This window comes from Sceloporus occidentalis, unplaced genomic scaffold (assembly GCF_023333645.1).
Source record: "Sceloporus occidentalis isolate IW3139 unplaced genomic scaffold, rSceOcc1.0.p SCAF_170, whole genome shotgun sequence".
NCBI lineage: Eukaryota > Metazoa > Chordata > Lepidosauria > Squamata > Phrynosomatidae > Sceloporus > Sceloporus occidentalis.
In genome coordinates this window covers 783,739-927,917 of record NW_028317150.1, presented here as the reverse complement: position 1 = coordinate 927,917, position 144,179 = coordinate 783,739, and the positions used below count along the sequence as shown (strand labels likewise).

The window sequence follows — 144,179 nt, the reverse complement described above, 5'->3', positions numbered from 1 at the left end:
TCTCCGGAGCGGTCACAGTCCATCCCCAGGTAAGTGTTTGGTGTTGCTGGATGCCTCCTGATCGAGGCATTCCAGCGACACCATTTAAGTTTAGGAGGGGCCAGAGATGGCCCCTTTGTGCCGATAATGGCGTTGCTGAATGGCGTTGCTCGAGGTCAAGGCATTACAGCAACGCCGTTTCGGTGCAGAAAGCGAAAATAGATCGTCCTGGCACGTCATTTGTCGTTATCGACTTGAATTTCCGTGACGTGCACGGACCGGCAATTGTCATCAAGGGGTTAAAGTCACGACATGTCAGGCACATCGATTGTCATTAACTGACAAACGAAAAAAACGATTTGATTGGGGTAAATTGCATCGAAGCGGCTTCAAAGATGTTCCAAATAGGACATGGAGGCAGGATGACCAGATGTCAAAGTTCCAAGTCGAACAATGCACACTTCTCCAATGTGGCCTTTTACCACTCAAACAATCTGACAAACCCATGTATGGGTGGTATCGCTGTACTCAGGATATGTTGAACACATATTGGAGCGTTGTTTTGAAGTGACTTATACCACTAGCTTTAGCCCCTTAATGACAATCCACGTACATGTGTTAAACACGCCCCCGAGCCAGATGCAAATCTGGTGAGGAGCATTCTAGACTGCCTCTTCATTGAGGCAAGCCTGCAATGTCGCAGAGGGGGCTTCACAACCTTCTGATCGTGGTGCATGTAAAGATAATTCCCCACTGTCACCAAAAAAGTGCACATTTGTATATATGTATATATATATATATACACATACACACCGTATTTGCTCGTTTCTAAGACAAGGTTTTTTTCCAGAGCAAATGCTCTGAAAAATACCCCTCGTCTTATAATTGAGGTCGTCTTCCAATCAGACCTCAAAAAAATGTCCGCTGGGGCCAGGCTGCTTACCGGTGCTTTGGTCGCGAGCAGCGTCTCTTCTACTAGCAGCAGGAGAACAGGAAGCTAGCAGAGTGTCACATAATTCTGCCTCCCCCTCCTTCCTCTGGGGGCGGGGCCCCTGCAGAAGTCTTCGAGTGAGAGATCTGCAGTTCAGGTAAGGGGGTGGGGGAGGGTTTTTGAGCAAGTATGTGTGATTAATGGAATGAATGAGTATTTAAATGTTTGTGAATGAGTGTGTGTGTGATAGCATGGATGTGTAAGGGGGGTGGTGGTGGTAGCATGGCATAGGGAGGCTGTACTCACACTCCTATCATCCCCAGGTTCCAGCATGTACTGGCTGCCTTGGCTTGATAGGAGTGTGATTGCTGTTAGCAGTATATATATGAGAGAGAGAGGTATATATACCTCCAGAAATGTCTTTTAACCCCCTATATGCCACTCTGCCCCATGATATGCCTTTTAACCCCCTATAGGGGTTAAAAGGCATATCATAGGGCAGAGTGGCATATAGGAGGGTATAAGACATTTCTGGAGGCAGAGTGGCATATAGAGGGTTAAAAGGCACATCATGGGGCAGAGTGGCAAATAGGGGGTATAAGGCATTTCTGGGGGCAGATGTGCATAAACTGGGGGGGCAGGTTGGCAAATAAAAGGAAATAAAAAATATATATCTGTCTCAATCATAGCTTTTATTAAATATGAAAAAATTGTTTACATGAATTTGAAATTATTCTAGCCTTGGTGCCCGAATAATTATAATTTTAATAAAGACAGGAGGCGAGTATTTTGCATATCTTCCTTTACTCTCACCAACAGCAGCAAAGAAAGAGTTAATAACACAAGTGAAAACAACCAATAGAAACAGTACACAGGTGGTATATAAACCCCTTAACTATCTTCCTCTTCCTCTTTCGTCCGCTGTGAACCGGAACTGAAGAATGCAGCAAACCGTCTAGCAATGTAAAACCGAACCCAACACCCGAACCGGAACCAAAGTCAAGAGCAAGGCGACAATGCACTCCAACTGGGAAACTGAACCGCTGACACGGAGATGGTATCAAGCTGAAACAAAGAGAGACATAACAGAACCAAATTCTTCACAAACATGGTAACACACAGTAGAACGAGTCATCACAAATTAGCAAACGCAACAGAGCAGACAAAACCCCCCAAAAAACTAATTCAAACCTGGCCTACTTACCCAGAGTGTACACCTAACCATCGGGAGGGCAGGGAGGGAAAATACTCGCCTCCTGTCTTTATTAAAATTATAATTATTCAGGCACCAAGGCTAGAATAATTTCAAATTTTAAGGCAAGACAGGAGGCTTCCTATTTTGCATTTTTAACGCCGGAAACCAAACGCCATTGCCCCTGAAGAAACCAGGCGAAATAAAACGGTGGAGGCACGGGACCAATCTGCCGCTCGCAGAATATCCACTAAAGCTCCACCAGCCCGAAGGGCACAGGAGGCCGCAGCTCCCCTGACGGAAAGAGCACTGATGCTCTTGTAGGAGAAGAAAACAGCCTTGAAAGGTTTCACAAAGGAGAGGAGTTGAGATGTCAAGACCGGACAGATCGACGTTGTGCGTGACAGATAAGTCCTGACACACCTGGCGACACATATTTGGGTCGCCTAGAAAAAACGGCTAGGATACAGATGAGAACAACTCAGGGAAGAAATAGAGACAGCATGAGCATCCAAAGCGCTAACATCCAAAACCCTGCAAAATGATGAGACAACAGAAGGGTAAGTTTCGCCGACAACTGTCGGAGGGAGAGCGAATCGTTGTCTGGCCATCCCGAAGGAAATCTAACACGACAGCTACTTCCCACAGAGAACCGTAGCGTGGCGCCGGAGGACGGGATAAACGAATACCACGCAAAAGGTGGCAGACTAAGGGAGCCAAGGGGATCCATGTGCCGTCCCAAACTCCAAGGAGCCCAGCCTCGCCAAGCTGTCCGGTATGACATACTGGTACCTGGAGCCTAAGATTTGCGGAGCAAGGACTGAGCCGCCTCCAATAGGCCCAAGACTGTTCGGGGTCCCCTGAAATCGTCCATAACACCAGGAGGAGATGTCTTTCCAGGATGTGCGGATGAACCTGGACCTCCGGGCCCGTCAGGGGATAGTACAGAGATGGGATCTCCAGAGGATCCTGGGCAGATACCCGCAGCAGGGCTGGAAACCACGGCTGAGCATGCCACGGGGGGGGGGTCACCAGAACCAAAGACCCCCCGTCCCAACACAGGTGATGGATGACCCTCGAAATGACCGTCAGGCGATTCGTCCTGGATGCAAATAGGTCCAGGTGCAAGACCTGACTGAGAAGTCTCCAGTCGCTCGCATCCCGCCAGTGTCTGGAGAACCCGTCCGCCAAGAGAACCGCGGCACCCGGGAGGTATCCTGCCTGCAGAGCATGCTGCAAGCAAGGCAAAAGTCGAAAAACGTCCTTTGTTACCTCTGAGGTACTTGGACCGAGAACCCCCTAAGCGGTTGATATACCGAACCGCCGACATGTTGTCTAAGAAGCCTAAGAAGAGAAAGCGGCTTGGGACCAGGTCGGATTTGAGAGAATTGACTAGAAACCCTAGTTGGTGAAGGATCTGCACCACGAAAGCGGTCTGGACGAGCAGGGTCTCCCGGCAGCTAGAGAAGAGCAGAATGCCTAGATAGACTATACACCTGATACCCCTGGACCTGAAGAGAGCCATAACCGGCTTCAGGAGCTTTGTAAGGCACCAAGGGGCTGAACTTAGGCCGAAGGGAAGGGCCTTGAACTGCCATACCTGCCTGCCCCAGCGAAACTGAAGAAATCGCCCGGAATCTGGGTGAATCGGGACGGAGAGAAAGCGTCTGAGAGGTCTAACCGTGTAAACCAATCGCCTTCCAACATAAGGTCTCAGAAGAGACGGATCCCTTCCATTTTGAAGTGGCGATAAACGAAAGCATTGAGAGCCCGTAGATTGATCACTGGGCAGAAGTCCCCGGTGCATTAGCATACTAGGAAAAAGGAGCTGAGGAAACCGATTGATCCTTTTGCCCACTGGATAGACCCCTTGTCACATAAGGTGCGGAGTTCTGCTTCCATTAAGGCCTGATCTGTAATGCCCTCCGAGATGTGGGCGGTCAGCGTACCTGAAAAGGGGGGAGAGCTGAAAAACTATCTGGAAAACCTGTACCGTTAGGGGGATCCAAGGGTCCGACGAAATCCACACCCAGTCGTGGAAAAAGATGATATATGGCCCGTAACCCAGGGAAGGGAAAGAAGGACAAGAAACATTCGGGCTTACCGAAAACGGAGCGTCCCCTGGGAAAACCGGAAGTGCCTCTACTGTCTCCGCGTGGGTTTAAGGCCCTCTGTTGGAACGGAGTCCTGTAGGACATCTGGTTCTGAGGGAAGTACCGGGAGCCTCGGGATGAACGGCTGGTGGCCCGGCGGTCGACCAGCCCTCCCAGAAAAACGAGGGCCAGTCTGAAAGACCTTCCTCATTGACAGTTTGGCCTTATTCCATGATGTCATCTAGGATACGTGGCGGTTTGATTCCTTGACAAATGTGTCTCCAAACAGTAAGCGGCTGCACCTAGGTCTTTAGGGCCCCATTCCGCCAACCTGGGATCCATGAGGAGTAGCCTTTGCAACGTACAGAAGAGATTGCAACTGTTGCATTTCCCAACAGGCATACCACACAAAGTGCCCAATCTCAGATAGTCTTGGGATAAAGGGGTGTCTCCTATAGAACTGCTCTGTCTGCCAGGGATAGGATTTGGGTGACTGCTCCCAAGTTCTGCTGGGGATCGTCTAGGTGGGGCTCATCCACCAAATACTCACGGACGAAGCGTGAGTCGAAATCTCTGGGCGAGACCAGATTTGCTGAAGCCTCTGATTCACTAGATGAATCCGCATGCCATACGCCCACTATAGATAATGGGTCATGCACCTTACCCTTGCCGACTGAAACACTACTGCCCTTCCAAGGCCGTTTGGAGCCGGACGCCTCTCCTTCAGGTTTCTCGGATTCTGACTCCGATGGTATTGCCTCTGGTCTGGAGGGAGCAGGAGGCTGCCCTTGGGGCAAATTGGCAGACGTTTTAGAGAAAAAGGATTCCACTGAGTTAGAAAAACTTTGCCCCTAACCAGGCCATAAAGGCATCCTGGGATGGCACAATATCCTGAGACATTATGTCTGTATAAGGTAGGTGATGAGAACAGAGGCGCAGCCCGTATATTGTGCACGGCCACAGGGACGCAGCCCGTATATTGTGCACGGCCACAGGGACGCAGCCCGTATATATTGTGCACGGCCACAGGGACGCAGCCCGTATATATTGTGCACGGCCACAGGGACGCAGCCCGTATATATTGTGCACGGCCACAGGGACGCAGCCCGTATATATTGTGCACGGCCACAGGGACGCAGCCCGTATATATTGTGCACGGCCACTGGGACTCAGCCCGTATATATTGTGCACGGCCACTGGGACTCAGCCCGTATATATTGTGCACGGCCACTGGGACTCAGCCCGTATATATTGTGCACGGCCACTGGGACTCAGCCCGTATATATTGTGCACGGCCACTGGGACTCAGCCCGTATACATTGTGCACGGCCACTGGGACTCAGCCCGTATACATTGTGCACGGCCACTGGGACTCAGCCCGTATACATTGTGCACGGCCACTGGGACTCAGCCCGTATACATTGTGCACGGCCACTGGGACTCAGCCCGTATACATTGTGCAAGGCCACAGGGACTCAGCCCGTATATATTGTGCAAGGCCACAGGGACTCAGCCTGTATATATTGTGCAAGGCCACAGGGACTCAGCCTGTATATATTGTGCAAGGCCACAGGGACTCAGCCTGTATATATTGTGCAAGGCCACAGGGGCTCAGCCTGTATATAATGTGCAAGACCACAGGGACACAGCCAGTATATAATGTGCAAGGCCACAGCCTGTATATAATGTGCAAGGCCACAGGGACACACAGCCTGTATATAATGTGCAAGGCCACAGGGACACACAGCCTGTATATAATGTGCAAGGCCACAGGGACACACAGCCTGTATATAACATGCAAGGCCACAGGGACACACAGCCTGTATATAATGTGCAAAGAAATAATATAAATAATGAAAGACAAGTAAAAAATCTACATATACACACACACACACACATATATATATATATATATATCAAAAATCTATACTGTATATAAAAGTGCATACCCACCTAATTATCTAGAATTAGGTGAAAAAAGCAATATGTAATGAATAATAAACGGATATTATTCAATAAATCAGCAATAACTGTAGATAGGAAGAGGACTGACCTGCAACTTTGGTGAGCAGCAAAGAAAGAGGAAGAGGAAGATAGTTAAGGGGTTTATATACCACCTGTGTACTGTTTCTATTGGTTGTTTTCACTTGTGTTATTAACTCTTTCTTTGCTGCTGTTGGTGAGAGTAAAGGAAGATATGCAAAATAGGAAGCCTCCTGTCTTGCCTTAAAATTAATATTTACTAGTAAAACTTTTTTTCCTATAGGGTAGTCTTATATTCAGGCTTTTTGTTTTTTTCCTAAATTAATATTTAGATTTTGGGGGGGTCGTCTTATAATCAGGGTCGTCTTATAATCGAGCAAATACGGTGTGTATATATATATATATATATATATATATATAAGTTTTTATGAGCAAGTCCTACAATTAGCGCTATATCTTCCCAAAAAATTCCTGCATGGAAAGAGTTAAAATATTGGCATTATAAATGCCCATAGGGTGCCTAGTATTAAAAAATGTGTGATTTCATGGGGTAAATTGAATTGGCCGGCTTCAAAGATGTCTCAAATATGGGACGTGGGCACAGACTGACCAGATGTCTAAATGGCAACAATATACACACCTCCCAAATAACCTGACAAACCCATGCATGGGGGGTATCACTGTGCTCAGGAGATGTTGCTGAACACATACTGGGGTGTTGTCTGACACGGACATATACCAGGGGCGGTAAATTTATACCTGGAGTACAACGTGTGTAAAAAAAAATACATACTACCATAAAGTTTGACAAAGGCTAGTGGTAGAATTAGTGCATGGAAATGGTTAAATACCAGCATTTTAAATACCTTGGGGTGTCTAGTTTTCAAAAATATATGGTTTGATGGGGTAAATTGCATTGCCCGGCCTCAAAGATACCTGAAATAGCAGATGCGGCAGAATGACCAGATTTGGGGAAAAATGGTTTGGAAACAGCAATACGCTACTGGTACCTATTGCCCCATAACGTACAAAGTGAACAAGAAATCACCATATTTTATCGGTTTTTTTTTTTATAGTAAATTAGGTGATATGATACAAATAATGTGTCCTATAACCTCTCTTTCTGCCTACATGTAGTGCAGGTATAGATCAGGTGAAAAATCTCAAGCAAACTCAACGCTGAAGGTATAATGAAATAAATAATGTATGGAAATTGGAAACCATAATTTGCTGGCGTGGTTCACAGGTGGCACACCCCAGAGGTTAGGTCTGGTACCCAGATTGCACTCATAGGATTTGCCTATAAGGTGACCACATAAGCCACTGGCGTAATTACAGGGTTCGCAGTGGTCTCGGCTGCCACTGGGCCCGTGCCTCTAGGGGCCCTGGTGTAACCCTTGTTACCTCTTCTTCCTGTGTCCTCATATCAGTATAAAATTGTTTAGCATCTTGCGACCTGAACCTTGCCAAAGGGACCTTTCTAAACCTATTTTGAACCGGCACAGGGAGACAGGGACGTATCGGGGTGACGTGACCCTACTGTGGAACCGAGGTTGCTCGCACTGTGTGCGCAAGCAAACCGTGGAGAAAGCTGCAGGAGCGGTGAGAGGGCAGGATATATGTGCATATATATATGTGTGTCTGTGTGTGTGTGAGAGAATGGGTGTCTAATTGGGGTGAGATGAGTATGTGTCTGTAATTTGCGTAAGTGTGTTTAAATATATTGTATGTTGGAGGGGGGCAATGATAGCACAGACTAGCTGTTGACCCAGCACACAAAGTGCACTCATAGAAATGCCCCAACACCCAGAATGCATCCACATAATTTGCCTAGCATCCATATTGCTCTAGTACCCAGATTAAACACACAAGGATTTGCCCCAGCAACCAGATTACATACAGACATAGAATTTGCCCAGATTGCATCCACAGGATTTACCCAGTCTCAGGTCTCCTCTCGGGTATTGTCTCCCCACAGTCTGGTTAACATACACCATTTACTTGGTCTATACCCTTTAGGCCCAAAACAGGAACAGTAATAGATAGACACAACAAAACACACTTTCTCTCCCCCTTCTCATAAATTATCTTCTGTCTCAGTATCCACTTTCTGCCCATATCTCTCCTTTCTCCAAATCTCTCCTCTTACTCATTATTATATTTGGCCTCTCCCCCAGTAACTCACACGTATACACACTAACACACACTTACACATAACTCAAACACTTACTCAAATGACTTACACATTAACATACATACTCAGATACTAATAAACCCAGACACTAACATCCCCAAACATGCACACTAACATACCCGCTCAGACACACAAACATACCAAGACACACAATGACTTTGGGGCAGCAAGTGACACCTGGGTCCCATGGACCCACCAGGACCAATGTGAGGGACGGCCCTGCTAGCGCCGCTGGTGAGAGGGAGGTCAGTTGTCTCCCCAATCAGCTCTGCTCCTCCAGCAGCGGGGACTTACTAGCCCGCCACAGAGGAGGCATCCCCAGGCCGGGTGCACTGTAGGCCTTTGCCTTCCTTGCATATAGGTAGTGCCAGCCCTGACTTTAAATTGTTTGGAAGTGGCCTTATAACCCTTTCCAGATTGACGGGCAGCAACAATTGCTTGGCATCATGTTAACACACACCTGAATGTTCAGGCCAGCAAATTTGCTGATGATCAATTAATCAAGGGCATTTGATTATCAGCACCTTCCTGCTACTTAGCAACTGTTCATATTGAAGCAGTAAGGGTGTACTTAGTTTTTTACACATGGTTTCTCCATTTTGGCATTATTTTTGTTGAATAAATCATGGCACAGTACAATATGTCATGTGCTGTTTTTCATCTGCGGTTGTAGTTACCTAATTTTTAGACCTGCTAGGGAACAAATTATCGCTATGTAAAACCATAGACATCAAAGAGGGTGTACTTTCTTTTCCACATGACTGTAATCTACACAAGATAAGTGCATAAAAACACCTCCCTGGGGCTGTACAGCATCACAATATAAATTTCTTTGTCTCTTGCGATAGAAACAGTATATTAATTCTTTATTCCAAAATATGTGTTCCCTTGAGAGCCTAAATTTGCTTATTAAACATTATTAAACTTGCATCATAGAAGCGGGACATTCATCAGGAATTTGAAAAACTATTCTGTAAGCCCGCTCTAATCAAATGGATCCTCAGAAATGGTAGTTTTTAAATTTTAAAGTATTTTAATTGTTGGAGTCTTATCCTCTGTTGTGAATATATGATAATATACTCCTGTGTGTGCAATCTAATCAGCTTAACAGTGTTTTTCTGAATGCCAAAATAAGAATAAAATGTGGTCGCCCTAGGATAAACACAGCTTTCCTCAATACAGCTTACTACAGACCCGACCAAATACTGACAGGGGTTTGAAACCATTACATCAGCAAATATGGCCTGACTGGATGGGCCAAATGGTTCTTATCTGCCTTCAAATTCTATGTTTCTATTTAATTTGGTCTGTTCTCTGATGTTTCCTGTGGCTATGCATCCACAACCCTGTTATTGTTTGGCCTGCTGGAAGTTGTGTTTTCTTTAAAATACAGCATGAACTGTTTGCCCACACCATCTTTCTCAAGAGTTATCTGTATAGCTTCCTACACAGTACCAAGATTTCTGTGATATGCAAAACAAATATGCAGATACACTATCACTAATAAGGATATATGATTGATTTTTTTTTACCTGGAGCCACAATTCCTTTTGGGAAAATACAATGCCCTCCACTAATATTGGAACTCTTGGTAAATATGAGTGAAAATTGTCTATTGTTGATCTTTTCTTTAAAAACTACACAAAAATAATCTGCTACGATGGATATCAAACAATTTCAAACACAACACAGGTTTATCCAAAATCATCCGGGTAACTAGGAACAGGAAATTGTTCAACCATGATTTCTTGTTTCACAGGGTTATGAATATAAGGTAACACATAGGCCAAATTCCCTAAGTTATTCATCACAATGGGTTGTATAGAATATAGTTGCGATGTGCAGCAAAAGGTTGTCGAGCTTCACAAAATGGAAACTGGCTAAAAGCAAAATCATTAAAAATGCCAATTTCAACCATCAGAGCAATAATAAGTTCCAGTCTTGAAATGTTATGAGTCAACCTGGACATGTGTCTATATTGTCTGTGAAGAGGATGGTTCGATTGACCAAAAAAATTCTCCACATATATATATAGTTTTTTCCTTTCCCTTTTCTCTCCTTTTCTGTCCCTTCCTTTCCCCTCTTCTCTATTTTCTTTTTCTCCTCCCCCTTCTTTCCTTCTCTTTCCCATCCTTCTGCAACCTCCCTTCACAATCCTTTTTCCTCTGCTTACTTCTCTACCTTTCATCTGTGACAGGGCCAGGCTAGCTGGCTCATATGTCATATGAAGTTTAGCCGGGTCATGGAGCACTTTTGTGTCCGGTTCCATATACCGTGACCCGGTAATATTTTATAAGACGTTTTATTGTGTATTCGGCCCAGAGACTGAATGTGGCTGCAGCTCCAGCCTTCAAAGAGACGATCCTATAATCTGGCTGGGGCTCTTAATCAGCCAGCACAGCCCTGTCTGCCCAGACGACACCCACACTACAGGGGGGATAACACAGGTGGGGGAACCCATTGTATCCCTTAATCCCCTTACCTGATACATCCCCTGTATACTGACGGGATTTGTGATGGGATGTGGCTGATGGGATTGGGGGTTGGGTTTGGTACACATTGCATTGAGATTGTATATAAGTTCTGTGTGTTTGTAATAAAGAGAGTTTTCTTGATTTACTACGAATGGTGGTCTGACTGATCCGTGGATAGCTGAGTGCTATCCGTATGAGGGACTGACTGGTGATTCCTCAGCCCTCAAACAGGGGTACCCAGCCTTGGGTACGGTGACCCTGTAACATCATCCCCATCATAACCCTCACTTTTCCTCCCTAACCCTTTTATCCTTCTCCTCTCCTCCCTTTTTCTCATATCCACCTAATCACCCTCTAAATATTGGGGTCCAGGGTCTTCACCCAATCATGGTTATAACTATCAACCATAGCCCAGCCCCTCTCCATTCTACATGCCATATATTTTGTTGCAATATTGTATTCCATACTGGAATCTTATCAGAATTTTTCACAATAAACAGTTTTGTCACCACAATAATCAATGGAACTGCTTTTTTGTATATTATTCAAATGCAAATGAAGAAGAGTTGTCTCCAGACCCATCTGGAGTTTAACTCCACATAATTTAAATATATTATCATAAATCTGTTTCTGTAGTGGCTGTATCTTTTTACAATTCCACCAGATATGGGTAAAGTTCCCCAGATCGCTCCCACGTCTACATTTTGTAGTGAGTCTCTGTTTTTTTTTTGTTAGTATAATTCCTTGTATCCAGTCTTCCCGTGGAAAGGAGTTATTTAGTTAATTTTCCCATTTATTCCAGGAAGGTCCTGGAAGTGAACAATTCAAAGTGCCACCCAACAACACTCTCCAAATGCTGAACAGTACCAAAACAAATCCACTTGGGGGCGCTCATATAAGAAAAAAAAAAAAGCTGTTATTGTCTACACTATTTTTGTTGTTTCTTCTTTTTCTTTCTTATATGAGCGCCCCCAAGTGGATTTTTTTCAGATTTAATCACAATGTTTTTTTTAAGTCATTAGCACTGAATTTTAGTTAAATATGTTTATTCACAATATTATGACATACAACTATAAAGAATATACACAACGCATTGGTGTAGAAGGGAAGAAAATTGGGACGGAAGAAAGGAAAGAGAAATGAAAGTTGAAAATCTTTAAGATACCTTTACAATGCTATACATGGTGATAGATGTTATGCATAGTAAGAAGAAATTGCTAATTTAATATTCTCCCCCTAAACATTAATTTTTGGCTATTAACTTGTTTAAAATGTAATCACAATGCCACTACTGCTGAACGTCAGCTAATTTGTTTATCTATACACAATATTATGACACAACTATAAATAATAAAATAATATGAACACAAATAATAAATTGGTGTAGAGGGGGAAGGAAGAAAGGAAAGAGAAATTAAAATGGAAAGCAAATTGAAATTATCAGATAAGTGACTGTTTTGCAGAGTATTATAGTTCTTTATACAATATGCCAAAAAAGACATTTTAAATGTGATATTCAAAACTTTAACCCCTTCAGCTCCCTATGGACGTACCGGTACGTGCAAAAAACGCATCCCAAGAATCCCCTATGGACATACCGGTACGTCCTGCCCTTCTGTCGTTTGACAGCCTGGACTCCCCCCTGACAGCAGAAGCCAGCATCGTGGCTTTCTGCTGTCCGATCTCATGTAACAGCTGCCGGCACGAACGCCGGAAAACTGTTACATTTTTACACGCAGGGGACAGACCCTGCTGGGATATCCGATCGCTCCGATGAGGCACATACACTGTGATCTCTATTAGCATGGTATATTTTTGCAAGAATGGTGGCAACCCTATACCTAGAAATAACTTTTGGGACTTAGAACAATCTCATTTAATTCAGCAGTTAATTCTCCAGTCAGCTCACCCTTTAAAAGTTTATAAAAATTATTATTAAATTGACTTGTTAATTTTTTCAATTCACCGTTTATTGCAGGTAAGGTATGACACAGCACAAAATCACAGCATTAGCACTATACAGTTGGAGTATACAATGTACTTGGTAAGTGTTAAGTGGTAAATCAACTCCCACCCAACACAAGGTGAGAGTCTGAAACCTCCGACATATAAAAACATGTTCCACAGTAGTACAACAGACATATGTGCTACATGACAGTCGCATCAGATAAACAGTGGGTAAAAGCAGATCACCACTAATAACAACAACCACAGCAAACGTGCCTGGAGGGTACCTACTTGTGAAGTAAAACAAAGAGGCCTGGTCGGAACACCAAGGTGCCTCAGGCCCCAGGTAAAGAAGGTACAAAGGCATATCATGTGGATACAAACATAACGTGAATATGAAGAACAATGGAAATAAAACAAAATGAAATAAAATAAAATGGACTGAAAGGAGAGACCCTAGGTGAGGGAGAAAAGCATGTAGTAGCTCAAGGCCCCAAAGAGTCAGGGCAATCGGTAAGGGAGGAGACATATGTGCGCCAGTGATACCACTGGAGTTCGATCGAGTGATCCTGGCCCCTGGCTGCCCCCGTGAGGACCTCCATCTGATAGATGAATTCAACCCGTCGAAACCAAGTAGACATAGAAGGTGGGCTGGTAGACTTCCAGGATCTAGGAAGGGTGGTGAGGGCCGCATTAATTAGGTGAAATTTGAGGGAACCCTTGTAGGACCTGTACGGGACAGTGGTATGGTGCAATAGTACGGAAGCTGGTGTCGCTACAAAGGTCGGATCCGCCACCCTACGAATGACTGAGGCCACTTTATCCCAAAAAGGCTGAACTGCCGAACACGACCACCAGATATGGTAAAGGGAACCCGGGGATTCGTTACAGCGCCAGCACGTCGAGGGAATTTGGGGGAGGAATCTGTGAAGGTCAATCAGAACTTTGTACCATCGGGTAATAAGTTTAAAAAGGGTTTCCTGCACTCTGCTGGACACCGTTCCCCAGTGAACAATCCAAAGCATCCGCTCCCACTCCTCGAGGGAAAAAGAGATCCCAAGGTCCCGCTCCCAGAGACTAAAATAATACGGCTTGGTGAGCATCACCGGTGCGAGCTGTATGGCATAGAGGGCAGAGAGAAGGTGCGAAGGCACCCTATCCGCCAGACACAGTCGTTCAAACGCGGTGGGGGCACGAGCCCCACCAGCATGAGCACCGGAGGAGGTGAGGAAATGTTTAATCTGGTGATAGAGAAAGACAACCTGAAAAGGGTTGGTCGTGAGGCCCGTCAACTGCGCCAGCGGTCGAAAGGTGGTTCCTTGAGACACATGGCATACCCTAAGGACAGAGACAGAGAGCGGGTGAAGGGACGACATACGACTGGCCACTCCTCCCGGCGTGAAATCCGGATGCCCCCGAAATAGGAAACAAGGGAGAGGGATCCGACGAGATACCTCCAGCACACACAGCCCCCTTAAATGCTTTAAGGGTGGGCGTAATTAATGGGTGGGGCGCCTGAGTGAGACAACGCATTGGATGAGTGATCCAAGGGAGAACCGCGAGGGGGCAGGAGAGAGCCGCAGCCTCAACTTGGAGCCAGGGTCGATCCGAGCCAACCGTCCACTCGACTACGCGTCGAAGATGAGCAGCCCTCCAGTACAACTCCAGGTTGGGAAGACCCATCCCCCCGGACGCCTTTGGCCGTGTCAGGTAAGAGAAGGAGAGTCGGGAGGGCTTACCCTTCCAGATATAGCGGAGAAAGGTGCTGTGGCATCTACGGAAATAGGAGCGGGGGAGAAAGATGGGCAGCGTCTGAAAAAGATAGAGGAAGCGAGGGAGGATGTTCATTTTAAGAACACTAACCCTACCAAACCAGGACACATGAGGGAATGCCCACTTGGCCAGGTCAGTATGGAGGGTAGCTAAAAGGGGGTCGAAATTCAGGGCCTTAATTTTAAACAAGTCCGAGGGAATCAGGACGCCAAGATATTTGATATAATCCTCCTTCCAACGGAAGGGCATTGTTGTGCAGATATGATGGGAGACATCTGGTGGAAGGTGAAACCCCATCACCTTTGACTTGGACAAGTTGATCTTATAATTAACAACAGAGCAGGGAGAGACCTGGTCGGGTCAGAGAGCGTCACAAGGATGTCATCGGCAAACAACGAAATCACATGGGAGCGACCCACAATGTCAATGCCCGTAATCTCCGAATGTGAACGGACCGCCTTGGCAAGAGGTTCAACCGCCAGGAGGAACAGGAGAGGGGATAGCGGACAGCCCTGGCGCGTCCCGTTGGACAGGGTCACCCCACCAGACTGAATACCATTGACAGTAACGCGGGCCACAGGGGAGCTGTATAGGGCCCGGATACAGGTGAGAAAGCGCATACCCAGACCAATCCCCTCCAGGACCCTAAAAATAAAGGACCAGGAGACTCGGTCAAATGCCTTTTTGGCATCCATAGAGGCCAGGACCATAGGGGTCCGGAAGTGTTGACCATGCGCAATAATGTCAATGACCTTAATGGTGTTGTCCCGCGCCTCCCTCCCTGGCACAAAACCCACCTGATCCGGATGGATCAGCCCCGGCAAAAGGGGACGGAGGCGATTAGCCAGTACCTTGGCAAAAATCTTAACATCGACATTTATCAACTAAATCGGCCTGTAGCCTACAAAGGTCGAGGTTTTTATCAGGCTTGGGGATAACCACGATACTAGCATCAAGCGCTCGAGGATCGAAGGGCTCCCCCTTAGCGATAGCGTTAAAATGAGAGACCAAGCGGGGGCCCAGGAGGGGAAGGAATTTTTTGTAGTAGATGGCTGAGAAACCATCTGGACCAGGACTCTTGCCCAAGGGCGAACTCCTGACCGCCGACTCAATCTCAGAAAGCGTAATCGGATCCTCAAGTACCCTACTGTCCTCCGAAGCCAGGACCCTCCGGAGATACGCGCCAAGGAAATCCGCCGTGGCCCGAGAGGTATCCGCCGAGGGACCCGAGCCAGGGGGAAGATTGTAAAGAGAGGAGTAATAGTGCTGAAAACATTCAGCGACCTTGTGGGAATGGAAGTGCAGGCGATTGTGTCTATCACGGTGTCACGTTTCACCATGCGCTAGCTGGACTTGTTCAAACTTGTTTTTCCATTTTCACGTTTCCTGCCACTAGTGGCCGCCCTAGCCAATCAGGACATCTCAGACTGATTATCAGGTCCAGCTGCAGTGGCTTACCTGATCAAGTCAGCCTTGATAAACCTGCCCAGCCCTGCAGTCTGGGCCTTGACATTGAAGTTGGAGGACTACCTGTTTGGTTCCTGCCTTGTTCCTGTACCTGCCTTGTTCCTGTACCTGCCTTGTTCCTGTACCTGCCTTGTTCCTGTACCTGCCTTGTTCCTGTACCTGCCTTGTTCAAGGACTACCTGTTTAGTTCCTGCCTTGTTCCAGTACCTGCCTTGTTCCAGTACCTGCCTTGTTCCAGTACCTGCCTTGTTCCAGTACCTGCCTTGTTCCAGTACCTGCCTTGTTCCTGTACCTGCCTTGTTCCAGTACCTGCCGTGTTCCAGTACCTGCCGTGTTCCTGAGTTGCGGCCTGCGCCCCACTAAGTGGACTCCCAATAGGAGTGCCCTGCATCGCGACTCCCAGGATGACTGCCCACTAGCGGACTACCCTGGTTGAGTGCCCTGCAAGTGGGCAACCTGCCGTGTGCCCTGCAAGTGGGCAACCTGCCGTGTGCCCTGGAAGAGGGCTACAAGCCGTGTGCCCCGCAAGTGGGCTTATCTGCCTTGTTCCAGTACCTGCCTTGTTCCAGTACCTGCCTTGTTCCAGTACCTGCCTTGTTCCAGTACCTGCCGTGTTCCTGAGTTGCGGCCTGCGCCCCACTAAGTGGACTCCCAAGAGGAGTGCCCTGCATCGCGACTCCCAGGATGACTGCCCACTAGCGGACTACCCTGGTTGAGTGCCCTGCAAGTGGGCAACCTGCCGTGTGCCCTGCAAGTGGGCAACCTGCCGTGTGCCCCGGAAGAGGGCTTCAAGTCGTGTGCCCCGCAAGTGGGCTTATCTGCCGTGTGCCCCGCAAGTGGGCTTATCTGCCGTGTGCCCCGCAAGTGGGCTTATCTGCCGTGTGCCCCGCAAGTGGGCTTATCTGCCGTGTGCCCCGCAAGTGGGCTTATCTGCCGTGTGCCCCGCAAGTGGGCTTATCTGCCGTGTGCCCCGCAAGTGGGCTTCCTGCCAAGTCGCATGACTCTTTATGTATATTGTTGTACCACCTCATTCAATACAACTCTTGATCCAGATCTGTTGTCTGTGGTTTATTCCTGCGCCTGTCTGTAACAACCCCAGACCATAAATCATCGTGGGGTACAGACAGAGCCCCTCGTATCCCCTGCACCTGGGCTCCTTATCAACCTGTGTCCTCGGTTCGTGACAGAATGTCAAGGCCAACACAAGGAGTTCTCGGGGATACCTGCAGTACGGGAATCCGTGGTGAACACGAAGACCCAGACACAAAGAGACCACAGGTCCGCAAGCATCCGGAGGCTGCTCCTTGCAGTGGGGGTATGTCACGTTTCACCATGCGCTAGCTGGACTTGTTCAAACTTGTTTTTCCATTTTCACGTTTCCTGCCACTAGTGGCCGCCCTAGCCAATCAGGACATCTCAGACTGATTATCAGGTCCAGCTGCAGTGGCTTACCTGATCAAGTCAGCCTTGATAAACCTGCCCAGCCCTGCAGTCTGGGCCTTGACATTGAAGTTGGAGGACTACCTGTTTGGTTCCTGATTTGTTCCTGTTCCTGCCTTGTTCAAGGACTACCTGTTTAGTTCCTGCCTTGTTCCAGTACCTGCCTTGTTCCAGTACCTGCCTTGTTCCAGTACCTGCCTTGTGTCAGTACCTGCCTTGTGTCAGTACCTTCCTTGTTCCAGTACCTGCCTTGTTCCAGTACCTGCCGTGTTCCTGAGTTGCGGCCTGCGCCCCACTAAGTGGACTCCCAATAGGAGTGCCCTGCATCGCGACTCCCAGGATGACTGCCCACTAGCGGACTACCCTGGTTGAGTGCCCTGCAAGTGGGCAACCTGCCGTGTGCCCTGGAAGAGGGCTACAAGCCGTGTGCCCCGCAAGTGGGCTTATCTGCCATGTGCCTTGTTCCAGTACCTGCCTTGTTCCAGTACCTGCCGTGTTCCTGAGTTGCGGCCTGCGCCCCACTAGCGGACTACCCTGGTTGAGTGCCCTGCAAGTGGGCAACCTGCCGTGTGCCCTGCAAGTGGGCAACCTGCCGTGTGCCCCGGAAGAGGGCTTCAAGTCGTGTGCCCCGCAAGTGGGCTTATCTGCCGTGTGCCCCGCAAGTGGGCTTATCTGCCGTGTGCCCCGCAAGTGGGCTTATCTGCCGTGTGCCCCGCAAGTGGGCTTATCTGCCGTGTGCCCCGCAAGTGGGCTTATCTGCCGTGTGCCCCGCAAGTGGGCTTCCTGCCAAGTCGCGTGACTCTTTATGTATATTGTTGTACCACCTCATTCAATACAACTCTTGATCCAGATCTGTTGTCTGTGGTTTATTCCTGCGCCTGTCTGTAACAACCCCAGACCATAAATCATCGTGGGGTACAGACAGAGCCCCTCGTATCCCCTGCACCTGGGCTCCTTATCAACCTGTGTCCTCGGTTCGTGACACACGGATCCTGAGCAAATAGCCTTGGGCCCTCTTTGCCCTCAAGGCCCTAGCCGGTAATTTACCAGGCTTGTCCCCGAATTCGTAAAATTTATGACACGTCAGCAGGAAGTTGCGCTTAATACTTGTGTCCAGCAGAGATGCTAATCGCGCTCGGAGGGTAGTGAGCTGAAGATGCAGTGACGGTAGGAGCGTTAATTTATGTCTCACCTCTATCTGAGCTATCTGTCTGGTAAGGGACAGGATGGACTCCAACCTCAAACGCTTTGCCGTGGTCCCCAGTCGTATCAGGTGGCCCCTTACCACTGCCTTGTGGGCCTCCCAAACTGTCGCTTCAGGAACGTCCGGGGTGGAGTTCTCCGCAAAATATGCAGAGATAAGGGAAGACAAAGTGGATATATTATGGGGATCATCCAGCAGGGTCTCGTTGAGCCTCCAACACCACTGGGGATTGGGGAGAGCGGATATAGAAACCGTCATAGACACTGGAGCGTGGTCACTAATAGTGGAAGGGCCTATCTCAACAGAGTGCAGGAAGGGGAGATGGAAATGGGAAACAAAAAAGGTATCAATCCTGGAGTAGACAACGTGAGGCGACGAAAAATGAGTATAGTCCCTACCATTCGGGTGTAAAACCCGCCAGGCATCAACGAGCTGAGTCAGTTTAAATTGTTTGAGGACTTTACGAATCATGGAATACGCAATGTGGGACCTACCAGAGGACGTGTCACATATGGGGTCAAAAACCATATTGAAGTCCCCACCCAGGACAGTGATCCCCTCCTGGAAGTCCACCAGCCTGTTTAGGATAGAGATGATAAATCTACCCTGCGACTTGTTAGGGGCGTAAATATTCGCCAGGGTAATTTTCTGCGAGCCCACATAACCCTTCACAAATAGACATCTCCCCTCCTCATCGCTCCAATCCTCCAAAGGTTGGAATCGGGCTAATTTATGGATAAAAAGGGCCACCCCCTTCGTCTTAGAGGAGGGTGAACTGGAGAAGTAGGAATGAGTGAAATTGCGCTCCAGGAGCCGACGCTCGGCACCTCGCTTAAAATGAGTCTCCTGAATGAAAGCGATATGAGTTGTAGAGGACCTAAGAAAGGAGCAGAGTTTAGAGCGTTGTTCTGGTTTATTCAAGCCCCTCATGTTAAGGGTAGTAAGGCGCAAGTGGCCAATAGACATAGTAGCGCCTGGTAGTTAGTTGAATAGGGGGGGGAAATCACGATGGGCCAGTCAGTCCAAAAACAAAACAGAAGAAATCAATAAAACCAACAAAAACAAGTGTGTAGTGTGTAGTGCGAGAATCACAGGCAGGCCGGTAACCCGCCTATTTCAGCGACACAGAGTGTCAAGAACAATTGAACAGCGGGACTGCAGAGAGTCCCTATATCACTGTCCGTAAAGGACAGGGGAGCTCGGGGGGAAGGCGACTCGAAGACAGGGAAAAGAAGAGTTAGGGAAGTGGGAAAGAAGACGGAGAGATAAAGTTAGAAAGGTGGGAAAAAGTATGAAAAACAGCTGCTGTGCCGTCCACCTGGGAGGGAGGAAAGCACCCCACTAGTCTCAAGGGAAAGGAAGATATACAGTAGGGCTATGGTGTCCCACAAGGTGGGTCCTTCATTGATAATAATAATAAAATAACAAAATAATAATAATAATAAGGGGCCCCCCAACAGGAAGGCACATGTCAGTAGCCCCGGCGAGGCATAGAACAAAAAACGATCCAGGGAGCGCCCCTGGTGTGTGGGATGTGTGTGTAGTAGGCAGAAAGGGTTCGGCAAGGAGCTGACCCTCGCGGCTGCAAATCGAAGTGAGATGTGTAAGTGCATGAGCGAGGTGGAGAAGTGCAACACGCTACCTATAAGCCAAGACCCCCAATGGACTGGTCGTGACCAATGGAAGTATGTATACTCATATGGGTGTAGTGTATATGGATATATGGGCGTAAGGAGTGCGGTGCAAGAAAACATAATAAAAACGTAAGCGTCGAAAACCGTTCGATCGAAAAAAGAAAAGATAAACCGAGAGCGAAACGGAACGTAATACCGGATCAGAGGCTCACAAATGCCGAGCTGCAGAGCCGATATCTGGTAAGTTGGAGGAATGTTCAGAAAAACGCCTGAGGCAAACAGAGTCCGACAGGAAAGCGTCCGTCTGCACAGACGACCACTCCAGAAAAACATTGTTGAGAGCGGCAGAGGATATCAGCCGGTAGCTGCAGGAAGCGATGGGGCCCGCCGAGTCCTCTTTCGTCTGGGGGTGCGCGGGATCCAGGAGTCTGCCGGGTCTGAGAGAGGTGGTAAAGCCAGTGAGGTGTCGTCCCAGTCAGAGGCCTCGACGGGTGGTAAGTCCAGCTCCTCCAGAAAAGACTTCAAGTCAGCGGCATGTTTCAAAGTTGAAGTAGCTCCATTTTGTCTTGCTATGAGCATAAACGGGAAACCCCACTGATAAGGAATCCCAGCTTCACGGAGAGCCAAAGTGACGGGTCGTAAGACCCTTCGCTTCTGAAGGGTAAGCGGAGACAAGTCCTGGAAAACAGAGATTTTGTCCCCTCCGTATTCCACGGTGCCGGCCGATCGGCAAGCCTTGAGAATCGCCTCCTTGGCCGCATATTCATGTAAGCAACAAACCACATCTCTCGGTGACGATGACGGAGAGCCCCGCGGGCGGAGAGCGCGGTGGGCTCGGTCGAAAAGGATGGGTGAATCATCTGGTTGCTTAAGAAGGGAATTGAAAAGGGTTTGTAAAGTCGAACGGAGCCTCTCCGGTGGGATGTCCTCAGACAGCCCTCGCACTCTGAGGTTGTTCCGGCGGCCTCGGTTATCGAGGTCCTCCAGTTGTCTCTTTAGTTGGCAAAGTGAGTCCGTGTGGGTATGTAGTGTAGAAGATAGATGGTCTATCCGCTCGCAGGCAGCCGAATGGCCTTCCTCCAGCGTCACCACGCGATCTCCAATTTGTTTGATCACCACGAGGTCAGCTCGTACACCGTGGAGAGCATGTTCCAGCGAAGAATCTATTACTGCTACCAGGTCCGCTTTCGTCGGCAGCGATTTGAGGGCCTCACGCCACGCGGAATTGGCAGAGGGCAGAGATGGTAAGTTCACTTCCCGATCTAGAGGATTCCCCTCAGAGTAGTCGCTGGCCTGGCTGGTTGGAGAAGGCGCCATCTTGGCCTCCGAGTCTCGAGAGTCCTGGTCAGACATCCCGTGAAAGTAGGACCGCACGGATGGATTTGAAGACTTGTCCCGGGTTCCCGGGGTTCTGGGGGGACCCCCGGTGCGATTAGTTTTACCCATGAGAGGGTTAGAGCGGAACGAAGCGTAAAATTAGGTGGACGGCTAGCAGAGCTAACAACTTAAGCAGCCATCTTCTTCGAGCGCCGACTCCGCCGACTTGTTAATTTTTAACTTATCTATGAGCATATCTATGTCAGGACTCGAGTAATCAGGTCGGGTAGGAGCCCATGTGCAGGGGATACTTGGGGTTTGGTCTGTAACCCACGATGCATGATTATACAAACAAAGGCACCACAAGCAGAAATCTAGGTAATACAATGTATTGTATGTATATGACAGGACAAGCAAATAAGGGTTATACAGTCTGTAAGCAAGAAACCGGACGTATGGCAAGATGAATAAATAGCGGTAATAAGTCTTTTGGCAGGGAGCCCACTTGGAAGGGCACGAAAGGCACGGAGCCCACATGGAAGGGCACGGAGCCCACTTGGAAGGGCACGGAGCCCACTTGGAAGGGCACGGAGCCCACTTGGAAGGGCACGGAGCCCACTTGATAAGGACACAAAAGCAGGTAACCAGGAACAGTACAAAGCCACAGCAGAATGGTCTACAGACTTCACTACAAAGGCCCTGACTAAAGGGCAGAGCTGGATGAAGTAGCCAGGATTCAATCACAGAAACAAGGCGCAGCTGGATGGAATGATTAGGGCTCAACTCAGGTAATAAGGTACACCTGATCCTGGTAATTGAGTTCTGAGTGCTCCAGAGGGCGGCCACTAGTGGTAGCAGATTGATATACCACATGTATGAAAAAGCCATGGTTCAGGCAGTGAAAAAGTGGACCCTGACAATCTACTTCTTGCTCAATAAAAGGTTGCAGTTGGTCCAGGCCAAAATGAGGTAATATGTCCCCAAAATAATTGTCCACTTATGATTTATAAAAATCCAGGGGGAGGTTATATAATTCTTTATAAAAATCTCAAAACAGCATTGCCAATTTATTTTGTCAGTTATGTTTCCCTATTCATTATTTTTGTAATAATCCTGTGCTCTTCTTTAACCTGTTTGTCATAAGATTATCTACTTTTTTCCCTCTCTGGTAACATTTACATATTAATTGTCAAGAGTTTTACTTGCTATACTTGTTCGTTGTTTGTTTCCAATTCAATTATAACCCCTTCCAGAACCGTGTTTTTTTTTAATTACATCTGCACTAAATGACCAGAGCAGTTTTTGTGCTTTTACTATGTCTCTATTCAATTGTGATTGCCCACAAACTCATTAGTGCACCTACACACATTTTATAGTTTTTTTCAGCACAAGTAGGGCTTTCTTTTGAAATAATTATATATATATATATATATAAACCATCATTTAGTATGAAAAATATCTAAAAATGTGAGGAAAATTAGGGAAGAAAAAGGAAAATATTTCACAGTTTCACCTATAAAAACTAAATATAACAGTGCAAATGGGAACAAGAAACTCCAAAAGTATATTTAGGTATTTGTCCTGTTTTTGGAAACACCTCATATGCCTGGTATTTTCATTTATTTCAGCACTTACAGGGTTAAATATAAATAATGCCCATCATTTTTTAAATGTGGAATGCTGGGAGAAAAATTGGGCGGTCCCACTCATGGCGGTGGGTGTCCTGATGATGTCGGTGATTGGCCCCACTGACGTCGGTGGGGGGACCTGCTTATGTCGCAGGAAAACACCCCCATTCAAAGGGGAAATGGGTAGGGGGTGGAGCATGTCAGGACCCACTTCCGGATTCAGGTGTTGACCCAGAGAACCGAAGAAGCGTCCCTTCTCCCTGAGTTCTTCGGGACAAACCTGGGGAGTTCCCAGGTATGATAATCACGCTCAGAAGGGTTATATGTCCACCATACATCCTTAAAATTAAAATAATCTAAAATTTTTAATCTTCCCTTGTATTGTTTCTTTTTATTTTCTTAAGGTGATAAAGGATTTCCTACACAACATAGGGTTAGGAGCGCAAGTAAAGTCCCTCCTTAATAACAATGTACCTTCTTTTATTTTCTTATGTTTTTGATAAACTTATACAATCACTGGCCACTTTGTTAGGTACACCTGTTCAATTACTTGTTAACACAAATAGCTAATCGGTCAATCACATGGCATTTAGGCATGTAGACCTGGTCAAGACAACTTGCTGAAGTTCAAACCGAGCATCAGAATGGGGAAGAAAGGGGATTTAAGTGACTTTGAACATGGCATGGTTGTTGGTGCCAGACGGGCTGGCCTGAGTATTTCAGAAACTGTTGATCTACTGGGATTTTCATGCACAACCGTCTCAAGGGTTTACAGAGAATGGTCCGAAAAAGAGAAAATATCCAGTGAGCGGAAGTTGTGTGAACGAAAATGCCTTGATATCAGAGGAGAATGGGCAAACTGATACAAAGGCAACAGTGACTCAAATAACCCCTCGTTACAACCAAGGTATATAGAATATCATCTCTGAATGCACAACACGTCAAACCTTGAAGCAGCTGGGCTACAGCAGCAGAAGACCACACCGGGTGCTACCCCTGTCAGCTAAGAACAGGAGTCTACAATTCGCACAGTCTCAAGTTCAGGGTGGGGGTGGTGTAATGGTGTGGGGGACATTTTCTTGGCACACTTTGGGCCCCTTAGTACCAATTGAGCATCATTTAAACACAACCTACCTGAATATTGTTGCTGACTATGTCCATCCCTTTATGGCCACAGTGTACCCATCTTCTGATGGCTATTTCCAGCAGGATAGTGCACCATGTCACAAAGCTCAAACTGGTTCCTTGAACATGACAATGAGTTCACTGTACTGCAATGGCCTCCACAGTCACCAGATCTCAATCCAATAGAGCACCTTTGGGATGTGGTGGAATGGGGGATTCGCATCATGGATGTGCAGCCGACAAATCTGCAGCAACTGCATGATGCCATCATGTCCATATGGACCAAAATCCCTGAGGAATGTTTCCAGCACCTTGTAGAAAGTATGCCACGAAGAATGAAGGCAAAAAGGGGGTCAACCCGGTAATAGCAAGGTGTACCTGAGTGTGTGTATATATACAGTATGTCACAAAAGTGAGTACACCCCTCAAATTTTTTAAATATTTTATTATATCTTTTCATGTGACAACACTGAAGAAATTACACTCTGCTACAATGTAAAGTAGTGAGTACAGTCTGTATAACGGTGTAAATTTGCTGTCCCCTCAAATATAATTGAACACACAGCCATTAATATCTAAACCTTATCAACAAAAGTGTGTACACCCCTAAGTGGAAATGTCCAAATTGGCCCAATTAGCCATTTCCCCTAACCGGTGTCATGTGAGCAGGTGAGTTAAATTTGGTGTTATCGCAAAGAACTCTCTGAGGATCCGAAAAAAAGAATTGTCGCTCGCCATGGTCGACCAAAGAAGAGTGCACATGCTCAGCGTCATATCCAGAGGTTGTCTTTGGGAAATAGACATATGAGTGCTGCCAGCATTGGGTCAGCCTGTCAGTGCTCAGACCATACGCCACACACTGCATCAAATTGGTCTGCATGGCTGTTGTCCCAGAAGGAAGCCTCTTCTAAAGATGATGCACAAGAGCATGATCCTCTCCCTTTCGAAGACTAGGTATTCCAACATGATAACGGCCCTAAATACACCTCCAACACTGCCTTGCTAAAGAAGCTGACGGAAAAAGTGATCGACTGGCCAAGCATGTCTCCAGACCTAAACCCTATTGAGCATCTGTGGGGCATCCTCAAATGGAAGGTGGGGGAGAGCAAGGTCTCTAACATCCACCAGCTCCGTGATGTCATCATAGAGGAGTGGAAGAGGACTCCAGTGGCAACCTGTGAAACTCTGGTGAACTCCATGCCCAAGGTTAAGGCAGTGCTGGACAATAATGGTGGCCACACAAAATATTGACACTTTGGACCCAATTTGGACATTTCAACTTAGGCATGTACTCACTTTTGTTGCCAAGGTTTAGACATTAATGGTTGTGTGTTGTTATATTTGAGGGGACAGCAAATATTGTAGCAGAGTGTAATTTCTTCAGTGTTGTCACATGAAAAGATATAATAAAATATTTACAAAAATGTGAGGGGTGTACTCACTTTTGTGAGATACTATATATACTGGTATGATATTCCATTATCAGATACTGTTATGTTTTTCTCTTTTATTCCTGCATAATTCATATTATGATGCGGTGGATCTGGAAAGTTTTTTTGGCATAATCCTGTTCCGGGTTGTCAAAGGTTGACAGAAGGCTGACAACTGGTTTACAGATTGGATTTTGGTTCCAGTTTCAAGTTTATTTTTCCTGCATGGAGCTATATATACTAGGACTGTTTCTGATTGGTTGATCAGTTTACATGTTTTTACTTCTTTGCTGCTATGAGGTTCAGTAAAGAAAGATTTGCCTCCTGTCTTTAATAAAATTACGATTACTTGGTCATTAAAATAGAATATTCCTCAATTTTCTGGATAATGAAGCTGGCTTACGAAGATGGCTGATTCTGCACAAAACAGGAACAAAAAAGAAAGAACCCCCCCTAAAAAAATAGAATATTCGAAGGGGATACGCACTGCAATCACAACACCTTCTGAAACAAGTGATGTATTTAAACAATACTGGCTTAAAAATAATTAATTTTAAAAAGCATTATGCCCCTATGGACACACTTACATACACACACATTTGTTTTTAACAAATACAAAAAAATATTATACAGTTTGCACAACAAATAAATTCATTTACTAACCTTCTACTTCTTCCACTTTGGGGCTTTTTCATCCTGGCCTCTGTCCTCTGGTAGCTGCAGACTGACGTTTTCTACGCTAACAGGATGTCAGTGACACGACATCAGGTGCTCCAGCAGTCTGAGTGCGAAGGGGCGGAGCTTTCACCCCTCACGCTGCTCCCATCACTATGTGGCCATTAGATTGCTGGAAATCTAATCTAAATGGCCGATGCGTGCTGATGCCGCCGGCTAGAGCTACTTTAATACTTGCCACATTAACTAAAAAAAAAAAAAAAAGTATTAAAGTAGCTCCAGCCGGCAGCATCAGCATGCATTGGCCGTTTAGATTAGATTTCCAGCAATCTGATGGCAGTCTAGTGATGGGAGCAGCGCCAGCGTGAGGGGTGAAAGCTCCGTGTGAGGGGGCGGAGCCTTCACCCATCACGTTGGCGCTGCTCCCATCACTAGGCGGCCGTCGCACACGGCCGCTGCGTGCTGATTCTGCCGGCCGGAGCTACTTTAATACTTTTTTTTAAAAATTAGATTAAAAAAAACAAGTAATATAATAATAAAAAAAGTATTAAAGTATCGCCGGCCGGCGGAATCAGAACGCATCGGCCGTTTAGATTAGATTTCGGGCGGCCTGGGGGGCAATTGCAGATGTTGACGTCCACGGGGAGGGGCCAGGCATGGCCCATGATGCCGATCTCGGTGCTGCTGAATGCCTCGACATCGAGACATCGTACATCACTTTCTAAGCTTGTTTAATGAAATGAAGTGTCAGGCACATCATAGGTCGTTAAGTGACCGTCACTGGGCGTTAAGGGGTTAAAATGCTAAGTAGCAGACAGGTGCAAGTGTCACCACCTCTATAAAAGCCAACATTTTCAAAGTTTGCTGGTCTGGAGTAGAGCCCTGCGCGGGACTGTTTTCTTAATCCCGCTCCTGCTGAATTTCTGACCATTACCGCCCGCTCATCTTGTGTGTTCCACTCCCTCCCGCTCCCGCAACATATGTGTCCAATCCCGCAACATATGTGTCCAATCCCGCCCGCTCCCGCAACATATGTGTCCAATCCTCCCCACTCCCGCAAACATCATTCACAAACATTCATTCCCTCATTCACAGATACTAATCATTCACATATACTCATTCATTCCCTCAATCACGCATACTTGTTCATACAAACTCCCCCACCCCCCTTACCTGAACTGCAGATTTCCCGCGCACTCCCGCAAGGCTGCCTTAGTGTTGCTCGGACATAGCGTCTCTTCTCTTGTTCCTCCCAGGAACCCAGCAGAGTCACGTGAATTTGTCACATGACTCGGGCACTATATATTAACATACAGTTGAAACACATAAATAAAAACACAAGAGACATGAGGTCGTTGGAAAGTGTAAGGCCACAGCGCTTTATTACTGTGACAAAATTGTAGAAAATTAGTAAAACATAAACATTGTTAAAATAACATTTGTAGGGATGTCCCGCCAAATACCATACGGGAACCGTTGGTTCGGAACACCCTACCCTTCCAAAGTTCCCCCAGGGACTGAACCCGTGGAGAAATCAACATGAAACATACACGTCGGCATAACAGCCAATTGTAAACATATCACCTTAACGCTCAGAATTCAGCCATAGACTCCGTTAAGATAAAATAGAAGTGAAAAAATTGGGGAGGGAGGGCGGGGATTCACTGCTTTAACGGATTCTCTGCTTAATAAGCTGGCAAATATTATCTGACCAAAGGCGGGAAAAGGGGGGTCCCATAAATAGACAGCCAGAAACCCCACCCAAGCATGACAAGGAACCCTATAGGGTGTCCTACAGATGACCCCCATCTACATCCTGACAGCAGCTTACTGTTAATATAGGCCCAGTCATGCAGCCCTATCTCTTATTATCCAGGGCTTGTCTTGACTCTGCTCCGTCAGGTGGGACAGGAGAGGCAGCCTTGCGGGAGTGCACAGGATTACTGAGATCCGCAGGTACACTGTCTGACCGCCCGGTCCTGCCAGCAACACACATCCCAATGCAGTCATCTAGTCTGGAGCTTTCAACTGTGTATGTTAACACAATTCCAAGGAGGAAGGACATCAGCAAGGATCTTAGAAAATTGTTGCTGCCCATTAATCTAGGAAGGGTTATGTTATGGCATTTGGTGCCTTATAAACGTTATTAAACTGAGAGCACAAGATGGAGGTCTGTAGACAGCCTGGATATTGCCAAACACTGCTTTAATCCCAATATGCAAGGGTCAATATAGACTAAGGTTTGTTGGCCCTGAGAGGGACAATAGAAGACCCTGATATATTTGTAAAAGACTCAAAAGAAGCAGGTGGATAAACAAGAGGGCCTCCAGGGGGACTTTACAAGCTGAGAAACTACAAATCAAGGAGCTTCAAAGAAGGTCACACAATGCAGTTGTTTGCACATAAACATCCAGCAGAAACCAGGACTGTTTGCCATTTCAGCAAGGGCCGAATTCTGAACTCTCAACATATTATTACATTAATAGAATCGGCAAGATGGAAATTATATGGATAAAGATTGATTCCATACATACTACCATTGACGATGTGCACTGATATAGAGGAGTACTTCATTGACAGTGTGAAATGTTGCCTGTATTTTGAACTCAATCCCATTTGATTATCCTGTCTGTCGATTATATGTATCTATATATTATATATATATATATATATATATATATATATATATATATATATATATACACATATATATAGATACATTTAACATTAGTTTATATTAGCTCAATAAGAAAATATCTATTCACTGAGCCTAGTTAAAGAAATAATATAACCAATGAAAATATTTTAATCATGTATAAGTCACCAGTTTATTCTAATATAATGTCAAATATTTTATTCAATGGATCAATATATGACAGTTAAGGTCTTCATATCTGGGGAAAGAGTGCCACCTACTGATTAAAAACAGACATTACCCAATGTTCTGCCCATGTACAAACAAGGGGAAAGAACTGATTAAGGGGAGATGATGGTTTAATAGGGAGAAAGGAAGAGAGAAGATAAGTAAAAGGAGAAAAAAGGCCTGAGAGAGGAGAGAACAAGGATAACCCCTAGAGGAAAAAAATTGATGACTGGTTGAGGTGCTGATTAACTACGCTCCCCACAGAGTTCCCGGTAATGTATTAAGGTTTCATTTTATTCTAAATAGTTTAAATTGATGTTTAATTTACATAAAGTGTGAATTTAACTCACCCCATTCGGGAGATAATAGTAGCATGGTTATGTCTTGTTCTATCTGCAGTCTCAGTGGGGTATAACTGACATCAGGAATACTGTTAATTATTTTTATAAATATCAATTCACTATATAATCAAATATATATAACACCGGGGGCGTGGCCAACCAGCAACCAAGATCTACGTCGAAAGAGTGGTCCCGAGACCCCAACGAAGGAAGCGTCAAAAGCCTCACGATACCTTGTAATGGGACATTGACTGATCGCGCCACTTATCCCGGTACAGCGGTCCGACCAGTGTTTAACTCTTACATTCACCAGACCTGCCTCTCCTGTTGGATGTGTCTGTCTGTATTCCGCTACATACACCTGAGACCGGTATCCTACTGATTTATTTTATTTCGTTTTTGTATTTTTCGCCGTGCCGCTTTGATTATCGATCGTCTATTGTTGCTTTCTTCAAACATTGTGGGACATTTCCCTCCTTTCTCTATTTGGGGTCTCGCCCTGTTATACTACCTTTTATTGGTGAGCCCATATGGCCCTCCCAACAGCATGGTCCCACTTCTGTTGTGGCCGTTCCACACGACTCCTCCCGCATAGGCTGACATATTCAGCACGGGCTATTATGACCCCTTCCCTGTGGGTTATATTATTATGTCCTTTGGGTTGCTTTGTTTTGGCTTCTACTGAAGCTTACATGCGATACATTGCAATCGGCTCATGTCTATTATTTTAAGGGCTTGTTGCGCTGTGGACTCACACACTTTATCAGTGTTCATTACACTTGCTAGTGACGCTTCATGCTGCGCTATGATGCTCTACCCCCCTGGAGCCTACTTGCTTTACCCTGTATTGGGGCTAAAGTGATGGTTTCTGACCTTCCTCTAGGTCAACCGGCTCATTATTTGATGCTTAGGCCTCCTGAGTCATTGTATATGCTCACGTTCTTGGTTTTTTGTTTTGTTTATGGTTCTATGGTTAGAATTTTATTTGTTGTTCTTTTTTTTACTGCTCCGTGGGTGTCACTTGGTCCCGAGGGTCTTTATAGATGTCCTGGCCATGGCTCCTGACATGATTAAAATTACTTCCCTCAATGTCAGGGGCTTAAACAAACCGCAACAGCGTTCTAAATTGCTACAAATACTACACTCCCACAGGACGCATATCGCATTTCTGCAGGAAACGCACTTTAAAGCAACCAATGAATTTAAACTCATAGATAGACGCTATACACACGCATTTTTTGCTAGCGCCCCAGACTCCAAGACTAAAGGAGTCGCGATAGTTATCCACAAATCTGTCCCGTTTCGGTTATTGGACATCTGGAGGGACCCTGATGGTAGGGCTATATTTATCAAATGCTATATAGGAGCCTTGAAGGTGACCCTTGGCAATGTTTATTCCCCGAATCGATGTCACGCTTCCTTCCTGTGCCATATGCTCAACAAATTTGGGGGATTCCAGGAGGGCGTCAATCAGGGGAGGGCTGGCAGCCTAAGGCCTGGGGGGCAAGTCTAGTCAAGTGGCCCATTGGGCCACCAAAGTGGCTGCGAGCGACATTGATAGCAGTCACTCCACTGGCGCTTAATGAAATTAAAGCGGCCGGCGTGCACGCACCGCTCCGCCCAATAGCCGTGCCTCAGCTGTTTATCCCACCTGTCACAGTCCCGGGTCCCGGCAAGCACGGGCAAGCTAATGCCCGTGCGCGACGGGCACCACGAGGTGGAGACCCCCAGAGACAAGTACTTACCCGATCTCGGCACATCCATGGTTCCTGAGTAGAAGATGGGGGCGTGTCGTCACAGCATAGCTGGGGGCGTGGTCTTGATGACAGGCTGAAGCTGCATCAGTGATGTCATCCAGTGGGCAGAGCTTAGGTCTGGCACAGGATTTAAAAATCCGGAAATCCTCCTCCCATTTACCCTGTTGTGGTCTTTGCTGTGTGCACTGTGCTGTTTAGTCTCCTGAGTATTTTGACCCTTTGCTTGCCTGACGTCTCTCTTGCCTGCTGATTTTGTACTGCTACCTTCTCTGATTTGGCTACCGATTTGGCTCGTCTGACTACCCTCTCTGGATTTTGACCCCGGCTTGTTCGACTACCCTCTCTGGATTTTGACCACGGCTTGTATGACTACCCGATTTTGGTGCTCTGACCCAGCTTTCCTGACTACCGTTTTGGCATCTTCTCCACCCTGCGGGATCCTTTACCAGATCCTTCTACGCTTTACCAATACCTTGTTGATCCAACTCCGTTCCAATATTACCTACCTCTACCTGGCCTCCTTACTGTTGGGATCCTCTAAATCCTGGGGTGCTGCTGCCGGGGGCTTCTCCTTCAGCAGTAGTACTTTGGGTAGAAAAACTTCTGCGGTAAGTGCCAGTGTGGTGGTGGTCGTGACACCACCCCTTTTAAGATGTGGGACGAAGAGCTGAGGAATGGCCATTGGGTCTGACTGCTGCATGATGCAGGGGCGTACCTAGAGTATTTGGCACCTGTGGCAGATCCTGTATGTGGCACCCCCCCCCCACACACACACACACTTTAAAACTGCATAGTTTCTATGGTTAGGCAAACATTGACAGGGGTACAGCAAAATTGTTATCATTAGATACTGAGGCACACATTGATGGTGGTACAGCATAACTGTTATCATTATATACTTAGGGATTACGCTGTACCACTGTCAATGTGTGCCTATACTTTGAGCCAGACACTGACAATACTGCAGTACAACCCCTATCACTATATACTAAGCCAAACATTGATGTGGTGTAGGCCTAACACTTCAGTGACTGGCTTAGTATATAGTAGGGATGCACCGAAATGAAAATTCAGCATTCATTTGGCCAAATCTGAAAAAAAGTTTAAAATACTTTATTAAAAGTAACACACCAAAATCAACAATATTAATATATATATATATATACATATAATTAACAGCAATCACAATCCTATCATGCCCAGGTTCTAGCATGTACTGGCTGATTTAGCATGATAGGTGTGTGATTGCTGTTTGCAACTATATATATCTATTAATACTGTTATTTAATTATTGGATGAAAAAAAAAAAAAATTTGATAACAGCAATCACACTCCTATCATGCCTAGACAGCCGCCCTATGCCATGCTGTCCCCCCACACTTCCATGCAATCTGAAACCCTCACTCACAAACATTCATCATAAACTACAGCATAACACCCATCACTCTCACACACTTACACTTTTCCTCCTCCTCTTCATTGTTCCTCTTCTTCTTCCTGTCCTGTGTCCTGTCCTTCCGGTGCGCGGAAGACGGTGGGCGTGGCTTCAGTGTTGTGCGCCGGGATTTGACATCAAGTCCCGACGCACAGTGTCAGGAACCAATTTTTCGCTGCCATGGCTTTTTTATACCTGTGGTGTTTACATCTGCGACCACTAGTGGCCAGCCTCCGCCCTCTGGAGCACTCAGAACTCAGGTGTGCCTTGTTACCTGGGTTGAGCCCTAGTCTACATCCAGCTGGGCCTTGTTACCTGGATGACCCTGCCTTTATGAACCTGCCCTGCCCTTCAGTCAGGGCCTTTGTATTGAAGTCTATGGACCTTCCTGCTGTGGCTCTGCACCTGTACTGTTCCTGGTTCCCTGCTTTGTGTCCTTCCAAGTGGACTCCCTGCTTTGTGTCCTTCCAAGCGGGCTGTGTGCCTTTCGTACCCTTCCAAGCGGGCTGTGTGCCCTTCCAAGCGGGCTCCCTGCCAAAAGACTTATTACCGGTATTTATTTTGCCATATGTCCGGTTTCTTGCTTTGACTGTATTACCCTTATTTGCTGGTCCTGTTATATACATAAAATACACTGCATTACCTGGAATTCTGCTTGTGGTGTCTTTGTTTGCATAATCATGCACCGTGGGTTACATACTGAACCCCAAGTGTCCCCTGCGCATGGGCTCCTACCCGACCTGATCACCTGTGTCCTGACACACAGCTACAGTTGCCGCGCGCACCGTTTTTGGAGGCATGCCGGCACCCCTCAGTGAGCGGCACTCCAGGCGGACCGCCCCCCCACCAGGTACGCACGGCGGCCAGTCCCGGTGGCAGCCGCTTAGTTTTTAACTTTGTGGCTGCCATGAATGTTCGTCTGCCGGCCGGCCAGCCCACCAGCCCTGATTCAGGGCGGCCTGGGGGGCAATTGCCCCCCTGCCCAGCCCGCCCCTGGCGTCAATATTTTTGGAGGCGATCTTAATATGGTTCTAGATCCTTTGAGAGATTCCTCCTCCCAGAGATCAAATATCACATTCTCCAGCATTAAGAAAGTCAAATGACTCCTTCATATCCATCAGTTGGTGGATGTTTGGAGGTCCCAACATCCCTCTACCAAAGATTACACCTTTTAATCCTCTGTCCATAATAGTTACACAAGAATTGACAGCCTGTTCCTTTCGCACCATCATTTACTACACTTACATGATTCGGACATAGGGATACAGTCTATCAGCGACCACGCACCGATACACTTCACACTTAAACTTACACATCACGCACCTAGACCGTGGAGTTGGAGGCTCAATGAGAACATCCTTCACAACTCCTCACATATGGAGGACTTAACAACGCATTTAAGTAATTACTTTAAGGATAACATTACTGGCCATTTAGCTTTTCCTGTTATATGGGAGGCCCATAAACCGGTGATACCGGGCCACTTCATTCGAATAGGCGCCACCCTCAAAAAGCTACGATTGGCTAGTTTGCTGGCGCTCATGCGAAAGATACACCACCTTGAACAGTCCCACAAATTGACGCTTGCCCCTGAAATCTTGCCTCAGCTCCATACCCTTAGGGATCAACTGGCCTCCCTCCTTGACACCACCACTAAACGACACTTCCTAATGACCAAAAAGCTGTTTTACGAGCTGGGAGACAAACCGGGCAAATTGCTGGCGAGAGCTCTCCGGGCCCAGAGGGCTTCTTCCTATATTCCTAAAATTAAAACTTCAGATGGCGTTATTCATTACGAATCACATGCCATTGCCCGATGTTTCCATTCTTATTACTCGGCACTGTATAATTTAAATCCCCAGGGCGAGCCCGACCCCGTCTTATTGGACCGCATTGATGAATATTTAGCCAGACATCTTTCCTGCACATTAGGCACCGAGGCTAGACTCGCCCTCAACGCCCCGATAACTAGTGCCGAAATTTTAGAGGCACTGAAACTAACCCCTAAGGGTAAGAGTCCGGGTCCAGATGGTCTCAAGGTCAACTACTATTGCACGTTTTTTGCGGTACCGGGACCTCACCTGATGACTTTATTTAACTCCTTAGCTGACGGGGCGACACTTGACCCACAATCAAACTTAGCCCACATCTCGGTGATACCTAAACCGAACAGAGATGCAGAATCATGTGTCAATTATCGCCCTATATCTATAATAAATACAGACCTGAAACTTCTAGCCAAAGTTATGGCGCTCCGTTTAAAGCGTTATATGCCATCATTAATACATAGAGATCAGGTGGGCTTCGTCCCGGGGAGGGAGGCCAGGGACAATACCATTAGGATACTTAATATCATAACACATGCCAATGACTCTCATATCCCATTAGCTCTGGTCTCTATGGACGCCGAAAAAGCGTTTGATAGAGTAGCGTGGCCCTTTCTATTTCGTGTTTTACAGAGGCTCGACATTGGGGTCAATTTCATGAATCAGGTCAAAGCCCTATATCACAATCCCTCGGCCCAGATCAAAATTAATGGCATCCTATCGGACAAATTCAGGCTCAACAATGGAACGCGCCAAGGTTGCCCCTTGTCTCCCTTGCTCTTCCTCCTGGTTATGGAACCTTTAGCCCAAGCTTGGAGACATAATATTGATATTTCTGGTATTACAATAGCGGGTTCCACTCACAAAACTGCTATTTACGCCGACGACATGCTCGCTCCAGCAGGTTATCCGAGAATTGAACCACTTTAAAATCCTTTCCAATTATCAAATTAATTTGCAAAAATCAGAAATATTGGGGGTTAATTTAAAGAATGATATGATTCGGACTTTCCCTTTTAAATGGCAAGCATCCGCCTTTAAGTATCTTGGAATATGGATTTCTGCTGATCTTTCCTTACTCCGTCAACTTAATTATATGTCGCTACTCTCTTCGGCTCTCCATATATCCTGGTTTGGACATATTGGGGTTATTAAGATGAGTATCCTCCCAAAGTTCCATTACCTTTTCCAGTGTTTACCGATTTACCTGCCCAGATCCTATTTCAGAGCGTGTCATAGGGTCTTCATGAGGTATGTGTGGAGGGGTAGTAAATCACGGTTATCGTTTGCCCATTTAACTAGACCTAAAATAAAGGGAGGTTTAGGCTTCCCAAATATTGAATGGTACTGGATGGCTGCCCACCTACGGCGAGTGGTGCAGTGATCATTAAAGGCGCCCAAATTATGGGTAGCACTGGAGAACTCCTTTTTTCTTTATCGTATCTCTGCTGCGCCGTGGTTGCCAGAAAAATTTTGGGGGCTTACTATACGCACGCACCCGACCATTTCAGCATCACTAAAAGTCCTCAAACGTATTGCTACAAACACGAGTCTTACCTCCATGCCAGGCCCATTATTCCCGCTGACTCACAATCCTGATCTTACTAGCTATCTCAATAACAAACTCATTTCTTCCCTGATGCCGTTACACAATACGACGCTTAGGCTCTGCCACATTCTGCCACGGTTTCCGTACCCTCCAGGACTTACTTGGCCAACCCGCACCGCCGTTCCATTTGCTCTTTTAATACCACAGCCTTAAACATTATGTCTCTACCTTACTCCCGAATTCCTATCTCTCCAGACCCTTATCGGGTCTTGAGCAATTATGCACTCTCCGCTCCGAACCCTCACATCTATTGTCTCGGCTATACGCTCTTCTACTTGATGGGTATGGGAATACTAAACCATATTTTATGAGCCTTTGGGAAAAGGACCTTCGCTGTGACTTCTCTGATGATGATTGGGATAACATATTGTCTGCACGCATAAAGGGGCGATTTCGAGCATGGTTCAGGAACGTAACTATAAATTATTATCTAGATGGCATAAAGTCCCAGCTGATCTTCACCGCTATATTCCTCAGGTCTCCCCGCTCTGCTGGCGCTGTGGGCTAGAGGAGGGTTCCTATGTTCACCTTTGGTGGTCCTGTCCCGATATCCAGGTCTTCTGGCAATCGGTGGTTAACCCCTTCAGGACCGGGATTTTGATACTAACGTGTCGCTAAAGGACCGGAGCCGTTTTTGTGTTTTTGCCATGTCTTTCTTCAACTGTAATTTCTCTCTTATCAATTGGTGCACCCACACAAATCATATATTGTTTTTTTCAGCACAAGTAGGGCTTTCATTTGAAACCATATTAAGCTGGGTAGTACATTGTTTTGTTTGAAATAAACTGGAAAAAGTGAGGAAAAAATGAAAAAAACGCATTTTTTTACAGTTTTGTATACATACAAATTGTACACACATTGAACCAATGGGAAAAAATTATCCCAAATATATTCATTAAGTTGTCCTGATTTGGAAACCACCCAACATGGCCAGGATTTTTATCTATTTTGACCAGTATAGGGCAAATATTGCAAGGCATGCATCACGTTTTTGAAATGTAATTTTTTTCAAATTTGGCATGGTAGTCTAATAACTGCAATAGTTGTCACAGATACTGATTATCCCCCTAAAATTATATGTTTATGAAAAGTAGATAAGTCAAGGTGTACAACTAGGGTCATTTTGACACTTTTCAAACAGGGATTTTATCGCCAATTGCTGCCAAATTTTGAGGTATTTTTATATTTTTTTTGTATATGTTGCAATGTTGCTTTAGATTTCATATTATATTTTGTATAGAATATGTGCAACTGCAGAAATCCGGTTCCAACAAGGCCTCACATGCATGGTTCATGCATTTTTTGAGGAAGCTATGAGGGCAAAACTGGAACATGCGCATTTTCGTTTTCACATTTGGAATTTTCAGAAATTGGTTTCCTGGGCCCATATCCCATTTGGGACATTTTGGAAGCCCCCCACTGTAAATTACCCCATAAAAGTATATATTTATAAACAGTAGACAAGTCAAGGTGTTCAACTAGGGTAGTTTTGACAGTTTTCAGCTAGCCATTTCTTCACTTATGTCTGCCAAACTTCACAGGGAAATTATTTTACTACTTTTTTACCGCATACATTTCAATGTTGCACTGAATTTCTTGTACACCATAAGTGCAACAGTGGAAGAAAACACCACATTTTGTTCACGATCCAGATCCCCTGATTCCAACAAGACCTCACATGCATGGTTCATGCACTTTTTGAGGAAGCTATCAGGGCAAAACTGGAACATGTGCATTTACATTTTTTTAAGTATTTTTTTTCATCAGATTACTTCTAAGTGACAGGTTTAGGCCGCTGACATCAATCAGGGAGACCGATCAATAATCAGCGACTTAAAATGTCACCGACAAGTGATCAGGTAATAATTATGATTATTTCATTTATTAATAATTTGTGTTTTTTCATTATTACCCTAGATGACCCCTCTCTCTTTGTAGAGCAGGGTCATCCGTGGGCTGCCATAATGATCCGATCACTCATATTGGCCAGGAGCGATCTGATCAGCCCAGCCCAGCATTTGACCTGGAAGCACCCTGGACTTTCAGGTCAGTGCTGTTATTTTATTTTTTTTTATTATTATTTTATTATTTTTTTTTATTTTTTAATTATTATTTTTTTTACATTTTTTTTTAACTCTTTCAATGCTGATGCTCCATTGAAGCACAGCATTGACTGATATTTAGTCCCCACAAGCTTGTGGGGACTAATATTAACCCCTGCAATGCTGCGATGGGGGTCATACACAATCGCAGCATTGAAGGGGTTAATTGAGGAAGAGGGGGGTAGGGGTTAACTGAGGAACGGTGGGGGTTCTGGTCTCCACATGAGACCAAAGAACCCTGTCTCCCTGTCCCTGAAGCTGCCTCTGGCAGCTGGGACACAATCTCCAATAGACTGGAGATTGTAGGGGAGGAGTCTCTCTGATCAGTCCTACAGGACTGATCAGAGGACTTCTGGGGGGTCGTTTTTGCTGTTGCTGGTCTGCCAGGCAGACCACCAGCAGCAGAGCCCCCTACAAAACGGGAATTAACCCCTTCAATGCCATCGCGGCATTGAAGGGGTTAACGCTGCACTGACGCTCTCATGGAGCGATCAGGCAGCAGGGGGGTGTTGGATCAGGTCCCCACACTTGTGTGGTGACCCATTCAACACCCCCCCCCTTCCCTGAAGCTGCCTGTGGCAGCTGAAACCGCGATTGCAGATTTTTCTGCAATCGCTGTCTCTGCCTACAAAATCACTCCGTGGGAGTGATCGTAGGCTTGGGGGCGGTCTTAGACAGGCTTAGACACAGCAGCAGCAGCGCCCCCACGATCACCGCGATTGTGGTGATGTGGGGGCGTTTTTTGGAGGAGACGTACCTGGTACGTCCCGGTCTACCAGTGACTGTTAACCAGGAAGTAACAGGTACGTCCCGGTACTGAACGGGTTAAAGCGATTGCTGAGATTGCGGACCCATCCTTTATGGCGACCCCTGAATCATTGCCTTTACACCATACACGACACTCGTTTGGCTCTTATAAGAAGTCACTGATCATCCAGTTAATCCACGCTGCTAAGTCCATTATACCTCGATACTGGAGGACTCCCGGCCCCCCACCCGTTGACACATGGCTTGATAGGGTTAACTTCATATGTCATATGGAGGATCTGGTGGCTGCAGCGCACGGTCGAGAATACGCCACTTTTGTAGCCTCTGAACGGATGTTATATCTGCTGTCACACACTCGTTAGCACCTCCACTTCTTGGGGACATACATATATCGTTAGATATACCATCCATCACATCTCCCATATTTGCAATACCTCTACGACACACACGCGGAGCATTGTTTTTTTTATGTTGTATTTAATTTTATTTTCCTTTATGTTACCTTATCTCCAATCTCAAATGTATTTTTGTTTACTGACAAGGTACATATTCTTAGCGTCTTCTCCATGCTGACTCTGGATTGCCATCTTATGCGATCCTATCCGCTGCCATTGTGTTACGCATAATTTGTTTAAGGACGCATTTCTATGTTTCAATGACGTATGTTTCTATACACATATTGTAAGTGTATGCTAAAGTCTGTTCTGAATATACTTTGTCATGACTCAAAAGATATAAAAATAAAAAATAAAAGATTTGACAAAAAAATAAAAATAAAAAAAATATATATATAACACCATTCTACAGTGAGAAAGATTATTCAAAAGTGCAAACTATTCAAGACAGTTGCTGATCTTATCAGGAGTTAACATCCCAGAAAATACATCTCAAGGTCAGACCCTGCAATCTTCAGATACATTCTAAAAAACCCAAGAGTTACACCTCAGACTCTACAGGCCTCAGTTTGCATGTTAAATGTTAAAGTTCATGACACTACAATTAGAAAAAGACTGAACAAGTATGGTTTGTCTGGAAGGGTTGCCAGAAGACAGTTTTCTCTTGAAAGAACATGGCCTCGCAGTTTAGGTTTGCAAAGTTGCTTCTGAACAAACCACAAAAGACTTCTGGAACAGTGTCCTCTAGACAGACGAGACAAAAGTGGAGCTGTTTGGCCATAATGCAAAGAGCCATGTTTGTCTAAAGCCAAACACAGTATACCAGCACAAACACCTCATACCAAAGCACGGTGGTGAAGGGGTGATGAGGGTTGCTTGCATTGCAGCTACAGGACCTGGGAACCTTGTAGTCATTGAGTCGACCATGAACTCCGCTGGCATTCATTAGTTACTGGAATTAGAAAATACGATTTCTGTCTCCACCATCTTCTCCCCTTATTGCCACTACTGAAAACACAAGGTATTGGTACATACAATTGTTGTACATGATCAGTAGCACTGCCATTCTAGTCAATAAAAGCTGAGCTCCCACTGAAATGAATGGGAGCAGGAGCCAATCACATTATCTGGACACTGATTTTCCTATGTTGTAGCTTGTCTCCATATAACAAAGATTTGCTGTGATAAAAGTATTTTATATTGAATATTTAAGTGAACATTTTGTGCATGTTAATCATGTTTATTCATCACAAACAAGCAAGTGAATATTAGCATGTCATTAAATATGGAAATATAATGAACAGTTTTATCAAACATGTTAAACTATATAAGCATCTACAGTAATGAATTAACTTTAGCGATGTCAAGATAAATATTTTGTTTCTACTGAACATAATATGCAGCAGTTATACTTCGCCATGTCTCCCACTAGTGAATATCATGGTATTAGTAGCAGCATGGATGCAATCTGCGTTACGGTATGTTTCAATACTCTTAAAAGTGAAACAAACTATGTTTTTATTCTAGCATATAATGCTGGTTATTCCAAAACTGATAATGATATCTTGCACTCTTGCTCCATAACTAGCATGTATACATACAACAGGAACATTCTGAACCTATAGCATTCTTAAGTTTATGGTTCGAAATCATATTTGTGTTATATATATATACACACATATATATATATATATATATATATACACACACATATATATATATATATACACACACATATATATATATATACATACACATATATACGTTCATACAAGCTTTTATCTTCACCTTCAGCATCTTTGAAGAGTAAATCTAAACATTACATTGCATTATATTAACACCTCTCCACACACAAAAAGTGGCTTCTTGTTTCTAAATAATGTGATTTCATGTGGAGGTTCTCCATTAAATTATTATTAAAGTCCATAATAGTAGTAATGTTTAGAAGCATGCTTGTTCCCCGTGTTATCTGTGAAACTGGCTACACATAAACATTATCCTAATTTAAGATAATAATATAAGATAATTTAGGAATCATGTTTGGTTTTATCTTGCACCAAAGCCATAATAATATTGTTCATCCGGTCTGTAGCCATAAGCTGTTGATGGTCGACCTGGTATTCCAGTAGGCTGTCCAAAACCATCAACACCAATTCTGGGGGAAAAGAGCAAAGAGAGCATTAGTATAAACATACATTGACATATTTTTCAATTAATTTAATTAAAGCTGGTAGGACCCCATCCTCAAATGTGTGTGCATATATAAACATACCCTTTAATGTTATTGACAATGTCTCAGAAGTAATATCAGAAGCTTTGTATACTAGTGTACTTCATCAGTATGCACATAAATAAATAACTGTGGAACTAATACCTTGCCAAGGATCACTGAAAATCATAAGAACCAAAGACCATGCAATATGTGAATCTACCACAAACATTGTCTCTAGCTACCACTGGTAAAATTAGGTCTGGGTCAAAGCAACTCTCAACTACTAAACAGTTTTGCCAAAACTTATATGTAAGACTATAATATATAATGATTGTGCGTAGAGTCAGGGTGCAAGATTTAGGACATTTATATGTATATAAAAAAAGTTGTGTAAATGGGTTTAGCCATATTAGTCCAGCAGACAGGATGTAAAACAAAACAGAGTATTGCAGTTATTGCACCTTTTTTTTATTGGACTACAATAATATTTAAAAGACGAGCTTTCGAGAGTTATCCTCTCTTCATCAGGTCTGAAGCAATATGCAGAGTGGTTGAAAGATAACCAAAGGACAGAACAAATAAACACAGGGAAACCAATAAACACATTAACACATCAGCCAATAATAACAATTAGACACGCACTAGTTGAAAACACTGCACTTTATCGTAAATAAATTGTGCTCACAATCAGTGGGGAGGAAAAAAAAATCAAGCTGACAGACGATTAGCACATTTCACTCCTATACTAGAGCTTATTCATAATTTAATCTGAAATTAATATAGTAATATATTTATGTATACACACTACTACCCAAAAGCTTGGGGTCACTGTATTTTTGCTCCATTTTATGTTATTTTAATGGACAACATTTTCTTTCAAAAGCACAGAAATGTCCACAAACATTTGAATGGTATTGTATTTATATTTACCTACACATGCATAGATTTTTGTGAGCAAGACATTATTTTTAATAAAACATATGGGCAACATTTTCTATTGTTTATTGGCGATTAGTCCACATTATGAACAAATGAGAGGCAAGCTAGTAACCATAAATCAACCTCCAATGTTTGATAACTATTTGTACACAACATTCTATAAATGGTTTAGAATGGGATTTGTAATAATACAGTCATCCACAAGATGGAACTCTGAACACACAAGAAACAGAAATTCAGTATGTGTGTTGTCTCTTAAAACACTAATATGAGTGATTGATTTATTTTTCATTTTTAAGGTTTTTTTTTACATATCAGTACTTATAATTACTGTGGTGTATGTATTTATATGGTTTAAAAAGAAGGCAGTACGGGGTGTATGTAGCTATATGGTTTAAAAAGAAGGCAGTACTTTAAGGTTCTCTCTACTGTCTAATATGTGAGTTTATATGATGCACTGCCCAAAACCGTAAGCTCCAAAGTATATAGAGAAAGGCTAAATGTTAGAGTTTCTGTCTCAATGTCACCCAAAATCAACATCAAGAGTTCTCCACATTATTTACTTCTGCATTGTTAAATTGGTTTCATCTATACCTCCCCAACTGTTAAAAAAAGGCAAAATCAGCTGTCACTTTATAAAAATAATAAAATGCTCAACATATATTTTGGTTAGTTGGTTGTGATGCTGCACTTGTCAGACCAAGGCTCTGCTTGAGTTGCTAGTCCTGAAGCCAATGCCATCTGCTACAAGGACCTACTGCATTAGGGGTAGGTTATGCTTTGAGGTGGTTCTAGTTTGGCTCTGGCTCCTGCTGCCAAGTTTGGGATCTAGCATCAGCTTTCCATGACATTAATAGTTCCTTTATCAGTAATGCTTATGGTCTTAAAAAGGAGATGTGTATACATCTGTTTCCATATATTGGCCCTATCTATTAGACATACTCTGAGCAAACAGCACAAACAAGTAAGAGTAGGTAATGGCATCTGACAGGGAGTCATGTCATGCCTCCCACTGCAGGTTAGTACTTTCATTATGGCATTAAAAAATAAATGGGGTAAATGGTGCTCATCAGACAGCCCTTTGCATACAATCCTGGATTTGTTTGGTGGTTTGCAACCAATTTTAATTCATCACATACTAAGTAGGTAATTGGTCCTGTAGAACCAGTTTTAGTGACATACCTGGTACATACACCGTGGCAAAGGTTTTAATCTCAATGTATATGGTGGTAATAAATATGTTTGTTCTTCAGATCACAGATCTTGCTAACTCATGCACTGACAGAAAAGGTAACACTGGTTTATGCTTGTGCAGTAACAGTATGTTGCACTTTAAGGGATACTTTGGGCCTACACATAAGTAATAATCACTAGAACAGGGGCGTCCAACATGCGGATCACAAGAGCCCTGTTTCTTACTTGTGGGAGGGTCTATTCTCTGCTCCAGCTGCTTCCTCTGTGGGGAGAACGAGGGAGGCCGCGTCCCCTGCTGAAGTCTGTGAGCGGCATCGAGGGCTGTAGAGCAGGTAAGGGGGTGGGGAAGGTTGTGTGAATGAGTATGTCTGATTGAGGGAATGAATCTGAATGAATGAATTTGTGTGTGTGTGTGTGGGATAGCATGGATGTGTAAGTGCTGGAACCTAGGCATGATGGGACTGTGATTGCTGTTAACAATCCCACTCCTATCATGCCAAGTCAGCCAGTACATGCTGAAACCTGGCTAGCTGCCCCCCTTGTGTATTGATGCTGCCAGTAGTATGGGGTCTGCACTTACAGTCACCCTGTACCAGCATGTACTGGCTGACTTGGGATTGCTAACAGCAATCACAGTCCCATCATGCCTAGGTTCCAGCATTTACTGGTTGCCTGGGTATAAAAAGAGTGTGTTTGCTGTTAGCAATCACACTCCTATCATGCCAAGTCATATTGTTGATTTTTTCTGTCCAATTGTGGTGTGTTACTTTTAATAAAAGCGTGGTTACACACTAAAATTGGACAAAAAATACCGGTACAATGCCCAGCCAACCAGTACATGCTGGAATCTGGGTATGCCTGAGATTGCTGTTAACAATCATAATATATAATTTTTTGTACAATGGTGTGTAACTTACTTTTATTAAAAGTGTGTGGGGGGTCATTTTCAGTTTCGGCTAAGTGAACCCTGAATTTTCGGTTTTGGTCCAGAATTTTCAATTTTAGTGCATCGCTAAAATAAATAGAACTATTTTATTTTTACTTATCCAGAATCCTGAATTTGTAGGCCCAGAAATCCCAGAAATCAGTGAGAGGAAAAGTAAAGGTTTTGTGTCATTTACTTTTTTTTAATCTGCATATCTTATTAAAGGCCATATTTTCTCACAGTGAAAAATGAGCGCGGCCCGCGCACGTATACAATTCTGATGAAGTGGCCCACTGCAGAAAAAACTTGGACGCCCCTGCACTAGAATTATATGTTGCATGGATTCTACATAGATCTTTTTTCTTAGAGTTGTAAATGTTGCACTTTATGTACAGTGTCCTTTCCCTACTCGAATAATATTGTTTTTCAATGTACAGAATGCACAAAATGGATTGCTACATTTTAGCTATAAGAATGAAAATACTCTATATATTAGTTTATTTACTTTATAAAGCATTTGCATTATAGCATATCCACTTTTTTGTCAGATGTAATTAAGCATACAGAACTGGTAAGTACATACAATATTAGTTTTATAAACAATATAAACTAAAAGGTTAGAATATATCATTTTAGTACAGAAGGAGTTAACTAAAATGATGCTACCAGACACAATCCAATTTAGGGCAATGAAAGAAGGTAATGTTTTAAATTATTTCACCACAATCTATTCATTTTTTTCTGTAGTTGGCATTATAAATGTGAAAGCAATTAGGTATCAATCCCTTGAGTTTAACTTTTAAAGAGTATCAACTTTTCAGCCATCTATCGAAAGGATTTATACACTGGTTACAGCCCACATGAAGTTTCAGTAAGAAGAATAAAACACTTAATTGATTTTGACTTGTTCATATGTTTCTCATTGGTGACTCAAAACACCAGTTTACCATCATTTCTAAACTAATGATTGAACAAACCTAACTGTAACATCTATATGCTTCACGGGAAATACCGTATTTGCTCGATTATAAGACGAGTTTTTTTTCAGAGCAAATGCTCTGAAAAATACCCCTAGTCTTCTAATCGGGGTCGTCTTCTAATCAGACCTCAAATAGAGGTCTGATTATGAGACTAAGATCCAGATCCCCCGCACCGCTGCAGGGGACCTGGATCCTCCTGTCTCCCCCCCACACACACACACACACACTTACCGGTGATTCCTGCTGTATTGCCGGGGCAGCGGGTTGACATCTACGCGATCCGCGTAGACAACGTCCGCTGCAGCCGGAAGGAGGTGTGGCTAGCAGCGGGGGTTGTCTGCGTCCGTCGCGGATACCTTCCCCGACTGTCGGGGAACTCTGATCTCTGACAGCCGGGGAAGGTATGCGCGACGGACGCAGACAAACCCCCGCTGCCAACTCCACCTGCTTCCGGCTGCAGCGGAAGGAGACGTCAACCCGCTGCCCCGGCAATACAGCAGGAAATTGGAAGCAATTTGTGTGTGTGTGTGTTAAATGGGGGCATAGGGCATTTCTGGAATGCCTTATACTCCTATATGCCACTCTGGCACTTAGGGGGTTAAAAGGCATATTATGGGGCAGAGTGGCATATAGGGAAGTATAAGGCATTTCAGGAGGCAGAGTGGCGTTAAGGGGGCATTTAATAGAGCACTCTGCCTCCTGAAATGCCTTATACCTCCCTATATGCCACTCTGCCCCATAATATGCCTTTTAACCCCCTAAATGCCAGAGTGGCATATAGGGGTATAAGGCATTTCTGGAGGCAGAGTGCTCTATACAATGCCTTTTAACTCCCTTAATGCCACTCTGCCTCCTGGAATGCCTTATACCTCCCTATATGCCACTCTGCCCTATAATATGCATTTTAACCCCCTAAATGCCAGAATGGGATATAGGGGTATAAGGCATTTCTGGAGGCAGAGTGGCACATAGGGGGTCAAAAGGCATACCATGGGGCACAGTGGCATATAGAGGGTTAAAAGGCATATCATGGGCCACAGTGCCATATTGGTGTGGCAAGCCTGGGGGCAGATGTGTGTTACTGGGGGACAGGTTGGAAAATACAAGGAAATAAAAACAAAAAAAATATTTTTCTCAATCATAGCTTTTATTTAAAAAAATAGTTAACATTTACTGGTAAAACTTGTTTTCCTTTAAGGTCGTCTTATATTCAGGCTTTTTCTTTTTTTCCCCAAGTTAATATTCAGATTTTGGGGGGTCGTCTTATAATCAGGGTCGAGCAAATACGGTACTACAAATTATGTGTGTGTGTTTAGGTTATTAAAACTCACAAAAGTAGAATATCATGTCACAAAAACATTTTGTGATACGAGTTTCTATAGAATTAATTTATTGGATCTTATTGTTACAATTTCAGCACATGGCACAAGAAGGGATCTTGTGCGATAGTATGACTCTCTCTGAATAATACAAATACAGGTATATATTTGTGTACATCTGTTATAGTGTCCTGTCACAATAATGAAAAGTTAGATTAGTATTAATTGCCCACAGGTAGTTAATAAACCAATAATGTGCGATTGTTTTTTTCCCAGCTGATGGTTTTTCTTTAGGGTATAATTATATATAATTATTAGTGTCATAATGCAATAAATAGCAACCTCATAGAACACTGTAGGTATAAAGTTACAAATACGGTTATTATGACTACAGCATGTAGCTGCAATATGATGAAAAACTGTTGGGTTTCAGAGAACTACAGTAAAAAAATCCTTTAGCCACTACAAATTTATAAATGGGGGACTGCTACAGCATCAAAGAAATGATGTAACTGTCTACCAATATAACTCATTAACACACAACACAGATTAATAAAATAATACAAAACTTCAAAAATATGCAAAAAACACATGCAACTTGATTTGATATAGATATATATATTGAGATATTTGTGTTTTAATTTGGATTGCTGCTTAGCACACTGCAGTACTACTTTCATGTCAAAAAACTACTGTCAATTTTGCCTGGACTACAATGCATCCTACTGCATGCAAAGGATGCATAGATTCTTTAGATATTGGAGTTAGAAAATTAAACTTCTAAACTATAAATTGCACTTGTAACATGGACCCCAATATGCATTTTACAGGGCTCAAATTTACACTCATTTAACACTCATTCTAGTCAATAGGATTTCCCACTGAAATAAATGGGAATAGCAGCAACCAGAGAAACGCACTTCTCCCGCTGTGCCAAACACGGAGAGTTCTATAGGCATAAGTAGGCATATAAGAGATTTCATTAACCCCACTATATAGCATGAATGGATAAAGGACTGTTCAAGCAAGAGTTAAGTTTTAACTCAAAGATCAGAATCCCACAGAATTTGAAAAGAAATTGAGAGTAGCTAAGCACCATTTGACCCATCTTGTCTGCCCATTTTGCTCCTGTAAAAACCTCCAGCCTAATTTGGTCCTTGATTTTGTGTTATATTGAGTATAGCTATACGTCTATTCCCTCACTCTATAAATATCTAACTCTTTTACTATTTACACCATCTTTACCTTTAACTCCCTCACAGAACAGAATTAAGTTCATTATTTTTACAATCCTCTACATAACAGATTTACAATTTGGAAAGCAACATTAAAGTTAACTCATTTTTAAGATTTTTGGTGTATGAAGAACTTTCCTGTAAGGCTAGGTTTCCACTTGTTTTTTTTTGCTAAAAACGCCCATAGTAATGCCAATTCAGTCACACGGCGTTTTATTAGTGAAAAAACGCTGCGGCCAGATGTTAGCTGTTCTTCAATAGGAAATCACACAATGCCATATCCACTTGGCGTTTTTCTGTTTGGCGTTTTTTCAGTCCTCTTTGGCGTTTTTCTGCTTTTTTTTTGGGCTCTGGCAGTTTTTCAAAATCGCAGCATGTTGACACTCTGGCGTTTTTGGCAAGGAAATCTTGGCGTTTTTCTCCAATAGAAGTCTATGGGAGAGAAAAAACGCCATGAAAAAGCCCTGTGGGTTTTGCCTTGGCGTTTTTTATGGCGTTTTTTTCCACAGTTACAATGCAGAGGATGGACCCAGTATCTGTGTGTCCTACAAGAAATAGGCTGGAAACAAACAGTTTCACACAAAACAAAGTTCATATTGAATTTTACACCATTTGGAACAAACATGCCATTACAAACAAACATATCCAACCGGATCCTGCGTGCCAAAAGCAACAGCAAACCATTTGCACCATAATTTGGGGCCAATCTTCCTAGAGGAGCAGACATTCGGAATAAAGCATGCCTTACAAACCACAGGAAAGAGCCAAAAGGGTCCGCCGGGGCGTGTTTAAGTAGAACTCTACCAAGGAAATGACATCAGGAGGGGGCAGATACTTGCCATTTCTCCTAATCCCTTTTAGCTGGGTGACGATTCTAACGTGTAAAGGCTGGAAAAACTGCCTAAGGTCAAAAAAGCAATTTCCACATAAAAAAAATGTTTCCATAAAAAACGCCAAAACGCAGGAAAATGCAGTGGCAGTTTTCTTGGCGTTTTTCATCAAGAAAATAACGCAGGACAAAAACCCAAGTGGAAACCTAGCCTAAGACAGTCTATGAGCATGTGCAAGAAGTTACTCGGACTAACTTAGATCAGTCTAATTGTGGACAATAGGGGAAAAAAGATAAAGGTAAGGTAAAAGACAGCATACAATCATGACTATATAAAGTAAGGTTTTAATACTGAGCCTAGATTGCAGTTTCTATCTTTCAAATGTAAGAATGTTAGAGATCATGAAAAAAATCAAAGATTACAAACCAATCTAAATAGACAAATGTATAAAGGTACATTCAAATCACAATGCCACTTAAATATGGCTTTCTAATTACCATGATCAGTTTTTTCCATTGTTGCTATATGCTTATTCAGTCATGGTTTATTCTCCCGTTTCATTTTTGTGTACCCAACTATATATATATATATATATATATATATATATATATATATATATATATATATATATATATACACACAAACACACACATATAGTCCAAAATACGCTGGTCTCCGGCCTAAATTCCTTGCAATGGTACACACTCTCTGGTGGCTGTATGTGGAATCACATATAAAATAAACCGAAGAAAAAAATAAATGATTCCAGTAACGTTACAAATCTTCAAATTACAAAAGCACAGTTTTTCCCTATGCCAAACAAAGACAGCAAATGTGATGTCACAAAAAGTACACAACAATGTCAGATACTTTTTAATATGAGAGCTCTTCCCATGATTGTGTTAAAGTCGCATTGGCCCCTCTGTGCCATGTATCGTGGTATATATAGTTATCTTGTCTAATAGCCTAGCACCTGTTACCTCTCTTTAGTGAATAAACCCCATCATCGCTGGTTTCGGTGCTGAACCCAGCTACTATAGTAGAATGCATTGGCAATATATGAGCATGTATTCCCATCGGCCAAGTGCAGCAGACAGAAGGGTCAGTGGCAACCGTGGACAAGATTTCTCCCTGGGTTTTCTTCACTAATGCCGATTTAAATTAAATCCGTTAACTGAAATCCACAAAATAGGCATGACTGCTCTTTTAAATAATTTTATCTTACAAAACAAAAACTGAATGAAACATCATGGCAAGATGTGAAGCTTTTTGGCATAGTTTGTTTCTAAATATCATGCTTTTAAAAAAATAGATATGCTTTGTTTGACATAGTTTAGTTTTGTGTGTAAATGATAAGTGAAACCAAACATCCATTTAATGAGGCAGTGTATGAAGGTAGATGCTTCTGCAGAGCATTACGTATGAATTCAAATATATAATGTATCCCCAAAAGGGCCAGATACATAAATTAGTATGCCTTTGAATTACAAACATTGTAGTCTATCATATCTTATCACTTACATGTTCCAGGATATAGGTCTCTAGGTTAAACTGAACGCAGTGACTAAGTACAATGTAATACTAAACTGCTGGTTTTCTGGTTGTTTTGAGGACTTAATATATGAGCTGCATTTTGTACCCCCCTGTGCTTTCTTAATGATTTGTTTTTTCAGACTTAAATCACTTCCAGCCATCAGTAATACACCCAGTCCTTCCATGTGTGCTTCTATAAGCACAAATATTTCTTTTTCCCATTGGCCTGCCAGGCCTGTCAGGGCAAATTTAATTTGAGGCTCAATTCTGTGACACGTAAGATTACTTGGGTAACTCTGGTTGCTGCTTTCATCTGTTACCTTCCCCAAGTGACAGATGAACTTAGCTGCAAGCTTAATTTTAAGGAGGGGAGGGGGATGTTACAACAGATGTCAAATTGGAAAGTGATCTTAGCATTTGCAGAAGATTTGTTTTTACAAGCTTCTGATCAATGATAAGGGCTGATTGGAAAGAAGTTTGTACTTTAGCATGTGTGTAGATCATGTATCTAAAAAGATAAATGTGTTTTTAATGAGGACCTGTCACATTTGAGATAAACCCATAATTGCAACAAACAACAAAAACTAACCATCCGTTACATTACTATTATTTTCAAGAATTGTTCTTCGTAATCCTTGAGTGCTGGTGCAGTTCTTGGTTTAATGGAACCTGAAGGGTGAGTCAATTTCTGCAGTTTTGCTGCAGTTTTATTTAGGTGAAAAACTTATAACCTGTAACCCCAAAAAAGAAACATAATATAGCTACAGATCAACTGACAACATGCAGGGTTACTTTTACATTCTACCTTGGAGAACTGCAGCTACAGTAGGCTGCTGGTTCCATATACACAAATCCAGGGGATTAATGTTCCATTATATATAGATGTAGATTATATATACCGTATTTGCTCGATTATAAGACGAGGTTTTTTCCAGAGCAAATGCTCTGAAAAATACCCCTCGTCTTATAATCAGGGTCGTCTTATAATCAGACCTCAAATAGGTCTGATTATGAGACTAAGATCCAGATCCCCCGCAGCGATGCAGAGGACCTGGATCCTCCTGTGTTAACCCCCCCCCAACTTACCGGTGCTTCTGAGTCCCCGGTGCTTAGTCCGGGCTGCGTGTAGAGCTCTACACGATACAATCGCGTAGAGCTCTACACGCTTCCCGGACTAAGCACTGGGGACCCAGATGCAGGGGACCTGGATCCTCCTGTGTTAACCCCCGACCCAACTTACCGGTGCATCTGAGTCCCCGGTGCTTAGTCCGGGCTGCATGTAGAGCTCTACGCGATATAATCGCGTAGAGCTCTACACGATACAATCGCGTAGAGCTCTACACGCTGCCCGGACTAAGCACTGGGGACTCAGAAGCACCGGTAAGTTGGAGGGGGGGGGGCATAACACAGGAGGATGCAGGGGACCTGCATCCTCCTGTGTTATGCCCCCTCCAACTTACCGGTGCTTCTGAGTCCCCGGTGCTTAGTCCGGGCAGCGTGTAGAGCTCTACGCGATTGTATCGTGTAGAGCTCTACGCGATTATATCGCGTGGAGCTCTACATGCTGCCCGGACTAAGCACCGGGGGCTCAGATGCAGGGGACCTGGATCCTCCTGTGTTATGCGCCCCCCCAACTCAGAAGCACCGGTAAGTTTGGAAGAGGGAGGGGGAGTGTTAAATGGGGGGTGTAAGGCATTTCTGGAGGCAGAGTGCTCTGTGAAATGCTTTTTAACCCCTTTAATGCCACTCTGCCTCCTGAAATGCCTTAAACCTCCCTATATGCCATAATATGCCTTTTAATCCTCTAAGTGCCAGAGTGGCATATAGGGTTAAAAGGCATATCATGGGGCACAGTGGCATATAGGGTTAAAAGGCATATTATGGGGCACTGTGGCATTTAGAGGGTTAAAAGGCATATCATGGGGCACAGTGGCATATAGGGGGTATAAGGCACTTCTGGGGCAGATGTGCATAACTAGGAGGCAGGTTGGAAAATAGAAGGAAATAAAACCAAAATATTTTTCTCAAGCATAGCTTTTATTAAAAAAAGTGTTTAAATGAATTAAAATTTACTGGTAAAACTTTTTTCCTATAGGGTCGTCTTATATTCAGGCTTTTTCTTTTTTTCCTAAATTAATATTAAGATTTGGGGGGTCGTCTTATAATCAGGGTCGTCTTATAATCGAGCAAATACGGTATATATAAACAAAGATCTAGAATGTAACGCACTCACTTTACTGGAAACAGTTGCAATATGCCCGGGTGCTAACAATCAAAAAAATATATACAGCAACTAAAGTTGATGTACTCAGCGGGTCTTCTTTTTATAAAATTTATTGACTTGGTGAAGGTCCAATGTTTCGGCTCTCAATGAGCCGTTCTTGAGAAACTCTTATTGAGAGCCGAAACGTTGGACCTTCACCAAGTCAATACATTTTATAAAAAGAAGACCCGCTGAGTGCATCAACTTTAGTTGCTGTAAATATATCTCGCTAGCAATTTAACAGCTCAAACACAAGCCTCACGTGTTCATGTGTCAAATCACTGTAGCCATGATATATGCACTTCTGCTCTTCTTGGTGAATCATGTATTTGATTTGTAACTGAAACTGTAACAGGTATGATTTTCAAATGTAGTTTTTGCAGTTCCAGCATTACGTCTGCCTCTAAAATGGCCAGGGAAAGACTCGATTGAAACCTAGCTGTCAGCATTCATTTTGTGAATTGTGTCTATTCATAAAATTTGAATTGAAAAGTGGGCTAATAATTTAACCATAAATTATTTAAACTTGTAAAAACTTACAGAAAACATGTCTAAAAATAATATAAATGACACTACTATTAACATGTCTTACAGTGGCATTATTTCATCCCATAGTATAATGGCTTATATATGATAAATGGCTATAATGTTGAGGTTGGAAAACCAGCCAGTGCGTGGCATGAACCAAACCAGATTCGTCTACAATAGAAGGAAGAGCCCTTGCAAGCAACAGAACAACAAATCTGACGGCAGATAAGAATCATTGCGACAACCAGTGTTCCTTCTAAGCTGTGCGCTTGTGCGCGCGCACATAGCTTTAAGAGGGAGCACACACGAACAAAAATTGTGCGCACAACCAGTAGCGTACCGGGGGGGGGGGGTCTGCTACTGGTTGTGTGCACGGCACCCCTCCAGAGACGGACAGTAATGTCCACCGCTAGAGGTGCAGGCTCGGTTAGAGGGAGATCAAGGATCTCCCTCTAACCGTCTTTAAAAAAATCAAGGGAGCGGGAGGTCTGTTAATGCAGACCTCCGATCCTACTCATTGAACATCCTACTCAGATGTTCCGCTGTACCACTGACAGTGTTTGCCTCAGTATATAATGATAGCAGTTATGCTGTACCACCCTCAATGCTTTCCTCAGTATATAGTGATAGCAGTTATGCTGTACCACTGTCAATGTTTGCCTCACTATATAATGTTAGCAGTTATGCTGTACCACCGTCAATGTTTGCCTTAGTATATAATGATAGCAGTTATGCTGTACCACCGTCAATGTTTGCCTTAGTATATAATGATAGCAGTTATGCTGTACCACCGTCAATGTTTGCCTCAGTATATAATGATAGCAGGTATGCTGTAACACGGTCAATGTCTGCTTCAGTATATAGTGATAGGTGTTATGTTGTACCACCGTCAATGTCTACCTTAGTAAATAATGATAACAGTTATGCTGTACCCCTGTCAATGTTTGCCTAACGATAGAAGCTATGCTGTTTTAAAGTGTGTGTGTGTGTGGGGGGTCCCACGTACAGGATCCACCCCAGGTGCCAAATACTCTAGGTACGCCCCTGCGCACAACAGTTTTTCCCAAATTTTTTTTTATCCTTTATTCAGCCTGGAGCCTCCGCTCGTGATTCACTCATAATTTACTTATGAAGGGAGAATTTCACCTTTAAAAAAACATTACAGTAAGTAATACTGTTGTGTAACTAATAGTACGTTATCACACTATAATGTAGTATTATTAACCATGAGCGAGCTATACCAAAAATATAGAATAACAATTTAAATTTAACATTTGCAGAAGCATATTGTGCGCACAATTTTTTGGCTCTGGGAAAATTTGTGCACAAGATACATTTTCTGCACACACCACCTAAGAAAAATTAGAGGGAACATTGGTGGCAACCTAGTCTGTCTGTTTTGTCAGTTCTTGGTCTCGCCTTAGATTCAGGAAAGTCATATGCCTATCCCACTTTTTTATTTTACTATGTTAGCCTCTACTACTTCTGCTGGGAGGCTGTTCCACATGTCTACCACCCACAGCTAACACTGGGCTTGAGCTGATGCCAGCCCGCTCAGCTATACTATAAAATTATTATTATTGGATTTTTTTTTTTTTAACATAAAACCAAACCATCTTGCAGCATTGTACAAAAATGCATAAAAATGTTTCGTATGAAGGGCCCAGTTCACTAGAGTTTAAGATCTAATAAACTTGTCTACTTTAATGGCTTTCAGCACATGTATTAAAACTTACTACAGCATTTGCTTTTCAATTTTTGTAACTGTCTTTTGTGATATTTATCTGAAAAGTAAACTATATTGCCTCAGAGTCTGTTAATGTGACAAACTTATCATTACACTTTATGATCTTAAGTGTTTTTCCTGCCCCATCTTTAAAAATTCTACCAGAACAAAGATCTCTGTCTCACTCATATTACATGTGCGTGTGTGTAATTCACCTTATTTAACAAGCACATTACCCATTAAAAAGCAATGTGAAATATCATGGCGTTATATAAAACAATAAATACTAATAATAATATGCCTTTTTATTAAGGGGAGGAAGGTAGAATATGTACTTCATATCACCCAACATTTCCTTTGGTCAAAGGAGGACCTTTTTGCTTTAGGGTGGTCGTCAGAGCCCATGCTAGGGACAAGACTGTGCTAAGACTACAGAGAATGCAGATAATTATGACACATACCTGTGAACATTCTGACAAAGAGGTCTGGGTCTAAAGAAAGACACTTGGCTTACCAGTATTCAGAAGCATCACACAATATACTCCCTAGCACTTTAAAGTTTTTAAACTGACCTATCCTGAGGGATGGCTCCATTTAAGGCACAGACATAATTCCTCCCAATCCCTCATATCTGATATCAGTGGCCTCCACTTCCCTATGCTGAGTGCTGGAACATGAAATCATATATCATATCATATCAGGTCATACAAGGAAAGACACTACAGAGGTCTGTGCTGGCTAGGCTCCATAACCATTCCTTAAGCATTGCTACCAATCTGTAATGCCTGTATTTACTGTAGTTTATAGGGAGACAAGATCTGTGTCATCAGTAGGGTAGAATTGTGATACTCCAGGATAAACCTATTAGTTAGAATTAGACTAGGCAAGGTTACATAGCTTGGTAAGAAGTGTATGTATATAACCTACTTCCCCATGTATAAGATGCATGTTTTTTTAGAAAAAATTGGGTGCATCTTATACAGTGGTGGTAGATATTTTTTTTTACTAAAACAGGAACCGGAAAGGGGACCTGCTTACCTGTTTTGCTCAGCAGCGTCTCTTGATCCGCCGTGGCGACACAGGAACCCAGTGGAGTCACGTGAATGCACATCGCATCACATGACTCCGCTCAGTTCCTGTTCGGATAAGCGTACTTGAGATAAGGTATACTCGCTACTGAAGGGAGACAGGAAGGAGGCGTCATTAGATCTTTCCCTGCCTCCGATCCATTATCCAAAATTATCCTTTATCCAAATACTTGTGGTTTCAAGCATTTAAGATAAGGGATACTAAAACTGCACAAGCTGAATGGGTTGCAAGGATATCCCCAGTGCAGATAATTAATCTAGGTATGAGCATATGTAATGATTCATGAGAGGGTGAGGATTATGTTCTTTTTCTAAGCAACAGAAGACTGTCTTGCCAAAACGAAAGAATGAACAATCAGCCAAATGTATGTATTGTTTCGTTGTCATGTACCATCCTTTGGGTATTGAGTTCCGCAATTAAACAATAACAAACCATTCAGAGTGAATGCAAATGATGGAACCCTATTTGAGATTACTAAAATTTGAAATTAAATAGGATTAGTCACTAACATTTACTGATTTACATAGCACAGCACTGTAATTGTTGGTTAAAGGAACAGGCATATCCTCTTCATTTTCAGAAACCTAACACTCTGCATGACAATGGAAGACCTGGATGGTGTACTATGTTGTGTGTGTACACGTGTTATGAGATCAGGAATCAGGGTCAAACAACAATGAAAGTAAACAAGCTCTGAGTGAAAGGTATTGACATTTAAACCCAGTGGGTACCATATTTTAAGACTAGTGCCGACATCACCATTGTCAGGGTTGCAATCAGGGATGTAATTGTACACCTCACTATCCCTGATCTGTCATGGGCCCCCTCATTGGCTCTCTTGGCACGCTACTCAGGACTGGGCTCCACGGTCCGCTAGCAGTGTCTATTCCTTTTCTGGAAATTGAGGCAGTGTGGCTCAATTGTAAGCATGGGGTGGGGCCTGTCTTTAGGTATGCCTTTACAGTATTTTCAGTAATGTGTGCCTTTGGACAGTAAATATCTATTTTGCATGGTTTGCATACACAGGAACTTTAGTTACAAATATGAGTACACATATGCCTTAAGACTAATACGGCATAGCTGCAAGACTGCAGAAAAAAACTTCTGAAACTGATTACAGATTCCTGTGAAGGGAGATATTTTATTATATTTGGTATTAGAAGGGGTTTTCACTTAGTTGGACTGTTATCATTAAATCTGTTACAACACAAATATTAAGGGTTTGCAACTTATATATATATAATATTGTTTTTAAAACACAGAACTGGCCTTCCTTTATAAACCCATGCTAAGCCTTGTTTTGTTAAATTTCAATTATATGGTGTTACAATTGTAACCACATAGTCCCATTCAATCTCCATGCCACCATTTCTTTAGTCACACCCAAAGTAATTCTTAAATTATGTGAATTTATTTCATATAAATTTTCAATTTTGACATTACTCAAATAAAATTATATAAACCCTTTGTTTAACAAGGGAAAGACATTTTGCAAGCTAGCCAGTTGTCTTCAATGAAGAGAAAAGAGGCATAGGAACAAAAAAGGGGCAATCAAATAAATTACAAAGACAGCAGATTAAAACTGGCTGTTGTGCTTTTGAGCTTTACATTTCAAGTCTTTAAGAAGTTGACTGGCTTAACATTTCACAGCATTTGACTGGTGAAAAAGGAGGAAATTTTATTCTCATTAACTGCAGCAGATTTACTGCAGTGAAAAAGTGCTATGTAATTTGAGATGTGACAGAGCCAGAAGATCAAAGTTTCCTTGGTCTGGAAAGTCAAATAAACCTCACTGGCTACTTCCTGAAGGGAAAATGCACTCTGGCAAAATAAACCAGAGACCAGTTTAAGCAGGAAAAAAAATCTCAATTTTATGAGCTGTCATAGTAGTTCTTGTGGTTTGAAACGGTCTAGTTTAGAACATTACATTTCCTTGCTGTTTTGGTCAGTGTACTTTTTGGGCAGTTTTTATTGTCTCTTAAATGATCCAAAAAAAAAAAAGTTACCCATCTTGAATTCTAGAAAACCTTTATAGTGCACATCCAGAAAGCCCCCTTTCTAATGTGGGAAAATATAACAAAATACATCTTTATCTAAAATCAATAGCACAACAGAATAAAATACCATGTAATATAATTTATAACTCCTCCTAGGATATCTGAAACTCTGATCTCAGATATATACTTTAAGGTACTGAATGTTATCTCCTGTGCCTGTTTTCATAGCATTGCGGTTCCCATGCAGCCCCCTTAAGACCCGCTAAGACTGAGTGCTGTGGCTGGATGGGTAAAGGTAGGTATGTGTGGTCACACCATTCCCCTAGTACCGACTATATCCTGTCACTCAACAAAGGTTGTCTTCTTTAGACACCTGAAATGTTAAGGGGTATGCCTTAAAGTGGTGCTATCATTTGACATGAAAAAGAAAACACGTGAATCATATAGATTTAAAAAAAAAAAGTGTACAGACAAAGATGGCACTTTTCAATAACCACCAACTACAAATTAAAAAACGAATACATTTCTTTCAATATATATCCCCTTTAACACATAAGCGTTATATAGCATATGGCCAAGAGAAATGTGATTTTATAGAACATTGGAAACAACCCGTGGTTATTAGGTAAAAGGATAATAAGAAATTTAAGGTAAAAGGATAAGAAGAAATTTAGTTTACAAAGTCTAAGCAATGTTGTGACACAGCATCTTTCTCAGCAGAAAATGCTTCAGATGTGCATTTCAATAGGATTTACAGTTGGCTAAAAGTTAACCTTGAAAGCCTCATAAAATGTCCTCTTCAACATGTTAATGGTCCCTCTTTACCAGTAAAATCAAGGTGACTGTAAGAAGAACCGTTAATTGTAGTTAGCCTGGCAGATGGTATTCAAATGCCATTATTTACATTTTTTTATGTTAAAAGGCACTGTTGATTCATGACAAGCAATTCCTGTTTGGCAATTTTCCATGTTCATTTTTTGCCATTCAGAGTCCCAGACTGCTGCAGTCTCTTTACAAACCTCTGTAAGGTCCCAAATGTGCCTTAACACTACGGTCTTATATCACAGTCTATGATTCTGGACATACAAGGACCAGTTCATGAAAATGGCAAAACTGAGCATTGTGGATTATGTTGAGACCTTTTACATGCAATAATGCAATACTGGGCAACATAGGCAACCAGCAGGCAACTAAAGTGTCAAAAACATTATGCCAAATGTGTCAGTGTCAAATGCAACGATGCAACACTGTGTATATAGACACTGCTAGTGCCAGTCGTTTTTTGTTTTAATCTCTTAAAGTAACCAATAAACAAACATTACATTTTTATATAAGAATGTTAGTAATTACACTATTTACCACAAACAAATGTAAGCATATGCAATTTTGAATAAAATATTTTGGATTTTAATCTAATGATAAAGCAAATAACTAGCTGTTTTTTTACATTCTGACTTAAGTTTGCACTTTTAAAGGGAACAATAAAAGGGATGTGGGAGAAGTGCAAATATATACAAATCCATCTATTCATGTAAAAGAATTGTAGGACATTGGTCACACTCAGGTATCATATTGTCACTGTTTCGCTGGACTATTAAGGAAGGTCGTTCCCGCAGAAGTTCTTCTCCCCAAACTACCGCTACTGAGAGGAGAGTTCCTGGCAGCAGCAGTCCAGGACTTAGACGATCCCAACAGTGGACAACCTCCCACCAGCTGGAGATAGGTTCTGAGTGGCAGCAGCCGCGGCAAGGCGCAGCACGAGACAGGAGCACAAAGCAGGTAGTCAGCAGAGCCAGGGGTCAGATACACAGAGTGGGTAGTCAGCCGAGCCAAGGGTCAGATTCACGGAGCGGGTAGTCAGCCAAGCCAGTGGTCAGATTCACGGAGCGGGTAGTCAGCCAAGCCAGTGGTCAGATGCACGGAGCGGATAGTCGGACGAGCCAGGGGTCAAAACCAGAAGTCACAAGCGAAGGTACCAAATCGTAGAGCAAGGGAGAATCATGCAAGCCAAAGGTCAAAACAGGAAACTAGATAGCACGAGCCGAATACACAAAACTGAAAGACCACAACAGGGTGCTAGTGAAAGGCACAGCCGGCTTTTAAAACTGGCGCCATTCCACAAGCCCCTCCCGGACCAGAACCAAAACCACGCCCCCCAGCCGTCCATCACTTCTCCTGCAACGTGCAGCGTGCCCGGGAGGCGGACCGACGACCGGAGGATGGGTAAGTACACAAGCTCCGGGAACTGCTGAATCTCCCCCGTGTCACAATACCTCGGGCGGAGGATCGTCCGCTGCCCGGGGAGATGTTCTCCCGGGACCCGCGGACAACCCTTCGCCCGCTACTAATCCCTGTGCCGTGAGCGACGTCCAGAGCCGGGATGGTGACATTATCCCCCCTTTGAGGGCCGGCCATAGGCCGACACATACCAGGTTTATGCGGGAATTTCTTATGAAAAGCCCGGAGCAAAGTAGGAGCGCGTAGGTCCCGAGCAGGAACCCAGGACCTCTCTTCAGGACCATACCCCTTCCAGTGGACCAGGTAAGAGAGTTCCTAATTTTTTGGGAATCCAAAATAGACTGCACCTCATATTCCACCTGGGAATCAATGACAACAGGACGAGGACGGTGAGTCAACTGGGTAAAGCGGTTACAGGTGAGGGGTTTGAGCAGAGAAACATGAAAAACCCTGGGTATCCTAAGGGAGGAGTGGAGAATTAATTCATAAGCAACCGGGTTGATCTTGCGCCGAATTCGAAAAGGGCCGATATAACGGAACTTTTAGCCTAAGGTTCTTAGTGGAGAGTAGGGCTGCAACTAACGATTATTTTCATAATCGATTAGTTGGCCGATTATTTTTTCGATTAATCGGATAAAAAAAATTTAAATTTTTCATTTATTTTAAATTATTTAATAAAGTAACATAGGATGTTAAAAACAAACGGCAGAATAAATTTTTTTTCTTGTTTTTATTTCCCCAACCTGCCCCCCAGTTATGCATATTTGAGCCCAGGCTTGCCACACTGCCCTCCCCGACATGCCACACTGCCCTCCCCACATATGCCTTATATACCCTATATGCCTTATACCCCCAGATATGTCACTCCATCCTCCTCAGGTATGCCGTATACCCCCCTGATATGCCATAGTGCCCTCATAGGATTTGCAGACTCGTTCACAGACACAATACTTTTATAAATAAATACAGGGATAATCTTCACTGGCCCCAGGATTTAGATTCCCCTTAGTTTGCCCCCCTTTACCTCTAACTGCACCTTAAGTTAACTTTATTAAATTAATTAAATTAACCCTCAGTCCTCAGCATTAAATTAATCCTGAAGAGAAGACCTCATTAACCAAAACTGCCCTAAATTAACCCTGAAGACCCCATCAACCACAACTGCCCCTAAATTAACCCATTAACTATAACTGCCCATAAATTAACCCTAAACACCCCATCAATCACCACTGCCCCTAAATTAACCCTAAACACCCCATTAACTACAACTGCCCCTAAATTAACCCTAAACACCCCATTAACTATAACTGCCCCTAAGTTAACCCTAAACACCCCATTAACTATAACTGCCCCTAAATTAACCCTAAACACCCCATTAACTATAACTGCCCCTAAGTTAACCCTAAACACCCCATTAACTATAACTGCCCCTAAGTTAACCCTAAACACCCCATTAACAATAACTGCCCCTAAGTTAACCCTAAACACCCCATTAACTATAACTGCCCCTAAGTTAACCCTAAACACCCCATTAACTATACCTGCCCCTAAGTTATCCCTAAACACCCCATTAACTATACCTGCCCCTAAGTTAACCCTAAACACCCCATTAACTATACCTGCCCCTAAGTTAACCCTTAACACCCCATTAACTATAACTGCCCCTAAGTTAACCCTTAACACCCCATTAACTATAACTGCCCCTAAGTTAACCCTAAACACCCCATTAACTATAACTGCCCCTAAATTAACCCCCACCTCCCCTAACTTTCAGCAGCCCAAATATTAATTTTATACTCACAGTTAGATGAGTGTCACAGCCATGGTGATGCTAAAGAAATGGGCGGAGCCAATCGTCCGTTTGGCTCCACCCCTTTCTTCCTCCCTGTCCCTCCCTGTAGTCACTGCCGATTGCCCCTGCCCCTTTCTTTCTCCAGCAGTGATTGCAGGGAGGGACTGGAAAAAGGAAATGGGCGGGCCAATCGGCAGTGACTGCAGGGAGGAACTGTAAGTAGCAACTGCTGCTGTGACTCCTGTGAGTCACACTAACGGATTATAACACGAGGGGTATTTTTCAGAGCATTTGCTCTGAAAAAACCCTCATTTAATAATCGATAAAAATCGATTCAACTAATCGACAATGAAATTCGTTGCCAACGAATTTCATTATCGATTATCATCGATTTTATCGATTAGTTGTTGCAGCCCTAGTGGAGAGCCATACCCTATCGCCATTCATAAAGGAGGGACCCAATCGGCGACGCCGATCCGCATAACGCTTATACTTGTGAGCAGCATGAACCAGCGAACGGCGCACCCCGTCCCAAACTAACGGTAATTGTTTTAAATACAGGTCTACGGCCGGAATTTGAGAAGAAGCGAAAGAAGAAGGCAAGGAAGAAGGGTGAAAACCATAGTTACAGAAAAAAGGACTAATCTTGGAGGACTCGTGAACAGTATTATTCCTAGCAAACTCAGCCCAAGGTAGAAGTAAAGCCCAATCATCCTGGTGTTCATTAATAAAAAGGTGTAAAAATTGCTCAAGAGTCTGGTTGGTTCTTTCCATGATACCGTTAGTTTGGGGGTGGTAGGCAGAAGAAAAGGCTAGGGAAATACCCAAAGAGGCACAGAAGGTCCTCCAAAACAGAGCTGTGAATTGCACCCCCCGATCAGACACAACCTGGAGTGGGAGACCATGCAGACGAACGACATGATTAACAAACACAGGGACTAACTCCGGGGCCGAGGGCAGTAGCACACATAGTACACGCGGCGACAAAATCAAAGCAGTCAACATGCATAGTAGGCCACCAGAACTGTCTACGAATGAACCGAAAGGTTCGCTGGGCATTAGGATGACCCGAGGTTAAGGACGCATGAGCCCAGGACATTCCCGCTCCGGCACAAACAGGGTGTCCATGGGCCATTTACTGTGGACAGGAGCTTTAGATTGAGCTGAGAGAATACGGGAGACCAAAGGAGAAAATAGGTGAGTGGAGACAGAGGCAATAATCTGAGAAGGAGGAATGATAGGCTCAGGTTCAGACTTGGAGTCCTGGTCGGAGACAAACTGCCTGGATAAAGCATCCGCTTTGACATTTCTTGATCCAGGCTGGTATGAAATGACAAACAGAAATCTGGAGAGGAATAACGACCACCTGGCCTGCCTAGGGTTCAGTCTTTTAGCGTGACTAAGATATTCCAGGTTCTTGTGGTCGGTCAAAATTGTGATAGGGTTTCTCGCCCCTTCCAGAAGGTGTCTCCACTCCTGAAGAGCCATAACAATACCCAAAAGTTCGCGGTTACCCACATCATAATTCATCTCAGCAGGAGAAAATTCCTTCGAGAAAAAGGCGCACGGAAGAAGCCTGTCATTGAAGTCCTTCCTCTGAGAGAGGACTGCTCCAACTCCCACTTCGGAGGCATCAACCTCCACAGTAAAAGGTTTAGAGGCATCTGGATGACGCAAAATCGGGGCAGAAGCAAAGGCTTTCTTAAGGTGGGCAAAGGCCTGAATAGCCTCCCTTGACCAATTCTTGCAGTCAGCACCTTTCTTAGTCATGTTGGTGAGAGGAACTACAATCTTAGAAAAGTTCTGGATGAATTTTCTGTAATAGTTCGCAAAACCTAAAAACCGTTGAAGGGGCCGTAAAGCCTGAGGTTGAGGCCAATCCGAAATTGCAGCAAGTTTAGTAGGATCCATTTCAAAGCCCGATGCAGAAATTAGGAGACCCAGGAAGGAGACTCGGGGGACTTCGAACTGGCACTTCTCAAGTTTGGCGTAGAGACGATGCTGGCGCAGGCGTTGCAGGACGATACGAACATGAAGGCGATGTGACTGAATATCAGAGGAATGAATAAGGATATCATCTAAATAGACGATAACAAACTGAAGGGAGATATCGCGGAAGATGTCATTCACAAACTCCTGGAACACAGCGGGAGCATTGCATAGCCCAAAGGGCATGACCGTATATTCGTAGTGACCCATACGGGTGTTGAAGGCCGTCTTCCATTCATCGCCTTTACGTATCCGAACTAAATTGTACGCCCCCCTGAGATCCAGTTTTGTGAAAACAGTGGAACCCCGCAACCGCTCAAACAATTCCGGAATGAGGGGCAACGGGTGTTTGTTTTTGACCGTGATACGATTCAAGCCCCGGTAGTCGATACAAGGTCTTAAGCCCCCATCCTTTTTCTCCACAAAGAAAAATCCGGCACCGGCTGGAGAGGTAGATTTTCGGATGAATCCTCTTTCTAAATTATCTTTAATGTACTCAAGCGCTTGAGACTCGGGCAATGACAATGGATAAATACGACCTCGAGGTGGAAGTGTCCCGGGCAAAAGTTCGATAGGACAATCGTAAGGTCTGTGGGGAGGTAAAACCTCCGCTTGCTTTTTATGAAACACGTCCTTAAATTCAGAATACGCCAAGGGTATCGGCAAGGCGGAAACAGAACGAATGGGGGTGGTGGTAGAAAAACATCGTTGAGAACAGTCCGAACCCCAACCTAGGAGGTCTCCAGTGGACCACTTGATGGCCGGGTTATGGACGCGGAGCCAAGGAAGTCCTAGAACCATGGGGCAGGAGGGGATGAAATGATATGGAAGGATATGGTTTCACGATGGAACAGGCCCACAGACAGAAGCAACGGAGACGTCTGGTGCGTGATGAAGGAGGGTTGTAGGGGTTGGCCGTCTATGGCCGAGACGGCAATAGGAGGGTGTACTTGGACGAGTGGTATCTTCTGGAGGAGGGCAAAGGATTTATCAATAAATGAACCAGCGGCCCCAGAGTCAATCATAGCGGAGACTGAAACCTTTCTTCCATCCCATTCCAGCGTAGCAGGAACAAGCAAATTGTTACAGAATGTAGGAGCTGTACAAAGCTCACCCGGACAAGGCTCCTTTACTTGGTCCAGGTGCGAGCGTTTCCCGGTTTACTGGGACAAGTGCGAACAAAATGGCCCTTAAGACCACAATAAAAACAAAGTCCCTCCGATCTATGACGAGATCTTTCCACGTAGTCTGGTGGTTCCCAACTGCATAGGTTCTTCAGGGGACTCCGAGGACGTAGAGGAATCCGAAGGAGAGAGGGAACGTACTTGATGAAAAAGAGTGCGTTCACGCTTCATAGCCTTTTGCGACAAAAGTTCTCGGATACGATTATCCAGCTTGAGTGTCAAGGAGACAAATTCATCCAACTCGGCAGGATGATCCCGGGTAGAAAGTTCGTCTTTAAGTCGTTCTGATAAGCCATCGTAAAAGGCCGCGATTAGAGCTTCGTCGGACCAATTAACCTCAGCTGCTAGGGTCTTAAACTCAATAGCATAATCGGCGACCGAGCGGGAGCCCTGGATGGTATGAAGCAGAGACAACAAGGCCGAAGCAGTTTTACCCGGGGTGTCGAAGGTTTTCCGGAAGGCCGAAATGAAGGCAGAGCAGTTATACACGAGAGGAGAGTCCCTCTCCCACAAAGGAGAAGCCCAGGCTAGGGCCTTGCCAGATAACAAGGAGATCAGGTATCCCACTTTGGCTCTTTCCGAAGGAAATAGGTGAGGCGTGAGTTCGAATTGAATGGAGCACTGGTTAAGGAAGCCGCGGCAGGCATCCGGTTCCCCATGGTAGCGAGCGGGAGCTGGGAGCTTCACAGACGAGGGAACGGAGGAAGTCCCGGTGTTCGCAGCTGGAGGAGAAGTCACAACCGGAGAGGAAGGGGAGGAAGCAGACGTAGAACCCCCGGAGTCAGGATCAGATCTGGCCACCAAAACTTGAATAGCCCGGGCCATTTGGTCTAAGGTGTCCTGTATGCTGGAGAAACGGACTTAATGGGAATCCAGCCGTTGTCCGTGGGTGGAGAGCACCTTGCCAAGCTCAGATGCATCCATGACCCTGTTGTAACGTCACTGTTTCGCTGGACTATTAAGGAAGGTCGTCCCCGCAGAAGTTCTTCTGCCCAAACTACCGCTACTGAGAGGAGAGTTCCCGGCAGCAGCAGTCCAGGACTTAGACAATCCCAACAGTGGACAACCTCCCACCAGCTGGAGATAGGTTCTGAGTGGCAGCAGCCGCGGCAAGGCGCAGCATGAGACAGGAGCACAAAGCGGGTAGTCAGCCGAGCCAAGGGTCAGATTCACGGAGCGGGTAGTCAGCCAAGCCAGTGGTCAGATTCACGGAGCGGGTAGTCAGCCAAGCCAGTGGTCAGATGCACGGAGCGGATAGTCGGACGAGCCAGGGGTCAAAACCAGAAGTCACAAGCGAAGGTACCAAATCGTAGAGCAAGGGAGAATCAGGCAAGCCAAAGGTCAAAACAGGAAACTAGATAGCACGAGCCGAATACACAAAACTGAAAGACCACAACAGGGTGCTAGTGAAAGGCACAGCCGGCTTTTAAAACTGGCGCCATTCCACAAGCCCCTCCCGGACCAGAACCAAAACCACGCCCCCCAGCCGTCCATCACTTCTCCTGCAACGTGCAGCGTGCCGGGCGGACCGACGACCGGAGGACGGGTAAGTACACAAGCTCCAGGAACTGCTGTTCCCGGAGCGGAATCTCCCCCGTGTAACAATACCTCGGGCGGAGGATCGTCCACTGCCCGGGGAGATGTTCTCCCGGGACCCGCGGACAACCCTTCGCCCGCTACTAATCCCTGTGCCGGGAGCGGAGGACCGCCCGCCGTCCCGAACGGCCGGCGTTCGAGAACCGCGGCCAGTCCTCCTCCCGGCGGCATCCGGAGCCGGTATGGTGACACATATGCATGAAAGTGGATATGATGACTGAAGTGTACCTTAAATGATCATGAGTTGTACATGGGAGAAAAATAACATCTGTAACAGGAAAAAAACCAAACACATATATTGGTCATGAAAGTTAAATAAATAGCACTTCGTAAAAGCATGTTGTAACATAATTTCACAACTATCATTAATTCAAAATACACAACAGCGACAAAGCAACACACAAACAGAATTCAATTTAAAGGGCTGTTACCGGCTGCCAAAGGAAGACTCCCCAAGATCTCCATTTTGAATGTTATATTCATTAAAGAAGTCTGGACTCACAGCGCCTTCAGATGTCATCAGGCCTTCTGGAAGATAAAACAAAAAAGTTATTTTTTACACTGTGGATAAACCATAGTCATATGATGGAACATGTTTGATGCCCATTCAGGCAAAGTCATATCATTCTAATGCAGTTTTTAAGCAGCGATTCACAAAAGTGTGTAAAAATAATCATCCATTCTCGTTGACAATGATCCTATATGAAAATATTGGACATTCCTACAATGGAGATCATTTTACTCATTTCTGATTATCATTTATTATTAGGGCCGTACATTACACAAGAAGTTATTTATTTTGCTCTTAGACATTAGGACTTGATACATCATCCCCATATTATAGGGACCAAAATACCCGTTTTTCCCCCCTATTTTCCTGGGTCTATTCCTGGGAATATTTGGGGAGTACCAGGGTTTCACAATGTTATAATACCCTGAAATAAAATAATTTGTATATACATAAAAGAATATGTAATTGGAAATTTATGTACACAAAATATGTTAACATAAGAAATGCTCTGCATAAACATCCATCAATAGGTCACAAAGTAATTAAATGTTTGTACAAACCTTGCTAATAATAGTTTCATTAGTCTATGGTACTATGTAGGGCTGCAACAACTAATCGATAAAATCGATAATAATCGATAATGAAAATCGTTGCCAACGAATTTCATTATCGATTAGTTGAATCGATTTTTATTGATTATAAAATGAGTATTTTTTCAGAGCAAACGCTCTGAAAAATACCCCTCATTATATAATCCGTTTAGTCTGACTCACAGCAGCAGCTCCTACTTACCAACCCCTCCCTGTAATCACTGTGACAACTGGCCCCGCCCCCTTCCTTCTCCCAGAAGGCCAGAACCACATGGCTGTGACACTCATCTAACTGTAAGTATAAAATTAATATTTGGGCTGCTGAAAGTTAGGGGAGGTGGGGGTTAATTTAGGGGCAGTTATGGTTAATGGAGTGTTTAGGGTTAATTTAGGGGCAGTTATGGTTAATGGGGTGTTTAGGGGCAGCTATGGTTAATGGGGTGTTTAGGGTTAATTTAGGAGCAGCTGTGGTTAATGGGGTGTTTGGGGTTAATTTGAGGCAGTTGTGGTTAATGGTGTTTTTAGGGTTAATTTAGGGTAGTTGTTTTGATGGGGTATTTAGAGTTAATTTAGGGGTAGTTATGGTTAATGGGGTGTTTAGGGTTAATTCAATGATGAGGACTGAGGGTTAATTTGATTAATTTAATAAAGTTAACTTAAGGTGCAGTTAGAGGTAAAGGGGGGGCAGACTAAGGGGAATCTAAATCCATGGGGCAGTGAAAATTAACCCAGTACTTATTTATAAAAGTATGGTGTCAGTGTGCTGTGAACGGGTCTGTGACTCTATGAGGGGACTATGAGGTATCTGGGGGGTATAAGGCATATCTGGGGAGGACGGAGTGACATATCTGGGGGTATAAGGCATTTACGGTATATAAGGCATATGTGGGGAGGGCAGTGTGGCATGTCTGGGGAGGACGGAGTGGTGTATCAGGGGGTATAAGGCGTATCAGGCACAGTGACGTGTGTGGGAGGCAGGGTGGAGTGGCATATGTGGGAGGCAGGGTGGAGTGGCATATGTGGCAGGCAGCGTGGAGTGGAATATGTGGGAGGCAGTGTGGCATGTCGGGGAGGCAGCGTGGCAAGCCTGGGCTCAAATGTGCATCAATTGGGGGGGCTGGTTGGGAAATAAAGACAAGAAATGCATTTTATCAAAGTTTTTTTTATTCTGCTGTTTTTATTTAACATCATCTGTTTATTAAATTATTTTAAATAAATGAAAAATTTACATTCTTTTTTTTATCCGATTAATCGATTAATCGACAAAATAATCGGCCAACTAATCGATTATGAAAATAATCGTTAGTTGCAGCCCTAGTACTATGATATACACCTCTTGAAAAAAAAATCTGACCAAAATCACATATCCTCTAGTAAAGTATTCTTGAGCTATTTACTTCCAGAACTATTTTGCAGCATACTTCTGATTACCACAGCAGTAAAAACAATTAAAGTGCAGAACTCACTCCAGATGAGCCCAACTTCATAAATCAGCATATGCACCAAATACAATGAGGCACATACAAAATTCATCAGTTTATTCAATCTGATGTTTGTAGTTCAATTTATCAGTTTCAGATGGGTTGTTAACACATTAACAACTCAAAGTGGAGCATAATAAATATATTCCATGCTTCTTTTTTTATTTTAAACTGGAACAGACAAAAGCATACGCTTATAACAATAATAAACATTAATGTCTGTATGTAATTTTAATAAACATAAATCAACACATTGTACGTACATACAACTGAGTTTCTGACTATGCATGTTTTTTTTGCTTAAAGATTAAGTGAAGTATCATCAAAAATATAAAACAAAATACCGTATTGGCTCGGATATAGGCCGCCCCCGTATATAGGCCGCACCCTAAAAGTTTGGTGCTTTTTTAAAGAAAAAGTTTTTTTCTTTAAAAAAGCACCAAAAAAACATGCTGCCACTCTGTCTGCCCCCCCGAGATATGCTGCCACTGTCCTCCCCCCCCCGAGATATGCTGCCACTGTCCTCCCCCCCGAGATATGCTGCCACTGTCCTCCTCCTCCCCCCGAGATATGCTGCCACTGTCCTCCTCCCCCCTCGAGATATGCTGCCACTGTCCTCCTCCCCCCTCAAGATATGCTGCCACTGTCCTCCTCCCCCCTTGAGATATGCTGCCACTGTCCTCCTCCCCCCTCAAGATATGCTGCCACTGTCCTCCTCCCCCCCCGAGATATGCTACCACTCTGCCCCCCCCCCCCCGACTTACCAGAGGAGACTCCCGGGTGTCTTGCGGGGTCGGCGGGGGACATCTACGCAATACGCGTATACAACTTCCGGTGCCGGCACTCAGCTGATGTGCCGGCACCGGAAGTTGTATACGCGTATTGCGTAGATGTCCCCCGCCGGCCCCGCAAGACACCCGGGAGTCTGCTCTGGTAAGTCTTGGGGGCAGAGGTAAAACTCATCATGCGGACGGTCACCGGCTGCGGCGATGCGGGTAAACAACCTCCGCAGCCGGTGACCATCCGCACGATGTGCTTAGACAACCTCCCGTGCCGGCACCCCCCCGTGGAAAGTGCTGGCAGGGGAGGCTGTCTGAGCGTATCGGAGAGTAGGATACGGGTCCCTTGCACCACTGCGGGGGATCTGTATCCTAACCCCGCTGCCTGGGTCGGGCGCTAGACCCCGAATATAGGCCGCACCCCCACTTTAAAGACTTAAAGTGGGGGGAAAAGGTGCGGCCTATATTTGAGCCAATACGGTATGTTGAATTACTTGCAAACACCCTAAACAAACTAAACACACACGGGCTGAACTCAATACACTTACTGCTATCACACTTCTGCTATCTACTGGATTGTAACAAACAGAGCAAAGTCTTTTACCCTCCTTTTTTCCTCCCCTTCACTTTTTAACACGCACCAGTGTACCATACCAAAATTTATACTTTCAAAATACAGATCTATATAATAAAGCTCTTATTTCAATGAGCATGTAATCTACACGACACATATCCTTATATCTAAGAAAAACAATTACAATGTGCTATGTGCTATTAGTGTGTTAAAGTGTAAAAATATATATTGTCCAATAATCCTCTTAACAGGTAACAGTTAATACCATGTACAAAAAAAAGAAATCATCAAAGATCATAATTGCACTGTTCTAGATTCCTTTCTTTTGTTGTTTCATCACATGTTTGATACTTCATTAATAAAGCTTAAGAACACAATTTGAACAACATAATGTGACTTTTCAGAAGGCACTATAGGTTTTTATTATATTGTATAATAAATCTATATGCAAACAGAACATTAACACGCAATAGCTGCGTCATATCACCTGCACTATAATATAGATCAGGTCTTTCCAGGATATCTCCTTCATGGATAAATGGCTCAATAGGTTCATCTCCATAAAGATACTGTTCACTTTCATCCATTTGACGGCTTTCCACCATCTCTAACCACTGAGAGTTGTGCCAGCGGAATTTTTCACTTTGTATCTTCTTTGCCCATTCCTCATCGTATTCCTATTATTGAAAAGAGGGATTGTTTATATGTGATACTGAGTCAAAACAGATGCATGCGTAGAGAGAAAGATTAATTTCCTATCCGAGGGATTAATTTTCATCTCTTGCATGTGCTACAATTACACCTTGATGGCAGGAAGGCAATGTAACACATGGAACAACTTAACAGGGTGATCTAAAGGGATATACAAGAGAGGGATACATTCATACAAAGATTTAAGAACACCGACATAAAGCCTCCTTGTGAATGAAAGTAAAAAAGAAAAAAGCTAAAAAGAATTTAATACATAGGAGACACACATAAATCTACAGATGTGTGCCATCTGTCTAGTAATAAGCTTATTGTATTTTTTTACTTACCGCTATAATATCAAGGGTGTTATCACATACTTTTCTGATCTCTGAATTCTTATCATGCATTAGGTCTATAAGATAAGCAGGAGCCTCTGTATTGGATTTGTTAAGAAAGTATTTAAAACAGATGTCATTAGTATTTCTATGCCCTAATTAGCAATATTATTGTCTAATTATTAAACATACGTTAAGTGTTATGCTACAGGATAAGTCAAGGTACACATATGATTTTTTTTACATATTTCCTGTGAACATGTTTCCAGTCTTCCAATTAATAATGTCAATAAAGTCATACTACTGTAATATTAGCTGTTGGAATTGATTTCTATAGTTTTTGTCATGCATTTTCTGCAGCAGACACACATATATTTTTTTAATGTTTGTATTACAATCCTGTTTTCCGGAAATACATGTAATATTTATAATGGACCTTCTGTGCATTATCGTGCTTTCAACAAACTGCAAACTAAACCTCTGTTTAAACTGTAATACGATTCTGAAAGTTTGCAAATACTAATAAGCATGTATACTTATTTTTAATGCATTTTGTTTAATTCAAATGCTATTTTCAGTTACTGCAATGTAGGACCTAATAAATCAACTTCAAACATGCTTTGGCCTTTAAGAAAAGCTGAATTGGACAAACACTGGGGCACCAAACCTTAGAGAAAAGTTTGCTTTTGACATAAGGCAGGACTACAGGGATCCTTGTTCCCTGCTGTGTGGAGTGACTTGCAAAGCCGTGATTTAAAAACATCCATGGTGTAGACATGACAAGCAATTTCCCCAAAACGTCATGTAATCCCTAATGCAGGAAGCATTGGCGCACATTTATGCTATGCTTTTATTATGCACTGACCAATTTACCATTTCCTGGCCAAGACAGGACAAGAAGCAGAAAACTGCAAAGAAAAAAGGAGAAAAGGTGTGTGGGGGGGTAGAACTCTAACACAGGGACAACATAAATTTAGAGGTTCTCATTGCAGAAACTTAAAGAAGCTTAAGACATTTTACATGGAAACAAAGGGTAATAATAAATGTTTTGTTTTGAATTTGAAATGTTTATTTATAATGTGCACAGTTTATGTTATAGGTTTGCATTGCAAAATTTCCTACGAATAAGATTACTAATCTGTCGCATACAGGGCTGGATTAAGGCATGGGCTGACAGGCCTGCAGCCCAGGGGCCTCGCGTCCGTGAGCCGGCAGACCAACATTTGGAGTAGCCATCGTGAGGTTGTGAGGTTTGGAGCGGCCGTTCTGCGGCCGCGAGGTTTGGAGCGGCTGCACCACGACTGCCTCCGCAGGCCACCTTATAAAATTAAAGCGGCCTGCGTGCACACGCACTGTGTGGCAGTGCCTCAGTGAGGCTTCCTCATATCGAGGAGAGGATCTTCACATGGGAAAAAAGAAAAGTAAAAAGTATTTCCCCCAAAAATAGGGGTTAGAGGAAAGGGGACCCATATTCAAGGGAGGAGGTGGGTGAATTGTCTTGGGACATCATTAAAAATGAAATAATACTAAGGGGGGGGGTGACTGGGTTTTGGCATTACAAAATAAATATAAACAGAAACAGGGGGTGGGTGGCTGGGGGTAATATACATAGCAGTGGGGGCATCAATAAACAAGAGGGTGGTTGGGCATCACTACATCAATACAAAAGGGGAGGCAGGCTGGGGCAATACCCAAGGGTATGGGGGGCATCACATTAACCAAAACTAAAGGGAGTGGGGCATCAATACACAAGCGAGGGGGATTGGCTGGTAGGCATCACATAAATCAATACTAAAAGGGGTCTAGATGGGGGCATCAAAAAATCAATACACAAGGGTGTGGGGGCATAAATGCACAAAGGGGGGTGATACACAAGGTTGTGGGGGAGACACATTAATCAATACAAAGGGGGGGCCTGGCTGGGGCATTAATACACAAGGGGCAAAAATATAAAAGGGGGGTTAATGACAAAAGTGGGGAGAAAATACATTGTTTTATGCTTTGTTGTGGCTTGTGGCATTTGTGCTTGTGTGTCGGTGTGGCAGAGCCTGTCCTGGTGTGTCTGTGTTTTTGTGTCGGTGTGGCAGAGCCTGTCCTGGTGTGTGTGTTTGATTGGTTGTTCATGTGGCAGAGCCCGTCCTGGTGTGTGTGTTTTGTGTGGCAGAGCCTGTCCTGGTGTGTGTGTTTGGGTGTCAGTGTTGCAGAGCCTGTCCTGGTGTGTGTGTTTGGGTGTTGGTGTGGCAGAGCCTGTTGTGGTATTTCATTTTACTTATTCAGAGATAAAATGCCCTCCTGAATTCAGTCAATTCAGAGGAAAAAGCTTTCTAGAACCAGAAATCAGCGAGAGGAAAAGTTAAGGTTTGTGTTATTTACTCTGCATATTTCATCACAAAGGTATAGTCACAGTTTTCACATTAATTGTGAAACCCAATTTAATTGTAAGGCCTGATTTCATTCTGCTCTACAGGGGACAATTCCCTGTAGTTCCCCTTAAGGGAGAACCTTTTACACACACACTGGCAGAACTTTTCATCTAAAAGTTTCTGCAGTAGCAAATGTTTTGATTCCATCATGTCTAATCTCTGTAACTAATTTGGGCCTATTAACATTTTTGGTTTCTGGGATTTCAATACAAATAATGTGCTAAAAATGATTTATAGTGATTTGGATGGCAAATAGTATGACTCAGGTATGTATGAGGGCTGCGTGTGGGTACAAGAGCTCGACCACGAGATAAGATATATGGGGCTGGTGTCCAAATGTTTCCAGGGCTGCTTTTCATTGCCAGTCCGGCCCTGGCGGTGCCTGCCTGGGTTACCGTCCATACAATGAAAAAAAAAAAGATATATTATGCGTTACACTTACTTCCTTGATGCTGGCAGTGCACAATGAATGAATACCGGCAAATTGGCAATACAAAAGCCGGTATTTTTTTTTTTGCAGTTTATACAGCGTGCGCTATGCGCATCAGCGTATTTGTGTGCCACCAACGTCCAAGACAGGAATCACGGGCACAGTCTCCACCAGACGTGCAAGTGTGTGTGTGTGTCAGTGCTGCTGTCTGCAATCTTGAACCCCTGCTGGCTATAACGCTTTTAACGCTGCATGTGAAAACAAACCAGGCACGGGATCAATAATTCACCCAGCATTCAATAAAAGGATACGGGTTTCCTTTATGATGACATCTCTGGTAGCCTGGTGGAAAACCATTTGGTAGAAGACATATACAATTTGGCACACAAATTCATCATCTTCTTGCTGAGCTACGACACGTAGAATAAAGCACTTATTAGATGCCAGCTTCATAATCATATTATGCAGAACATTTGAAAAAGTATAATGGGCATGTGGAAATAGTCTTAGTATGTAATCTAAACCTGTAATCTGTATGTAATCAAATATGATCAATACTTATATTTCCCAAGTTATTCAGAAAAAAACAGATTTTCAACAGCTTTTACTGTGCTACATACACTATATGACCTGGAGTATGTGGACACCTCTCCTTATTAATGAGTTTAGATGTTTCAGCCACATCCATTGCTAACTGGTGTATAAAGTCAAGCACATAGGCATGCACAGACAAACACTGGCAGAGATCAGTGGCTCTAAATGTGACACTGTCATAGGATGCTACAAGTTGGTTTGTGAAATCTCTGCCCAGCTAGATCAGCCTCAGTCAACTCTAAGTGCTATTATTGTGAAGTAGAAGCGTTTAGGCGTAACATTTCAGCCATGAAGTGGTAGACCACACACACTTACAGAGCAGGGCTGCAAAGTGCTGAAGCATGTAAAAATCACCTGTCCTCTGTAGCATCACTCACTGCAGAGTTCCAAACTGCCTCTGGAAGCAACATCAGTACAAGCACTGTATGTCTGGTGCTTCATGAAACAGGTTTCCATGATAGAGCAGCTGCACACAAGCCAGGGATCTCTGCTAATACCAAATGTCAGCTCGGGTGGTGTAAAGAACACCTCTACAGGACTCTGTTACAGTGGAAACATGTTCTCTGGAGTAATTAATCATGCTTTAATATATGGATTAATCTGGGTTTGGTAGATGCCAGAAGAACACTACCTACTAACATGTATAGTACCTACTGTAAAGTTTGGTGCTGTTTTTCATGGTTTGAGCTTGGCCCCTTAGTTCTAATGAAGAGTGATATTAATTCTACAGCATACGAACGCATTTTAGACAATTGTATGCTTCCAACTTTGTGTCATCAGTTTGGGGAAGGACTCTCCTGTTCCAGCATGACCGTGCTCCTGTGAACAAAGCCAGGCCCAAAAAGACATGGTTTCACAAGGCTGTTATAGGAGAACTAGAGTAGCCTGGACACAGCATTGACCTGAAACACCGTTTGTATGCCAGTCCTTCTCGTTCAACATCAGTGCATGACCTCACAAATGCTCTTTTGGTTTAATGGACACAAACATTTCCACAGACACACTCCATAAATCTCGTGGAAGGCCTTTTTAGAAGAGTGGAGGCTGCTATTGACGCAAATGGGGTGGGGGCATGGATATTGAACAAGATGTCCAATGAGCTCATATTATGTGTGATGGTCAGGTATCCACATACTTTTAGTCATATAGTGTATATTGGATACAGTTCTAGAATAACTGTCACAACTAGGATTACAAGCTAAAATAGAACAGAACGCACATGAGTCTATACTGTATAAGGATCTACATATTGCTTTCCAGGTTAGCTATTGTTTTCTTTTTAAAGCAACTAGGCACTGTCTTTTTCTAAAATGGAAAACAGTAACAATCATAGTAATTCCTTACACTTTCCATATTTCCAAGTAAAGCATATTTTTATAGTGATTGAATTTTATACATTAACGATAGCAGTTGTTTTCTTCTCTGTTACATTTTGACGGACCTTTATTTTGCATAACTGTAATAAGATTTTATGTATGTGCCTAGAGCACCTCTAGTTTTGTGGCATTCTGTATAATAAATAACCATAATTACCATTCAAAAGCTCAATCAGAGCAGGAATAATTCCAGATTTTGCCAGTAAAGCAGCACAAGAGTCGTCTGTAGACACTGTTCCAATCATTATAACCACTTCAAGAACCAGGTCGTCTTCTGCTGATCCTGAGTCAAAAACGTAATGTTTTTAAAATGTTTAATGTATACAAGAACCAACAATTTATGGTGGAAGACAGAAATGTATAAAATTATCTATACGTTTTAAATGAATACCAATTCATATAAAGTAATGTATAATGCATCGCTTTATTTACTTTTACTTTTTTAAAGCTACCACAATATTAATTCAATTATTGTTTTAATTAGAGAAAGAAAGGCCAAAATATATCATATCTACACAGCTAAAATGCCAATAACTATTAGACATGTACATGTTTCTCTAAAGCGATGCATTATAAATTATAAACACATACTACATACAAATGTTCAAAGAATAGGAGTACCTGGTTTAAGTTTGTCCTTCAGGTATTGCACAAGTTTGTATTCTTTGAGAACAAGTTCCCAGTCCAGATCACTAATGGTAAGATTTGCTAGGGTTCCAAGGCATTCTATAACGAATTCTTCTTCTTCAATGTTTGTAATCTGAGCAGCTAAATCCCCAACATAATCCTGAAAGTAATAATGTATTGTTAGGTATATGTACAAACTGAATTATTTAGACAAATTGTATTTTTGAGGATTAGTTTTATTATTGAACTACAGTGCTCTCCGCCAATCCAACATGTTAAGAAACCTTAAACCTGAATATTTAAGAAAGTAAAAGTGAGGTTTTGGCCTTTTTAGGGGAATATCTATGTGAGCACAATTATTGGGCAACTATTAGTGTAAATAATTATTATGCAACAAAAAGAAAAATGATAATTTTCTTACATGTTTATTTTCATCTATTAATGTGAGAATTCTAAACAAACAATTCAAATAAATATTTGTGACATTTCCAAATAAATTAATCAGTAACCAATATAAGTCAATATAAGTCATAAAAGGAGTCTGTCAGTTTCTTGATCAGTTGAAGATCAGCTTTTTATGCAGCAGCAACCACAGCCTCTCAGACAGTGTTCAGAGACGTGTACTGTTTTCCTTCAGCGTAAATCTGCCATTTAAGAAGGGCCCACAAGTTCTCAATAGGGTTTAGGTCAGGTGAGGAAGGGGGCATGTCATTATTTTTTCATCTTTAAGGCTTTTACTAGCTAGCCACGCACTGAAGTACTTCGATGCATGCGATGGAGCATTGTCCTGCATAAAAAGCTCCTTGAAAGATAGACCTTTTCCTGTACCACTGTTTGAAGAAAGTGTCTTGTAAAAACTGGCAGTATGTTTGCGAGTTGAGTTTGAGTCCATCTTCAACCCAAAAAGGTCCAACTAGCACATCTTTGATAATAAAAGCCTAATACCCCTTCTCCACCTTGCTGGCATCTGAGTCGAAGTGGATCTCTGTGCCCATTACTGATCCAGCCAAGGACCCATCCATCTGGACCATCAAGAGTCACTCTCATTTCATCAATCCATAAAAACTTATGGATGAAAACTCTGTCTTCAGATATTTCTTGGCCCATTCCTGTGTGTGAATTCTTGTTCAGTGATGGTCAGGTTTCAGCCTACCATACCGTGGCCATGTCCCTGAGCACTGAACACCTTGGACTTCTGGACACTCCAGGTAGGTTGCAGTTCTGGAATATGACAGCACTGGAGGATAATGGGTTCCTGGTAGCTTCATGTTTGATACTTCTTAAATCTCTGGCAGTTAATTTGCGTCTTTTTTACTCAACATGTTTCTTGAGATCCTGCTGACTGCTTGCAACAAAACATTTGATGGTTCTGTGATCATGCCCCAATATCTTAGCAATTGCTGCATCTCTCTGAAAGATTTTTTTTTTTACAATTTTTGACCTTTCAGAGTCAGCTTAATCTTTTTCTGCCCATTTTGCCAGAGAAAATGAAGCTGCTTACTAATTAGGCACACCTTGACATAGGTTGTTCATCTCCTTAGGCCACACCCTCCCTCATTACACAAATACACATCACCTGATATGCTCAAATCCAATAGGTATTCAAGTTTATACAGCTTGGATTTGGAAAATATGCATAAAAATGATATGGTCAAAATACTCACTTGCCTAATAATTGTGCACACAGTGTAAATAAAAGGTAAAGATGAAACTGATGCTTGATGAAGTATTTTTTCTATTTTAAACTGTCAATATTTACAATTTTTGTAAAAAATTCAATTTCTTTCCTAAATACTACTCCAGCTTTCACATTTACCCCATTCTTCTCCCCCAAAATTGCACCTTGCTGTGTATGCCCTTTTTTCTATTCCTGCTCTACATTATAGCCAGCTCATAAACGCTTTGACATATTCAACATCTCCTGCTGCTTACACATTTTGCAAACTCTCTTTTCTATTCTACACAATCTTTTTGTTTGCTACTACAGATTATGGTCTAGCATTAAGAAGGACAACGAAAAAAACCTCATAGACTTACAATAAACAAATTTTTTGTTGCCCCATCATGCTGTGAAATATTCCGAATCATCTTCATAAGCAAGGGATCCTTAAATTTCAAGGCTTTTTTCATAAGCATCTTCAGCCCATTTCCTAAAACAAAATTAGAATTTCAAATGTCAATCCACTGGAGAAAAAAAAACAAACGCACAAAATATGTGGATTACAATTTAACTTCTAGCTGCCTAAAACACAGGATAAATCTACTAATCTATTAAGATTCATATTAGCACACAATGACAACATAAATAAAGTGCTGCATGTATACAGATACAATAAGGAATCAGTAAAAAAAACAAAAAACATTTGTAACAAAAACTAATCATAGAAAATGAAGACCGTATACACAAACTGTCAAATTCATATGACATACGGCAGTGAAATGAACCACAGAAATAAAGGTGAAATTCAGTAAACCAAATAGTAGTAAGGGGCACATTAATTCAACAATGTTTTTTGTTAAAGCATTCAGTGGACATTTTAAATATTGTATTAGAGCTTCTGTCCTGTATTATTGCTGTTGCATCTCATTTTAAGAGACACTGTTTATGTACACAGAACTTTCATTTTTATTGGTATTGGATGGACTCACACAACAAAATAAACAAAAAAAAAGCTTAGCTATCCATTGACTTGTGGGCAAAATATTTGAACAAGTTTTGCATAAAAGTTGAAATATGACTAAAATCCTTTACATGTTTAACATTACATTTAACATTTATTATAGTTCAGATTTTTACCTTCACATATTAGCTGGGCATTCCTCTTATTGGCAGCGAGATTAATGCAGAAAGAAATCAGCTCAAGATCGATGCGCTCTTCAGGGCACTCAAACAGCATCTTCATTAACTGGAACACAAGTTAAACAAAAATAAAATTTGTTATTATCTGTTAATTATTGACTTCTACAGAGCCGCCATATGTAACAATGCTGTATAATGGGCAAACAAGACATAACAATTTTTTCTTACATAATGTCTTAAGGGAAATATATTCTACTCAGGAATATATTTATATTTAAAGCCATACTCACAACCCAAAGAAAAGACTTGTCTAAAATGGCAAACCTGCAAAGAATAATATAAGATGGAGGACAAAGGGGATCTATTATTTGGGTAACCTGAATCTGTTGACCTAGCTGGCTTACTTATGCAATGTTGGCCCTCTAAAATGCATTATTAAGTTAATAACTTGAAATGTTTCAACTCCCGTACAAATTCAACACTTTGGTAAAATATTTTTCAGTGAGCATTTTTCTGTTAACAAAGTAAAATAATTTGCATTTCAATAATAAGCAGGTACATGCCGAATGCTAAACGCTGGAAGGGGTATTCCTATACTTACAATCATTTTATTCGTATTTTTTATTGCCATTGCATTTGTCATTTTCTAACATACTCCATTTTACAAATCTACACCAAATAAACCCATGCAATGATATTAAAATAAACAATATATGGCTATGTGCCATCCCTCAGCTAAAATGCATCGTGGGGTACAGACAGTATCCCAAGTATCCCCTGCGACTGGGCTCCTACCCGACCTGCTTACCCTAGGCAGGGTAGTAACTAGAAACCACAGGGCCCTGGTGCAAAAATTGCCCTGGGCCCCTCAGCTTTACCAAGCAACATGTCCCACAGTGCCACCTTTGTCGCAAACAACTTGTGAGTGCCTTTGTCCCCAAGCAGCTTATCAGTGCCATTCTAACTCCTAAACAGCCTGTTTGTGCCACCTTTGCCCCCAGGTTGTCAGTACCCTCAAACAGTTTTTCTGTGCCATCATTGCCCCCAAACGACTAGTCTGTGCTTTATTTGCCCCTCCCCCTTCCAACATACACTCTCGCACACATATGTAAACATTTACACCAATTACACACACACTCACTAGCACACACTCCATCTCAACACACGCACACACCCACACAATTACGCATCCATGCACACACCCACACTATTACGCATCCATGCTCACACACACAATTGCACATCCATGCTCACACACACAATGGCACATCCATGCTCATACAGACATATATACAAACAAACATTATATATATATATATATATATACACACACACACACACACACACACACACACACATACATACATACCACCCCTTCCCCGCTTACCTCTCATCTCTCCAGCAGCTTTCTCTTTGGCTGCTCGCACACTCTATGAGCAGCCTCGGTTTCACTTTGCAGTCACAAGACAAAGTGTGATCCTCATAAGTTCCTATCTCCCTGTGCCAGTTCAAAATTGTTTAGAAAAGGCCCTTTCTAAACTATTTTGAAACGGTACGAAGAGACAGGAACAAGTGGTCACAAGGACCCCTTTAGTTTACGCCACTGAATCTCATGATTGAAAATAGGTCTATCGATAAAGGAAGTTGGAATAAAACCAGGTTTTGGCAATGCTAACCTACTCTACTGAATACAGTACTATACTATACTATCACCATGGAAATTATTTTCCTTTTACAATATATTGAAAATAAAATATGCATCCAAAGCTTGTGAACTTGAGTACTAGACTGAGGGAGGATGATGAAAACTCAGTTTAGAAGTAAATTGTGCAATGTCACAGGGGAAAGATAGAGACTATGGTACAAAAAAGTTGTAGGAGTGGTGAAGGCTAAAGCCTGGGGAGAAAGTAGGTTAAAGCATAAACTGAAGGGTAGTTATGCAAGCAGTGGAAAGGGGCCTTGGAGCGGCATGAGGTAGTCAGATGAACTATAGTCCCTGGGGTTTGGGGAAACAGACCAACATATCTGATGTTGGTGAAGAAAATAAGATTGATACTTACAGAGGAATCCTATTTTCCACCACCTTTGAAAAACTAGTATGAAAGAATGCAAAAGAATAAAGCATAACTTGGAACATAGTTCCATATGATCTACTATGTGAGATAAGAGGGTGGTAGATAAATAGAATAGGCTAATACAGTAAGGGATGTTAACAATGAATGTGCTGGGCATAAAGCTATTCTGAATCTGAAAAAAGATCAAGTACACATCCCTTCCGCTACATGGGAAATCAGGCTTAAAATGCCAGATGACGTGATCAGGCATTCCCTTCTGGGTCGCGTCACTATTGATGTCACCCAGAAGGTCAACGGCAGACAGGATATCCCTTGCAGGGTTTGTCTAGACCCTGCTGCGATATCCGATTGCTCCGATGATGCACTGATCACAGCCACTGTGATCTCCATGCAAGTCTATGGAGACTTGCATGGAGATCACAGTGTGATCGCTGCAGAGGGAGCGCAGGGAGGAGAGTGAGAAACCATGTTTCTCACTTTTCTCACATGCTGAAAAACGAAACAAAAAAATTGTTAGTGATTTTTTTTTTAACAATAAAATAATCACTAGAATAATACCATAAATAATAAAAAAAATAAACAATAAAGTGAGCTAAGTGATGTCATTGTGACTAGCATTAATAACATGTTCAAAAGGTCCCAAAGAGGACCTCTAACCACACTGCACTGATAACAGTGCAAATATTTTTTTTTTTTAAAATACAAAAAATAAAATAAATTATAAAAAAAATAATAATTTAAAAGAAAAGAAAAAACCTTTACATCCTATTGCCCTAGCACAACATCTAAAAGGTATAACTCCCTGCCCCGTTCACAACCCCCAAACCCATTAAGCCATAAGTATGAAAAATACTACCCTATAGGGTGCTATATGTAAGGGCTGGATATGGGGTATTTCCATAAACAGGACATGCAGCTAAATTTTGAGCGGGTTTCTCGGCTGTAACACATACCCTGTGCAAAAAATCTAAGTAACACAGAAGTGTTGGTTTAAAAACAAGATCTACAACTTTGTAAAAACTTATGTACACATGTATGTTCCCTATAAGTGCTGGGAAGATATGTAGAATTTCCATAAATGAGGTATTTCTGAAATCAGGACACCTGAATTGATACATTTGGAGGGGATTTTCTGTCACTTTACCTAGTATCAAAAGAAAGCCCTCACTCTCCTTAATAAAACAGTATACAATTTACATTACACTATTCGCAGGAAAGGGGAATAAATGCTTAACCGACATACTGCAAAAATGGCAAAACTGAGGTAGCAAAAAACCCTGGGACTGAAGGGGTTAACTTAATACAAAAACCCACACACAATAAAAACAAACAAAAACACTACATTTTGCAACACACAAAATAGAAATAAAATACTGTGGCTACACTTCCTACGCATTTTATAATAGTTACAATATAACACCCATCAAGGACGTAATAACTGAATACTTATGGCAATGCACAGTTTTTTAGTACCTAATAATTTGAACAAATGAAAATAAAGTGAAAACCCATTTAGAAAGTCATTGAAATCAGAGTATTCTTGCTTTAAACATAAAAGGGAATCTTGTTTGAAATGTGAAGCATTTCATGCTTTTTAATTCATTTAACCTGACATTCTTAAGGACTCTTCTCACTCACTAAACATATTAGTATCCCATACAATTGAGTTAGACAGTGCTGATCCTAGTTGATGGATACCCCTCTTCACTTGTGTTATTTCTATTAATGATTGATGAACAATTAAAGCAGGGGTGATGGATGATCCAGTGCTCTAAAAGTTCAAGAACATGGGAGATTAATGTTTGTATTGTATACTAACGGATTCCCTAATCCATTTACAGTTATTATGCCACACCTGTCCTTAAGTATTGCTTGTAATTTATTTTACTGACATTTTTACATTTTGTCTTGTACAGCGGGCAATTACGTTCAAGGGTTCCATGTATAAAGTGGATATAGAGGCAAAAGGTGATCATTGTTGACCTTATTTGCATGCGCCTACCCAGAATCCCTTGTGGTTGTGGCAGCACCATGAGGGAAAAAACATGAGTCTGTACATGAGTGTTTTATAATGCTTCTACTACCCCCTAATTTTAAGTGGAAGGGTTTTCCATCACCTTTACCCACCATAACTTTTGTTATTGGTATTTCACTGACATTTTTAGAAACTGATCCTGGGAGAAAACTCATTTTTTCCGGTTAACATTGTTATTATTTTCTATTTATACTGCAGTAGTAGATCACAAAGTCATGTGTCCAATAAATTTATATACATATGTATTAAGTATTTATAAGGAAGAAACGAGTGGCTTTTACAATAGTACCTTTTTGGCTAATTATACTTTTTCTATTAATAGTTTTATTAAATACTGAGAGTGACTGAATAGCTGATATACATCAGTTTAGTTTATAGCCCTGGAAACAAATGTTTTTTTTACAGTACCTCCTGGGATCCTTAGACAGTCCTTAAAAGCAAAACATCACAAAATTAAAACTAAGATTAAATAGCAATGCCAGCAGTGAACAGCTCAATTAACAAAAGACATGACTGACAGCTCTGTCTACAACATCTGTTTATTTAAATAAATAAAAAGAAAACCTACATCATGGTATACATTAAGACAGACAAGCTGTCCTTTCTCTAGTCTGATTCATTTAAAGTGTTGTGTTTGGTCTCTGTATTGCTCATTATGCTGTTTTATTTAATATGATTGCAACCCGTGGCACTTCAAAAGCAGACATAATTGGTACCCATTGGGAAATATTAACATTGAATTTGTCCTGCTTTAACGGGGCCCATTGTCATCTTTTAGTGATTTAGCAGGAAGGCATTTAAAAAGGGCTGCAGGCATTCTGAAGAGGTAAGTAGGGGCTTAATCAGACAAGTCCCATATTGAGTATCGGATACCACAGAGCCTGCACTAAAATCACTGCGTCTAGACTCTCTGGCACCTGACTTCACTTATTTACCAGTGACCAGAGGCCAAACCCTACAGCTCTTTCTGTTCACATACACCTCAGCTCCCTCCCCCATCCTGCACATCTTTAAGTGATTATACTGCAGTTCTGCATGCCTAAGGAATCCCTCTTCAGACCAACTACTCCCTTGATCAACTGTTTGAAGTGATGCACTGAACTTGGCCAGATAATGGAGAATGGAGCACAGAGGAGTCCGGTGGGGAGGGAGGTTTTGGGCAAGCAACCTCAAGATCAAAGCAAGACTGAAAAGACAAGGGTAAAGAAACATGTGGATAGCAAGTCACACTCCTTGGTGGTAAAACTAATATTGAATGTACATATGACATCACTGCATTGACATGCTCTTTGATTGGCTGAGCAATTACCTGTAAAAATAGTCTGTAAGCATCTGGTTGGCATTTGCACCCATTTAAACAAAACACACAATTCCAGAGGTCCAAATAACAATGAACTATTAATGTTTTCTTCTGTTACTAGAATAACACTATTAGCTCTTGACCTCCGGTAGATTCTGTAACCCCCAAAATTGTTTAAAACATCATCTCCAAGTTAAGCATTGAAAAATGTTCTCTGTTTCAAAGTTTGTAACAGAAAACAAAATTGCATATTTGGTTGCATAAAAAAAAATATTTAGACTATAAAACATGGAGCTATTCATATGACTATATTTATAATTACCCATACAGATTCAGTAAAAGACAAATATTCAGGTTATACTGAACCTGCATATAACCTGAATATTTGTCTTTTGGTATACAGTTAACTAACATAATGAGTTCTAATCCCTAAAGGCAGAGCTGAAATGCAAGTTGACAGGAAACATGTGGTGTCAACACTATACAAATATATTAATGAAGCACTTCTATTGCAGAAAAAGCTTGTTTGGCCCTGTAGAATGCATAGTTAAGTCAGTGAGGTTTCTTCAATGTCTCCTCTTCAATATTCGGACAATATGCAGGGCCAGATCAAACCCTCTTGCTGTAGACACTTATCCGTGTCACTTAATAATGAATAGTGAACTGAGAGAATTGAAGCCACAATTCTCATGTTTCATCAATTATTATAGTCTTGTATTTATATCAAAAACAATAAATTGCTTGAAGTAGCCAATCAGTGGCAAGACTCATTGGGACACTGAGGGGATGGAAAGCTGCAGCTTCTCTCTATGATAGTGTTTTTCTCTTTTTTTTTTTTGCGTTGTTAAGAATGTATATGAAAGTATTTACAAAGTATATGTATTCATTGAGCAGGGGCAATGATTTTTAAACAACACCCTCTTACTGCACAATGAAAATTACCTTGAACTTTGGAAGAAATCACTTAACAGGAAGTAGTTTAACTAAGGTATGTTGTAAAATAATATTACAAAGGATATAGATAATGTTTTAATCCCAGACACAGATGTTTATTACATACAGGCTGGCTATTATATTTTACCTGTAATTCTGTCGTCTTATTTGTCACAGCTTTAAAATTACAGCACAAGCTAATTCTAAAATGTATTTTACTGAAGTACATGTTTAGACTAAAACATCTTAGTCTATCCATTAAGCACAATGGCAAAAACTTTAATTGAACAGGTTAAATGCAACATATGTTTTAACCGATGAAGAAACTAAATGTGTCTATCACTGAATAAAAAACCACAACTGTACTATGGAATACATAAACACTACTGATAAGGAAGCTTTTTTATTTTTTTTTAAATACGTAACCAACCCCTCTACCTCAAAAAAAAAAAATGCCCCTATCAACAATATTAAAGTATTTATTATTTTGGAGTAAGGGACTTTAAAAGGTAATGATGAGGAAGACTACTGAAACTGATTTGTAGCCCTTCCAGGAGTCACGCTCACTTTAAAAAATTTAATAATTTTGAATCATGTTTGATATAGATGAAAAAACAAGATATGGAAAAAACAATATGATGGGGTTTGAACCTTTTTGTGGCACTGCATATTAGTTAAAAGAAATATAACGTACATGCTCATGCTTCAAATGTCCAACATCCCAACCAGACAAGGTGTTAATAGGTTTATTGGTTTATGTGTTAATGCTCATATATGGTATCCGGTGCAAATGATAGTTTGCTAATGTGGTCTGCTCCCCACTCTGCTAGGTTCATGGATCAGCATTCTGCAACCTCCTTGAAATTCACTCCTCAATGCCCATCTGAGTATAAGGCCCCGATGCTCAGCACAGGTAGCTCACAGTTTGGGAAATTATCACTAAAAAAGATTATTCCCCTAATCCCACATAACACCAATGTCTGGGGAATGGAATGGCATTATATCTCTCACTTTGTTTCTCGGTTTGTCCCTCTCTCACACTCACTCAGACTCAGAGAAGCAGAAAGTCTCTTTGTCCCTTCTGTGGAATATGTAACAACAACTCTCAAATTGGTACTTCTATACTGTGTACTGACCTATGACTGTAGTACATGGGTTATGATAAATCTGAAACAACTAAAAAAACAGAAAAAGAAAAAATATATATTTTGGTCTTGGGTAGAAAATAACTAATTTGTCAAGCAGTAGTCTGCACCAGGTTGCCATCTGTTACGAGGCAGACTGACTAAAGCATTTCTAGTCATTGTGTGCCTACTAATATGGCATTTAATATATCTTATATACTACATTCAGTCTCTGAGACAGTGTCTACAGTGTCTACAGCATCCGGTAGAGTATGCAGTCTCAGTAGGCCAAGTACTGTTTTTTTGTTTAAATCAGTAAGTTTCACAACTGTACCAATGCTTTGTAGCAAGGTGTTCAAGGTAAACAGGAACCTTCTAGGCATCAAGCAACATGTGACATAATAACGACAAGATGCACTGGCAAAATGATTATAAGCTACTGCTTATTCATTCATTTTATTAATAGGAATAGTAATAGGTGACCTTTTTGTAGGTGCATATAGTCCAGGAGACCTAATGCTTTTCATGTTACACATATACCCACATACAAGCAGCCTTAGGCAATTTAAAAATGTTTTTATAAGACATTATTTCCATTTTATATGGGACTTGGATTACTCCAAATCTGGGCACCACATCAAAAAGTTTAGACGAAGGAAATACAAGCTTTCTTTTTAATAAAATACTCTTCAAATTAAGGATGATGTCCTTGAAAAACCAACAAGTGCTTACATGGCTTTCCAGAAACATCATAACATTTTATGAGATCAAATTCCTCCAGGGAAGTAGCGTACTTGGGCAAAACTTTTGGTTTTCAGGAATTTTTACAAAACATTGAGGTGAAATTAGGGATCAAAACAATAGAAAACAATTTTAGTGTTTTTGACTTTACATTCTAAATTGCCCTTTGTGATTTACTAAAATCAAAATTAAGTCTTTTTAGGGAATATAGGCCTTAATAAAGATAATTTTCTCTTATTTCGGACTACTGAGGACTAGCCCAGGGGAGGCAGCCTTTCCGGTCTCCCCTATGGAATCACTACTGTTTTTTTGTGATTTACCACGGGGCCTTGTTGAGCTGGTTAGGGAGATTCGTGATCTCCCCAACCCGTCCTGTAGGCTGCAGCTGCTGATCGGGCGATTGTGCGCCCCCTCGCAGCTCTGTGACTGACTTAAGAAAGGTAGTAGCTACCAGGGAACATGACATTCCAAAATGAATCACAGATCATCTTATGACATGGAAGACAAAAGAAAGCACGGGGTGTTTCGCTGATCTCTGAAGAAATTACCGCTAGTTTAAATATACACGCTGTCACCTCTCTGATGACGGAGGAGTGCAGGCAGGCGGCTGCTCGCACTCACCGGTCATCTAGGAGAGGGGACACCTCTTTAGTGCCGGACGGAGGCGGGCAGAAGCCTGCACGCGTCCGCTGATCTCATAAAACTACTGCTGGTTGCCGATGCGTCGATCGGGTAGCCGATCGCCGACATCAGGACAGGCAGTGGTTCTGTGGGTCTTGCAGAGACTCTCTGGATTCATACTTACCGGCGGGCATCTTCGTGAGGTTTTCGTTCAGCCTCTGGTGTTAGACCTGTGGCTTGTATGACTACCCGATTTGTGCACCGACTCGGCTATCCTGACTACCCAGATTGTGTTAACCCTTGCTTTACTGGATCAAGTTACTCCTTGTCTGCAACACCTTGCATTCTCAACTCATATCTATTTTATCCGTTTCACCTGGCCTCCTCACTGTTGGGATCATCTAAACCCTGGGGGCTGCGGTCAGGGGTCTCCCTATTCGCAGTTTCTGTGCAACACTTAAAGGATTTTCAATTTCTTGAAAATGAAATAGTGTACTGTGCTGCAGTGCACAGTATGCTTTAAGCTAATTCACTTGGAAAATATGCAATGCTTTTCTTTCACCATACACAATTAGTATTTCCAGGTTTATTTAAACTAAAGTGTTATCAAAAGAGTACTATCACCACAAAGGGATGGAGGAAGAAACATGATAATGCAAAGCACTTATTACTTAAAGCTATCGATGCCAACAGTTAACTGAAAACATTTTATTTTTCACTTAACATTATTATTTTTGTATGTTACACTTACTTGGGGTATGCAGTCTGTGTAAGCAAACATCGATTTAAATCGGTCATCCATGCTGATATGGTAAAGAATGCACATAACAATCTGCTTGTAGTTTTCATTATCTGGAAAGCAAATAATATTGTGGGTCAACATGTTAAGATTTGCAGCACTCAAATGAAACAAATTGTGTGGTTCTATAATACTAATACAATGTTCAATAGTGCTGCTACCTCAAATCTCTGAAGCTCAGTTGTGCTTTACATCTCTGAGAACAAATAAAGGAAACGAGTTGTAATCTAACACACCCTGACAACTGACAATGGCTACTTACAATTACTATTGTAATGGCAGGCTATCAGGACCAGTAGCGTACCTAGCGGGGGGCGCCAACTTGCCGGCACCCCTCCAGAGACGGTAATGTCCGCCGCTGGAGGAGAAGGCTCCTTAACTCTTCAACAGACCTCAAGGGAGATGGAGGTCTGTTAAAGACCTCCGGTACCGCTCCCTCACCATCCGCGCGGCAACTGCTGCTGTGCGCCGGGGTTTGTTGTCAGATCCCGGCGCACAACACTGAAGCCGCGCCCACCGCCGTCCGTGCCCTCTGAACCCGGAAGAAGACAGAAGAAGAGGAGCGAAGAGGAAGAAATGGAGCTGACTGCTGTAAGAAGAAAAGAGGAAAGGTAGGAAATCATTCAGTGAGAGTTACAGTGAGAGTGGATTGGTATGTGTGGAATCTGTGGATTGGTAAATGTGGATCGGTAAATGTGGATTGGTATGTGTGGAATCTGTGGATTGGTAAATGTGGATTGGTAAACGTGGATTGGTATGTGTGGAATCTGTGGATTGGTAAATGTGGATTGGTAAGTGTGGATTGGTAAATGTGTGAGAGTGATGGGTGTTATGCTGTACCATTTCCAATGTCTTTTTCATTATATAATTATGCTCTAAAGTACATCATAACTCCCATCACTCTATGCTGTTCCATACAGTGGCAGAGCTGGGAGACAGAGGCCTTGCACCCCCACCGCAGGACTCCTGAAAGGTAAGTGAACTTCAAAGGGGGGGAGAGGGTAGATAGTTAGGAGGGGGTAGATAGGGAGAAGGGAATGAGACGGGGGGATAGGGGGTAGATAGGGAGAAGGGAGTGAGAAGGGGTAGATAGGGCAGAAGGGGGTGAGAAGGGGTAGATGAATGGATTAATGTGTGGATGAATTGTGTGAATGAGTGAGAGAATTAATGAATTTGTGAGAATGCATTAATGAATATGTGTAAATAATTTGTGTGAAAGAATACATTGTTGTGTGAATGAAAGTGAATTAGCGAGTGACTGTAAAAGTGTTTGTGTAAATCACAGGTGTATAGTTGATTTGTCAAAAAGGCAAAGATGGTATAAGCAGGGTTTTTATGGGACAAAATGGCACAGGCAGGGTGTTTATGGGACAAAGATGGCACAGGTAGCGTGTTTATGGGACAAAGATGGCGTACACTCGGCTGTTTGGGAACAATGCTGACTCATGCTGGGCTGTTTGGGGTCAAATTTGGGTGCTGGTCAGGTTCTATGTGGGCAATATGGACGCTGTTTTTTTTGGAGGGTTATTAAAGAAAGCACTATTATATGTTCAGTAAATGTTATTTATATGTGTTTATTTTACTTATAAGTTATTAATTTATTTTTTCAGATTTCTTGTTGTTTACAGTTGACATACAGTTTACAAATTGGTGCAATAAATATTCTTGCCAACATAATTTTGTAGATGTCTTTACATTTGGGGGGGGTGCCCCTTACAGGATACGCCCCGGGTGCCAAATACTCTAGGTACGCCCCTGATCAGGACATTTCCTCCTGACACAAAGAAGCTATGAACATATCACATATATATATATATATACATATACATACATACATATAGACACACACACACACACACACACACAATCTGTCAAAGATTTACCATCATCTAAAGTAGCTCTCTCCAAATTGGCAAGATAACCAATGTATTTATATCACCAAGTTAGAGAATTTTACTGCATGTGGATCAGTGTAGGCATTCTGCAGGGACTGGAGTTAGAAAATTAGACCTCTCTCATTTAACTCCTCCCACAGCTGCCTCTACCGCAAGGAGTTTCGCTGTCAGGAGTTAAAGGTCTGTACGAGTGACTCTATTGGTCGCCAGCAGGGAGCTGCTTCATTGGTTGATGCCAGAGGAGCTCCCTGCCAGGGACCAATAGAGTCGCTTGCACGGATCTTTAACTCCTGGAACCTCCCCAGGCCGAGTTTTGGCGCTAGGATTTTGAAAGTCCGTACGCGCGACTCTATTGGTCGCCAGCAGTGGGCTAATCTGACATCAACCAATGAAGGGCAGTTGCAATTCATTGGTTGATGGAAGATGAGGCCCCTGCTGGTGACCAATAGAGTTGCTCGTGCGGACCATTAAAATCTTGGCGCCAAAGCTGCTGCATACCGCATTAACCCCTTCTAAAAAACGAAGAAGAAAAAAACAGAACATGAAGAATGTAGACGAATATTTGTCCGAACCAAGACACAAGAACGGGCAAATATTTGTGGAATACGAAGATGTTTTTTCCCCACGAATATGAAGAGCCTAAGACTGCTGCTGTTACCTGGACTAATAAAATGGAGTTTGTTTTAAATTTTGTATTTTTTTTTTTTTAAATACATTTTATCTTCTGTTCTATATTCACTAAGTATACTAATGTGGTATAGAAACAGGTAGTCTGAAGAATATGCTACCATCATGTATCTCAACATTAAATATACTTAAAAACAATTATATCAAGTGGTTATTTAATAGTTATAAGAAGTATTAAAAGTGGTAAAATAGTAATACTAAGTAATACTTGTTTCTATATTTGGACAAAAATAGTGTCCCATTAGCTTTAAGTGTGATTATTGAAGTTATTAAAAAAGCATATCATAGCTATTAATTTCTCTTTTTTCAACTAACATCCTTTTGAGGCGATACACAGGAAAAAAAAATCTGAATTTCACATAACTGTTCTGTTTGAGAAGTTGACTGACCTCTTTGAAACATGGATATCTGCCACATTGTTTAGCAAAGGTGGATTACACTGATTTATTTTGAACCAGGTTTAACCCCTTAAGGACCGGGCTAATTTTTCGTTTTGTACCCTGTGGGACCGAGGCTGTTTTAATACTTTTGTGGTGCTTGTGTTCAGCTGTAATTTTCTCCTCACCCATTTAGTGTACCCACATAAGTTATATATTGTTTTTTTCAGGACAAGATGGGCTTTCTTCAGATACCATTATTTTGATCGTATCATCTTATTTACTATAAAAAAAATAAAAAAAACATGGTGAAAAATTGAAAAAAAAACACATTTTATGACTTTTATTTGAAAAATCTTTTACTCACCTAAAAAAGCAAGTAAAAAAACTAGCTAAATAGATTCTACTACTTGTCCTGAGTTTAGAAATACTCAATGTTTTTATGTTTTTTTGCTGTTTTTTGTAAGTTATAGGGCAATAAGTACAAGCAGCGTTTTATGATTTCCAAATCTTTTTTAACAAATCTGGTCATTCTGCCTCCATCTCCTCTTTGGAACATCTTTGAAGCCGGTTAACTCAATTTAACCCATTCAAACCATATATTTTTGAAAACTAGACACCCCAGGGTATTCCAAATGCTGTTATTTTAACCCTTTCCATGCACCAATTATACAACTACACTTTGTCAAACTTTGTAATAGTAATTTTTTTTTATTTTTTTTCACACAAATTGTACTTTAGTTATAGATATACAGGTCCTGGTATATGCCACTGTCAAACAACACCCCAATGTGTGTTCAGGAACATCTCCTGAGTGCAGTGATACCCGACATGCATGGATTTGTCGTGTTGTTTGAGATTTAAAATGCCACATTTGGGAAGTGCGCTTTTTTTGTCCATTTTGGAAAGTCTGTACCTATGCCCTATCTTTGAGCTCAGCCACTCCAATTTACCCCATCAGCCATTTTTTTTTATATTAGGCACCCCTTGGGTATTTGAAGTGCTTTTATTTTAACTCTTTGTTGAGATTTTTGAGAAATTTTAGCACTTGCTCAAAATAATAAACTTTATTTTTTTATTTTATTTTTTAATACTTTTTTTTTATATATTTTTTTTACACATTTTGCTGGATGGTTCATCTAGTGACATCACTGCATAATTATTTTTAAATGTTAGCACTTTTAATTTTTTCCATATTTTTTTTTTTTTTTTAAATATTTTACTAATCACATTGTGATTAGAAAGCTGGGCTCCATTGACTTGCATGGTTGAATGCAGTACCTGTATTCAACCTGCAAGTGGAGCCAGAGTTCTCTAGACCATCTAGCGAACTTTAAAAACTTGTTTGTTTCTTTTACAGGGCGGCCGCCATCTTGTTGATGGCGAAGAACACCGGCAGCTGCGGCTGTGACCGCTCTCCGGAGCGGTCACAGCCCACCCAGAGGTAAGTGTTTGGTGTCGCTGGATGCCTCCTGATCGAGGCATTCCAGCGACACCATTTAAGTTTAGGAGGCGATCGTTGATCGCCTCCTAAACGCTTTTAAAACGGGCGTCCGCCGCCATACAATGTATGGCGGCTGTTGACGCCTCGGGGAGGGGCCAGACATGGCCCCCGATGCCGATCTCGGCGTTACTGAATGCCTCGACATCGAGGCATTACAGTAACGCCGTTTAAGCGAAGAAAGTGATCGTTGATCACTTTCTAAGCTTATTTTACTTTTTGACGGTTCAGGACCGTCAAAGGTCATTTAGTGACCTTCATGTCATGACGGTCCTGAACCGGCAAAGGTCATGAAGGGGTTAATAATGCCACTTTTGTGGACAGTCTTTAAAGTTAACATTGTACTTATATTGGATCCTCCTGTCTCCCCCCCCCCCACACTTACCGGTGCTTCCTGCTGTATTGCCGGGGCAGCGGGTTGACGTCTAAGCGATCCGCATAGACAACGTCCGCTACAGCCGGAAGGAGGTGTGGCCAGCAGCGGGGGTTGTCTGCGTCCGTCGCGGATACCTTCCCCGACTGTCAGAGATCAGAGTTCCCCGCACCGGTGCAGGGAACTCTGATCTCTGACAGCCGGGGAAGGTATCCGCGACGGACGCAGACAAACCCCCGCTGCCAACTCCACCTCCTTCCGGCTGCAGCAGAAGGAGACGTCAACCCGCTGCCCCGGCAATACAGCAGGAAATTGGAAGCACCGGTAAGTGTGTGTGTGTGTGTTAAATGGGGGCATAGGGCATTTCTGGAATGCCTTATACCCCTATATGCCACTCTGGCACTTAGGGGGTTAAAAGGCATATTATGGGGCAGAGTGGCATATAGGGAGGTATAAGGCATTTCAGGAGGCAGAGTGGCGTTAAGGGGGCATTTAATAGAGCACTCTGCCTCCTGAAATGCCTTATACCTCCCTATATGCCACTCTGCCCCATAATATCCCTTTTAACCCCCTAAATGCCAGAGTGGCATATAGGGGTATAAGGCATTTCTGGAGGCAGAGTGCTCTATACAATGCCTTTTAACTCCCTTAATGCCACTCTGCCTCCTGGAATGCCTTATACCTCCCTATATGCCACTCTGCCCCATAATATGCATTTTAACCCCCTAACTGCCAGAATGGGATATAGGGGTATAAGGCATTTCTGGAGGCAGAGTGGCACATAGGGGGTCAAAAGGCATACCATGGGGCACAGTGGCATATAGAGGGTTAAAAGGCATATCATGGGCCACAGTGCCATATTGGTGTGGCAAGCCTGGGGGCAGATGTGCGTAACTGGGGAACAGGTTGGAAAATACAAGGAAATAAAAACATAAAAAAATATTTTTCTCAATCATAGCTTTTATTTAAAAAAATAGTTTACATGAATTAACATTTACTGGTAAAACTTTTTTCCTTTAGGGTCGTCTTATATTCAGGCTTTTTCTTTTTTTCCTAAGTTAATATTCAGATTTTGGGGCGTTGTATTATAATCGAGCAAATACGGTACTTAAAGGTTACTGTAAAGGGAAATTTTTGGGTTATTCAGCCACAGTCATCTAATACTGAATACATCTGATTTCTGACTGGCATATAATTTAATGTCTATAACAGGTTTGCTATAGTGAGCTCTGTGCAGTAGCGTTTGAGGAACCAGAATAAAATACAGATTTGCAAGAGCCTATCTACATCTGAATCCTAATCTCCTTTTACTTCTTAATGATCACATCCATATAAATTATTACCAAGAAGAATATTTTATTACAATGACTGGCTTCATGGAGGCCCAAGTAACACTGAGCATGGGTATGAAGAATAATGCTATAAAAGATTACAGTAAACCATTTGTAATATTTCCGAGAATATTTCTCTGCAGAGGTTACTTATTCCCATTACCAAGTGGTCATTAGCATCTGCTACAGTTTTATAGATATAACATTAAATACTTTAAGGAAAGAAATACCAGCTGGGATACAGCTGGATACGCTAGGTGGTAATTGAAATAATGTTTTTTTTGCCAATTAGTACTGGAAAATACATTCTAGTGGGTTAGCAATGGAATTTGCTTATGATTGTATGGGTCGCTGCTGTAGTACACATTAGTAACACAGTGGGTGCTAGACTTGAAAAATAAAACTGGCAGGCTGACAAACAAATATCGATGTGTACAGCTCTTAGGGTGACATTTACATATATATATATATATATATATATATATATATATATATATATATATATATATATATATATATAGTGTGTGTGTGTGTGTGTGTAAATGGAGTAAGACACATTAGTCCAATAGACACGATGTCAAAAAAGTATTGCAGAGTATGCGGTGATACCTTTTTTATTGGACTAACATAATATTTTGAGAGTTATCCTCTCTTCATCAGGTCTGAAGCAATCTATATACATACCGTATTGGCTCGATTATAGGCCACACCCTAAAAGATGGGTGCTTTTTTAAAGAAAAATTTATATTTTTAGAAAAAATACACATTAGTGGAATAGTAAAACAGTATTACACCAAACACACTGTATTTTAACATTTTTGGTATCTATTATGCAGTTAGCCAACATATATTACATAGAAACAGAAAACCAATAGCCATTTTAATGCACCTTAGTTATAGATATGCCACTCTGGCTCCCCAGATATGCTGCCACTCTGGCTCCCCACAAATTATGCATTCCTGCGCTAAACCCCGAATATAGGCTGCACCCCCACTTTAAAGACTTAAAGCGGGGGGGAAAAGTGCGGCCTATATTCGGGCAAATACGGTATATATATACATATATATACACACACAGTATAGATATATAATAGATATATACACACAAACACACATATATATCCAAATAAATGTAGTGTTAGAATATACATAGGTTATGTATACCCCAGTCCACTATAACAGTAGTGACAACAGCACAGCCATGAATCAGTAGAACACGCACACTTACAGGGCTGCAGACTTGGGCATAGGAACCCCTAAAAATCTAGCATTCTCCTTAATCCTGCCTCGAGTCTTACACATACACTGTCCTTACACACACCTGCCCATTAAACACACATACACATACATACACCAGCTTACAGACACACAAATACCCACACTGGTCTTACACACTCCTTCCCATACACAACGGAAGACCCAGGGTATTTCAAACGCTGGTATTTTAACTGTTTGCATGCATACATTTTAACACCAGCCTTTGTCAATATTTGCAGTAGTATTTTTTTGTGTGTATTTTTCTCACACACGTTGTACCTTAGGTATAAATTTACAGCTCCTGGTATATGTCACTGTCACACAACACCCCAATATGTGTTCAGCAACATCTCCTGAGTACAGTGTTGGGTTGTTTGGAGGCTAAAAGGCCACATTTGGGATGTGTTTTTTTATTTATTGGAAATTGACACGTGGTCATCCTTCCCCCTGTGTTAACTGGTACATTGTTGAACCCAGCCAATTCAATTTACCCCATCAAATCATATATTTTTTAAGTAGAAACCCCATGGGCATTTAACATGTCAGTATTTTAACTCTTTCCATGTGAGTTATATAGTGATGATTTTTGCTCATAAAAATTATTTTTTTATCTATGCAATATCAGTATATTGTTCATATATAAGACTAACATAATGCAACAGATAAACAGAGAAAAACAAACGGGTATTTAAAAAAGTCAATAGTATTTAGAAAGTTATTTAAATGGGGTTGGGGCAGCATGAAGTTACCTATGATATTCAGGACAGGATTCAATTTTTATTGGTTTTGCTGTAGAAAGAAATTAGGTACTGTTGATGTGCACCATGAATTTATGGATTTTCCAGACTGTGGAAAATGTGACATTTCTGTGAAAGCTTTTAGTTTTTCTGTGTAGATGTTTACATCCATGTCTCTACTTGTATAAGTTTCTTGTTTATTTGGAAAGCACAGAATTGACACAGGGATTATAAAGTTTTACATGCATTTAATTAAAAGACAAGTTTCTCAATGGAAAATGTTTCTGTAGATGAATGCTGATGAATGCTAAGTACAGGTTTCAAATAAATACACTGTTTTGTTCTTCACTCTCTCACTTGGGCAATTCAAGCAGTTTAGGTGTAACCATTGGTGAAACATCTATTTCTGAGTACCAGAATGATCCAGCAGCAACATTTTTTCCTGACCACACATCCTTAATTCCAGTACGTTTTGTTCCTATTAAAAAAAAATATATACCGTATATATGCCAAGATTTTGTCCTAATGTACAAAATGAAAGCTATATAAATGGTTTTATTAAATGGTTTTAAATTATTTTTTATGTGCTTAGATATATTTTATAATAGTTATTATTAAATGATTTACAAGTGTACTAGATACAACCTTTGAATTCATTGGTTTCCAATTAATGAGATGGCATAATTGCTATAATTTGTCATCAAATAACATCAATAACTTGTAATTTAAACAAGATATCACGTTGTTCTTGCTAGATCAGCAATTTAAAAAAAAAAAAAAGGTAGTACACTGTCAACTATGACATGTATAAATTCTTAATATGAAAAAATGTAGGTAAATCAATTACGTGTCACCATTTGGTTCCTCTTTACCTGACTATAATAAACTGTCGCTCCTAATTTTACAGAACCATTTGTACTATATTATTGCTTTACATATCTAACACCTTTTGCGGTTATCTTTTGAACAATTAAATACATTCAAAATCAATATTAAATATAAAATAATCTTATCACTAAATATGTTTGTTAGAGTTAAAACATAAGATGCAGCAAATTTTATATAGGCAATATTCATATATAGCACATATTAAAATAATGTGCCCCTGTAACACTGCAGTTCAGAACTACAGCATTTAATTGGGAAAGTAGGAGGAAGCACACATTTTTACTGTCACTAGTAACTTTGAGAAAAGCCTATAGAACATATTTCTGCACATTTAGATGACAGAACATACGCTTCTCATTAGGAGGATTGCCCTGTTTAACCTTTCTGTTCTGCATAACTGGTCATGTATGAAGAACATTGTTTCTTTTTTTTTTTTAAATACAGAATATAAGATGTATGGAAAATTTGTGCTACAATCCTTTAAAGTCTATGCTGGTTTTCCAAAAACATACCCAAAGGAGGCATTGCACATGCTTGGCAGAGCAAAAACTCTGAAAACCTAAAAAATAAATAAACTCAGCGGGATACTGGCACAGGCATATGAATTTTGGAAATTAACTACTTCATTATTGTAGACTTGATAAAGAGTCCCAACATCCTAAAATGCATTTCCAGTACCTGGAAGAGTTGTGTACATGCAACACATACAGATATACAGCTGGTATATCAGCACTAGAAAGCAGCCATGCGATTGCACATCCCCTCATATCCATAAGCATTTCAGGCCTAATATTACAAATATTGGGGTTGTTGCATTTTGATTTTCTAAGCGTTTTCCTTAAAATCAAAACACATTTTTGGTTTGTTTTTGAGCCTGTTAAGTATTGCCATGTTCATATTTTTTTTTAAAAAGAGATTAAATAATACTGAAACACACAACAAAATGGCAAAGAAAAAACACCAGTAGGTTATAAAAGAATCTAAGAGAGATTCCCTTTAAAAAATACACTCCAGCAACTTTGATGGTCCCTTTAAATTATCAAGGGCGAATGCATGGGGGACTCTGCAGAAACCCCCATATGCATCTGCCCCTTTGCTTGTCCCGCCAGCTATTATACATGCAGCAAATGTATAGTATGTTGAATACTATGTGAATGATGGTGAACACTGTGGGCAGGAATCTGTTCTGATTGATTTTAAGGGGAGATATGTTCCTACTACTGATTGGCTGCTTCAAATAAAATCATTGGACCACAGAGGAAGAGGCCAGCAGCAGAGCTGCAGCTTCTTTTTCAGGTAAGTACTTTTTTTTTTTTGCATTTTGTAGAATGCATTTTAAAGCGCTGATTGAGTGCCTTAATATGCATTCTTCTCTAGCGGGGCTGTCTTAAAAGGCAGTCTGCAACTGCACAGCTCAGCAAATTACATATTTTATTATATTTTAAGTGTAATAGTTATAATGCTAATATCATATTTTATTAAACTATAATAACAAACTCTGTGTTTATCTTGGTTAGTGCTGTTTCTTTTATCTACTACATCACTTTGCAAAATTAGAGATTAAATGTCCTACGTTTCTGCAGTGGCAGTAATATGTTGCACATTATATAGCTTCTATTGGTATTGCAACGTTTAAATTTGAGAAGTAAAGGTAAATGTGTCTACTGCATGAAAATGGCCTTCAATAACTTAAATATGCAGTTTATATTTTCTATACATAGAACAGCACTTTTAATCATTTGCAACAGAAGAGTACTTCTCAGTTCACACAGCAGATGTCACTAGGAACCAAAAATGCTAAAGAATGCATTCAATGCCAGCATGTGTGTACAGTGTACTTGTGCTCTTTTTATTAGCCTACATATCCATGCACACATATGCATTATATATATATATATATATATATTATATTATGTATATATACACCAAAGTAATAGATGTTAAAACAAACGCTATTATATTGTGAGGTAGCTTAGCGCCAGACAAACTTACAAATGTACAATAACTGCATAAATACTCCTTTGTTGAGGCCCATTTTTTAACATGTCTATATTAATTTTGAACAGTAGGTCTTACTCTACTCATAAACACTTTTTTTTTTTAAAGTGAACTGTATATTATCATGCCTGGTGCCCTCCATTCATCACTTAAAGGAACAGTCATGTCAAAGTCATGCAGGCGCAATACACCAGCTGTTGCTGCTGCCAGTTGATAGGCAGCAACCCCTAAAACAAACATAGTCTGTTTACCCGCATCAAAAAAAGACTCACTGAGGCAATAAAAATGACCAATACTGCGTCTTTAACCATTTCAGTAACAGACATGTATGCTCTATGGGTATATAAACTGCTCCAAAGCTACTTAGTCAAGAATGTATAGCTTAAGAATTGATCCTTTGGAATGCACTAATAATCTTGCCTTTGCTGCATGATCTAGTATTTACAAACTAATATGCTCGGAACTACCACTGAAGTGTTTTCTCATTACATGGTACCTGGCTGGTTGGTACATTAACATAAAATAAGTGCATGTGAGTGTGCATATAGTAAAATATGCAATGTACAGTTGGTATAAATACCAAATGCATATTCTATTGGGACAGCTAATTTTCTGCTCTCAGCATCTGCATGATTAAGTACATTATGTCACGTGGCCTTAAGTATTATGTTAAATGTTTCCAAAACAATTACACTGACAAGACAAAACTTCAAGTTAATTAATTATGCCCAAAATAGTTTTTTCTCCTTTAAATACTAAATATTTCTTATTTATTAATCATCCAATGCAATTTGTCTCCCTTCTAGACCTTGCTTGCTAATGCCTGCTATGCTCAAATTTAAAATGATCTTAACAACTTACCCAACCCACATTGCTACTTCACCTGGTTATATGACCCACCTTAGTAACTTCAATCTACTAAAGACTAATGGCTTACCACACTTATCATGACCTCCCATTTCTGACTGATTGCAGGTACATGTATGCTTAGGTCACACTGAACATCTAGAAACAATTTATTGTGTCTGTGTTTTTGCATAACAGAGTGATACTGCAAATTGTTAAACGTCTATGTGAAGCTGCACCAAAATGTCAGGTAGTTCTCAGATACCTTACTTGTTGTTTCAGAAAATATAAGGTTTTTATACTATAATATAAAACATATGTCTCACCATGAGAGTTAAAGATGATAAAGACAAGCACTGAATAAAGTGAAAGTATATTATGAATACCTAAGAGCACAATAAGCTTTGGGAGAAGTCCAACTTGCACCATTTTGTTCCGTAGGCCAGTGTCAAAAGAAAGATTTAGAAGAAGCCGCAAGGTTATGTTCAGCAAGTCTTCGTGCTCGCATGGCACAAGCTTGGACAATTTTTCAATGACATCCATTTCAGCCTACAAAAAGCATAAACATTATTAATATAATTAACCTTCAACTTGGTATTGTACTATAAAATAAAAATGCACTCAACAAAATTCAAGTTCAACTCAAAAAGACTCCAATGAAGTACCGTATTGGCCCGATTATAGGTTGCACCTGATTTAAGGCCCTTATAGTTTGGTGCTATTTTAAATAAAAATTGATTTTTAAAGAAAACATATATATTAGAGGCATTTCAAAATCTGGTATTTTAACTCTTTCTACCATGCACACATTTTACCACCAGCATTTGTCAAAGTTTGCAGCAGTATTGTTTTGTGTGTATTTTTTTCCACACGTGTTGTACATTTAGGTATGAATTTACAGCTCCTATTAACGTATTGTCTCGATTATAAGACGAGGTTTTTATCAGAGCAAATGCTCTGAAAAATACCCCTCGTCTTCTAATCGGGGTCGTCTTCTAATCAGACCTCAAATAAAGGTCTGACTATGAGACTAAGATCCAGATCCCCTGCAGCGCTGCAGGGGACCTGGATCCTCCTGTCTGATAACCTCAACTGCTGCTGGCACTTCCACCGGCGTCTATCACCGAGCGCCGGCGAAAGTGCGGACAGCAGCGGAGGTTGCATATGTGCGTACCTTCTCACTGCCGGGATAGCCCGCCCACTCCCGGGGAAGCAGAGCCGGTCGGAGAGATCAGAAGAAAGACCGGGACCCCGGCGGCACTGTGCCGTCCCAAAGTCGTCGGCAGATCCGGTAATTTTCTGGAGGATGCGGGGCCTAGCTGGGTCACACAGCGTCATTGTGTGTGATCCCGTGGGAGCTGCCGTAAGCGCCTGCTGAGGCTTCATAGTGAGTGAAGTCTCTTAGTTGCTTGAGTGTATATTAGGGTCTGGGTATGTAAGTGTCAGAGTGGGTATGTAAGTGGGTATATTAGTGTCTGGGTGTGTAACTGTCCCCCTATATGCCACTCTGCCCCATGTTATGCCTTTTAACCCCCTATATGCCACTCTGTCCCATGATATGCCTTTTAACCCCCTATATGCCAGAGTGGTTAAAGGTTAAAAGGCATAACATGAGGCAGAGTGGCATATAGGAGGATAAAAGGCATATCAGGGAGGCAAAGTGGCACATAGGGGGTATAAGGCATTTCTGGGGGAAGAGTGGCAAATAAAAGAAAATAAAAACAAACAAAAAGTTTACATGAATTAAACTTTTTTCCTATAGGGTCGTCTTATAATCAGGCTTTTTCTTTTTTTTTATTAAAATTCAGATTTTGGGGGGTTGTCTTATAATCGAGCAAATACGGTATATGTCACTGTCACACAACATCCTAAGGTGTTCAGCAACATCTCCTAGGTACTGTAATACCCCATCAAATCATAAATTTTTTAAAACTAGACACCCCATGGGCATTTAACATGCCAGTATTTTAACTATTTCCATGCGAGAATTGTTTGTGAATTTTAGGACTTACTCATAATTATATATATATATATATATATATATATATATATATATATATATATACACATACACACACTCACTGGATTTTTGGACATTTTGTTGGAATTGGAATGTTCCCCTGATGGTGACATCAGTGGAGAATTATTTTTACATGTTTTTTCTTATTTATTTTTTTTATATTGTGCTGGGCTTGGCTCCATTGACTAGCATGGTTGAATGCAGCGCATCGTTGATAGTCTCCTAAGCCCTTCTACAACGAGCGTCCACCGCCATACAGTTTATGGCATACAATGACGCCCCAGTGAGGGGTTAAACATGGCCCCTGATGCCGATCTCTGTGTTGCTGAATGCCTCAACATCAAGGCATTACAGCAACACTGTCTGGATGAAGAAAGCGACGGTAGGTCGCTTTCTACATTTAAAGTCATGACGTGTCAGGCACGTCAATTGTCATTAACTGACTGCTTTTCCGTGATGTGCCTGGCACGTCAGTTGTCGTCAAGGGGTTGGAAAAATCCCTGAGCACTGTAAAAGAATAGAGATCCCTTTATTTATTGATGTACCATATTGCTCACCTTTGTGAACGGGGTAATTGGATTTTTTAACTAGGATTTTTTTTTTTAACAGCAGATATTCATACATCTTCAGAACTTTGATATTGTTTTTTGGAAACTAGTCACAGAATTATTGTATTAACTAATGTTTTTCTCATAGCCTGATTGCTACAAATAGGAATAATAAAATCACCCTTGCAAGTATATTTGGTTTGCAGGAATATAATCCAGCTGCAAAAGATCCCAGATATATATTTTTAAACTACTTTTATTAAATTATAGTGTGCAGAAGAATAAAAAGCCAAGCCAGCAAATATCCAAGAATGTATGTAATACAGATCTCATTAAGGTCCAGAAGACATATATGATTTAAATCAGTGATTGTCGGATAATCTTGTATTATGTTCATTTCAATTTGGTAATAAAACTGTTGGAGCAGGCAGAAAAACATATGGAAGAAGAACAAAAGACATCTGGATTCCAGGTATATACATGAGACCTCTGTTATATTAATAGTATAGCACTCACCAACTAGGCAGAAGTTAAGAAAAATAAACCAATTTAAATTTAAAATACATGTCTATTATACACACAGGGTATTAAAAAAAGTTTAGCCACCATAGTGTCTACACAGTTTTGGAATGGCACTGTAAAGTAAGCACAAATAATTGTTCATTGACAGATTTAGTTTTACATTTGAAAGCTTACCATATCATTCTTGTTTTCCATAAAGATGCTCAGCTTCTTTAGAAAGGACACAACAAGGATGAGAAGGTCAAAGTTTTCACGGTCCAGGGCCTTTACCAACATGTGTACAATGTTTTTGTTCCTCATCTTTAATTCAGTACGAGTGTCCTCTGCGAGGTTCAGCAATAAATATAAGGCAACTACAAGAGATAAATATGGTGGTATACTGAAAATGTAATAAAATGACCATAGACCAAATTAAAAGACCAGTTATGCCCAATACTTGATAACAGCAAACCAAGCAGAATTCCTTTACGAGCAAAGCTTATTTACTTTCGTAATGGTTGTCGTCTGCACATAAACATCGGTGGACAGACTTTGAAGCCACATGTTCATACATTCCTTATACTACAAAGCTGTATACAGTAATGTAGTTTAGCACTGACAAACCTCCTTTCTCTGCAGTCCGAGAGTCTGCCATTGTTGTCAGTCATATAATATTTTGGGTGACTTTCCCAGTTTTGACACCACACTAAGCAGGTTCTGTATAGCAATGATAACAAATTGAGTTCCTTCATAGACTCTCACTAGCCAAACGGGTTTATCTACTATAGGGAGAGATGACAGGAGTGTTTGCAAGAGAGTTCTTAAATTTACTATACATTGTGCAGGACCAACTCCAGTGTGCTTTTGCTACAGCAAGAGCTGTACCACCAGCCTTTGTCAAAGTTTGTGGCAATAACGTTTGTGTGTTTTGTTTCAAACACGTTGTACTTTAGGTATGAATTTGGCACATGTCACTGAGAAACAGTACCTCAATATGTGTTCAGATACATCTATTGAGTATGGTATGCATTGGTTGGTTGGATCGTTTGAGGGATAAAAGGACACATTTGGATTTGGGGGGTGCCCATTTTGTTGTTTCTTTTTGTTTCGACATCTGGTCAGTCCACGTCCTATTTTGAACATCTTTTGAACTTGGCCAATTCGGTTTACCCTATCAAACCATACATTTTTAAATTAAACACCCCATGAGTATGAGAAATGAGAGTTACTTTTGATTAAAGTTTTTGAGAGCTATTAAAATATACTTAAAAAATGCACTGTATTAATTGAGGATAGATTTAAATACACAGAACAGCTGACAGACAAATGACCACATTCCACCATTAACAAAACACACGATTCACTAAAATATGAATTATCGAAGGACATTTGATTTTGCTCTACTATGAGAGTTAAAAAATACCTCGTAGAAGCTGTTCTTGTTTAACAAGTAGGCCCTGGTATTTTTTATATGTCTTCTCATATTCTTTTTTCACAGTCTGATTATCTGGGTCTTCATCAAGTAAGAAATGTGGTCAAGGAATATTTTTGTTAGCATCACACAAAATTATCATATCACTTTAAAGATGGAGTTGCTCAAAGAGGTTCAGCATCCCAACACTCTTTTACTACTCTACTGGATCTGTCCTGCTGCAGCTACAGACATCTCAGGAGAAACGATTATTTCCTTTCAGAAAAGAACAGCGGAGTTTGTGCATGTTGTGCATCCTGCCAAGATATAACCAAGTAAAAGTTCCCTAGTAAAATGATGTACTGTTGTGTAATAAACTAAAGCATAGGAACAGCATACACACAGATCCGGTAACTTATTCCCTCAATACAAGACAACTAACATTGGAATGCTTACATTCAGCATTGGGCTACATGACAATTTTACAAAAATGGCTTGTATTCAAACTCAAAAGTCTGAGAGAAAACTAAACCTGCTATGTTTAAAAATGTTATGTGTTTTTTCCCCCACTAACATTTGAGATTGTTAAGATTTGATCATTCTTTGGTGAGCACAGAAAGTGAATTCCAGTATTAACGATAATCAACTATGACCACTTGCAACTAACCCCTTAAGGACCAGGCTGTTTTTTTATTTTTTGTACCCTTGGTGCCCAAGGCTGTTTTGTGGTGCTTGTGTTTAGCTGTAATTTCCTTCTCTCCCATTTTGTGTTCCCACACACTTCCGATACTATTTGTTGATCATATCATCTAATTTCCTATTAAAAAATATGATGAAAAATTCTCACTTTTAAAAAAGCTAATGAAAAACCTGATAAATAGATTCTACTATTATTGAAATACCCAATGCTTTTATGTTTTTTTCCCTTTATTTTGCAAGTTATTGGGCAATAAGTACAAGTAGCGTTTTGTTATTTGAAAACCATGTGCTATTCTGGGTATCTTTGAAGCCGGCCAATGCAATTTACCCATATCAAACCATATATTTTTGAAAACATAACACCCCGAGTTATTTCAAATGCTGGTATTTTAACCCTTTCCATGCACTAGTTCTACTACCACCCTTTGTCAAACTTTGCGGTAGTGATTTATTTTGTGCTTATCACACAAATTGTACTTCAGGTATGAATGTAGAGCTCATGGTATATGTCACTGTCAAAGAACACTCCAATTTGTGTTCAATAACATCTCCTGTGATACCCCCCACACACGCATGGGTATGTCAGGTAGTTTGGGAAATGTGCATTTTTTAACTTTGACATATTTTCCTACTGCTCCCATGTCCTAAGTAGGCCATCTTAGAAGCCGGCTAATTACATTTGTTAAATCAAATTCTATCAAACCATATATGATTCAAAAGTAGACACCCCGTTATTTCAAATGCTGGTATTTTAAATCTTTCCATGCACAATTTTCTACCACCAGTCTTTGCCAAACTTTGTGGTAGTAATTTTATTTTTAGACTCCCCTTGGGTTTGAAATGCTAGTATTTGAACTCTTTCTATGTCAGTATTTTTGGGAAGATACAGAGCTAATTTTAACACTTGCTCATAATAATAAACTTTTTTTTTCTTGATTATTTTTGGACTTTTTTTTACATTTTGCTGGAACTGGATGGTTCTGTTGATGGTGACATCACTGCATCATCGTTCCCATTTTTTTTATATTTTACTAATCACATTGTGATTAGAAAACTGGGTTCCATTGACTTGCATGGTTGAATGCAGTACCTGTATTCAACCTGCAAGGCAAACCAGGCACGTCACTGTTCATTAACTGACCGTTTTTGACTGGCACAATATTGGTCGTTGAGGGGTTAAAATCTTGGCAGAGTCTCTTGGTGTCTGCCAAGCTTAAAACACCTGTACTGAGAGGCTTCTATTAAAAAAAACTCACATAGTATCACAAATTTAAGTGCAATGACTAACCTCCTGTGCTATTTTATATTAACCTCTGCAGAAAAATCAAGCGGTCTCCATAATTTAACCCAAATTAGTCCTGTACTGTTGAGTAAACAAACTGGTGGGTGAAGGAACCTAACCTTAACAAACAATCTCAAATATTATATTCCATCTGCAAATGTAGATAATGGCAATTGGTAATCTTTAAAAACACAGTAGCAGGTGCAAATACGCGTTTTTTTATATTTCTTAAAGGATATCTGCTTTCTTTTTCTTGGATAACTCTTCTTGCCAGAGTTCATGTCTTTTTAACTCATGATCGATGATGTTCATACAGAGTGCACCAATCTTGTAATGTGTGATCAAACCATGAAACTGAGAAAAACTATAAAGAAAATGTAAAAAAAAAGCTAAATACAGTGGTTCACTATTATAGTTTGGGGAAAATAACATTGTTTATATTGTGTTATACCTACTCAATATTCAGAACAATACATTTATGCATTTCAGTATAAACTAGCATTAACAAAGAAAAGCAATGAAAATCTAAAAAAAAAATTAACATCTAAGGAGAATCCAATACTATAGCTAAACACTGGTTTAGAGCCAATGATACAACAAAGCATATATTCCAGAAAAGAAAGTAAGTATACTATAGAAATACCAGCATTCTACCGTATTTGCTCGATTATAAGACAAGGTTTTTTTCAGAACATATGCCGTATACCTCCCTATATGCCACTCTGCCCCATGATATGCCAGAGTGGCATATAGGGGTATAAGGCATATCATGGGGCACAGTGGCATTTAGAGGGTTAAAAGGCATATCATAGGGCACAGTGGCATATAGGGGGTATAAGGCATTTTTGGGGCAGAGTGACAAGCCTGGGGGCAGATGTGCATAACTGGGGGGTAGGTTAGAAGATAAAAGGAAATAAAAACAAGAAAAATAATTTTCTCAATCATAGCTTTTATTAAAAAAAAAAATAGTTTACATAGCTTACATGAATTAACATTTACTAGTAAAACATTTTTTTCCTATAGGGTCGTCTTATATTCAGGCGTTTTCTTTTTTTTTCTAAATTAATATTCAGATTTTTTGGGGTCATTTTATAATTGAGCAAATTCGGTAATTGTAATTATCTGAATTAACACTTAAAGCAAAGGTTACCCAAATCAATCAATGCCTCCAAGTGTTACTGTTCAGAGTTTGAATAGAAAAATTCTAAGCTCACCTGGAGAAGCAAAAAAATATATAAATTATATTAGTGGCAAGTTCCACACTCTGCTTCCAGTCCTCTCTTAGAACTCTGGCTAGAGCACCCAGGGCTGTCTCTGTAAGAACAAAATTAAACCGGTTAAATACAGGCCCAGTTCCGACCCCATATTAAAGTTACAATGTGTATAAAGCATAAAATACGTATATGGAAGTTAAGACATACTTCAATATGCGTTTTGGCAACACAAATCCTGCTTTCAATGCAAAGTAACATAGTAACATAGTAACATAGTTCATAAGGTTGAAAAAAGACCAAAGTCCATCAAGTTCAACCTATATACATATTGTGTCCCTACTGTGTTGATCCAGAGGAAGGCAAAAAACCCTTATGAAGCAGATGCCAATTGCCCCATACCAGGGGGAAAATTCCTTCCCGACTCCAAATATGGCAATCAGAATAAATCCCTGGATCAACGTTCTGTCCCTATTAATCTAATATCCATAACTTGTAATATTATTGCTTTCAAGAAACACGTCCAGGCTCCTTTTGAACTCTTTTATTGAGTTTACCATCACCACTTCCTCTGGCAGAGAGTTCCATAATCTCACCGCTCTTACTGTAAAGAACCCCCGTCTGTGCTGGTGTAGAAACCTTCTTTCCTCCAGCCGTAGAGGATGTCCCCTTGTTATAGATACAGTCCTGGGTATAAATAGGTCCTGGGAGTGATCTCTGTACTGTCCCCTTATATATTTATACATAGTTATTAAGTCCCCCCTAAGCCGTCTTTTTTCCAAACTAAATAACCCCAATTCTGATAATCTTTCTGGGTACTGTAGTCCTCCCATTCCCCTTATTACTCTGGTTGCCCGTCTTTGAACCCTCTCCAGCTCCACTATATCTTTCTTGTACACTGGTGCCCAGTACTGTACACAGTATTCCATGTGTGGTCTGACTAGTGACTTGTACAGGGGTAGAATTATTTCCTTGTCGTGGGCATCTATGCCCCTTTTGATGCACCCCATGATTTTATTTGCCTTAGCAGCAGCTGCCTGACACTGGTCGCTACAGGTAAATTTACTGTTAACTAAAACTCCTAAGTCCTTTTCCATGTCAGTCGTCCCCAGTGTTTTCCCATTTAATACATATTCCCAGCCTGGATTTTTCTTCCCCATGTGCATAACCTTACATTTATCTGTGTTGAACCTCATCTGCCACATCCCAGCCCAAGCCTCCAACCTATGCAGATCCATTTGTAATCGTGCGCTGTCCTCTATTGTGTTAACCACGTTACAGAGCTTAGTATCGTCTGCAAAGATTGATACTTTACTATGCAATCCCTCTACAAGGTCATTAATAAATATATTAAAAAGAATAGGACCCAAAACTGACCCCTGTGGTACCCCACTAGCAACAGTCACCCACTCAGAGTATGTACCATTAATAACCACCCTCTGTTTCCTATCACTGAGCCAGTTACTTACCCACATACACACATTCTCCCCCAGCCCAAGCATTCTCATTTTATGTACGAGCCTTTTATGTGGCACCGTATCAAATGCTTTGGAAAAATCAAGATATACGACATCCAGCGATTCACCCTGATCCAGTCTTGAGCTCACCTCCTCATAAAAGCTGATCAGGTTAGTTTGACAGGACCGATCCCTTGTAAACCCATGCTGATATGGAGTCATACACTTATTTTCATTGAGATACTCCAAAATAGCATCTCTTAGGAAACCCTCAAACAGTTTACACACAACAGAAGTTAAACTAACAGGCCTATAATTCCCCGGGTCACTTTTTGTCCCCTTTTTGAATATTGGCACAACATTTGCTATGCGCCAGTCCTGGGGAACAGACCCTGTCACTATAGAGTCCTTGAATATTAGAAATAGGGGTCTGTCTATTACATTACTTAACTCCCTTAGAACGCGGGGGTGAATGCCATCTGGACCTGGTGATTTGTCTATTTTGATTTTTTTTAGGCGGCACTGCACTTCTTCCTGGGTTAGACAGGCGACATGTACTGGGGCATTTATCTCATCCTGCTGTATATTACCTGGCATTTCATTTTCCTCTGTGAATACAGCAGAGAAGAATATATTTAATAGATTAGCTTTTTCCTGATCCCCGTCTATAACTTCTCCCTCATTACTTTTTAAGGGGCCAACGCTTTCATTGTTAACCTTTTTACTATTTATATAGTTAAAGAACATTTTGGGGTTTGTTTTACTCTCTTTGGCAATGAGTCTTTCTGTCTCCAATTTTGCTGCTTTTATCTGATTTTTACATATTTTATTTTTTTCCCGATAGCTTTTTAGTGCTTCCTCACTGCCTTCCTGTTTTAGTAGCTTAAATGCCTTTTTTTTGCCATTTATTGCCCCCTTTACATTTTTATTTATCCACATTGGTTTTCTCTTGTTCCTGACTCTTTTATTCCCATACGGTATGTACCTTTCACAGTGAGAATTTAAGATATTCTTAAAAATCTCCCATTGAGCGTCTGTACTCTTGTTTTTGAGGACATTTTCCCAATTTACAGTGTTAAGGGCTTCTCTTAGTTGATCAAACTTTGCCCTCCTAAAGTGCATAGTTCTTGTGGCTCCTCTAAGAGTTCCCTTATTGAAGGACAAGTTATAATGCATCATATTGTGATCACTATTTCCTAGATGTCCCCTGACCTGCACATTAGTTACTCTGTCAGGTCTGTTGGTTAAAGTAGCCAAAGCACTTAAGAAACTCCAGAGTGTTGAACATACCACAAGGTTGAGATTAACAGAACTTCACCCGGTTTGGATCTTATAATAAAAAAAACATTTATGTCTACAAGAGCACGCCTACATAATATATATCACTCATGTTTCACTCAGGCCTAATGTGTGTATAGGTATAAGAAAGAATGAAATCATGGAGGAGGAGGGATGATGGGACAGTTTGATGGACAGTTTGTATAATTTAGGATCGAACTTTAAAACATGTAAAAAATGCAACTGCTTATATTGTACCTAACACAAACACAGGGGATAAATCTGGAAGTCTTAAGTTACCCATCTATTGACATGGTTTGCATGTCTGCAGAGGTGCTGCCAAGCCTGCTAGCATTTGGCACCCTCACGCTTAATAAAGTTGCGTTTTCCAGTTGAGAGGGGAGTACATACATGGTAGAATTTTAATAATAGAAACAGAATAATAATAGAATTTTAACAACCTATGCTGGCAGGGCTGGTGATACCTATAGAAGAGGTAATGTGAGATGAGATACAGAAAAAGAAGAGACATAATAGGAATGGGGGGTCAAGGAAAATAGGGAAAGAGACAGAGGCAAGGTAGAGAGAAAGAAGGGGAGATAACCAGGGGAGAGACAAGGAAAACATGTGAGATAAAGAGGAGGAGAGGTAAACAGAAAAGAGAGAAAAGGTAAAGAGGAGAGATAAAGCGAAATGAGAGACATAGAAAGAAGCGATAAAGAGAAAAAAAAGAGGAGAGATAATGAGAAGGTGGATCAAAGAGAAGTGGCAGAATTAAAGAGAAAACGGAGCGAGAGAGAGCGAGAGGAAACGGAGCGAACGAGAGGAAACGGAGCGAACGAGAGGAAACGGAGCGAACGAGAGGAAACGGAGCGAGTGAGAGAGAGAGAAAAGAGGAAAGAAAAAGAGAGAGCGAGAGGGAGAGAGAGAGAGCGAGAGCGAGAGGGAGAGAGAGAGAAAGAGAGGAACGGAGCGGAGAGAGAAAGAGAGGAACGGAGCGGAGAGAGAGAGAGCGCGCGAAAGAGAGGAAACGGAGCGAGAGAGCGAAAGAGAGGAAACTGAGCGAAAGAGAGGAAACAGAGCGAGAGAGAGGAAACAGAGCGAGAGAGAGGAAACAGAGCGAGACAGCGAGAAAGAGAGGAAACGGAGCGAGAGAGCGAGAAAGAGAGGAAACGGAGCGAGAGAGAGAGAGCGCGAAAGAGAGGAAACGCAGCGAGAGAGGAAACTGAGCGAAAGAGAGGAAACAGAGCGAGAGGAAACAGAGTGAGAGAGAGAGGGAGCGAGAGGAAACGGAGCGAGAGAGCGAGAAAGAGAGGAAACGGAGCGAGAGAGAGGACACTGAGCGAGAGAGAGAGGGAGCGAGAGGAAACGGAGCGAGAGAGAGGACACTGAGCGAGAGAGGGAGCGAGAGGAAACGGAGCGAGAGGAAACAGAGCGAGCGAGAGGAGAGAGAGAGAGAGAGAGAGAGGAAACGGAGCGAGAGAGAGAGGAAACGGAGCGAGAGAGAGAGAGAGAGGAAACGGAGCGAGAGAGAGAGAAAGAGAGGAAACGGAGCGAGAGAGAGAGAAAGAGAGGAACGGAGCGGAGAGAGAGAGAAAGAGAGGAACGGAGCGGAGAGAGAGAGAGCGCGCGAAAGAGAGGAAACTGAGCGAAAGAGAGGAAACTGAGCGAAAGAGAGGAAACAGAGCTAGAGAGAGAGAGAGAGGGAGCGAGAGGAAACTGAGCGAGACAGCGAGAAAGAGAGGAAACGGAGCGAGAGAGAGGACACTGAGCGAGAGGAAACGGAGCGAGAGAGAGGACACTGAGCGAGAGAGAGAGGGAGCGAGAGGAAACGGAGCGAGAGGAAACAGAGCGAGCGAGAGGAGAGAGAGAGAGAGAGGAAACGGAGCGAGAGAGAGAGAGAGAGGAAACGGAGCGAGAGAGAGAGAAAGAGAGGAAACGGAGCAAGAGAGGAAACGGAGCGAGAGAGAGGAAACGGAGCGAGAGAGAGAGCGCGAAAGAGAGGAAACGCAGCGAGAGAGGAAACTGAGCGAAAGAGAGGAAACGGAGCGAGAGAGAGGAAACGGAGCGAGAGAGCGAGAAAGAGAGGAAACGGAGCGAGAGAGCGAGAAAGAGAGGAAACGGAGCGAGAGAGAGAGAGAGAGGAAACGGAGCGAGAGAGAGAGAGAGAGGAAACGGAGCGAGAGAGAGAGAGAGAGGAAACGGAGCGAGAGAGAGAGAGAGAGGAAACAGAGCGATAGAGAGGAAACGGAGCGAGAGAGAGGAAACGGAGCGAGAGAGAGAGAGAGGAAACGGAGCGAGAGAGAGAGAGAGGAAACGGAGCGAGAGAGAGAGAGGAAACGGAGCGAGAGAGAGAGGAAACGGAGCGAGAGAGAGAGAGAGGAAACGGAGCGAGAGAGAGAGAGAGGAAACGGAGCGAGAGAGAGAGAGAGGAAACGGAGCGAGAGAGAGAGAGAGGAAACGGAGCGAGAGAGAGAGAGAGGAAACGGAGCGAGAGAGAGAGAGAGGAAACGGAGCGAGAGAGAGAGAGAGGAAACGGAGCGAGAGAGAGAGAGAGGAAACGGAGCGAGAGAGAGAGAGAGGAAACGGAGCGAGAGAGGGAGAGGAAACGGAGCGAGAGAGGGAGAGGAAACGGAGCGAGAGAGGGAGGAAACGGAGCGAGAGAGGGAGGAAACGGAGCGAGAGAGGGAGGAAACGGAGCGAGAGAGGGAGGAAACGGAGCGAGAGAGGGAGGAAACGGAGCGAGAGAGGGAGGAAACGGAGCGAGAGAGGGAGGAAACGGAGCGAGAGAGGGAGGAAACGGAGCGAGAGAGGGAGGAAACGGAGCAAGAGAGGGAGGAAACAGAGCAAGAGAGAGAGAGAGAGGAAACAGAGCGAGAGAGAGAGAGAGAGAGAGAGAGAGAGAGAGAGAGAGAGGGGGAAACGGAGCGAGAGAGAGGAAACGGAGAGAGAGAGGGAGGAAACGGAGCGCGAGAGAGAGAGAGAAAACGGAGCGAGAGAGAGAGAGAGAGAGGAAACGGTGGAAAAGGTGGCAAACATCCTTGCACCAGCCCTGTATGCTGGTAAACTGTATTTTGGGTATACTACACCATTACTGTTGGGGGTCAAAAACATAAACAGTGAAGTTGAGATAGAAGACCCCCCTTCATTATATTATTATAATATATATATGCATCCCACAGATGTACAAGATTGTGTCATATACAGATGATAAACAAATACTTTACCGTTAAGTAGCAATTCTTCCAAATTGTCAGGGTTACGTGCAAGCTGAAGGATTAGGGCTGAGCCTCGGACCTTATCAGCAATATCTTCATACAGCATTTCAATGTACTCATCCATGTCATTAATATTAGCTACCTCATCAATCTGTAAGCATTAAGTGGAACATGTGTATTGAGTAATTGAATGTGAATTTATTTCAGAAAACAAACCAAGTCATTAGAGATGGAAATGAACAAATCCCAGTGGCAAGATAACTATGACTTCTACAATATTACTGCTGGTCCTCAACTACTTGGGCTATTTTATATTGTTCTTTGTGAATATATTTCTTCCTGGTTTCTTAAAACCACAGTCATACAATTTAATGTCTGGACTCCAAAATTCTATATAAATGTAATCAACCTTGATTAGCAAAATGCATAGCACAAAAACGAGGAATAAAGTGTGGATATTATTACATTAAAACACATTATTTTGCACATACAACTCATGACAAGAGAACATTTGGATCTACGAAACACAAAAGCTACAAAACAATTATAATATAATATGACACCATCAGTGTTACCTCCATTCCTTCAAAAGGTGGTGGATCTTTTGGCTTAGTGGACTTTTTCTCTTTCTTTTCTGACAAAGGAAAGATAGTATAGACACATGAAATTACATTTACTGAAACATTTTGTATAAAAAGCATATTAATCTTATTATGATTAAATGTATTAAAATTACCCAGAATGTACCCATGTGATTTTGCTGTAAAGTGTACTTTGTGTCATTTAAAGCCAGACAAAATGAGGCACTACCTAAAATGGTTATATTCTCCTTCAAAAGAAGATTTTGGGGGGATTGTTAAAGGCTTGCGAAGTGTGGTGAATGCTCCATGAAATGCTCTGTTAAGGCCTTCATTCTTATATTTGGATAGTGTTCCTATTAATTTCAATACAAGCACTTTCCTGCCACTTTTAACCACTTCAACCTATTATTTAAATGTATGTGTTAAAACTTGAAAATGTATACTCTGACTTATGCGGCCAAGACGTTTAAAACATATAATGCAATAAACAGGCAATTATGTGCAGCTATGTACTAAGTACAAACTACATTTCTGGAGGCAGAGTGGCATTTAGGGGGTTAAAAGGCATATCATGGGGCAGAATGGCATATAGGAGGGTATAAGGCATATCAGGGAGGCAGAGTGGTATATAGGGGTTATAAGGCATTTCTGGGGGCAGAGTGGCAAGCCTGGGGGCAGATTGGCAAATAAAAGGAAATTTAAAAAAATCTCAATCATAGCTTTTATTAAATATGAAAAAAATGTTTGCATGAATTAATAGTTACTAGTAAACAAATCTTCCTATAGAGTCGTCTTATATTCAGGCTTCTTTTTTTCCCTAAATTAATATTCAGATTTTGGGGGGTCGTGTTATAATGAGGGTCATCTTATAACGGTATTTTTTAAAATGCATGAATGCCTACTTTTTCAGAAGATCGGATGGGTGTAGCCATGGGTCTGTTATTTGTCATGCTAGCATTTACATCTAGTGGTTAAAAAAAATCAAACCTTGGTTAAAAAATGGGCTTAAACTATAGAAGTGCTTATTGTAGTATGATATTCTGTACAGTGCATGTGTTTTTACTCTACTTTATTGTCTCTGATCGAGAATGACATTACATTGTTTTCTTTCAAACTCATCTCACAAAAAATGTTGTTTTAACCCACTATTGACTTTTAGACCTACTTAGAAGGAGATGCTTAGTCACATAGTCATTGAGTGATATTAAACAGGAAATGAAACACTGGCTTATATTAAGCTTGTGTGAAGTGGTAAAAAAGCCTTGAAAACAAGCTAGGGCTTAACAAAGAAATACTTTGCATTTGAGTGTGTTGTTTGGAGGGGAATGAAAATAGTAGAACACACAGATATTGGAATTAAAAAGCAGAGAATATAAAAAAAAAACCCACAATAGCATGTTTTTTATTCAGATATTTAAACCTGCAAGGTTTCCCATATGGTTTTAACTAAAAGGATACAATGACAGTATATCACACTAAAATAAAAATGAAAAAAGATTGTACAAGGGCATTAGTATTTTAAAGTAGTATTAAAACACTGTGCGTAACATTTATTAAAAACTATAGAATGCTTTTTATATATCAAATCTAATAAAAATCCAAAAGTTTTACAGCTCTTAGATTTCTTTTTAGAAAATGTAGACCTTATTAAAAAAACTCAGATGGATGTCTCAAAGTTTTTTTTTGTTTTTTTTTTACCTTTACCAGACAGTTCATCACGCCTGTTCTGAAGATAGTAAAGCAGCTGCTCCACCTCTGCCAACTTAGATGGATGGATGAGTTTACATTCTTCTACTACCTTCCGTGCTAAAGAAGAAATGTCCGTGTTGGCATTGAGGCTTTTCAGACGGATACTACATATCAAATTAACATAAAAGTATAGGTTAATAAAAACAAAATCGGATGACAACTAGTATTAAGATAAAAATGATCTAAAAGCTTAAAACATACAATATGGATCATGCATGACGAGATAGCCATAAAAACTAGGGATGCACCAATATATATATATAAATATATAAATATACACACATAATTGCTAACAGTAATCACACTGCCCAGGCAGCCAGTACATGCTGGAACCTGGGCATGATAGGAGTGTGATTACAGCCTCCCTATGCCATGCTATTCCCCCCCCACACACACACACACATCCATCCATGCTATCACACACACACTCATTCACATACTCATAACATTCCCTTAATCACACATACTCGTTCCTTTATTTCTAAAGTGGTTACCATCAGGTACGCTAAGCCGTTGGCTCTCTACTCATAGGGTGAGATCCAGTGGTTTATTTCTGCTTTGGGAAAACCTGCTGCTCAGTCAGTGACTGATCAGCAGTATTCTCCCCTCCACTGTAATCACACTTCAGTGTAAAAGTAAGGCCTTTAGGACTAATGCTTAGAAGAACAGTCTGATCAGAAACCTCACTTCACACAAATTATTTTTCAGTAATTCACTAAAATAAGTAATCAGATATCAGAAAACAATTTACATTTCAAACAATTGTTGGACCAACTCTCTCAGGGAGACAGCAGAATGAACATAATGTTGTGTATGTGATTATCAAAAAAATTGAAGATTTTAAATTATTCTCTAGAGAAAGCAGGAATGTTGGGATTTCAAGTACCTCACTTTGCTATTCATTATAACAGATGAACACTGTTGTGTTTCTTTTACAAGAAGGGTTGTGTTGGTCCTGCATGCGTAACTCACTGAACTGACTATGTGTCATAAGAAAACAAGATGCTCATTGGAGCTATTAACGTAAATGGATACAGCTGCGAAAGTCCACTGCTAAACTTTTGAGACCTACTCTATAGGCCAGAAAATGAATCATCAAGAAGAAGAGGCAAAAACTCTTTCTTCCTGTACTATGAAAATTTCAGTGCCCCTTTCAGGCATAAATGCATCTGGCAGAGAACTGTACTGTAGTACACATCCTTGGGATACTGGTCTTACTATGATATTATAGTCATTCAATTACAAGAAAATACCAAATGTTCAATACATGAACTTAATTTTTTTTGTAAGCAATTCACTTTCATTTGTTTTTCTCAAAAGAGGACATTGGGAAGATTTTGGCCTTTCCCATCCATATATGACTAAGGAAGGAAACGGTAATATGCAAAAGTCCCCAATACAACAGAGAACTGTGAGCTGGAAAGAGAAGAGATAACCTTGATCTAGGGAGGGCCACGCAATTCTTGACAAAATGTTTGTAGCACTGCTGGATAGGAACAAATATGATTAAACACTATGACAAAAAATGTCAATAGTTATATAATCGTTATAATGTAACTTATAATAAGGCAAAAACACATTAGATTGGTCTTGGTGGCCACATTTTACTTACATTTTTTGGCACCCCTTACGCTCACCAAGCATGGGATCTCCCATCTCTCCAAGGATGGTGGCTTCAACTTCGTAGTGAACCACAAGCGCTTTTTCGCTCGGATGTACATCTATGTTTCCTCCTTTCACTTTCCTGCAATGTAACGCTAGTTAAATCATTTTGCTTTTCCTACTTGCATATGTTCACAATCAGTGATTCCAATAAGAGGTAAGTGAATGTATGGGTGGATAAGGTTTGTGTTGAGACTTTCCACATTGTCTACCAATGCTTATACCTTTATATATAATTTGCAGAAAATAATTATTTGATTTATTTACCAACGTCATACCCAATAGTGCTGTACAATGGCTAAATTGGACATAACAAGTAGCACATTGTCGGGGTGCTTGCTGGAAAGGTAGGAAGCGTAGAGCAGGGTAGCACCAGATGGAAGGAATAAGCCAAATACAAAGTCCGAGTGAAAAGTCCGGGTCAGGGCAGGCAGCGAAGGAGCAATAACGGGAAACAAGCCGAAGTCGAATACCAGGAGGTCAAACACAAAAGGCAGGATAAATGGGGAAATCGCACAGAGCAGAACACAAGGCAGTAGAAGCTCAATAACTAAGCTCAGACTGAAGGGTGAGCTGTTTTTTTATATTCTACAGGCCAGGTTCCTCCCACTGACTCACAGGTGTGACCACCTACACCCGAGAGCATAAGTATTACCCACCATGGGGGTTAATTAGGGGTTAACTCTGTCTGCCCTGCACTACCGTGCATGAGATTGGGATCGTGCGGGAGTGCGCCTTGCTGTAATTGCCCTGCGCGGCCGCAACGGCGTGGGGGCGCGCCTCGCAGCAACTGCCGCAGGCGGCTGTGATGGCCGGATGATCTGCCGCGTGGTTGCCGGCACAGGAGACACCGGAGGACGAGGCAAAGTCCGCCCCGCAGCGGAGCACGGCGTCCAGCCGAAGACCCCGGTAAGGGGTATGATGAGGGGCTGGGGGCCTGACAGATCCCCCCCCTTAGACGCGACCTCCGGGCGCGACATGGTGCTGGACGGCCAGGATGGGCCCGATGGAAAGCTCGTAGTTTGGCAGGAGCGTGGATGTTGGACAAGGGTTCCCAGGATCGTTCCTCTGGACCATAGCCTTTCCAATGGATTAAGTACTCGAGGCGACCATAACGAATCCGAGAGTCAAGGATTTGAGCTACCTCGTATTCCTCAGCATCAGCAACTGGGACGGGAGAAGGAGTAACGTGAGTTGATGCTTCCGAGCTTGGGTACCATTTCTTGAGGAGGGACACGTGAAATGTAGGGTGTACACGCCAAGACGGAGGAAGGTCAAGACGGAGGAAGGTCAAGGCGAACTGCCACTGGGCCGATTAAGGAGGTGATGGAAAATGGTCCAACGTATTTGGGGTTCAGTTTCCTCGCAGGACCGGGTAATTTAAGGTTGGCTGTAGAGAGCCAAACTTTGTCCCCGACTTGTTAACAAGGAGCGGGTCTATGTCTGCGATCAGCATATCTCTTGTATTCCTTTTGGGCTCGGGAGTGATGTGATTTAAGGGTGTTCAGTCCTTGGTGAATGAGGAATATACGTTCAGCAACAGACGGAACGGTTTGAGAGGCAGGTAAGTCAGGATGCAACTTGAGCTCGTATCCATAGTTGACTTTGAAAGGAGACATCCCAATGGATCGTTGATGGCGGCTGTTGTAGCAAAACTCAGCCAGAGGTAGCATTGGGGAACAGTCGTCTTGAACGGAGTTGATATAACAACGAAGGTAGGTCTCCAGTATTTGGTTTGTCCTCTCGGTTTGACCATTGGTATGCGGATGGTATGCGGTGGATAAACGACGGTCGATACGTAGTCCATTACAGAAGGCGTTCCAGAAGCGAGATGTGAACTGGACCCCCTATCGGAGAGAATAGAACGTGGAATCCCATGAAGACGAAAAATAGCGTTAATGAAGAGCTCAGCGGTAGTGGAGGCCGTGGGTGTTCCGGATGTGGGGACAAAGTGGGCCATCTTGGTGAGCCGGTCAACTACCACCATGATGGTGTCGTAATAGTGAGACAAGGGTAAGTCGACGATGAAGTCTACAGTCACATCGGACCAAGGTTGTTCAGGAATGGGTAAAGGTTGTAACAGTCCAGCGGGTTTCGTGGTATTCCCTTTAGAACGGGCACAGGTATCGCATGATTGTACGTATAGCTGTACGTCTCGCCCCATGTTTGGCCACCAATAGGTGCGTTGGGCCAATTTTAAGGTGCTTTTGACGCCTCCATGCCCAGCTAAGGGATGGTCATGTACAGAATGAAGGACAACGGTTCTAGCTTTGGTGGGCACAAAAAGGAGTTTGTCCTTATATAAGAGTCCATGTTCGCAACGCAGAGGGGGATGACCAGTGGTTTGTTCGGGATCCCGACTGTTTTCACGGATTTGGGTGAGGATGGAGCCTTGCGTGGCTAAAAAATGACCAGGCTGAAGAATGGTGTGAGTAGGTGAGGGACCCTCTTCGACGGGATCATGGAGACGGGAAAGAGCATTGGCCTTTTTATTTTGATCCCCCGGGCGATAGGTGATGTGGAGTTGAAAACGAGTGAAGTAGAGGGCCCACTGTGCTTGTCTGGGACACAAGCGGCGTGCCGACCGTAGATACTCCAGGTTGCGGTGATCGGTAAACACCATGATAGGATGATCGTCCCCTTCCAGAAGATGTCGCCATTCCTGTAAAGCAAGTAAAATGGCTAGCAGCTCCCGATCTCCGACACCGTAGTCCGTTCAGCAGGACTGAGACGTCTGGAGAAGAAAGAAACTGGGTGGAGGAGGCTCTGCTCTCCGTGACGCTGTGAAAGCACGGCACCTACCGCTGTTTCTGAGGCATCAACCTCCAGGAAGTAGGCTTTGCGGGGATCTGGAAGGACGAGGATGGGTGCTTCAGTGAACCTCCTTTTCAACTCATCGAAGGTCTGTTGGGCTTGTGGGGTCCATGCGAAGCGAGCATCCTTCTTGGTTAGGCATGTGACAGGTTGCATGATTCGGGAAAAGCCTTTGATGAAGCGCCGGTAGAAGTTGGCGAACCCTAGGAACCGTTGGACTGCCTTAACTGAAGTTGGTACAGGCCATTGTAGTATGGTTGAGATTTTCCTGGGGTCCATCTCTATCCTCCCCGGCGTGATGATGTAGCCCAGAAATTCCACTTTTGTAGTTTCGAATACACACTTCTCCCACTTTGCATATAGTCGATGTTGTTGGAGACGTGTTAGCACTTGAATCACGTGTTGTCTGTGTTCCGCCAAGGTGGGTGAGTAGATCAGTATATCGTCTAAGTAGATGACCACGAATCTGTCGAGCATGTCCCTGAACACATCATTCAAAAAATGTTGAAAAGTAGCTGGTGCGTTGCATAACCCGAATGGCATTACCCGATACTCAAAGTGGCCATATCGAGTCCGGACGCCCCCAGTAGATCAAGTTTGGAGAAGATACGAGCCTCACGTAGCCGATCCATCAATTCAGGGATTAGAGGAAGAGGATATTTATTCTTTATCGTTATCTTGTTGATTTCTCTATAGTCCACGCAAGGTCTTAGACCTCCATCCTTCTTCCCAACAAAGAATATCCCGGCGCCGGCTGGGGATGTTGAAGGCCTGATAAAGCCCTTCTTTAAACTGTCATCCAGATAGTCCTTGAACACCACCAGTTCAGGTTCTGATAGCGGAAAAATGCGACCGAACGGTATGGCCGCTCCGGGTTGCAAGTCTATAGGGCAGTCATAGGGTCGAAGTGGGGTTAAGTGCTCGGCCTCCTTTTTATCGAACACCCAAAACGGAGTTAGATATACACTGATGGCGACAATAGCGAGATGTAAACGAGATAGTACCGGTCGCCCATCGTATGAGAGGATCATGGAGGCGGAGCCACGGTAAACCCAGGATCAGAGGAAACAAACGTGATTTGACTAAGTTAAACTTTATTGTTTCACAGTGTTTGACACCAGATATCAACGAGATAGACACAGTCTCTTTGATGACAGGTCCCGATTGAATGTTGCTCCCGGCCACGAGTTGAATCGTCAGTGGATGGTGCTTGACTTGCGTGGGTATGCAGAGGGAGTCTGCCAAAGACAGGTCAATAAAGCATTCGCTGGCACCCGAGTCGATAATAGCGGTTAAAGCAATCTTTTTATCTCCCCACTGCAGGAAAACAGGGAGAGATAGGTGAGGAGCGTTATTTCCCAAAAGCGTTGACGCCAAGTAAGTAGGTGGCTTACCTCGGGAGGCTAGTTCAGGGCAGTTGTGCACGATATGGCCCGCACCACCACAGTAGAGACACAAATTGGCTTAGCGTCTTCTATTTTTCTCAGCGGCGGAGAGAGGTCCTCAAGTCATCCCGATTTGCATGGGTTCCTCGGCTGGAAGTTGTGGTGGGTTGTCAGGAGTGCGAGTAGGCACTGGGGAGCGCAAGAAAGGTGTGGAAGGAGTGGCATGTTCCAGTCGTCGTTCCCGAAGACGTCGGTCCATTTGGGTGACGAGGAAGATAACTTCTTCCAGGGTGCCGGGAACCCTTACCCGAGCTAGCTCATCCTTGAGTGTGTCAGACAGGCCTAGGCGGAATTGATGCAATAAAGCAGGTTCATTCCATGCAGTTTCAACTGCAACCCGCCGGAATTCTGCAGTATAGTCCTCAACAGGTCGACGTCCTTGCTTCAGGGCACGCAAAGTGGTTTCTGCTGAAGCCATTCTATGGGGATCGTCGTACAAAGCGTCCATAGCCCGACGAAAGGCTTGCCATGTGGCTAGAGCCGGGTGGTTTACATGTAGGAGGTGGTGTGCCCATGTCATAGGGCCGTCTGTCAACAAGGAGATAGCCGTGAAGAGGAGTTCACAGGGCGTGATAAAAGATTGATATCGTGTACGGTCTCCGTCAAATCATTCGGGTAGCTTGACCTGTGGCTCTGGTGCAGCGGCCGCCCCCTCGTCATGGAGACCCTGATAAGGAATCGGGGGAGGCGGTGGAACCCCCATAGGAGGGACCGCTTGCAGCGCTTGGACTTGAGTCTGAAGCTGGTGTTGCTGATCCTGTACACCCTGAACAGTCTGTGTCAGCGTAACAAGTTGCTGGGTCAAAGCTTGAATGGCTTCGGCCACTCCTGCAGGCTCCATGGGCTTAGTTATTCTGTCGGGGTGCTTGCTGGAAAGGTAGGGAGCGTAGAGCAGGGTAGCACCAGATGGAAGGAATAAGCCAAATACAAAGTCCGATATATATATATATGTAGACAAACTTTAATAATTTTAGTGACTTTTTTTTTATTATTAAGTCTCTCTTTGGACAGTAGGCCGCAGCAATGTTGTTGCCAACTAGAAGTTATTGAAAAGACAATACAATTTTTGAATATATACTAGTATCAAACTACATTCTGAGACACAGCACCTGCAAGTCCTCATTTTACATACATGTTGACATGAAAACAATTCTTAATGCTTACTCCAGGTGTTAGCTGCAATACAAGTCAACCTGCTGACAGCTGCAAAAGCCTGTAAAGACCATATATTCAGGGTCTTTACAGTGCAGGTAACATTTACTCAAGCTCAAGAGCATGTCATCAGCTGTCAGCATGCAAATACTTGATTTACATTTTCAGGCATAATTACTGTTCTTGAATGGTGGCAAGAATGTGGTTAGCGCCTCAGTATTATGATATGTAATTGATTAGCAAGTGTTGAAAGTGAAGGAGCCAGCTGGATTTCTGGTTACAGTATTCAGGTCATGAACTTTGTGACTGAATTTAACCACTTAATGCCTCAAAAACTGCTTGACATCTTTGAGGGATGATGAAAAAGCAATAGTAGCTTAATAGAAATGCATGTTAATTTAAATATTTAAACTTTAATATCAAATTGTAGTTACAGTACACTGAAAAGAAGGAACTATGGTACAAAAGCTGCTGCATGTGTAAACTACAAAGAAAGGAACCACTGCAAATATACTCCTTCAATAGGAGAGTTTGGGTGCTATGTAGGACTTGTAGGTAATTGTTGGGTGAGAGTGTTATGGTCTTGCTGCTTTTCTGCTCACGACCAGACTTACTCAGCTGGGGGCTAATTAACAGCCTGTCAGAGTTACCACGCTACTCTCCTTTGGACCAGCCCATTATCCAGCCCCTAGCAGGCAGGTCACGGAAAAGCAGTCACTTAACAACCAATGACGTGCCTGGCATTAAACAAGTGTAGAAAGTCATCTGCGATCTACTTGGGACAAATAATAGAATCTTTTTAGCAGGTTTTTTCATTAGCTCGTGTAGATGAGTACATGATTTTTCAAATAAAAATAAAAAAAATTCCCTTTTTCAAGTTATCATATTTTATATATTTTTTTTTATAGGAAATTAGATGATATGATCAAAAATGGTATCTAAAGAAAACACTTCTTGCCTGAAAAAAACCAATATAACTTGTATGGGTACACTAAATAGGAGAGGAAGAAATTATCGCTAAGCACGAGCACTTATTAAGAAGTGGAAAATCCAGAGATCTCTTGATACCAAGCCTGGGTCAGGTAGACTAAGAAAGATTTTAGCCACAACAGTCAAAAGAACAGGTTCGGGAAAGAAAAACCCACAGGTAACCTCAGGAGAAATTCATATAAGACACTCTTGGACTTTCCAGCACGGCAATAACCCAATGCACAAGGCCAAGTTGACCCTCCAGTGGTTACACACAAAAAAGGTGAAGGTTCTGGAGTGGCCATCGCAGTCTCCTGACCTTAATATCATCGAGCCACTCTGAAGAGATCTCAAACGTACGGTTCATGCAAGACGACCAAAAGACTTTGCATGACTTGGAGGCATTTCCACCTGCAAAAATGTGGGGGTCGAGGATAACTATTACAAAACACTGCACACAGTGTTATGGCCTAGCTGCTTTCCTGCTGCATTGCTGGAAGCTAATACAGCCTGGCTGGGTTGCCATGGCTACACTCCTGTCCCTCCTGTGCCTCAGCCACACAGCCAACCCCTTCTGGCTATTTAACCCCTTCGCGACCTTTGCCGGTTCAGGACCGTCATGACAAGAAGGTCACTAAATGACCTTTGACGGTCCTGAACCGTCAAAAAATTAAATAAGCTTAGAAAGTGATCAACGATCACTTTCTTCGCTTAAACGGCGTTACTGTAATGCCTCGATGGGGCATTGTATGGCGGCGGACGCCCGTTTTAAAACGATCGCCTCCTAAACTTAAATGGTGTCGCTGGAATGCCTCGATCAGGAGGCATCCAGCGACACCAAACACTTACCTTTGGATGGGCTGTGACCGCTCCGGAGAGCGGTCACAGCCGCAGCTGCCGGTGATCTTCGCCATCAACAAGATGGCGGCGGCCCGGGAAAAAAAACAATAAAGAAGAAAGAGTTCGCTAGATGGTCTCCAGACCCTCTAGAGAACTCTGGCTCCACTTGCAGGTTGAATACAGGTACTGCATTCAACCAAGCAAGTCAATGGAACCCAGCTTTCTAATCACTATGTGATTAGTAAAATAAAAAATGGAAAAAAAAATAAAAAAAATGTGCTAACATTTAAAAATAATTATGCAGTGATGTCACTTGATGAACCATCCAGTACCAGCAAAATGTGTAAAAAAATATAAAAAAAGTATTAAAAAAATAAAATAAAATAAAAAAAATAAAGTTTATTATTTTGAGCAAGTGCTAAAATTTCTCAAAAATCTCAACAAAGAGTTAAAATAAAAGCACTTTAAATACCCAAGGGGTGTCTAATATATAAAAAAAATGGCTGATGGGGTAAATTGGAGTGGCCGAGCTCAAAGATAGGGCATAGGTACAGACTGACCAAAATGGAGAAAAAAAGTGCACTTCCCAAATGTGGCATTTTAAATCTCAAACAACCCGACAAACCCATGCATGTCGGGTATCACTGCACTCAGGAGATGTTCCTGAACACACATTGGGGTGTTGTTTGACAGTGACATATACCAGAACCTGTATATCTATAACTAAAGTACAATTTGTGTGAAAAAAAAAATAAAAAAAATTACTATTACAAAGTTTGACAAAGTGTAGTTCTATAATTGGTGCATGGAAAGGGTTAAAATAACAGCATTTGGAATACCCTGGGGTGTCTAGTTTTCAAAAATATATGGTTTGAATGGGTTAAATTGAGTTAACCCGCTTCAAAGATATTCCAAAGAGGAGATGGAGGCAGAATGACCAAATGACCACCTGGATTACGCATTCCCCAAAAGTAGCCTTTTACCAGCCAAACAATCTGACAAACCCATGCATGTGGGGTATCGCTGTACTCAGGAGATGTTCCTGAACACATATTGGGGGGTTGTTTGACAGTGACATATACCAGGACCTGTATATCTATAACTAAAGTACAATTTGTGTGAAAAAAAAATAAAAAAAATTACTATTATAAAGTTTGACAAAGTGTAGTTCTATAATTGGTGCATGGAAAGGGTTAAAATAACAGCATTTGGAATACCCCGGGGTGTCTAGTTTTCAAAAATATATGGTTTGAATGGGTTAAATTGAGTTAACCGGCTTCAAAGATATTCCAAAGAGGAGATGGAGGCAGACTGACCAGATTTGTTAAAAAAGATTTGGAAATCATAAAATGCTGCTTGTACGTATTGCCCTATAACTTACAAAAAACAGCAAAAAAACATAAAAACATTGGGTATTTCTAAACTCAGGACAAGTAGTAGAATCTATTTAGCTAGTTTTTTTTACTTGCTTTTTTAGGTGAGTAAAAGATTTTTCAAATAAAAGTCATAAAATGTTTTTTTTTTCAATTTTTCACCATGTTTTTTTAATTTTTTTTATAGTAAATAAGATGATACGATCAAAATAATGGTATCTGAAGAAAGCCCATCTTGTCCTGAAAAAAACAATATATAACTTATGTGGGTACACTAAATGGGTGATGAGAAAATTACAGCTGAACACAAGCACCACAAAAGTGTCAAAACAGCCTCGGTCCCACAGGGTACAAAACGAAAAATGAGCCCGGTCCTTAAGGGGTTAAGCAGCTAAACTTCACTTCCTCCTGGCCCTTGTGTTGTTTCCGGCTGCAAGTGCAATCTCTGTGTTCCTGAACGTCCCTCACGGCTCCTGATTCCTTACTTCGCTGATCTCCGTGTTCCTGACCCCAGCTTGTCTTTTGGATCACGATTCGGCTTTGTTCACTATTGTTATTACAATAAAGGTGATTGCATTTTACGTTTTGTGTCCATCTGGTCCCTTGTCCCTTACACACGATCATTGATGCTAAAGGGGCAATACACAATAGAGAACTAAGGGTACGCAGACTTTTGAACAGGGGTGTGACAGAGGTGAAATAGTTAACTTTCACTATGTTATCCATAGAGAGAAGCTACCAGGTACATCTGGGGCTAATTAATCAATTTATGGGTGTGGTTGGAGGGCTATAAAAGTTAGCTCTCAGTATAGTCAGGGAGAAAGACCGGGGAGAATGTTGGTGGATTGTGCTCCAAGCTGCCAGAGACTAAAACAGGGCTGTAAGTTTTATTTCAGGGGTTTAGCTAGCCACCTGTAGTTAGTCAGGTTGATAGGCATGCAAACAGACTGGCGATTGTCAGATTAGTTTTCCGAGTGGGAGGTTTTTATTTATATGTTTATTTTGCTTTGTAAATTACAGCCTGTGCATCTGATGTCTTTACACCTGTATACTGAATAAATACAGAATAAAAGGCTTTATTATTACAAGAAATCCTGCTTTGTGTGCTGTACCCACTACAACTACCCCACAGAGGTAAAAACCCTTACAAGGGGTCATTTCATTTTTTTTGTTGCCATGTTTTGTTTTATGATAGTGCCGTTCTGTTAAATATGAATCCCATAAGAAATAAAAGAAATGTGTTTTGCCTGCTAACTCATGTTTTCTTTAAAATTGGTACATATTACCAATTGTCAAAGGGCATGCAAACTTTTGATCACTACTGTATATGCTCCTGGTTATTACAATAAAGGTTTTTTGTGTCCGTCTGGTTCCAGGTCCCTAACAGAGAAAAATAAATCTGAAATTGGGTCTAAAATGTAATATAACCCTTTTAGTCCCCTATGGCTGTACATGCACATTCGCATAAGATGCCCTTATGGACGTACAGTTGTGTAAAAAAGGGTGTACTTTCTTTTTCACATGACTGTACAGGTGGCGTCATGCGGAGCTCTTGGCGTCCTGGGGCACTTTGGGGAAGGAGAATCTGTCAGCTCTACCCCTCTCACTATAGGGTCTGCCCTGGAAGCCCTGCTCCCGTGGGGAGCGAGAGACTCTTGAACCATAGCCTATGTTCTGGCCTGGGAAGTAAGGCCAAAATGACTGCAGCCGTCTTTTGGAAGCAGGTTTACGCTGTGGCATCCAATGATTATGCCCGGTTGTCTTCTCTAAAAGGGACTCCAGCTCTTCACCAAACAGACTCTTACCCTTAAAGGTGATATTAAGAAGTCTATTCTTTGAGGCATTATCCGCAGCCCAGGCTTTCAGCCACAAGGCTTGTCTAGCCGCAACTGAGAGTGCAGAAGCCCTGGCTGTCATTCTGATGGTCTCGATTGAAGCATCACAGAGAAAGTCCACTTGGATCCTCCTCTCCGGCAGCTGCGGACGTCTGTGCGATGTGCGTAGACAGCCTCCCCTGCCGGAACTACTATGTGGAGCACCGGCGTGACATAACCTTCCGGTGCTCCACCGTAGAAGTGCCGGCAGCGGAGGTTGCCTATGCGTATTGCACAGATGTTCACCAGCTGTGGCGATGTGCGTAGACAACCTCCGTTGCCAGCACTTCAGCCAGTGCGTCTCCGTCAGGCTAGGTTTCCACTTGGGTATTTTTCCTGCGTTATTTTCTTGATGAAAAACGCGTTTTAGCCTTTCTGTAGAAATTGCTTTTTTGACCTTAGGCAGTTTTGCCAGCCTTTACAAATTAGAATATTCACCCAGCTAAAAGGGATTAGGATAAATGGCAAGTATCTGCCCCCTCCTGATGTCATTTCTAGGGCTGCAACTAACGATTATTTTCATAATCGATTAGTTGGCCGATTATTTTTTCGATTAATCGGATAAAAAAAATTACAATTTTCATTTATTTTAAATTATTTAATAAAGTAACATAGGATGTTAAAAACAAACGGCAGAATAAATTTTTTTTCTTGTTTTTATTTCCCCAACCTGCCCCCCAGTTATGCATATTTGAGCCCAGACATGCCACACTGCCCTCCCCACATATGCCTTATATACCCTATATGCCTTATACCCCCAGATATGTCACTCCGTCCTCCTCAGGTATGCCGTATACCCCCCTGATATGCCATAGTGCCCTCATAGGATTTGCAGACTCGTTCACAGACACAATACTTTTATAAGTAAATACAGGATTAATCTTCACTGCCTCCAGGATTTAGATTCCCCTTAGTTTCCCCCCTTTACCTCTAACTGTACCTTAAGTTAACCTTATTAAATCAAATTAACCCTCAGTCCTCAGCATTAAATAAATCCTGAAGAGAAGACCCCATTAACCACAACTGCCCCTAAATTAACCCTGAAGACCCCATCAACCACAACTGCCCCTAAATTAACCCATTAACTATAACTGCCCCTAACTTAACCCTAAACACCCCATCAACCACAACTGCCCCTAAATTAACCCTAAACACCCCATTAACTATAACTGCCCCTAAGTTAACCCTAAACACCCCATTAACTATACCTGCCCCTAAGTTAACCCTAAACACCCCATTAACTAACTGCCCCTAAGTTAACCCTAAACACCCCATTAACAATAACTGCCCCTAAGTTAACCCTAAACACCCCATTAACAATAACTGCCCCTAAGTTAACCCTAAACACCCCATTAACTATAACTGCCCCTAAGTTAACCCTAAACACCCCATTAACTATAACTGCCCCTAAATTAACCCCCACCTCCCCTAACTTTCAGCAGCCCAAATATTAATTTTATACTCACAGTTAGATGAGTGTCACAGCCATGGCGATGCTAAGGAAATGGGCGGAGCCAATCTTACTCCCTCTCCCTCCCTGCAGTCACTGCCGATTGGCCCCACCCCTTTCTTTCTCCAGCAGCGATTGCAGGGAGGGACTGGAAAAAGGAAGTGGGCGGGCCAATCGGCAGTGACTGCAGGGAGGAACTGTAAGTAGCAACTGCTGCTGTGACTCCTGTGAGTTACACTAAACGGATTATAACACGAGGGGTATTTTTCAGAGCATTTGCTCTGAAAAAACCCTCATTTTATAATCGATAAAAATCGATTCAACTAATCGACAATGAAATTCGTTGCCAACGAATTTCATTATCGATTATCATCGATTTTATCGATTAGTTGTTGCAGCCCTAGTGGAGAGCCATACCCTATCGCCATTCATAAAGGAGGGACCCAATCGGCGACGCCGATCCGCATAACGCTTATACTTGTGAGCAGCATGAACCAGCGAACGGCGCACCCCGTCCCAAACTAACGGTAATTGTTTTAAATACAGGTCTACGGCCGGAATTTGAGAAGGAGCGAAAGAAGAAGGCAAGGAAGAAGGGTGAAAACCATAGTTACAGAAAAAAGGACTAATCTTGGAGGACTCGTGAACAGTATTATTCCTAGCAAACTCAGCCCAAGGTAGAAGTAAAGCCCAATCATCCTGGTGTTCATTAATAAAAAGGTGTAAAAATTGCTCAAGAGTCTGGTTGGTTCTTTCCATGATACCGTTAGTTTGGGGGTGGTAGGCAGAAGAAAAGGCTAGGGAAATACCCAAAGAGGCACAGAAGGTCCTCCAAAACAGAGCTGTGAATTGCACCCCCCGATCAGACACAACCTGGAGTGGGAGACCATGCAGACGAACGACATGATTAACAAACACAGGGACTAACTCCGGGGCCGAGGGCAGTAGCACACATAGTACACGCGGCGACAAAATCAAAGCAGTCAACATGCATAGTAGGCCACCAGAACTGTCTACGAATGAAAAAACCCTCATTTTATAATCGATAAAAATCGATTCAACTAATCGATAATGAAATTCGTTGCCAACGAATTTCATTATCGATTATCATCGATTTTATCGATTAGTTGTTGCAGCCCTAGTCATTTCCTTGGTAGAGTTCTACTTAAACACGCCCCGGCGGACCCTTTTTCTCTTTTCTGTGGTTTGTAAGGCATGCTTTATTCCGAATGTCTGCTCCTCTAGGAAGATTGGCCCAAATGATGGTGCAAATTGCAAGGGATACTCACTAGTTGAATAAGCTTGAACACATCAAAGACAATTCTGGGTTCCATGCTGCTAATAAATTACACAGAGACAGCACACAGTGTACAAGCAGATAAAAGTTTTACCACAGTACTGGGAAAATGGCAGCTCTTCCTCTTCCTGGGTCCTGTCCCTGTTTTGTAACTGTGGAAAAAAACGCCAAGGCAAAACCCACATGGCGTTTTCATGGCGTTTATCTCTCCCATAGACTTCTATTGGAGAAAAACGCCAAGATTTCCTTGCAAAAAACCCCAGTGTCAACATGCTGCGATTTTGAAAAACTGCCACAGAGCCCAAAAACCAGAAAAACGCCAAAGAGAACTGAAAAAACGCCAAGTGGATATGGCATTGTGCGATTTCCTATTCAAGAACAGCTAACATCTGGCCGCAGCGTTTTTTCACTAATAAAACGCTGTGTGGCTGAATTGGCGTTATTATGGGCGTTTTTGCAAAAAATACCCAAGTGGAAACCTAGCCTCATAGAAGCCCCGGCTGAGTGACATATCTGTAGGGCAGAGTGGCATATTAGGGGGCATAAAGCAAAGCAGGGGCAGAGTGGCATATCTGTAAGTAAGGTGCATTATGAATTAAGGGGGGACCTTAAAATGGCTATTGGCTTTCTGTCTGTATATAACATATGCTGACAAAATACTGTTTTACCATTCCACTAACGTGGATTTTTTCTTATAAAATAGCACCAAACTTCAAGGGTGCGGCCTATATTCAGGTGCGGCCTATATTCAAGCCAATACGATATATACTTATAATGCCTTAAGATTAAGTAGCTATTACATGTATACTAAAAGATGCTCCATTTAGACAAAACATTAATTAACAAGTTAACCTTAGCAGATGTGTCGTATTTGTTTTCCAGAAACAGAACAATCTTTTAAGATTTTTTAGCGTCTATGGTCACATGACATTTGAATGTTCCTGACTAACATTATGAATGAGATAAAACCTTAACCTGTTCAGGACAGAGAGTTTGTGTAACCATGACTTTCCTTTTCTATGTATGATGTACACACAAATTAGACATTGCTTTTTTCCAGGAATATACAAAACATTATAACTATTAGTGCTAATACAGTGAAGGAAAAAATGTTTTTATCCTCTGCTGATTTTGTACGTTTGCCCTCTGACAAAGACATGATCAGTATATTATTTTTTATTTAAACAGTGAGAGATAGAAAAACAACAATTAATCCAGAATAACGCATTTCAAATAGGTTATAAATTGATTTGCATTTTATTAATTGAAATAAGTATTTGACCTAGTACTTGGTGGCAAAACCCTTGTTGCCAATCACAGACGTCAGATGTTTCTTGTAGTTGGCCACCAGGTTTGCACACATATCAGGAGGCATTTTGTCGTTTGGCAACTCGAATCTTCAGCTCCCTCCACAGATTTTCTATGGGATTAAGGTCTGGAGACTGGCTAGGCCACTCCAGGACCTTAATGTGCTTTTTCTTTGTTGCCTTGACCATGTGTTTTGGGTCATTGTCATGCTGGAATACCCATCCATGACCCATTTTCAATGCCCTGGCTAAGGGAAGGAGGTTCTCACCCAAGATTTGATAGTACATGGCCCCATCCATCGTCCCTGATGCTGTGAAGTTGTCCTGTCCTGTCCTCTTGGCAGAAAAACACTCCCAAAGCACCACCTCCATGTTTGACGGTGGGCATGGTGTCCTTGGGGTCATAGGCAGCATTCCTCCTCTTCCAAACATGGCAAGTTGAGTCGATGCCAAATAGCTTGATTTTGGTCTCATCTGACCCCAACACTTTCACCCAGTTCTCCTCTGAATCTTTCAGATGTTCATTGGCAAACTTCAGACAGGCCCGTACATGTACTTTCTTGAGCAGGGGGCTCTTGCACGCGTTGCATGTCCTTCACGGACGTAGTGTGTTACCAATTGGTGACTATGGTCCCAGCTGCCTTGAGATCATTTACAAGATCCTTCCGTGTAGTTCTGGGCTGATTCCTCACCGTTCTCATGATCATTGAAACTACACGAGGTGAGATCTTGCATTGTATTTTGTGTTTCGTCCATATGCGAATAATTGCACGTCACCTTCCAACCAAGCTGCTGTGTGTAGGCCTACAATCTTGTCCCCCGACATCCTTGGCCAGCTCTTTGGTCTTGGCTATGGTGGAGAGTTTGGAATCTGATTGATTGCTTCTGTGGACAGGTGTCTTTTATACAGGTAACAAGAAATGCATTATTCTGGATTTTTGGTTGTTATTCTATCTCTCATTGTTGAAATAAACCTATTATTATAATTATTAAAAAAAATATATACTGATCATGTCTTTGTCAGTGGACAAACGTTCAAAATCAGCAAGGGATCAAATCATTTTTTCTTTCACTGTACGTAAAGAAGAAAACAAATCTATACTACAACACATTTTTTTGCAATTTTGTTTAAGATTACTTCCACAAAGTAGGTGCCACTGCTTACCAATAACCCAATTTATGTTGGCAACATTACTTGATTATAGTTATACCCCATATACAAAGTTTTTTGTTTTGTAGGGCCACATGCATCCCTTCCATATTACCCTACACTGTACTTTTTCAAAATACATCTGGCTTAAGGGGTTGAAGGCTTTACAATTTTCTACTTTACTGGTAGGGGTAAAGGGTATTGGGGCAGGTTTTTATAATTCTTATCTTCCGTTTATTGTCATTCTGCGTGAAGCAGCCAACCAGCAAAAGGAAAGTGCTCCCATTGAAATCAATAGAGGAAAGTGCTCCCACTGAAATCAATAGAAGTGCTTTCCATGGCATTGAGATCTGAACAGAAGCTTCACTGTGCCAGTGCTGGAGCTCACCTTGCCAGTGCTGGATCTGACTAGAGGTAAGTATATCACCTGCCAATAAATAAGATTGAGGCTGGATAAAGGAGCAAAGACACACAGTACATTTAAAGGGACCTTTATTCTAGCATTTGCATTAAAGTGCAAATAATGGCTGGAGTGTCTCTTTAACTCATATACGTGAACATCTAATCACCCTCTAGGAAAGGCAAGGTCCTGTAAGGCCAAAAAGACAAAGGATTATATAAAACGTATTTAAAATTCCTAACCATAAACCCACGTATTCACTTTTAACTTGGAAGGTCACTATGACTCACATTATATTACATATAATACATGCAAACATCAAATACCCCACGACGCATCACATATGTGCACATGATACACCACCCCTACAGACATCTGTAAATCTGTCACCTCTTTAAGTATCTGGCATCTTCCGACTGCATCTTTACACCACAAATATATTTGGTGTAGGTCGGTGTATTTCAGAGGTCGTTTTCTAATTGATGAGAAGGTAGATGGAGCACTAGGGCGGAGCCGAACGAACCGTTTGTTCCGTTACCAGGGAGAGAGACGAACAAGAGTCGCTCCGCCCACTACGGACAATAATAAAAGACGGATGCCGTAAGTCAATGTGGCGTACGGGTGACGTTTTGTGCATGCGTGGTTTCAATGTATGATAAGGAAGTAGCGATTCAGGCTGGGGTATGCGGCTTTAGCGTTACAAGTAGGGTGCGGTAGGAAAATTAATCTGTAAATGATTTGGTGGTTGTCCCTTGCACACACTCAGGCAACAATACTGGGCATTTGTACTTGCCTTGCACAACGCACTGGCAGTGCTGCTGCTTTGTATTGTCCCGGACGTAAATTTCACGTTTCTATGTAAAGCAACCCCGCACTGTGGACATGTAATCTCGATAAAGGGAATCAGATGATCACTTCGTGTAGTTGTAGTAGGCGGCATGCATCTGAAAACGTATCTGATAACAGCGCTAGTACCACCATTTAGGGGAGGGATGACTAAGGTAGATGGTTGGGCTGTGCCACTACTACAGCCTCCCTTGTGTACTCAAGCAAGTAGATGCAGGAGGGAAAAATCTAGGCTGCTGAAGATCCAAAATCCAGTAGTGTCTGTGGACCCTTTGGGTAAACAGGTTGTTAGGGTTACAAAGTATGGTATGCACGTCTCTGTGTGTTTCTCTGATTTAGTCTGTTCTTAGACTTTGTAGTGTTCTTTTGTGATGATTGAAATCCAAAGCAGTCTGCTAAAGCAGAGCACAGAAAGCGTAATAGAATATTTGAGCGCTAAAAAGTCAGAATACATATTTCTGAGAGTTTAGGGTAATTTTCATAGTTTTGCTATAGATGGTCCATATAAGGACATTTCACCATTTGCAATTTAAATGTTTACACTATTATGAAACATGCCGCATCACATATGTTGCAAATCAGGCCTATTCTAATCTCCAAGGGGCTCCCAGGTCATGGGAACTTGCCCAAGTAGTGCAGTTGCTATTTATGAGAGTTTCATGTCAAATATTACATTAAGATATATAAATAGACTTGCAGATTCAGATTTGTACAAGTTGCAAATTCACCGAATTTTGGTGGTTCGTACAAAGCCACAAAAATGAGGCCGACCCCTTATAAATCATACGAAAACAGAGCAAAAAGGTCAGAATTTGTGTCTGAAATACATAGGCCCACATTCACTCGCACTGACGTTCACTCTCACGCTCTCAAAATGTCTCACTACCTTCTCAGCTGACCACTTCTGCATCTCCTTCTTTATGTCATCTTCCGGCGCTCAGCATTGCAAGCCGGCACCGAGACCGAGCTAGAGGGCTCGCAGAGGAGAGAGAGGGGCGCCGAGCGGGTACTGACAAATTGGTAAGCGAAAACCACTCGGCGCCCTCTCTCTCTTCCGCTTTAAAAAAAAAAAAAAAAGGGCTTGGGGTGGCAAAGTGCCGCCTGGAGCTATTGCCCCACTCTGCTCCATGGTAGGGCCGGCCCTGACAATATCCCATGGATCAAAAACCACTCCCAGAATTTTAATACTGTCCCCTTGGGTCTGGAAAGCAGGTGTCTGACTGCCATCCCAATCACCAATAGTAAAAAAGTCACATTTGCTAAGATTCAGTTTAAAACCAGAGGCACATGTTAAATAGCTCTTTTCAAGGACTCAGGGGTTGTGCAATATACACTAACGTCATCCATGTAACCCAGAGCCTTAATCTGTACCCCTGCCCCCCCACCCCAGGATGGGGACGCCCCGGATAAAGTTATCCTTTTTTACAAGGGCTAAAAGGGGTTCAATGGCATAGACAAAAAGAAGGTGAAAGCAGACATCCCTGCTTCACTCCAGATTTAAGACTTTCTGAGTAGCGAGTGCACTTCTCCCCTTCCTCCAAGTACTTTACCCAGGCATTAACCCCTTAAGGACCTGGTTTATTTTTTCTTTTTGTACCCTTTGGGACCGAGGCAGTTTTTAACACTTTTGCAGTGCTTCTGTTCAGCTGTAATTTTCTCCTCACCCATTTAGTGTACCCACACACACGTTATATTTTGGGTTTTTTCAGGACAAGATGGGCTTTCTTCAGATACCATTATTAAAAAGAAATAATAAAACATGGTGAAAATTTGAAAAAAAAAACACCTTTTGTGACTTTTATTTGAAAAATATTTTACTCACCTACAAAAGGAAGTAAAAAAACTAGCTAAACGGATTCTACTATTTGTCCTGAGTTTAGAAACGCCCAATGTTTTTATGTTTTTTTGCTGTTTTTTATAAGTTATAGGGCAATAAGTACAAGTAGCGTTTTATGATTTCCAAACCTTTTTTCCAAATCTGGTCATTCTGCCTCCATCTCCTCTTTAAAACATCTTTGAAGCTGGTTAACTCAATTTATCCCCATCAAACCATATATAAAACTAGACACCCCAGGGTATTTGAAATTTTAAAAGAAAAAAAAGAAAAAATGTCGGTGCGCTAAGCTAGTCTTAGGCTCAAATAATACAAATGTATATTACAAGGCCTACCAAACAGTGTGAGCATGCTGCAAATACAGTGTGTTGGCTGTACAATGTATACAAAAAACAAAATACTGTCTGCGCTTCTCACCCTAATAAAGTTGGCAACAAATATATAAACATAATATAAATGAGAGGTTTTGGTTATATGAATTGGCCAAAGCATAATTAAGCTCACCCGCCACGTCAAGGCACACTCTCAATAGGGTGAGAACCTACGCTCACCTCCTACATAGTGGGCACACAAAGCAGTTTATACTGCTACCAAAACCTTATTAATGTGTTGGGGGAGGTGCAATTAAACCTCCTCCCATTTAACCCCTGGACAGCAAGCTGCAACCAGACTGATGAGGAGCCAACAACCTCAAATATGTGCAAACAGGGAAAAGAAAAAATGTCGGTGCGCTAAGCTAGTCTCAGGCTTTATTTGAAAATTTTAACCCTTTCCATGCACTAATTATACAACCACACTTTGTCAAACTTTGTAATATTAATTTTTGTTTTAATTTTTTTCTCTCACAAATTGTAATTTAGTTATAAATATACAGGTCCTGGTATATGTCACTGTCAAACAATACCCCAATATGTGTTCAGCAACATCTCCTGAGTACCGTGATACCCCACATGCATAGGTTTGTCAGATTGGCTGGTAAAAGGCTACTTTTGGGATGCGTAATTCAGGTTTTCAACACAGACTTTTTAGAGGCAGAATGACCAAACGCTATCTCCTCTTTGGAACATCTTTGAAGCCGGCTACTTCAGTTTACCCCATCAAACCATATATTTTTGGAAACTAGACACCCCAAGGTATTTCAAATGCTGGTATTTCAACCCTTTTCATGCATGATATTCTACCACCAGCCTTTGCCAAAGTTTGTGGTAGTATTTTTTTTTTTTTCTTCACAAATTGTACTTCAGGAATGAATTCATAGCTCCTGGTATGCGTCACTATCAAACAACACCCCAATATGTGTTAAAATGTACCTTTAACTTGGTCTTGCAGGCAGTAGATGTCTTTAAGATCCAATCCAAGTGTCTTACTTAGCACCTCCTCTACAATATACTTTGTTCCTTTTTCCTCCTTCTCTCTCTCAGGAACTTCAATCTTAATTTTTCTTCTGTCTTTTTTTTTTTAAGTTTATTATTCACATACAAAATTACATAAATATCAATCAAAAATATTAAATATACTAAAATCCATAAATATTCAAGGGACAAATGGAAATACATATATCAGTGATTTGTATTCAATAATGCACGAGTATCTTTAGGATTGTATTGAACCACTTTGTATAACATTCATACATTCGCAACACAACCAATCAGCAAGCGAAAGAAGCCCAAAAATCTAAGTCTAAATTAAGACAGCGCTAGTCCCATTGGGGTATATCCTTAAAGTCCTTTACATCTTTACCAGGGTAATATAACTAAATACAAATTTTCAATATAGAGTAAGACAATCCTGCAATTTCAGTACTAAAGCATCTGTTATTGACCGAAAATGCGTCCATTATCGCTAAGAATCAATATACTCTTGCCACGAAGACCAGATATCTTTATACTTAGAGAGATTCTGATTTACTGAGTAGAAATAGCATTCCATGTTTAATTGGTACGTTACTTGTTTTGTGATCTCCATCCAAGATGGAGCCTCTTCCTTTCGCCAGTGTCTGGCCAAGGATATTTTTATAGCAAGTAGGATATTAACTGCCACACATCTGCATGAAATACTTGCTGCAGGTAAATCTAAATGGAACAGCCAGGTTTGAGGATAGAGAGGGACATTAAGTTTATATATATGTGAAAGAGCCTTGATAGTTTCCAGTTTGATCTCTGCCAATTTGCAGCATGACCACCATATATGGTATTGAGACCCTTCTGCGCGAAGGCATCTCCAACATAGGGAAGAAGCTGAGCTAGAAAACTTACACAGACGAGAAGGGACCAAATACCACTGGTGGATTAGCTTAAAATACATTTCATGCAAGTTAACAGAGTGTGAACCACCTTCCTAACCTGCAGCCATGCATTCGACCAGCACTCGATGGGAAATGAGATTGCACATTCTGTTTGCCATTTCTCTAATGAAGGAGGTAGGCAATCATATTTATAGGTATCGAAGTCGTGTTATTTTAGAAATCAAATTTGTTTTGTAATGATTATTAATAAATGTATCTAGTTCTGATGGTAAGGAAGCTACTTTAGACCTCAAAAATAATTTTACTCTCAAATATGAGTATAATTCCTTGTCAGTGATGAAGAACCTCGTCTGAATTTCAGCAAAGCTCAGACGACCCTGATTATAAGACGACCCCCCAAATCTGAATATTAATTTAGGAAAAAAAGAAAAAGCCTGAATATAAGACGACCCTATAGGGAAAAAGTTTTACCAGTAAATGTTAATTCATCTAAACTATTTTTTTTTAATAAAAGCTATGATTGAGAAAAATATTTTGGTTTTGTTTCCTTCTATTTTCCAACCTGCCCCCCTGTTATGCACATCTGCCCCAGAAATTTCTTATACCCCCTATATGCCACTGTGCCCCATGATATGCCTTTTAACCCTCTAAATGCCACTGTGCCCCATGATATGCCTTTTGACCCCCTATGTGCCACTCTGCCTCCAGAAATGCCTTATACCGTCTATATGCCACTCTGGCATTTAGAGGGTTAAAAGGCATATTATGGGGAAGAGTGGTATATAGGGAGGTTTAAGGCATTCAGGAGGTAGAGTGGCGTATAGAGGGTTAAAAAGGCATTTCTGGAGGCAGAGTGGCATTAAGGGGATTAAAAGGCATTTCACAGAGCACTCTGCCTCCAGAAATGCCTTATGCCCCCCATTTAACACTCCCCCGCCCCCCCCAAACTTACGGGTGCTTCTGACTTCCCTGTCATGTAGCCGGGGCAGCGTGTAGATCCCACGCACTTACGCTGCAGCCGGAAGGAGGCGGGGCTAGCAGCAGGGGTTGTCTTCGTCCATCGCGCAGACCTTCCCCGACTGTCAGAGATCAGAGTCCCCCGCACCGGCACCGGTCCAGCTGCAGGGGATCTGGATCTTAGTCGTCTCATAGTCAGACCTATTTGACCTCGTCTTATAATCGAGCAAATACGGTATGATCGGATTAGTAATTTTTTGTTGTTTCCAAAGTCTGAGAGTTTAACCAGAAAAAATTAAATAACTCATATTGGTTTGATTGAGTGCGTTCACAGTAAAGCCAACCTAGATTTGTATCTTTTTTGATATCCCAATTTAGTACATGCATAATCATTGAAGCTTCATGTACCAATCTCAAGTTTCGAAAACCTAGGCCCATCTTTCTATAGCTCCTATTGATCGCCTTTTGACTCACTCTTGGCTTCCCATTGTTCCAGACAAATGAGAATAATAGTTTTGAAAATCTATCCAAGACCCGACCTGATACACGTAAAAGAATAACTCTAAATAAATATAACATTTTGGGGATCGTATAGGATTTTATCAGATTGATTCTACCTAGCCAAGAGGCCTCCAAGAGTTTCATCCTTTCTAATTGAGTGGTAAGATCATTTAGTAAATTTTCATAATTACTCGAAATTAATTTTTTTAGATCAAACATTAGTCTGACCCCAAGGTAATCTATCCATCCTTTGGAACAGTCGAATCGGTAGCCATTAGTAAGTAACATATTTGTTGATGAAAGGTAAGCAGTCATTACCTGAGTTTTGGGTAGGTTCAACTTATAATTAGAATATAAACTATATTCCTGGATAGCTGATAGAGCTGCAGGAATAGAAACCTCTGGTTCAGTCAAAGTAAGAAGGATATCATCTGCATATAGAGTTATTTTGAAGTACTGTTCGTTTACCTTTACGCCTTCAATTTGGTGTGATGATCTAATCAGGGTAGCAAGTGGCTCGATCGATAAAGCATAAAGAAGGGGGGCTAGAGGGCAGCCCTGTCACGTACCATTTGCAATGTCAAAAAAAGTAGAATTCAATGAGGGGCCTGTCACTTTAGCGCTGGGATTACTGTACAGAGCTCTTTTTAAAAGACGAATTAATCCCAAATGCATCTAAAGTAGTGCTAAGAAAATCCCAACTAACTCTATCGAAAGCCTTCTCAGCGTCTAGCGCTAGGAAGGCTGAGGGAATAGAAAGCGAGTGTACTTGGGAAATGTAATCAAATAGTTTACGGGTGTTATCTTCACCGGTTCTACCGCTTATAAATCCAGATTGATCTGGGTGTATCAAATCTCCGATCACCTTGTTTAATCTCTCCGCCAGTATTTTGGAGTATATTTTGGCATCTAAATTTAGGATCTTTCCCAGGCTTTGGGATCGGACAAATTGAAGCCTGCAACATCTCCTTCGGTATAATTCCCTTATCTCTTATGTTATTAAACACCCTTAACAGTAGTGGAGAAATCAGTGGGTCTAGTACCTTATAAAATAGAGCTGAATAACCATCTGGACCAGGAGCTTTCCCCTTTTTTAATTTCGTGATAGAATCTTTAACTTCACTCAAGAGAAAGGGTTTGTTAAGGAAATCCTGTTTCTCTTTTGTTAATTTGGGAAGGGAGAGGCCCTGTAAAAAATGCTCTATGCGATTTCGGGATATCACTCTGTCTCAGGTTATATAATGACATACAGTAGTCTCTAAAAGCTTTAGCAATTTCCGATGGATCCAACAGTACTTTATTACTAAGTGTCAGTTTCTTAATTCTATGTCTACTATTTGTTGCCTTAAGTTTATTAGTAGTAATTTTGTGAGCCCGATTGTTATCATGGTACCATTTTTGCTTTACAAAAAATAAGGTTCGTTCCAGTTTCTCATCTAATTTATTCCTAATCTCCTGTTGGATATCCGATAATTCTTTTGTAAAAAATGGATTTGGGTCTAATTTGTTATCATGTTCCAGTTTTGCTAATGCAATATATAGGTCAGAAATAGATCGGCACTTTTGCTTTCTAAGAAAGACATCTTTTTTAATCAGATACCCTCTTAGGGTGCATTTTAATGCACACCACAGAGTAGAGTCCTGAACCCAGCCATTATCATTTAACTGAATAAATTGTTGTGTTTCTTTATATAAACTATGTTTGGCAGATTTTAGATTAAATTCATCTGGTCTAGCATTATAGTTGGAGTGGTCACGTAATGTAAAAAAAACTGGAGCATGGCCAGACCAAGTTATATTACCTATTCGAGAAAAAATATATTCTTTTAGAGAAGTTATATTGGTATATATAGCGTCTATCCTTGAGTAGGAAAAATTTCTATTTGAAAAAAATTTAAAATCCTTTTCTGTAGGATGTTGGATCCTCCAAATAGCAAATAAATTGAACTTATCAATGAATCTAGACATTTTTAAAGCTGTGTTCTTGGCAGCTGCATCAACTACCCTACCCTTTCTCAGTCTCTTATCGAGATCGATATTGGGGACACAATTCATATCTCCACCAAATATTAAAGTACCTTTATTCATAAGCTCTATCCTAGCCATGAGTGAATTAAGAAATTTCACAGGGTAATCGTTAGGAGCATATAGATTAACCAAAGTAAAAGTTACATCATTTAATTTGCATATTAAGATAATATATCTTCCAGCTAGATCACATTCATGGTG

General features: G+C 41.8%; 1 protein-coding gene across 1 annotated transcript; it reads right to left on the bottom strand.

The window, feature by feature from the left end:
* Positions 1-41,628: 41,628 nt before the first annotated feature.
* Positions 41,629-119,574, bottom strand: LOC149279332 (kinesin-associated protein 3-like). The gene is made up of 19 exons (XM_089501314.1): positions 119,447-119,574; positions 117,784-117,938; positions 116,080-116,138; positions 115,514-115,655; positions 109,555-109,654; positions 108,580-108,704; positions 106,372-106,470; positions 105,144-105,322; positions 102,266-102,428; positions 89,942-90,042; positions 80,359-80,467; positions 79,599-79,711; positions 77,556-77,721; positions 77,092-77,217; positions 75,276-75,374; positions 72,124-72,209; positions 71,574-71,763; positions 67,583-67,679; positions 41,629-41,737 (listed from the first exon to the last, which is right to left on the bottom strand). Exons 1-19 carry the CDS (start codon positions 119,488-119,490, stop codon positions 41,629-41,631), a joined length of 2,262 nt encoding a protein of 753 aa, XP_089357440.1. The 5' UTR covers positions 119,491-119,574.
* Positions 119,575-144,179: the final 24,605 nt, after the last annotated feature.

Coding starts and splice junctions, on each gene's coding strand:
- LOC149279332 (XM_089501314.1), bottom strand. CDS start 119,490: ATGGGAGATCCCATGCTTGGTGAGCGTAAGGGGTGCCAAAAAAT. Junction 77,722..79,598: donor CAACAAAAAATTTGTTTATT/GTAAGTCTATGA, acceptor TATTACTTTCAG/GATTATGTTGGGGATTTAGC. Junction 41,738..67,582: donor GAGTCTTCCTTTGGCAGCCG/GTAACAGCCCTT, acceptor CTTTTCCCCCAG/AATTGGTGTTGATGGTTTTG.